Source organism: Neopsephotus bourkii, unplaced genomic scaffold (assembly GCF_033783945.1).
Source record: "Neopsephotus bourkii isolate Nb327-2 ecotype Australia unplaced genomic scaffold, CSIRO-AGI_Nbou_v1 NB_1638, whole genome shotgun sequence".
NCBI classification, from domain to species: Eukaryota; Metazoa; Chordata; class Aves; order Psittaciformes; family Psittacidae; genus Neopsephotus; species Neopsephotus bourkii.
Window position 1 is genome coordinate 8,093,389 of NW_026902113.1, and position 110,160 is coordinate 8,203,548.

A 110,160-nucleotide genomic window follows, 5' to 3' on the forward strand; every position below is an offset into this window, starting at 1 on the left:
ATCTGACTTAATGCACAAAGGAAGTAAAAGCCACAATGTAAAAAACACAGGGAACTAACTGAGCTGATTTATTTCATGGTACACCTGGATTTGTGTTTTACTTACATGCTTTTTATTGAGAAAAAAAAATCAGCAAAATGTACAATTTCTTTGAGAAAATTGCAAACACTTGTGGTGGCAGGAAAAAAAAAAAGCATTTTCCCTTTTTAATAGTACTTTAATATTAGTACAATTATTTAGAAGGAATTAAAAAAGACTCTGTATTTACCTACTGAATGTTTGAAATAATAGGTAAATTTAGTATACTTCATAAAACCAAACCACACCAGACTGAAATATATGTTTGCATTTTTCTTTATTGAAATTATGGCACTTAATAGCAGAAATAATACAGCTCCACAACCAGAAGCAGTATTGTTTCCAAACATCACATTTCTTTCCACTTCAGTTTGCATGATTTTTCAGAAGAGAACAAGCCCTTTATAATTTGCTCACAGCTGAAGAAGCCTTCATCTTGATATTTTATTTCTGAACACAACACTATTGCAGTTGTATCTGCCCTGCAATCTTACTGGTGTTTATTTTCCTTTGTATTCTGGAAGTTAAATTACAGTTTCACTGAGCTGTCAAGTAAACGCTTGTAATAGCATGTCACTGTAAAATAATTACATTTATGTTAAATGTGGCTGATCCAGCAAAGAAAAAAACTTCCATTTAGCATTATCCCTCCACATTTTTTTTATTTATTTTTTTTTTACAAATAACTGAGGTTGAACATATTGCATGACATTACCTGAATTATTACAAACTATAAGTGTGAACTAAAAATCAGACTTCTCTAGGGCTGTAGTGAGCAACAAAATAAAAACAGCATTACACTGCAGCACCTTTAAACATGTAACAAAAAACAGTGTTCAGTGTATACCAAAAATGGGTTACTGAATTGTATTATTACCAATGTTTGTTTGTGGAAAAATATATCTATATATGTACACACACAAAGGCACACACACAGGAAAAAAGAAGAAACTCAAGCATTTAGACATCTGAAAACTGAGTTCTGGTGTTCAAAAAAAAAAATCATAAACCACCATACAATAATGTTCACCAATTTTCTATCATCCACATGCATTATTCATTAACCAAAAGATGACAGGCTCTAAAAAAAAAAAGTAAATTAAACAATGATTTATAATGAAGTAAATGCAATCAATGCATGACATGATGCTGCATGTTAAATCAAGTATCATTATTCAACATGAAAACAACTGTACCAGTTCACAGGTACTGAAATGGTCACAATGTGATGTTGCAGCAATTTTATAATCAGATCCAGCTGATAAGAGTATTAATACGAGTGACACGAATGTCCACAGAACACAAAAGAATACAGAAATGCTTTGGAGAAATACCTCCAAAGTTATTTTATTTTCCATCCCATCTCCCATTTCATTTTTTGTCCAGTCTTAAGATTACTACACTGAAAACTGACATTATCATCCTGGAAAGATTACAACATTGAAAACTGACATTATCATTCTGGAAACATATTAAATGAAATCAATCTAATGAGGAGTTATAATTACAGGCTTCATCTAACAGAAAGCTAAGCTTTGGTTATATAAAGTGCAGTTCAATAATATGCCTATTAGTCACAATATTATGTATACAGCTAATTTTTGCAGCTCAGTTTCCTTGCAAATTTCAAAAAATGTTCTTGTTTTACAGTTTGCTTATACAGCAGGCTCAGTTAAAGAAAAAACCCATTTAAATAAATCTCAATTTTAAGTACTTCAGTACCATCCACCTTTGTGTGCTATGCTTCTGAACTGCTTGGCAATGCATAACCCACTGGATGTTCAGTATCTGCACAATGCTGTTTGTATCCCATCACATGAACTACCTAACCTCTTTGACAAAACACTTCCCTAACCTCTTGAAATCGGTTACAGTTTTTGCTGTATAAAGTTTTCAAGTTTAATTATGATACAGGCAGTACATTCCATCACTCTCATAGCAACTTCTGAAGTAAACCTATCATTGGGAATCTGTGGAAAAGGTAGTAAGTCAGGATACCTAGTTTTTAAGCTATCTACTCCATAAGCTTCCAATGTCTGAACATCATTTGTAAGCCCTTCAAGTTGCTGACTATATTCCTCTATTTTTTGTGCAAGGGCTGCTGGTTTTACATCTTTGTCTGATTTGCCTTTCACAGCATAGTCAGCTGCAATTAATGCTAGTTTAGTAGAAAGGTAGCATTTAAAGCATACCCATTCATTGGCGTTTTTATGAAGATCATTTCTTGCAGCTGAAAAGTTAGCTCGGGCCTGCCTAAGCCATCGACGTGCCTCCACAAGATTGCCAACAGATCTGAATGTAGGTGGGACAAAAAAGCGTTGTGAGTAAGATGGCCCTGTGGAAGATGGACACTTCTCTTTATACTGTTGCCTTTCAGATTTGTGGCTTGTTGCTTCTTGATTCCATGAAGTATAAAATCTCTGAAATGAAAATTTATCTGACTGAAATCGAGAAGCAGAGGATGAAAAAGGTCTCCTTGAGGCTCTGTCCATGTTTTGATCCATAAAGGCCTGTTTTTCTAGCCTGTTAATCTCATTCTGTAGATGTTTGAAAACTTCATTAGCTATATCAAGATTCTCTGCATTTTTATCTGGATGCCATTTCAGATACAGCCTCCTAATTATCTTTTTTCTTTCAGATTCTGGAAGTTTCCATGCCTGTTCAATCACAGATGTCACTTCTTTTAATATTTCTGGCAACAAGTTTGATTTAATCTTTTTTGGAGAGTGATGTTTTGCAGACATTGATTTGTGGCTCTCCCTGCCAGTGAAGAGAGGTGGAATTGGCCTCGGTCCATGTCCTGGAAATTCTGTAGGACTGGTTGGAGTAGTAGGTGTGCTATCCCTGCTCTGAGAACTTTCCTCCGGTCTTGAAAATTTATACAAGTCAAGAGAGCTCACTATTTTATATTCACTATATCCAATATCAATCTGGTAAATCTTCCCTAGAAAACTGTGACTTTCATCATCTTCTCTTTCCACTTCTTGTACAATAATTGCATAGGTATAAGTTGGTTGATATGATCCATATATGTCACCACCTTCAGCATCAACAAGGTAACCAACATATTCACCTGGATAAAATACATTCATTGGATCCATAAGAAGAGTATAGTGAATTTCAGCTGGTATAGGAGTGCCAGGTGTTGGTAGTTCAAGTTTTGATGGCTCAGAAGAGTCATACTTCACTCCTAAACTGTCAAGCTTCTCACTGATCCGGTAAATATCATTACAACCCAGCATGGCAATTAAATATGAGGTATCAGAAATCAGGTTGTCAGTTGCAGATTTTAAGGTCATTGCTAATGCTAACAGGAAATTTATGTCTTTGCTGTCAGAATGCTGTATGTAAAGCAGTATTACTGCATTTCCGTATCTCTTCAGGAAAGCAAATGTTTCACTTTTGCTGTGGGGAATAGGAGCAAAACCTTTAACTCTTAATGTTGTTTGCAACTTCTCAAAGCAGGAAACTTTCAAACCTTCTCGCAAAGCTTTGCAAAGTCTTATTGCTTTTTCTTCATTAGCTAAAAAAGCATTGTCATTTTCATGCTTCATAATCCTAATGAGTCCTGTGATGAATTGTTCTGAAGACAACAGTAACTGTAACCTTCCCTGCAAAGAACATAATGCTCCAAACTGACAAATTCTGGGAGACTCTTCATCCAACTGTTCTTCAAGAATACTGCTAAGTAAGCGAGGCCTCAGTTTCTGAGGGAATAACATTATCAGTTTAGTGTGAAAACCGTGGTCTTTGCCTAAGTAACACTGGCTAAGATCAACAAGCATTTGCACTCCAATGTTACCCTGGATTCTGCTTTTGTAGTGCGGTGCATCATCAAAAACTAAGATACTAGACTTTACCAACCTGCCATCTTGACTGGGAAGATAAAGGGCAAAATCCCTCATATTCTCAAGGTCATTCCTAACCTTGACAGAATCATTCTGAAGACTTTTGAACAGGCCAGAAACTACTCTTTTAACTGTGCGCATTTCATTAGGATCCAATTGCTTTCCTTCAGAGCTCTTGAATATGCGACCTAGAACTTCAACATACTGCTTTGTTGAAATAATATCTTCTGTACCCAAATGTTTAAATAACTGATGGAAAGTACCAAGCTCTAAAGGAAGTTTGTAAAGATATGGTTTAAAATCAGACTCATACTCAAGGTTAATTACAACCTCTTCAGGCTTAAGGAGCTTCCAACCTTCTTCCACCATTACAAAAGAAACTCCTCGAAGCTGAAAGCGGAATTCCCTTTTTTCTGAACTAAGAAATTCATAAATACTTCTTAGGACCTTGGCCCTAGTTTTTACCATGTCCTCATCCAAAGTTGTTATATTACATATGTTCCTGCAGTTACTGATAACTTTGTCCAGGGGAGGGTCCAAGTTGACATTTAGCATAGTTAAAACTTGCTCAAGTTGTTCTTGCGCACCAAGACTACTTCCCTCTTGCTCTTTGATGCTCAAAGGGGTTGCTTTCTCAGGAAGAATGGGACACGAAGTCCACAGCAACTGCAACACATCAGTCTGTTTAAATTTAGGATTCACCTGTGCCCCATTGAATCGTATTAGAGGAAGTGTCCCATTAACTTCTTGATACTGAGGATGAAGTCTAACAAATTCTGCTGGAGCTCGTTCAGGGCACAGAAAAGGAATTAATGACAGTTCTTTCAGAAAATTTCCTGACAAAAGGTCAGTTCTTTCTTGAAATATGTGATGAAGGAGGACATCAACAGTATTCTGTAGTGTTTCTTTAGACCAGTTTTCTGTATTTGCTCGCATGCTGATCTCCTTAGAAAACTGTAGTAACTGTTGCTGTGAAATGATGAATTTCAATCCAATATGACGTAGAAAAGTTACCCATGATGGAAGGAATGCAGCCTGATTTTTCGGTTTTGTAAGCTGCTCTAGTTTCTTAAAAAATTCTTGAGGTATAAAGAATTTTTCAGGAAGCATAACTTCAAAGACTTTTACAGTCCTGTCATAAAAATATTTTGCAGGTTTTAATCTATTGCTTGAATCATGAATGATCAAAATGCTTTCAAGCTTTTCAAACAGCTGTTCCTTTATTTCTGAAGTTTCTTCAATGCTAGTTAGCCTATTCTTTAAGTAGATCAAGTGTTCTAATTTTGCATCGTAAGACAGATTTTCAAGTTTTGGCAAAAGATGTTTCAAGTACACTTCCAGATCGTCCACAGAGACACAGCCAAGCATATTATACAAATCTTTCAAATGAACCTTCTCCTCAAGAAAAGCTGATGAAGTTGAGTGTGTCCATCTGTCTACTTCTACTGATGGGATGCTTTTCATGAGGACGTAGCACATCCCATATTTTGAAATGCTGATGTATCGGCCACTAATTGATTTATAACATGGAAGAGACTTTAAAATTTTAATATCATCCTGAGATGTCAAATGGCATAGATTGCAATTGAAGTACATTAAGAGAGCCTCAAAGTCACTTTCTGCTAACTTTTCAGTCCTAAAAGTTGATGTCTGCACCATATATTGTATGGCTTTCAGAATGCTTGAAGGATTATCTATATTTGCTGTACATGCTGACAACAAAGGCACTAAAGCACTGTCTTTGGAGCAAATTTTGTTCAGTGCCAGCTGAATACAGCCTGTTTTCATTAAAGTGTGAAAGACTTTATCACTCTGAGCATTTGGAAAAACAGCTATATGCATAATGCTGAGGGGCAGCAAAACATCACACTCTGGCACAACAAGATGATTAGCTGAGACAGTAAACCTCACACCTGGAAGTAAAGTCCAATCCTTCAAAGTTTCAACAACACCATCAAATTTTGCTTGTGTATCTTCTTGCTCTTCCTTAATAGACTCACTAATAAAATGCCAGGCATTTTTAAGCCAAGATTCACTTGCAAAGTTTTCTTTCCATTTCATGCAATTTCTAGTTTTATATTCTCTAGGCAGCACAGATGATAACAACTCAGCAAAACTTCTGATATCAAAGACTTTCGCTACTTCACTGCTAAGTAAAATATTGTTGTATTTCAAATACAATGTGTTCATAAACAGATCCTTGCGAGACGGAATCAGTTCATGGTATGTAGTCAAGAATTTTGGCCGCTTTGAGTCAAAAATTTGCAAAACATTGTCAAGAGTAATAAGGAGTGGCAAGCCCTCAATTTGGATTTCATTTTCTTCTGCATCTTTAAAACAGTAGTCAACCAGAAGTTTGAGACTATGGAAGAGTTTCAAGTTTGTCTGCTGAAGACGACAGGGTAACTTTCCAATGTGGCAATTAGAGTCTGGAAAAGAAAACGTCATCAAAAATAATCGGACATCAGCAGGTGTCACACAGGTGACAGGAATATCTGCATCTACCAAACAGTGGTAAAGATTTGTAGTTTCATCGCAGTTATATACCAAATTAAATCCAATTTCTAAAAGTAAGTGCTTCAGTCTGTAAACATTTTCAGCCACTGTCTTCCGTGTTGTGATGTTGTATTCTGTATTTTTGAGATGCTGCAATTCATCTTGTAGTAAATTGTCAAAGAATGGCCTGCCTTTGTTCTCAGTAGACATATTAACCCACATGATGATAACAGCAGAATGCAAATCAGAACCCTCAATATTTGGAGTTCGCATAACAGGTAGAAGACGCTTCAAATCTTCATACATGCAACTATAAACTGCTTTCACTAAACAATACCAATCTGGCTGAATATCAAGCCTATTAACTGGAAAAAAGGATAAAAACTTTTTTAAAGTGTCTTTCACAGCATGAACAGGTGTGTTTTGCAGCACTGATACTGTAGGATCAGTGCCTGGAAAATAGCGTTTTTTCAGCTGAATCAGCAGTTCAACATAGGCTGGTGCTATGAGTGCTGTCATTAGGCTATTATTCCAGTCACTTCTTACTCCAACACCGTTATCATCACGCCATAGATTTCTTCTTGCAGAATCCAGAGCAAAGTGTCCATTCACATGAAAAGGTAATCCCGTTTCTAACGATAATGGTAAGAAACAGAACGCTCTGTGGGGTTTTTTGTAATTATGAGTAATGCAAGCTGCTACCCCGCCTCGTGGAAAAAGAGTAATGTCCTCATTCTTGTGGGCTGAAACCACACTTTTGGATACCTTTTCCATGGCCGAAAAGCCTGACCTGTTACAAATTAGCCAAGTTGTAAGATTTCCTTCAGAGTCTTCAGTATCCATTGTGTAAGTAATCTGTTGCACAGGTATTTCACTTAGCTGCCTTTTTTTAGTTACACTGTCAATTACAGATGCATGGAATTGCTTTCGTTTCAGCCTGTCTCCATCAGTGATTTTGCCTTGTACAGAATACAACACATTCAGTGCTCCTGTTGTTTTTTCTATCTCACAAATAGAAATTTTTTCCATATGGTTCAAAAACATTAAGAGTTCTGCTCCATCTGTACGCAGCTTATCTAAAAGATTTTGGACCATCCTATCTGAGCATGGAACTGAGGAGATTTCTGATACTTTTGCCATGTCTCCATTTCGAAGAGGAAACCTAAACATTGTGCAATTATCCAATTTAAAGTGATCTCCTAAGTAGAGGTCCAGTACATCCGAGAACTGTGTTCTGAAATCTGCATCTAAATCTCTAAACATGCGGCCTGGACTTGTTGATGTTGAACCTGGTGCATATCTAGCATGAGGATCAAAAATACAAAGTATGTCGTTGCCCGATATGAAAGAAGGGCAGTCAGTAATATGATAAACAGAATTGAAACCTATACCGTATTGTCCAGTTTTACAGGGATTTCCTACTTTTGTACCTTTTCCAAGGTTCTGAATTCCTCGGATATCATCTTCTGTAAAAGGCTGATTGTTGTAAACACATAGTGCTGGTCCCTGAAGTGGTGCCCATTTCTCATCAAATATTCTATCAACTGGATGCTGCCTAGGATCAAACACAAAACAGATCTCTGTAGCTTTTGCATCATCTGCATTCTGAAGGAGCTCTTTCAGCATTTCCTTTTCTGAAGGGTAGGCATTGAGAATGCTTTTAATTCTACTTGTCAGTTTTTCTTTCTGGCCAAATTCTGTTCCAAGGGTAGTAAAACAGATATTGGATGCATATCTTTCTAGAGCTTTATGGCGTTTTGGTACTGCTCCAAGCTTTACTGCAACTTCTCTTGGAATATCACCATGACAATATTTAATGGTTGTGTCTTTAACTTTAATCCATGGACAATCATTGTAACACAAAGATTTTGCAGGCAGAAGTGCAAGATGAGTATCGGGTAACAAAATCTCACCATACTTTTTCTCACAAAATTCCTGCTTCTTTTCTCTGATGAGGCCCCATATTCCTTCACTGATTATTCTCCTGCAAAGCTGAAAGCTGTCTTCTGTTAGTTGTTTGGTCCCTCTTTCCTGATTTATTAATTCCAGAACTACAGCAAAATCTTCAACTGTAAAAGCCTGTCTTACACCCACACTTTCAAAGAGCTCACGGAAACTGTTTTTGTATTTATTAGGCAGCTGATAGAGATAGGGTGCTGCTTCAAAATTCAAGTGAAAAGACACTTTTGTTGGATCAACATACACATTCTCGACCAAAATAAAACTACAGTTTGTCAGCTGTTCAATTATCATAGCTTTTGTTGATTCATTCTGTAACATTCCCTCATGTAAGTACTTGTAACAAGCATTAGTGATATTTTCTTGATATAATGTGATCCCATCAAATGACTTCGCAACTTCTTCTAACTGATTTATGACCAAATTAACAGCTGGCTTCTTCAGCAAACCTAAAAATTCTTTCACAGCTAATGACAAAGCACCACAGCCTTTAAAAGAGTAGGAATTTTCATTAAGAATTGGTTCTACTAGGCAAACTATATCTTGATGATCAGCAGTGAAAAGATCATTTGCTGTAAACATCGCTTCAGGCTGAAAATCACTGCCTTTCCAGTGCAGTGAGAAGCCTGCTGGTTTGCTAAGGAAAGGTAGGAAAGGGATGGTTTGGCATTTTGCAGCAAATTCTTTAGCTCTAGGGTCTCTAGATTTTAGTTTTTCATCAATAAGACTCAGTATAATACTGCTTCTAAGACAAGCTCCAGCATGATCACTCTTGTTAATTTCAGCTACTGACTCTGCACGTTCTATCAGGTCTTCCCATAAAATATCATCTTTAGCCATTCCCAGCTGAACAAGTTTAACCAAAATAACTGGGTTAAGATAATCCTGAGTGGTACCATAAGGAAATCTTCCATCTTCAGCATCATACAACTTTGCGACTCTTCCTTCAGGATGGATCAGTCTTGATGGTGTAACTAATGGGTGCCCATCCAATGAAGAAGGAATACATGGAGTAACACGAAGAAATCCTGAGAACTCCTCAACTTTTTCATTGAGAACATAACACATCAAAGGATCACGTAGGTCTGCGTCAATCTCCTGAACATTAGGGAAAAATACCTCAGAAAAGAACTGTTTCTCAGAGAAGGTGTTCTCCAATAGTATGTATTTACATTCTGCTTCTTCAAACCCTGTCTTTACCCAGGATGGCAGATCCACAGCACACAGATTTTTGGAACCTGTCTTTTTAAGGTACTTCAGAAAGATCTTAAAGGCTGAAGGTCCAACATCTGGTCGTTTCAGTATAGAGTCATCTAAAAATCTTACATTCTTCATGGAAACCCAAGAGGAACCATCAGAAAACACTTTGATCCCTTCTTTGCTTTTCATGTGAGCTATGTCTTCATAAAATCCTTGACAAATAACAGAAAAATCATCGTGAACTGAATCAGGATCTGGCCAGACTGCACAGTAACTGTAATCAACTAGCTCACCATTGATTGCCATGTCACGTAGAACACAAACTGCTTCTATGTAGGCTTTTACAATAACATGCCTCATGAATACTGTATTCCATCTTCCTTTCGTGTCTGTTTTCCAGATCTCTTTCCGATTTGAAGTAACTGCAAAGCAGCCATTTATATGTAGAGGTAAGCCTGTTTTTATTCGTAGAGGTAAATAGCAGAATACTTCACCTATGGTGTTGCAATTAGGTTTCACAATCCACTTTTGATCCTGGGTTTCAGACAGCAACACTCCTACTCCACCACAGGGAACAAGACCTAGTCTTCGTCCACTTTCATGCAATGAAAATTTTAAAGCATCTCCAGTGTCCATGCAAGAACATATAAGCCATGTTGTTGAATCTACTGTTTTCTGTGGCAATTCATCAGCTGATCTTTTCACCTGTCCCGATTTAGCCGTTTCAAAGAACGAAGCTGGATCATCCTCCGTACCTCTGAAGAGTGGAGACTGTAAATCAGCAATTCGCCTAAATACATGGTGAAATTCTTCTACTACTATCTGTAAGATACATGAGGACTTTGGTGTTTCAGCAGGAAGCTTTTTATTACTGCTGCTACAGACCTTCATGAGTTTAGCTGCTTCCTTTAAAACACTTACATTTGGTGCAGTCAAGGCTTTAGAAGAAAACAGATTTTTTTTTATAGTAACAACATCTTGTGCCATCCCAGGATCATCTGCCTCAATTTTCAAGTATTTCAAAACCATTGAATTTACACTCTGAGCAAATATGATCAGTCTATGACCACAAATACTGAATTCATCCACAAGAGAGTAAATGTCTGCTGTATTGTAACATGCACTGCTGACTTCACTCACTTTAGCTTCCTGCTGAGTTCTGAAAGACAGCCTGAAAAGTGTTCCTTTGTAGCTGTAAGGAGATTCTACAGTCAGTGGCAGCTGGCAACCAAAAACTCCTATAAATGGCTTAAACTGATTGGGAAATTTTCGCAGTCTCTTCTGTTGTTTACTCCAGTTGATTTTGATCCCAGGGTTAGATTTATCTCGAATGTGTTTACTGATATGGTTAACGTTTGGATCAAACATAATCATGAACTCCCGGCTCAAAATAATAGGAACATCTGTGATATGATAAACAGAATTGAATCCCAGCCCAAATTTTCCCACTTTATCAACTTCACTCCTTTTTAAAGACTCTCCTAATCGAGTTATATTTAGGAAATCAGAGTCAGAAAATTCAGAATTATTGAATGACCACAAAGCTGGACCATGACATGCTGCCATTCCTGGATCCAGAAGATTCTCTCTTATATCCATATTTCTTCTCATGTCAATCAGGAAATTACATTCCGTTGCATTAGCATCATCAGCATTTTGAAGAAGCTCTTTAAATATATCTGAAATGGAAGGGTATTCTTCCAAAATGTTTTTAATTCTTACAGTCAGAGGCTCTCTTTGCCCAGATTGCTCAAATCCCATATTTTCTGGATTAATCAATCTTGTGCTAAGGCACGGGACATTTAACCACTCAGCCGTTTTCATCGGTATGTCTTCATGCACCAAAATTATTGGTTCAACAGCATCTTCAAGCAAATCATTTAAGTCATCAACTTTGATATCACAATAGCAGCACTCATGAATTGGCCTCATTGCAAGTTTATAAGGAAGTTTGCCAGTGTATAATGGCATGGGTGTATGCAGGCTTGCAGGAATCTGATTGCTGTACAGCCACCTTATGATGCTCAACATAATATGAAGATTTTGTTTACTCTCTTGTTCAGAGAGAGACTGCTCACTTTTTAGATATATTTTCTGAATGACCATAGAAACATGGTCTGGTGTTAACTGCTCAATGGAACCACAACATTTAAACAACTGGTGAAACTTCGCCATAGTTTTTGGCACATAATGTAGATAAGGCTGGAGATCGAGATCAGGTACTGACTTTATTACTGCTTGTGCAAGGGAACAAAATGTTTTACCTGTCCAAACCCAGGGAAACTTCAGGGCTTTAAAAGCTTCTTTGCCTTCTTCTAGATGGTCATGCATAAATCCATAAATCTCAAGCAAGATATGCTGAAACTGGTAATAGTCTTCATCACTGAAAGTTTTAGAACTGTGCCAATCGACCACCACCTTGAAATGTTTTAAGACTGCTTTTATAATGGGCTTGCTGGGCATGCCCAGTGCTTTTCCTACATCCGGCAGCACATTTTCCACAAGAGGAACTGAGGAACCAACTAAAATTGCGTAAGATATATCACACATTTCTGGTGGTGAACACAGATTACAATGATCTCCTTTCCAAACTAAGGACCCTGGGTAATTTGGAGGCCTTTCCTTAGATGCAGGAATCCACTTTATTTTTTTCAGCGCAGCTTGTGTTTCACATGAGTGAAGCAGTGCATGGTTTTTGTTCAAAATCATCAAGAGAGTTCTAGCTTTTCTTAACAGTAAATCATGGTTGGTGTTAGAGTCAGCATGCAAACTTTCAATTTTATTTGCCACTCTCATAATATCACTCTCCTCAAGACCAGCCTCATTTTTTAAGCCTATTTGTCTCAGAGAATGAAGAATATCTGAAGACGTAAAAATAACAGGGGGAAAGCAAATTTCTTCCTCAGCATAAAACAAATTTTGCAGAAGTTCTGCCTCAGGATCAAAGAGCTCATTTGCTGACATTATCTTTTCCTGTGAAATCTTAATAAACTTTAGTGATGTCAGCCAGTCTATCACATCAGTATTCTCGTTTTTTAGAAAAGTCAGATTTTCAAGAACCCACTGCATTATCTGTGTGACTTCATCAGATGAATAAAAATCACTTCTTATGTCTTGTATAATAAACTTCAAGCAATCTGTGCTTTTTAGTTGTTCTATTTTCAGCAGGTTAGCTAAACGAATAGTAGCTTCATCACTGCTGTCAATTATTGCAGTAGAAAATCTTAGACCAGGAGGAATTTTTGCAGTGTGGTGTAATACTTTACTACCTTTTAGCCCAGTAAAAACAGAAACACTTTCATCAGATGATTTTTCAACTTTTTTAAATATTTGCAATTCCTGAATAATTCTTCTCTCTTTTTCACTTACATCAGTTAAACTAGCTAAGAATGTCCTAAGAGCATCTTTATGTGTTGATGGGAACGATGCAACTTGATTGCATAGTTTCTGTAAGGACATTTTTTCCATTATTTGTAAAACAGCACTTGGTAATGGTGGATGCACATATTTTTTTATAAGTGGATGTTGGATAGAAATATCCAGCTTCTTAAGTACAACTCCACCAACTCTCTGAATAACATCAGCTAAATATTCCGGGAGCTGAGTCTCAGATTCATCTTCCAGAATGATAGGTGATGGATTCCTAAATCTAACCAGTTCCACTGATGTTTGGTTTTCCTCCAGCAGTGTCTTGGGGATAAGCGGCATGTCATCAAACACACTCAAGTCATCAGAAAAATGTATATATAGGTTCTTCCATACCATCTTAAGCCAGGAAACTGATGGGTGATTTTTGTCTTCCAAACCTGGATGCCACTGTACCACCATGTCTCTGCCAGGCCACGTGCTATTCATAACTTCTTTAATGAGCCGGGCAAATCTTTCTGGGTTCAGAAGCTGCAGCTGAGTGCACGGCCTTCCTGAAATTGCAGAAAAGAGAAAAGCCATGAAAATCACAGAGCAGAGTTACATATAAAAGTGCTTTTGGCTCTTGTGAGGAGAGGAGGAGGTGGTGAAGGAGAAGGGGGAAAAAAAAAAATTCTAACTGTGTCCTGCCTTTTCTTATTGTGGAAAAAATTGTTTGTTAGGTAGAACTGCAGATACCAGCTCTCCTTGCTTTTAGGAGTTAATTAAAAGCAAATGCATTCCATATTAGTGTAAAAATTAAAAAAAAAATTGAAAATTGTCAATGTGTTATTGCATTTGTTAGTTTGACACAAGAGTTCTTGGGCATTCATAGCAACTACAGATTTACAATCAAAGTAGAAGCTTCAAACTTTTTTGTTTGATTGATTCTCTACACTACTTGTTTGCCTAAGAGTAAATAAAAATCTAACCCATTATTTGTCTATAATTGAAAAGGTTCAAAAAGATTTGAAAAGTCATTTATTAGCTACAGCAAAGAGCAACTCAAGTGCAGATGATCTTACACTAAAAGTGACAAGCAACAAGATTCAGTTGTGCTGAATCTAAGTTTAGATATATATGGTTTTATTCTTATTACCAAAACCATCACTAAAAGAAATATATTTTAACACTAATGTCTTAATTATCAATAGACAGCTTATACTTAAAAACTGCAGTATGTCTGGAGGTAAGAAAATAGCACAGAATATAAAAGTATCACCACTTCCCAACAACATCAAAAACAATGACAGAAATGGAAGCAAGACATCTATTTGAATTTCACGTATTTTTTTCATCTAGATAGTACTGCCATTTCCTTAATAGCAACCGTCCAAATAAAGATACTACCTACTGCCCCTGCTCTGCTGGAAATCAGTAGTAGGAGCGCTGCAATGTTTACCTGTGTTTTCTGTTCAACAGAACTAACAGAATGCATAGTCTGTAGGCATGAAGTGAAAGGAAGGATGTCCTACTACTAATTCTAAAGTTCTGTGCTCAAGTAGAGGGATTTAAGTTTAGCTTTTAAGTGCATCCCTCTCTTGCTGGTCCACTGCTGCAAGTATTTTTTTCACAAGGCTTGAGCACAGAACTTTAGAAATACTGTTTTAAAATCTATACATGTGATCATAAAATACTGGAGATCTTCCAACATGGGTATTTATTTAAAAAAAATCTGTAAATAACCCAATGAAAATATTGATAATTTCCATGTAACATAACTACACAGTTTTCTTCATCAATATGCATTCCCCTCCAAACCGTATTTAGAACTCTGATCATAATTATCTTTGGTAGCTATCTTTTGGCAGCTGTATTTGTCACGTTTTGCTTACAAGAAAGCTGGCATAACAAGAACAGATAATCACCAAATTCACACAAATATCAAGCTTCAATCCAAACAAGCACATCTTCAGTTAATAGCCATACCTGAAAATCCCCAGAGAAGCTGTTGGGCTAGAATATAATCAAATCAATTCTTAGAAAACATCCCATGAGTTACACATAAACACACTAAATATAGAAACAGTTACTGACTAGAAAAAAACACAGTACACATTTCAGGAGGGAAAAAGTAAGATCTGGTTTTCTCTGTACAACACAATAAAAAAACCTGCATCCCATCCTCTGAAAGAAATAATACAAGAAACTTGCTATTTCTGCACCTGTATCAGGAATATCTCTGATACAATTTCTACAGCTATGTAAATAAAATTCTTGACAAGTAAGATTTCAAAACCTGCCAAAACCCCCTTTAATACTTATCATTTATAACATACAGCTTTTATGGTACTGCAGTTGTACAGTTATATAAAATCTTAGAATGAAGAATAATTTAAGAGCTAGAACAAAAAGTAGGCCATTACAGTCTTGCAAAAGGTCATCTTAAAAGCTGTAAACATTTTTAGAAGATTTAGAAGACTTATACTTGTATTAATTTATAAAAATATGGTCTTCCAATGAATAAGAGGCATACTACCAATCAAGAACAAGTCCCTAGAAAAATGTCCTTCAAAAAAAAGTATCAGAGAAAGAAAAGAGACAAGAAAGAACTTAAATGTGAGCAATACTTTTTCCAGGAAATAAAATGACTAGACAGACTTTTTTGCAAATTGGGTATCAAGCCTGGAAGTGAAGGAATGTCTGAGAAGAACTCAGGAAAGTATTGTTTTATGAATATATAGTTTTTTTTCATTTTATTCACTTCTGCTTTTTGTGTTGAAGGATATAGTGAAGGATATAGTCCATCAACCTGCATTTTGTTTTTCTTAGTTTGCTGGTTTTTAATTTAAGCATGATTTGGGACTGCTTTGCATTGGGACAGACTGAAGAAACAGGGACTGTGACTGAATGACTGAAGACTACGAAATACGATAGTGAAAACAGTAAATCAAGACAATGATTTATAGTATTTTATGTCTGGTTCTAATGTCTTCTGTCTCAAAAAGAATTCTGATTAACTGAACAATTTAAAAATATAGAGAAGCAAGAATCTTTTTCTGAAAAACACATTTTCTACACACTATACTCATACTACTTAAAAATAAGATGAAGAGTGACTTGTTTGCAAATTGTGTTTAGGTGAAAAGAGTTCTGAGAATAAGACTTCAAATTTAACAACCAAATGCATAATGAGGAAGGGTGGAAAGGTAAGTACAGACAAACTGAGTAGAAGAGAGACAAAAAGAAATTAATTGTGAAATCAGTTAAACATAGAAGCATCTCATTTACAGATGCAGCAAACTTCTTCACCAAGTCTTTTAATCACGATTTGAAGTATTTCAGTAGGTCCGCACTGATAAAACCATAAGCTATGAATTAAGACACAGGAAATACTTGATGAAATATGATCTACAGGTATGCTGGAGGCTAGCTGCTTAAGTGGGTTTTACTTGGTTTTTAAAAAACACACTGATGTGATCACTTCTGATTGTGATATGAGATGTCTGCAATACCAAAACCTTAACACAGTTATTGCATATGCAAATTCTAAAAATGCAGAATAGAACTCAGAGTGTCTTCAGTGGAGGAACACTATTTGAACAAAATTACTGAACCTTGAATATATGCTTTAATAAGTGAATATCTATTCTTTTATTGTAAATTTTCTTCCTTCTCCCCTTACCTTTGCCATAATTTTCATGTCATTTCCAATACAAATAGTCTATCCTATCTTAAATAGTTCTTTTTGATGATCAATTTGTTTATGTGAATTCAATTTCAAAAGAGACATTCCTTTAAACTTGAGTTTAGAACTAGTCTGTTCCACCATTAGAAATCTGTTTCTTATATAAGATTACAAAAGACATTTATTACCTCGGCTTTTGGCAGCTTCTTTCAAAGCAGCTAGAATCTCAGGATTCAGGTCATCAGAGAGTAACCTTCCTTCCAGGCCAGGAAAGAGTGACCTAGCACACCATTTAAAAAAAAACCAACAAAACAGATAAATAAAATAAACCCCACAACACCTTAGCAAGGCATCATTTTCCTTCACAAACACTACCAGCATGGTAACCATCACAGTAAACAATTGCTTACATATGTAGAATAGGGTTTTGAGTGGGCATTTTTTTACAAACAAAAAAGACCAGACATCTAGAAGCAGGGAGTAGTAAGAAACTGATTTTTCCAACTACTCTTATTTCCAAAGCAGGTCTAAACTAATTTTCTTTGGATAGAAAAAAAGGGGTTAGAAAATTATTTTCATCTATTTGTATTCTAACAAATAATAATAAAAAAAAGTAAAATAGCACCTACTATTCTGTGTCTTTTAAAGATTCTATTTCAAACATACAAAAAATACAACATATAATTCTAGGACTTCACACAGATCTGTGGATTTAAAAAGATTTGCAGATAAAGGTTAAGGTTATTGTAGCCAAAAGTCATGTCTCGTCCTGCCCTTCCTTTACATTAGCACTTAAAACTGAACAGGTTTTTAGGGCTTTGGTCTTCCTGAAATCAAAAATAACTATGCAGCTTAATTCTGATAGCAATATGTTAAATATACATAAACTAACACAGAATCTTGCTATTCCACGGGTGTTAACAGAAATAAATTAGTAGGAACTTATTTCAACTTCTTACCAGGCTCCAAATTTGAATATGCAAAGAGCCAAACTCTTAAGTTGAAAGTGTGTTAAAATATCTAACATAAGTCATTTATCGTATTTATAACATTAGGATTGAAAATAGAATCATAGAATCATAGAATAGTTAGGGTTGGAAAGGACCTCAAGATCATCAAGCTCCAACCCCCCTGCCATGGGCAGGGACACCTCACTCTAAACCATACCACCCAAGGCCTCGTCCAACCTGGCCTTGAACACTGCCAGGGATGGAGCATTCACAACCTCCTTGGGCAACCTATTCCAGTGCCTCACCACCCTAACAGGAAAGAATTTCCTCCTTATATCCAATCTAAACTTCCTCTGTTTAAGTTTTAACCCATTACCCCTTGTCCTATCACTACAGTCCCTAATGAAGAGTCCCTCCCCAGCATCCCTATATGCCCCCTTCAGATACTGGAAGGCTGCTATGAGGGCTCCATGCAGCCTTCTCTTCTCCAGGCTGAACAGCCCCAACCTTCTCAGCCGATCTTCATATGGGAGGTGCTCCAGTCCCCTGATCATCCTCATTGCCCTCCTCTGGACTTGTTCCAACAGATCCATGTCCTTTTTATGTTGAGGACACCAGAACTGCACACAATACCCCAAGTGAGGTCTCACGAGAGCAGAATAAAGGGACAGGATCACCTCCTTCGACCTGCTGGTCACGCTCCTTTTGATGCAGCCCAGGATACGGGTGGCTTGCTGGGCTGCAAGCGCACACTGCTGGCTCATGTTCATTTTCTCATTGACCAGCACCCCCAAGTCCTTCTCCCCAGGGCTGCTCTGAATCTCTTCTCTGCCCAGCCTGTAGCTGTGTCTGGGATTGCTCCGACCCAGGTGTAGGACCTTGCATTTGGCATGGTTAAACTTCATGAGGTTGGCAAGAATATAAGCAAATAAAGCATTAGAATTTCAAATCATAGCTAGAAAGTATATTTATACCTGGTATAACATGCTTTTGTATCAGTTTTACAAGGCTAAACTAAACTAAGTCCATTACTGACAGAATATGAACTAAGACACAATAGTATCTTTAAGTTTCAAGAAAACTATCTTATGACTAGTCTGAAGCAGGGAATGTTTTCTGTATGTATACTGGCTTAACTTCTGGAAGGAAAAGCACAGTAAATGAATAGCAAAAGATAAATAATCACACAACAGATGCTAGAGATTTTTATTCTTTTTAAGGAGACACTAGAATCATAGGCTTTGAGTAGGGTTAATCAATAACCTGAATTGTATAGAACAAGAAAGATTATGGGCTTAGAATGTAATGGAAAAAGAACAGCAGCAGACTTTGAAAAATGCAAACTCCTCTGAAACAACATGGGAAGACCATTACCTGCGTCCCACTGCTTTTCTTGAAAATGTGTTGTCTATACATATATTAAAACCTTCTTCAAGATGTGCTGTCTATACATAAGGACCTCACTCAGAGCCCTTTTAAACTTGGTATAATCTATACGGGCACACTCCAACCTGCCTCTATTTCCTTTATGAACAGTTCATAGGGCAGTAAAAGTAGCCAGGCACATGACAAGTGTCACATTTTTTCAAGCTGAGGATCTGAAAATTAGTGGAACTTGGAGAGAGGAGGAGGGGTCTATGCAAACATACATATGGCTAACACTTTACAAGGAGAAACAGCTACAGGTACATCTGGTGTGTCTGAGTGACTTCAAGCAGTACCTCTTAAGATGTTACTTGGAGAAGGGTTCAGATTTAGCAAATCTCTTAAATATATATTCCAGTACAGACATAAAAAGCATCAGCCATGTTTCCTCCCTAGTGACCCTAAGGTCACTTATTCCAGCTAGTCTGCTCTTTGCTATCCCCTCCCCAGTGGCAGTGCAAGCTTTTGTGGCTGATGAAATGTGAACCAAATTGAAATACTGATGCAGCTGGGAAATAAGCAAGGGGGGGGAAATTAATTGGAGAGGAACTGGAGAGAACAAAGGGAGAGCAGATGCAAAAGACAGGCCCATTTCTTACCATGACGGTTATCTGCTTACTTCCCAAAACCAATGTCTAGTACTAAACCCTTCACTGAAAGTAAAAGTGTTGTGCAAATAAATAAATTTTAATAAAAGTTTAATAAAAGCTCTTATTACTCAACTTTATGTACTTTATAGTATACATGTTTCTAATCTACTCCTATTTATAATTCTCAGAAGAAAGCTAACTTGAAATGTACACTGAGGTATTCCCCTTAACTCTAGAAGACACAACTCTTCCTAAAGTTATAATGGCAAATAGCTGTCAAAGTTTTCAAATGAGACATATCTACAGAAAACAGTTCTATCTATGCATTATTTCATTATATTACAGGATGCTGCTTATCATCTTGTTTGCTGACAAGTAACAGTCTGAAGCTCTGTTTAACATTAAAAAAATGGCATTTAGAATATTAACTATACCTGGGATAGTCTTCTGAGGTTATGTAAACTACATCCTGTTCTGACACAGACGAGGAAAAAGGAATAAAGTTTCCATTCTGTAACGGCAAAAGCTCCAAACCAATCAATTCACTGTAGACTCCATCAGAAAGCACAAATTCTAAAAGATGAAGCTTTTCTTCAGCAGATCCACTGTGTCCAGATTTCCTTAGTATTTGCCGTACTACAGCAGGAGTCACTTTTTTCACAGCTTTAGCAGCAGAAATAATACGATGCACTGCACTAGCAATATTTGCTGGTACCTTGGCAATCTGCTTCCCTGAATTCTGGAGGTAGTTGAGAACAGATTGTGTGCAACCCCAACTCTCATCCATTTCAGAAAAGTGCACCTGTTCCACTTTTATCCACTGATTACTCACTGAGTAAATAACTGTGTGCTGGAGCAGCTCTTTAAAGAGAGGTTCTAGAACTGGTTTCCAGGGTACCCTGATTTTGTTCTCATCAGGCCATAACCTATAAATTCTTTGAGCTGACAGTGGAAAATCCAAATTCTCCTCAGTCTCCATTCGTTTGATAGCTTCCAAAATAAGGGTGGTATATGCCTTTGGCACTATATTTAACACAAGAAGATCATTCCACAGAGCTGCTGGATCTCTCCATTGATCCAGCTCTCGCCATTTGATACTCCTCCTATTGTCTGTGAGACCAAAGAAACCACTAACATGAACTGGGAGTCCAGTTTTGCTTTCTTCACCTGGAGGTAAAGGCAGAAAACAAAATGCTCTTCCTGAAAAGTCTGCTACAGCTCCTTTTTCCTCCCCGTTAGTTGACAAAGACATGGCTATTCCAATAGTAGGAACAAATTTCAAGTCATCAGCTAAACAATCCAGTTCAGTACACATTCCTCGACCACCTACACAATTACATACTAACCAAGAGGTTTTCTGCGCATCCTTAATACTCTCATCTTCTACAACTATATTTACATGGTACGTCACACATGTTATGCTATTGCTTGGGATTCCCTTACAATACTGATTTATTGCAGTTTGTAAGATTTTGATAGAATTGGGTCTTTCATGTTTCAAGACCTTGTTTTCACAAGCAGTTACTCTAAAAATCAGCCTCTCAGTTCCATCAGCTTCCCTAATGTGCAATGAAACATCCTGAACACTCTTCAAGAACAGCAATACTGTGTCTGCATCTGCTCTGAAAGATTCAAACAGCTCCAAAACCTTCTGTTTGTCATAAACATTGCTGCTCAGTTGGGAAGGCTGCAGACGAAGTGGGAAACGAAAAAAGGTACCAGGAAAGTTTCCATTCTTAAAAGTTTCCTTAGTGCTGCCAAATACACCAATGAATGGTGCAAACTGGTCTGTAAGTTCACTGATTTCCTTGCTATCTTCTTTTAGATTCCAACACTGGCCTGATTCATGAGGTCCAAAAAGGGTTTGATGGGGATCAAGCATTCCAATCTGGTCACCACTGAAAATACTGGGGACATCTGTATACATAAAAACACAACTATTAATAATCCTAAACTAACTTATTTTTTCAAACACAGTCTTAAGGAACAAATTTTTAAAGAGCAATAAAGACAAATATTATAAAACTGTGATCAGCCAAGTATAACGCCCAGGGATGTGGCTGAGTCACCTTCCCTGAAGGTATTTGAAAGACCCTTAGATGTGGCACTTAGGCACATGGTTTAGTGTGGACTTGGCAGGGTTAGGTTTATGACTGGACTCGATGGCAAAAGTGTTTTCCAACCTACATGATTCTATAATTCTGGTAACATTTAATTCAGTGCTTATTGAAAGTGAAGAAACAAGCACACTCCTAGTCTGCAATTACGTACATAGTTATTCAACTATTTGCATTCTAGCAAACAGTAAGCAACAGAAAGTATAATTTTCTTGTAAATGTATTATTTTAACCTTTTTCTTTCCTGAAAATACTGGAAAGTAATTTAGTAAAGGTGTATTTATTGCAGATCTTCAAGGCTTGTAAACAGTGGTATTGTATGATTAAAGGCATAAATTCCCAGAACTATCAAACCATATTAACTAAGCTTTTATTCATGCACTCCTATAATGTGAAAAAAACATCATGTGCCTTACAAACTCACTTCACAAGTTAAATATGTTATTTCAGCAAAAATTTTACTCTTACCCTGTACTAACTATGTAGACTGTAAGCACTGTTTATGCTATATGCTTATGCTATACAGCAGTAAAACATTTTGCCAGAAAGTATAAATATGCATATACTTCTATTATGGAGTACCCTTTCTAGCATGAAATAAAATCACTGCTTATTATGCAGAGAACCTGCACAGAAGCATCAGTCTTGTCTAAACTTCCACACTTCTATTTAAGTATCTACCTTATATTATGCGCCTCTATAATACGAACAGCAGTGCATAACTGAAGTAAGAGCATAAAGGAATGTTCATTTCAATACAAGGGGCTAACTACACAATGATGTTACTGCAAGAAACATATCTCCTCCAAAAAAAATCAAATGCCAAAGCATAACCTACGTGCTTTTAGAAAAATATGAATGCTTCTTAAAGAAAACTAGCCAGAGATCCAATTTTAAAATGCACTACAGATAAGCCATTAAATGAGTATCTAAGATATCTAAAATAATTAAACAATTTAATAAAACTTCAACAATATCATTTTAAAACATCTACTGAGAGTACCTGTTATATGATAAACTGAATTAAAGCCAATTCCAAATCTTCCAACTTTAAGGGGATCATCTTTCTTTCTGCTTCTTGCTATTTCCTGTATACCATGCCAGTCCTCAGGGGTGAAAACTGCATCATTGTATGCATAAAATGCTGGCCCTATAATAAATAGGCAAGTGTTAAAAACATGACAGAAGAAAACTACTTAACTGAGAAAAAAAGTCTAGGAAATTAGTTTACAGAACTGCTAAAGTATTTCTTTAAAGTCTGAATGTGCAAACTTAATCAGGAAACTATGACTCAAACTGACACCAAATTATGCTTGGTGATGAAAGGGAGCAGCAAAAGCAGAAGCAAGGAGACAGATTTACCTCTGTATAAAGTACTTAAGAGATATATTCTGATGTGGTATCTAGTTCTGGTGTCCACATTTTAAAAGAATGATTCTGAAAAAATGAACAGAAAGCAGAAAACAACAAAACTTCTGGAAGAAGTGTCCTGTGGCACAAGGCTTAAACTCAATCTGTTCAGTCTATCAAAAAGACAGTTTGAAAGATGTACTAATCACAGGCTACTAATACCTCTACTGGAAGGGATACATGACAAGATATAACATTAACCTGTGTCTAGAAAGACAGACAAATTCAAATTGGAAACCACAATGAGGTTGATTAACAAGCTAGAAACAAGAAGTACTGGATCACTACTTCAGATAATAACTGAATGTCTTTTGGGATGATTACACAAACTAATTTGTCTGATAAATACGTAACTGATCTCAATCACACAAAGCCATATTAGATGATATAAAAACCTTAAAGTTATAACAAACTACCTTTGCAGTACAGGCAGCATGGAGCAAAGGTTGGTGCAAGGGTGAGAGAGTAAGAGATGGAGAAGAAAACAGAACTGCCCAGAGAAAGCTGAAATGTAGGGTCATGTTTACATTAAGAACTGGAGATCGCTCTGAAAAGGTAGAGGTATGTAGAAAAACCAAAATTACTGTCTAATACCCAAAGCATTCTTTTATCCTAGGTCTTATTAAATCTTGTTTACTGAATCTACTAAAAATCCTTTCGTGTATATTGAGATAGCAAGTGAACCTAGGAAAATAAGCCCCAGGATACACAGTCTTCCTGGGAAAAGTTACCTGAAATAAAGCTGAACATGAAGGCTTTCTCAAACAGCATTAACTAGAAGCAGTTGAAAGCTGCTACTGATAACCTGCAAGATGACACCATAAGGCCTTCAGTAGCAAACACTGGCTTTGGAAAATAATTATTAACATTATAACATAAACAAAATATGCACCTCGTAAGGTGGTCATCGCTATAAGGCAAGCAGAAAAACACAGAATCAAATGCATATTGTAGGATAATGGCCAAAATTAGTAAAAATTGTATTTACCCTGATACTGTACCATATCCTTTGACCATAGAGTTTCTGTTCCATACTGGGTTTCATCATATAAAAACCTAACCTCTGTGGCACCAGCATCTTCTGCATTCTGTATCAGTTCCTGAGGCATAAAAAAAACAGAATAAAACAAAAACAAAAGTATGATGCAGTAATGTTGTACATATTCTAGCAATGGCTTTCCAACTTAAGTATTAGAAAATAGCAAGCAATTGTCTTGAGTGTAATTGTGTTCATACTTTTCAACCAAAATAATTTTATCCAGTTTACCTGAATGAAAACAGACATTATAAAAGCAATATTCATTATAAAAGAAAAATAAATATTTATAATAAAAGTAATATTCAGCCAAATACTATAAGCACGGTTCAAATTTGGAGGTCAAATTCCACGCACAAGCAGTTATAGTTAGGAAACAGCCTACTAAACTGTTACTACTATATTACTCCAAATCAGAATTGTACAAGTCTCAAAACAATGAAGAAAAAAAAATTAAAAAAAGTAAAAATCGAAGTTCGCTGCTAAGCCCACACAACAGTTGAAGCCCACAGCCAGGCAGCAAATCATAGAAGGGCAATAAGCATCACTCTTTACATCAACTGAATTCCATTTAACACTTCACAGTATGAACCAACCATTCAAGAACCACAGTGCTCACTTCTAACACCTCTGCAGCAGAGGGCTGCAAAACAGTTCTGATCAGAAACTGCAAGTAATGAACCAAAAGAGCTCACCTGCTGAATGAAGCCCATAGCTCTAGACAGAGGCTTATACTGATTATTTGTTAAACATTATTACCAGTGGTAAGAGCTATGAAAAACTCTAACTAAAACGTCAATAAACTAGTTCTGTAACCACTACCATTAACAAAACATGCCCACCCAGTCCCATTTACCTCCATAGCATTATACACTGCAGACTCGTAAGAGTGATTATAAATAACTACAGGATTAGAGCTTCACACAATGATCTATTTACACTGAATCATCAAAGTGTAGCAAGGCTCCAAAGATACACATTCATATATACAAATAAACACACATACACATCTGTGCACATGTTTGTGTGGGTGTGTGTAAGTTTGGCATAAGGAAGTATCCCAGCTGAGTTGAAAAGCTATGCAGGTAAAACACACAACGTCCAATGTATTCATACAACATAACTTTCAGTCAATTACTCATAGCAATAGAAGACTTGCTAGCAAGATTAACCTTTACTTAGAACTAACACATCAACTAGCAGCAGGTATTACAGATTATGCTGCATTCTAACGTACTGTTGACAGTAAAATAAGCTCACTGTTATCTAAGATCTGGTTTCAAAACTGTAAACCCTCAATTTTTCACTTTGTGACAGTATATTCACTCTATAAGGCCTTTCTCACAATAACCAAAATATATTGTTTATAATGTCACTATAATTTTGAAGCATGAGGTAGCAAGAAATATACCCACAGCGCAACATAAATAAATTTTTAAAGAATTTCTCTCCATAAGGTACTTAACTACAAAAACATACAATTCTTCCAAAAGAATAACCACAGTAATCATTCAAGGTTATACTGAAAGGCAGTGAAAGCCTCTAGAAATATTAAATAAGTATGAAAACTACCATGTAGTCAGAGACTTGCATTCATCCTGTGGCACACAGAGCTTCTCCTAGAGTCAGCTGCAAAAGCATTGTATTTGAAGAATCCAAACAGTGAAATGAATTTTAAGAGATCAGCAAAATTCCTGGTAGTAATTCTGCCCTAACAGTCTGTTAACTCTAAATTGTAAACCATGAAAAAAAGGAACATTTCTACTTCTAGATTTACCCACCTAGTTCCTAAGGACATTAACTTATTTCTTCTTGTTGGAATGAAAATTTGGGTTTAATTTGTTAAGAAGGTCTGAACCCTTCATGATGCAAATGCATCTTACAGACTCAGCTAGTACTGGGAAACAGTAAAAAGGTTAAGTATCCCATCCAATGAACAAACACTGCTCATAATATATCCAGCATGCAGTTTGCCAAAACCACTGAAGATATGCTTATCTCAAGCATTCACATTAACAATAACTTGTTCCACAGTTGCAAAGAAAACCTTCCAAGAGACAGCAGGAACTGTCAGCAACTGTCACCATTTACATTTGTGTGTTTTATATATATGGATAAATATATATATGCACCTGCACCAAATCCCATTAGAACCTAGTATTCACACATACAAAGGAAACAAATCTCCTAACATCCATGTGATGAAGCATTCTGGATGAGAAATTTAACATCCAACTATGAGCTAATCACTGCAGGTGCAATTAAAAAAATAAAATAAAATATTATACTGGCACTTCCAGATAGCAGCATAAGAAGCTACAATAAGACAGACAAGGCATCTCCTAAAGGTACCTGTCTTTCCCCTCATGGGACTTGATGAATTTAGAATGATCTATATTTTTTCAGATAAGATCATAGAACAGTTTTGGTTTGAAGAGACCTTAAATATCATCTAGTTCCAGCCTTCATGCCATTGGCAGGGACATCCTTCACTAGAGAAGGTTGCTCAAAGCTCCATCCAACCTGACTCTGAATGCTTCCCATGATAGGGCATCCACAACTTCTCCAGCCAACCTGTTCCAGTGTCTCACCACACTCATCCCAAAACATGTCTTATCCAACCTAAACCTACCCTCCTCAGTTTCAAACCCTTGCCCCTTGTCCTGTCACTATATGCCTTCGTATAAAGTCTCTCCCCACCTTCTTTGTAAGCCCTCTTTGTTATATTTAAAAGCCCTAATAAGGTCTTACCAGAGTCTTCTCCACAGTGAACAACCCCTATTCTCTCAGCCCTTCCTCACAAGAGAACATGCTCCAGACATGTCTGAAGTAAGGTGAGGTGAACTCCACTCTACTGAAAATTTTTTAGTGCTTAAATAAATGTTGTCATTTCCATTGTTAGGCTTGTACACATAACATTCAATGTTAAATGTGGAGCACCACAACATAACATGCGCTACTGTTGCATACTCTGAAGTCTCCTGAACCAATGATAAAAAACCATAAAGAACACTAACCACAGTTCAGAAAATCCTGTGACATTCTTTTCTCATGAGAACCAATGTCTGGGCTAAAAATGTTTTTCAGCCCACATAAAACTGATGTGTTCATTATTCTTGTCACTCTGGAGCAAGTCTCCCAAAAGCCGTTCAAAGATCCCCATCATAAAAGCCTTAATCTAAAAATGAAACTTTGTGACACTGAAGAAAATGAATTTAGCTACCAAGAAACCCCACAACAAAATCCAGTATTAAAGTCTCCAGCTTATCCCAATTTTAATACTAAAATAACACTTTCCAAATTTTTATATACTATTATGCATACTATATAGCTTACAGCAAACAATAAATAATAAGCAAAATAAACATTTTAGATAGCTTACATGAAGTATATCATGAAGTCTCTGATTAAACTGTAACACCTGTGTTTTGGTTTTGTTTTTTATAACTTACAGTGGCACCTGTGACAAGCAAACTCAGAAATGTTAAACTCACAACTCACTCTGCCTTGTCCACAGGAATAGAAACATGTCTTTCCCACACTAGAATGAGTATCTAATGAGGTATAGCAACTGCAAGATTTGCTGGGAAGTGTTACATTAAAGGCATTATGTCACACATATTAAAATGACTGCTAAAAATACCATTTTTTGTATACCTTAAGAATCTGTCCTCCTTCTGGGTATCTTCTTAAGATATCCTTAAGAAAATCAACAAGTGGTGGTGTTGTTTGTCCAAAACGACCTAAAACCAAACAAAAACCAATCCATGTATTATGCTACTATGCACTGAATTTCAGATTAAAAAATACTCACTAAAAATTTACTGACAATTTAGAAAATAGTTTTAAATTAATTCAACACCTGATACTGTTAAATCTTGTATTTCCAAAATCAACTGTAGAAAAACATTATATATATTTTTATTTTAAAAGTTAAAATAGCAGTCTTGATGTTAAGGTCAATATATTGTTTCATATCTAAATTAAACCAATTTGGGAACTAAATCTTTGCATCAGTTATACCCAAACTCTCATTACTGGATGTTTTAAATGTAGCAACTGCTAAAGGGCTAGTACTCTTTAAGCACCAGGACAGTATTCTAGGGCCACAGTAGCTCTAACTTTTTTATAGCCAGTGATGATCTCTACTGACAGCTTCACAGAGGCACAGTACATCTCAGCTCCAGTGCAGACTTCATGATCTGGCATACTGTGGGCCTGGTGCAAGCTTTGGTGTTACCTGGGCTTCACACTGGAGGGAAAAGTCACAGAAAGGTACTACCAAGCACTATGAAGTTCTGCTCTAAAAGGACAAGTCTACCACAAAAAGAAATGCTCAGTATCTTCAGTCTGAGACTAAAGAGCAGCTCCCTAACTCCAAACCTCTAAAACATATGCTTCAAATAAATATTCATGATACAAACTCCACAAGGAAAACAGACTCTACTGATGGCCCATCTATCACTTCCTTTTAAAACTTCCCTTTAAAAGTTATGAATAAATCAATTATTCTCTCTCTCCCCCCCTTCTACATACATGTGTGTCTATAAAGTACAGATTCAAACACACACACACATACATTATATATATTATAGAATAAAACATTTTAAAAACAAAAACACCACAGAATCCCCAGCAATGTGGGGAAAAAGGAGATAAATAACTATATTTGCTGAGAAAATAGCAAGTAAAAACATTAAAACACTTTATGAAATTTTCATATCACTATGTTTAAGATAACGGCACCAATTAAAATAAAAACTAATAAATTCCAACTCAGCTCTAAGTGCAGAGAGCATTTTACAGCTTTATTATTTTTATAGTATACAGAAGCATATGGAAGTCAACATTCAATATGCAAACTTCTCAAATAAGGTAAACTGATCAATAGTAGGAAAGTTTGGGTGTTTCTTAGGAGAAATTTTCTTAAATCAAGAAACCGATCTCTAAGCCTAACTTGAGCTGGCAGGCGGAAGTGTTTAAACAACACATTTCACTATGGGAACCACAAAAACAGGCAAGCTAACTTTTAAGTGACAGGACTGAAAATAGACATTATTCTCTCTTTACATCTAAGAGCAAAGCTGCTCTACTTAGGTCACAAAAATTACTCTGTCTGGAGATCATGACTTACTCCATCCTATTAAAGGCTGAACTGATTTTTCTTCAGTATTAGAGCTGATCATATTTAACACAAAACTGGTTCCACAAATCTGAAGGAGAAACTTTTTCCCCCAACAGTAGTCAAGCATTGGAATGGGAACCCAGAGAGCTTGTGCAGTCTCCATCCTTGGAGGCTTTCCAAACTCAACCAAATCAACCCTTGAGCAACCTGGTTTGACCTTAGAGGTGACATAAACTTCTGGCTAATACACAAACACTTCCCTCTATCATTAGAAAACCATAATCCAATATACTCGCGGCTTACACACACCAAATAAAATATCTGCATGAAAAGAAGGGTTTCCTTCTTCATCCTACCGTCCCATTAGCATTTATTTCCCTCTCTTACAATAAAGTTACTGTTAAAAGAACACTGATGATAGCAACCAAGTAACATAATCATTACAGATTTTAATTAGAACATTTCTCAAGATATTCAGGTATTATAATATAATTCAAGATACCACACAAACAAATATACCTGATATTTTGTAATAAAAATGTAACTAAACATACAGAATCAAAAGAAAAACAAGAATTCAAAAGCTTTCCACCAGTATTAGTCTTCTACACAGTGCTTGCTGAAAAGATATCTTTTAAAGTAGCTGAATTGCTTACAAATACTCATCTTACTTTGTATGAGACAAGGCAGATATTAACACTAATGCAAGTCAAGTTTTACTGATTCCAAAGTACAACAATATTCTAATTTCTACACATGAAATTACAAATAAAAAATTCATCACCTAGGCACTTGGAAAGAGAAGTTTAATTTCCTGGGTCAGAATGAAAAGAACAAGTGAAGGGCTACCTAGAACTTACAAGGAAAACAACAGCTTCCCATTCAAAGCAAAGAGTAATTTCAAATAACTCCAGACTGCATGAGAAAATGCTTTGACCTTCCAATTTATGAAGAGAGACAAGCCTTTGCCATACCTCCTCCTTTCAACCCTTTTGACTGAAGCTTCAGAAAAACTTGATTTTGAGATCTCTGAAGATCAACAATCTTGATACCATCAGATAACTGAAATAAAAAATAAGACGGATCTTGATCAGAACATTCTGCAGCGTAAATAACTTACGGTAGCTCCATTTCCTACATATTTATTCTAAGAAGTTTGGATTTGTCTATAAGTATACAAAAACTATAAAATATCCAGTATTCATTTAGAGCAGCACTTTAAGTCCCTGAGGTCTAGGATGGCCTCCTTTGCCTAATGATACTCCACAGGTGAAGGATCAGTTTGTTAGTAACAGGATCAGAAAAAATAGCCACAAGCAAAACAGGTGGAAAAAATGCCTACAGAAGTATACTAAGAGCAAGCCATGGCCTCCCATTTTTACACTTGAAAAATTTCGTGTTCTGGGAACTTTTGGAAGCATACAGCTAAAGCAGTTATTGTTCTAATGTGCATGCGTATAAAGAAAATAAACATTTACAGGAAGTAGATAGACTATGTACTCCAAAAAGTTAATAACTTGATATTCAGTTTTATATGAGTTTTAAACTAAGCAGTATCTGCTCAAAGCAGCCAGTCATACAGAACATGTAAAGACAAAACTATGTCACATAAACCCCCTGAAGAATTTGACAGCCTCATCTCCCCATTATATGCTTCATCTCCCCTCTACCTCTCTGTATTCACCAGGAACATGACTGAGAAACTGGGGCAAACTAAACAAGAAATTCCTCAGCAGCCACTGGGAAAACTACTTAGTAATCATAGCACATGAATTTTTTGTTTTGCAATTCTAGTTTCGTATTTTATGTGTATCCCAGTCATATACAATGTGGTGCTAAAACAGTTATGTATGACATGATGCTCTCCTGCATACCACAATAATGAATGCAGAATTAGAAGTTGCAGTGTGCTAATTAGAAATTTAACCAATTCATAGTAAACTATGTTAAACATAATAATAAACTTCCACATAATACACATTAGTCACAGTTTATAACAGTTGAGAACTACTTTCTCACTTGGATGGGTAAAAACAAATTACTAGAAAAAAGTTTGTACTTACACATAGATGCTTACAATCTAACTACATTTAATGAGCAAAAGTCAGTCCAAGCCCATATTATATAATCATAACCTTAAAAAATAATAATAATAAAAAAGTATGTTCCTTTTTACTTACACCAGTTTTAAGTACTTGCAACAGCAGTGCATTTAAGTTCCTAAAGAAATGTTATATTTGAGCTGATCTTGTCTCAAGATGTAAAACAGCTCACACTGCACAAACAACCTACTCAGACTCACTAAAATAAGAAAGTATGCACAGAATGCTGTAACCTGCCACCAAATTTTAAAGAGACAGAATAACCAATTTTTTTCAGATAGGATTTTTGTACCAGAACACCAGCAGAAACTAGGGAGATTGAATACATTCAAATTAATAGTTCAACATTGTAAGAAACTATGAGAGAAAGAGAGACTGGATTTTACTTAGCATGTAAACTGCACATAACACTCTTAATGGGGAAAAAATACTGATTAATATTCTACTACCTCAGTAAATTAAAAGTAATTTGAACCCAATGAACAGGAGTTCAAAAGTTCACACAAGTTTTCCAAAACTGCTACAGAATATTCCCATGTGTATTCTAGTTTAGTATTAATAAATAAATAAACCCAGAATAGCTGTTGCAGTCTGCTTACTGCCTATTCCCTGCCAACAGATAGTTTTCTGTGCCAGCCAGAGTGCTGCTTAGATATTTGCTTCCAGATGAGTTTTAGAAAGTGATTATACACATCTCCTTCCTCCCAAAACAGGAGGGCCTGGAGAGAACGAAATGAAGGACACACAAAACCAGGCAAGAAAATAAAAAATAAACTACATGGGTAGTTTGTTTCAAACCTGAGTCCTCAATGGTTCTTACAAGCATCTTCAGCAATGCAACAATTCTTCCCTAGCACCATAGAATGGTATTTGGGTTCCAAGGGACCTTTAAAGATCATCTAATCCAACCTCTCTGCCATGGGCAGGGACACCTTCCACTAGACCAGGTTGCTCAAAACTCCACCCAACCTGACTTTAAACATTTCCAGTGGTAGGGCATCACAGCTTCTCTGATCAACATGTTCCAGTGTCTCACCCCCATCATAAAATATTTCTTCCTTATGTCCAGTCTAAATCTATCCTCTTTCAGTTTAAAATCACTGCACCTTGTCCTGTCACTACAGGCCTTCATATAAAGTTTCTCCATCTTTCTTATAAGCCCACTTTATATATTGAAAAACTGAAATAAGGTCTCCCTGGAAGATTCTCTTATTTGTGCGTTTGCAAGTCCCCTGCCACATTTAACCCCAATTTCCAATCTCCTCTCTTCCCTTCTTGCCTCTAGTCATCCCATCCCACCAGTATCTGAAGGCTTACGTTTCCCAAGAGTACAGCTAACAAGCATGCCAAGCAGTACTGAAACGGTGACTCCAGGCTGATGCCTTCAACAGAACAAGGTCATTCATTCATTCGACTCTCCTCGGTACTCAGACCTCAATTTTTAACTCGCAAAAGCTCCTGTCACTGGGATGTCAACTATGCCACTGACGTGGGCCAGCAGGTATAAAATCAATTAAAGATGAAAAAGAAGCCAAAGCAAGAATATCTGCACTAAATCTTCTGTGCCTTCCTTAAGAAATAAGGGTAAAGAACATGGATTGTGTCGGAAAAGGACACAAAAACTCTAAATATAAAAGCTAACACCATAAAGAGAAGTACAAGGGTTATCTGCTCGTCCAAAACACCTCCTTGCTTCCTGTGAGAGACCCACACCTAAGGACACACCGAGACACACACCGTGCTGCCCACGCAGCCGGGTGGGGACTTCCAGCACCCCCGCCGCGCCCCTCACCTCTCTCCCGCGGTGCCACAGCCGCTGCTCGGCGCGGGGAAAGCCGGCTTCCGCGTCGATCCGCGCCTTCACGTCCCCCACTGCGGCGGAAGGCGGCAGCTCGAAGGTCCTGCAGCCCAGGCAGTCATGGAGGACGGTCACCCGGGCCAGCCTGCAACGAGACAGACACCAGCTAAGCAGAGATCCGCAACGATCTGCCCCGGCGACCACCTTCCGCCTGCTCTCTCTCCTCCTCGGAGGCCCAGGGTACAGGGATGGGAGGGCGGGTGCCTGCCCAACTCTGAGGAGGGAAAGGAGCTGCTGGGCCTGCGAGCGGAGCCGGGTCCCGCAGAGCCGCACGCCGGCGGCCTCTCCTCCTCTCCCCTGCCGTGTCGTGTCGTGTCGTGTCGTGTCGTGTCGTGTCGTGTCGCCCTGCCCCGCCGCCACTCACATGCCGGCCGCGGCACACAAAGAACCGTTAGCTGCACTGCTGCGGCCGCCGCCGCTCCCCACACGGGGAAGGGGTGTGGCTGCGCACGGCAGACAGAGGGAAAGGCTCGCCCGGAGCTCTGCGCCGCGGAGGAAGAGGGAGGAGGGAGCGGGTGAAGCCGCCCTAAAAGCCGCCCCGAAAGCAGCCCCTGCCGCGGTGGCGCCTATAGTAAAGCGACCCCGATCCCGGCTCCGCGTAGGACTGCTTCGTGCTCGCTTCTCGGGGCTGCTGTTCCTGCTGCCTGGCGGGGCCTTGGGTGCGCGAACCGCGTCGCCTCAGGGAAGGATGGAGCTTGGCTTGACCGGTGATGCATGTATGGCACGAGGCTGCCAGAGCCGTGAGTAAAGCTGGGTCCAAGGGCGTTACGGCACGCAGAGCAGTCCTGCAGCACGGCAGGCCGTCAGGGAAGTGCACTGGTGTTCGGTATAATTCCCAGCGTTCAGGCACCACCACATGGAGCACTGTTACCTCTGATAAACATTCTGTTTCTCAAGGATGCAAAACACAGAAGGAAATGTCATTTCTCTGCTCTTCTGTCAGTCACTTGATTGATCAGGAATATTTATTGCTCTTGATCTTCTACTTTATTTCCTATGGTAAGTCCTCATGCCAGTCAAAGACTTACAGAAGGTGCTCTCACTCCTGAAATCAGAACTTTGAGCTCATCCCAATGAGCTAAGTGGACCTTGAGAAACTTGTGGAGGGGCCGACAGAAACCTCTGAGGTTCACTGTGTGCACAGTTCTGCATTGGGCACCGTGGGCTGCCCATCAGTGATGGGCTGAATAGCAGCCCTGCCTTAAAGGAGTTGGGGGGTACCAGGCTGAATATGAGGACAATCGAGGGAAGTGAGTCTATTCAGTGTTGATGAAGCTGAACCTAGGATGCTGTGACCAGAATAAGATGTTCTGGGGTTCCCCAGTTTCAGATCCCAGCAGAGGACTGCTAACATGGTCAGTGGCCCAAAGCACATGACCTACAAGGAGAAGAGGGGGGAAGAGGGGGGAGTTGAGCTTGTTTAGTCTCATGAGGAGACTAAGGTGCAATATAGTAGCATCCCACAACTACCTGAGGGGCAGCTGCAAAGGTGATGGAGATCTAGTCTTAGTAGTGCCAAGAGGCAATGGCAACAAACTGCAGCTTTGGAGGTTCACACAGGACAATAGGAAAAACATGTCACTAGGAGAGCAGCACAGTACTAGCATGGGTTGTCTAGAGGCGTTCTTCATTTTGGGGTATTTTCAAGGCTTAGCCATGGCTGACCTGATCCAGTACTGACGATCTTTCTGCTTCAAGCAGGAAGATGGACTACAGACCTCCAGCTGACAGTTCCATTTCTTTCCAGCAGTCCCTGACTAAACTGAAACATCTGTGACTTTTGTCAGTTACAGAGAGTACAACTGCTACTTGGCAGCAACAGATAGCAGAGATTTTGTGGAAGGGAGAGAAGAAACAACCTCTTTGCAGGAAGTGTATCAAGTTAAGAAAAGATGAGAAGAAAGCTTAAAAACCACAAAGGTCAGGTGGATCGGGATACAATGCAGTATCTATGTAAAGTTCTGCCAGTGCCACAGCATCTTATTTCATTCATATTCAATATTTGTCTATTGAATACTACAGAATTATAAGAAAAGGTTAAAATTTTGTGGGCCTGGTCCTGCTTTCACCAGAAATAATAAAATTATTTTAACATTCTGCTTTAGTTTGCTCATTTTCTGTAGTTTTGTATCTTCTTCCACATCTTCTTCACAGTTTGTCATCACAGAATTATTTGTATTATGTCCAAAGGAATGAGAATGCTGACTTCTGATATCTTACGTCTATCTTTTTATGTCTTGATACCAAAGGAATATACTACCTGCAGAAGGGTGTGACATGAGTGGCACAGATGTGGATGGCTGGGCAAAATGGAAGGATTTGAAACCTGATGCAGTCCCATTCATATCAGCTACTAAAATAGTCTCCAGACCAGTTGAACTACCAAACCACTGGCAAAATTGAATTCCTCTGCAGCTGGGTTCATGGGAGTGATTTAGTGTTCTATGAAGCATGCACAATTGTTTGAATGGGACCCTGGAGACAAACAGAGCTGTCTCAACTAACAGCTATCTCTCTATGCCACGCATCTCAAATGGTGGGACATATTCAGGAGCACAGACAATCCTGCCGTCAGTGATTGACTGAAGTTCCCCAACCCACATCACATCACACGACAAGACTATACTCCCAAATTATGTCCTGTGATGGTTTAACATTAATACTGGGGGGGGGGGGGAAAGTCCTTGTGCCACAGATTCTATCTAGTATGTGCCCCCTGTAGTAAAAGGGGAAGAGTTGGGAAGAACCAGTGATGCAGAGCTGGAACCGTGCAAGGTTCTGGACAGAGGAGCTGCACTCATGAGCTCCTGGAAAATGGCTGTACCTGTTCTTTTATAAACCTGTTCCTCTGAATACAAGGGAGACTTCTTTTGTACTGGCAGGAATGAATGTCCCATTTCTGTTTACTGTGGGACACCTTTCATTTGTTTTTATCATGTGTTTTCTTCTCTGTGTTTTTTTTTCCTTTTGATAATATCTGCCTTTGAATTGTATTTTCTTTCTGTCCATTCAGATAAAAGCAAGATATTCATCCTCTTACTACCCTTGTAAGAGGTAGTAAGACTAGGACATATATTCCAGTGTTGTCTTTTGGTCATCTGCACTGTTTAATTGTTGACATGCTTCTCGGCAGTTTTAACCTGTAACTACCACCAGGCTTCAGGACCATGATCAGGCATGGTTCATAAACCAGGAACAACTCTCCACTGTCAAAACAGACAAGGACACTTTGGTTTAGGGCCAAAGACAAACTTTCTAAACACAAACTGTGTTATACCACTTACCCCTAGAGTTTTGGCCCCTTTCCTGGGGCCCCATCCCATTTTATTTATTGGCTAGCTGTTGCTATTGATAATAATAAGCAAGACTCCCACTGGGAGTGTGTGTAAAGTAGGGCAACAAAGCTGGTGAAGGGCACAAGTCCTGTGAGGAGCGGCTGAGGGAGCTGGGGTTGTTTAGTCTGGAGAAGAGAAGGCTTCTACAGTATTAATTACAATGCTGATTTTTATCAGTAACATCCTGGCTGTTCATATGGCAAGGAATGTAGTATAAATATCCTTTTTAATTACAAAGTGATTTATACATATCCTGTTACCCATTATCAAACTGGTTTTGACAGCTTATGACAGTGACCTTTTAAAGCCTGATCTGTAATAAAAAATATGCCAGAAAAGTGACAATATAGAAATTACACTGTCTGACCGAAAAGGAGTACATGTTCCAGTCTGCGGATTTTCACATCAAAAGAGCTCCCAACCTTTGTTTAACTTTAATCTTGCTTATCCCTTTGGAAAACAGAACTATGGAAGCTATATAATCCTAGTGAAGTTAAAGGTGTCACATACATGTTTGCTATGCAGAACTCCTATTAATGATTTTATGTGACAAAGAAAATGTATTTGACCGGGTGGCAATTTTGTAGTCATGGCAGTTTGGGGGGGGGGGGGGGGGGAATGGGGAATCAATCTTCTAAATCTAAAATCATTTGGACTTATTTGAGAATTTTTAAATACTACATATAGAAATTCCTATGATAATATTTTTATAACCACTTTTCCAAGCAAAGCAGCGATTAGATTTAAGAATACATATAGAAAATTCTCCTGTGGCTATGAACAAGGCTTCTGTTCTGTTGAGAATTAGGTCATACAAGAAGGGATATGCAATTAAAAAAAAATAGAGTCTCTGCAACATTGAAGTATTTTTATAAAATGAAATAAAAGCCATTTTCATAGTGACATTCACAGTATCACACAGTATCACAGTATGTTAGAGATTGGAAGGGACCTCAAAGGATCATCTAGTCCAATCCCCCCTTGAAACCAGAAAATTCTGAGTTGCATAATCACCTTATATTTCCCAGTGATTTAAAATAAGTGTTCAGTAGCAAAAAAAGATTAATGCAAACCCCTTTCTTCCTTCTCAGTGTGCTTAGACAGGTGGAATGGAGCTGCAAAAGGAGTGTATGTTGTGATAAGAAACAAACATGATTAGGTCACTAGTGCAAGAGGAAACCACTGTAGTACAGAAGCTTCCAGTGCAGCAAATAACATTCTGCAATGCTGGCAGGCAAGTAGCAGTGACTCAATAACTATATATAGATTAGACATAGAGCACACCAAGCAAAATCAAAACTTTGTATAACACACTAAGCACCTTCATTCCTAAATCATAGAATCATAGAATCATAGAATAGTTAGTCTTGGAAAGGACCTTAAGATCATCAAGTTCCAACCCCCCTGCCATGGGCAGGGACACCTCGCTGTAAACCATATTACCCAAGGCCTCGTCCAACCAATTCAATTCCTTGTATTTCTAACAGATGTTTTAAACATTACACTGTATATATATCACATTACCCAGAGATTACAGATTGCATTGGTCTTTAGTCACTGCCAGGAGCTTGCTTTATCCTTGCCTACTAATGCCTTTTCAACAAGTTTGAGAATAAACCTATCATTGGCTGATGACACATGTGCTAGTCATTGGAAAGTCATCCCTTACTGGAAAGTTTCTAATTCATTTGAATAGCTCCATTAATAGAAAAGTATTTAGCTGAAATGGCTATAGTCCTATCTTGTACAAATTTAAAAAACAACAAAAAGCCCAAACCTCCCTCTGGCCTGTGAAGCATTTGCTTTAAAAAAAATACCTAGTTTTGCCATAAATCTATCACACAATTTAATTAATTTGCTGAAACTGTTTTATTATAGACTGATACATTGAGTTTAAACTGATTCTCATACTCTGTGCTCCTCACGTAGAACCATTATAGATAGCTTCTAAGCAAAATATTTGTATGATCGTGGCTTAATGAAACATTAAAGAACTGGAGGAAAGTATTATCTTATTCCTTTTGTAAGCTGATGTGTTTCTAAATGTCAAATATCGAAAGAACAAGATCCTTTTTAAATACTAGTAAAAACAAACAAAAGATTGAAGGTCACAGGCGCCAGGAAAAGCCATTTGTTTCCATCTAATGATTTTGATCTCTCTGTTATGTGCTTTAATGTTCAAGCCAGTTCCTTGATGGTGCTAAGCAAATGCTAATGGAAAGTACTTAAAAGACCTATAAAATTTCTTTCAGTTTTATTCTTTACACTTAAAAAGCAGAGCAAGAAAGCACAAATAAATGATAAAATTTTTAAATCTTCTTAAATTCTGAAGGAAAATTTCCTCTTAGATCTACCATTAGGAAAAGACTACTTTAAATTAAGGCCTCAAAGAGGGGAGTTAACCTTACTCAACTACAGTACAGTAACCTTTACAGATTTGAATTGCTAAGTATTACAGGGGTTTCTATTCCAGATCGTATGAATAACAAAATCCATTAAAAATGCATGGCATTTCAAATTATGCAAAAGATTAAACCAAAGTAACTGATAAAAATAAACTTTTCAATTGCTCTTTAGAGAATTGCATTAGGAGGGACTGCAGTGTTGCAAGATTCTCTGTTGGCATACATTTTTAAATAAGCATAAATAAACTGGTGGTGTTTGCTTTTGACAATTGGTGCCAATAAAACTGCCAGATCTAGAACACCCACTTTAACCTTGAAACAACAAAAAGCAAAGCCTAAATCTGAAATTGATTTCAGAGCCAAATATAAGTTCCTAAATGTCACAATGAATCCAGGCCTATGTTCTTTGCCTCCTTTTAGGACACATGGTAATCAGCTTACCAAAGGTATTTTTTGCTGTACTACCTGTAATATTTTTCTTATTTTCGTTCCAGAGTACTTAATGAAGCTCTTATCTTCCTACATAAGGGAGAAAAATATACTTAATAAGTAAAATTAAATCAGCCGCCCCATATTACACATGCATTAAATATTTTAAGAGGTGTTTCTCCATCCCTATTGTTTCTGGATACTGCACCTAAACATGTTTCGAAGTTTCATAATATTTTCAATGTCACACAGACGGAAATACAAGACATGTAATTTTCTTAAACTATGAAAAGCACAACTCAAAGCACCTCTTCAAGTACCTGCACATCAGATAGTGGATAACATGTAATGCTAGCTCTGTACTGGCTCTGTATCAGTTCTGTCTCCATAAAGGGATTCATACAGAAGTACAAGCAAAACTTTATCCTTCAGACAATAGAAAGATGAGTGGCACAGAGTAAGAAGCATGAGGCATATGTAGGGCCTAGTGAGAGGAAGGGAGGAAAAGGGGAAGAAATGACACAGGGCATCCTCTTCTGGGAAAACAGAGAAGTGAAAGGGATTCCTGCGTTACATGACAAGTTCAGTCACACAAATCTAATAGCTGCGATACTGCTCCAAACACTACCTCGTACATGAGTTGCATAATCATTCATTGGGAATTGCATGCTGTGTTACCATGTCCTATCCTATGTAAAGTAGCATGGAGTAAAGCATCAAGTACTTTCAGCCTCCCACACCCTCACTGCTTTTCACTCTTCTTTCCAATTTACTGGTGGAACTTACGTAATTGCCTCTTATCCTGGTTCAGATGGTATTATCCAATTTAAAAAATTATTACTATTTGAGTTGTTTCAGCTTATTTGGGTCATTTTGAGAGATTTGAGACACAAAGCAACTATGATACCTTCAATATGTAAGAAAGAAAGCTAACTATCCCAGCCAAAACCAGGACAGTATATTAGCCTGTAGCTTCAGCAAGGATAAAACTAAATACACCCAAACAACTTCCAGTGAAATGGATGATAAAACTTCCACTAGTGGGGGGCACAGTGCTTTTGAAACTGTCATAATTGTTGTTTACATCTCTCTACCTTATACATACATACAGTATGTCCCTTGGTATACCTCTCTATGTTTGGACACGAGAAGAAGGAAATGTGGAAGTCAAGGGAGTTTTCTACAAAGGTTAAGCAAACTGAGATGGGGAACAGGACACCTACAGAGGCTACAGAGAAGATTTTTAGGTGTACAACAGGTTGTATGCTTATTTATGATGCCTATATATTATGCTTATTTATTATTAGATATAAGAAAGAACTTCTTTACTGTGAGGGTGGTGAGGCACTGGAACAGGCTGCCCGAAAGAGTTGTGAATGCTCCATTTCTGGCACTGTTCAAGGCCAGGTTGGACAGAGCCTTGGGCTACATGGTCTAGTGTGAGGCATACCTGCCCATGTCAGGGGGTTTGGAACTAGATGATCTTACAGTCCTTTCCAACCCAAACCATTCTATGAACCTATATGTATTTCTATTTATACATACCTGTGGAAAGAGTTGGTTAGAATCATAGAATCAGAGTTAGAGTTGGAAAGGACCTTAAGATCATCAACTTCCAACCTGCCTGCCATGGGCAGGGACACCTTGCTCTAAACCATCTCACCCAAGGCTCTGTCCAACCTGGCCTTGAACACTGCCAGGGATGAAGCATTCACAACTTCCCTGGGCAACCCATTCCAGTGCCTCACCACCCTTACAGTAAAGAACTTCTTCCTTATATCCAGTCTAAACTTCACCTGCTTAAGTTTGAACCCATTACCCCTTGTCCTATCACTACAGTCCCCAATTAATAGTCCCTCCCCAGCATCCTTATAAGCCCCCTTCAGATACTGGAAGGCTGCTATGAGGTCTCCACGCAGCCTTCTGCAGGCTGAACAGCCACAACTTTCTCAGCCTGTCTTCATATGGGAGGTTCTCCAGTCCCCTGATCATCCTCGTGGCCCTCCTCTGGACTTGTCCCAACAGTTCTATGTCCTTTAGATACAATACGTGTATTATTGTAATTATGTAAAATCTCTATTGAAATATTAGTATTACCTAAGTGCCAAATTAACTAAGCCTTTGTTAACTTCTCTTCCATTAGCCTGCTTGTGCCTATCTTGAACAGAAGTGGTATCACTTGAAAAAAAGTTGCAGCATAAAGGGTTTCACAGTCAGTGAGGACTGGATTAGCAGCTGATGGGCTGTGGTAATTAAAGCTGCAGTGTGATTGTATCCCATCTGAGCATCAGCACTGCAGGTGCAGCAGTGTACTCACGGCCTACAATCACAGACCCGTTTAAAGCACTTCAGTACCCAAAGATTTTTTGTGTATTCGTAATAACCATATTGATGGCAGCATGTGATTAACACAGACCAACATTGCAGCACAACCCATCTACAATGTAATCAATTAAGTCTTTTTAACTAGCTAGAAAAACCTTTTTTTTATGTATACATTTATTTGTATTCCATGCATGTGATGTATAGAAAGAGGAACAAGGATGGGAAGTTAAAGCAATTGCACCCCTATTACCATTAATTGATAGTAGTAGCAAATACATATAGTGAAAAGTTCTAAATTTTCAGTTAAAACATGAACTGGAAGTCTGTACTTTAGCTAATGTCTTTATATATACTGCACAAACTCCATGAAGCTCCAACTGGAGGCACAGTCTTGCTATTATAGACACTGTAAAATAAATAAATAAAAAGCATAAAAGCTTGGCTCTGCCCCAAAAAGCATCTAATTGCAGTGGTCAAAAGACATGCCAGAGGAAGGCCATACACCAAAATTTCAGAAGCAAATTAATCTGGTGCAGTATTACAAGGGCACAGGGTCTGCTAAAGCTAAACTTCAGGTTAGACATCTAAAGCCCCAATTTTGCACATCAATTTGAAAATTGACACTTGAGTACCTTTAAAGAGAGAAATACAATATTAGTGTTAAAGTCGAAGGCTTTGTAAAATATTGTAGCAAAATCTTGGAGATCTGTAATTTTTTATAATTGGGTGATACTGTAATAAATAAAAAAATACAATGGAGATTCTGAAATACCACTACATAGTCTAATGTAAACTTAATTTAACTGAGACTTGCATAAAACCCATAAACTGCATGTAACCAAATGAGCAAAAATCACTACATAACTGATATGACAAGATACTTGTCATTTGTGATCTTGGTGGAGCAAAGCCCATCATTTATTAGTACCCAAGAATGTCAATACTGAAACACAGAATTCTACAATTTTGACAGCATGAATAATGCTTATCGCAAGAAATCTGCTTTTAGCAGAAAGATTGAGCTCTTCATATTTAAGTCAACTATGCCAAGGCAAATCTGCTCGCCTCTCCCTGGCTACAACTCTGAAGCCCCACCTCTGTCCAATGCACGGTCCCCAGCTTGAATATTGCCCCTGCAGCTCAATCTAGGACAATCCATACTTTCCAGCTCTTATCCCTGGCAGCCCTTTAGTTTCATCTCTGATCCCGTTTCAGGCCTCAGTGCCAATGAAGGTGACCATCAAACTTAGTCTTTATGAGAGAACTTCATGTCTTACTGAATTGTAGAAGAGCTTGCTGCACAACATGTGATGTCTAAACCTCAGAGATTTCTGAGGTTTTTCATTTACATTTACAATATTTACAGAGGGGACAGGGAGGGGGGCAGTTAAGTAATCTAGAAGAAAAAGATTAAAACCCCCTGTCGTGGTTTAAGCCCAGGCAGTAATTCAGAAACAGACTCTCTCTCACTCCCCCCCTTTTCCTTCCCCCTGCTCCTGGAGGGATGGGGAGGAGAATCAAAAGAATGTAACTCCCATGGGTTGAGATAAGAACAGTCCAGTAACTAAGGTATAACACAGACCACTGCTGCTGCCACCAACAATAATAATGATAAGGGAAATAACAAGGGAAGAGAATACAACCGCTCACCACCATCTGACTGATACTCAGCCCGACCAAGCAGTGATCTAGCCCTTCCGGTTAACTGCCCCCAGTTTATATAGTGGTCATGACGTGCTGTGGTATGGAATACCTCTTTGGTCAGTTTGGGTCAGGTGTCCTGTCTCTGCTTCCTCCTGGCTTCCCCTCCTCCCTGGCAGAGCATGAGACTCACAAAGTCCTTGGTCAGAGTAAACATTACTGAGCAACAACTAAAAACATCGGTGCTATCAGAGCTGTTCCCAGGCCGAAAGTCAAAACCACAGCACTGCACCAGCTAAGAAGGAGAAAAATGACTGCTACTGCTGAACCCAGCACACCCCCAAATTTACTTTCATGAATTTTTGCAAAATTACCCAGGAAGCCAGTGGACCAGACCCTGAAACAATAGGCAGCTGTTGCTAATAACTTTCTGCCACAACGCAAGGCTCACCTCCTTAGTGCACAGGAAAAGGCAGAGGCTGTACATTAGAGTTGCACATCAGTGGGCATTCTGCAGACTGCAAGGCAGAAAGTAGCTACAAAAGTAGCAATTTTGTACAAATACTAGGCAAATTTCAAACTCAGTCTTAAACTTACTGACCAGGGCTGTTTGAGCAGGAACATGTCAGCCTAACAAAAAATTCCTTCAGGAGTTTTGCTTGGTTGTTTGTATGTTTTGTTTTTTTACCTGTTCTTATCCTCAATCTCCATTGTCTCTTTTTCTTTGATATCTTCCTGATAGGAACATGAAGCAGATATTGGACTTATAAATTAGCAAATTAATTTTTAATCTTTGCTTGGTGGCTCATCATCTCTTCAGTGGAGACTAGAAAGCCCAAGCATGTAACACTAACTCAGTTTTCACTCCATTCCTGAGCTACCAAAGATGTCTGTGTGCTTCACCATCTGCTGCTTCTCCAGTTCTCTTTTAAAGCCACTTGCTAAATTCTTCACAGAAGTTCATTCTCTTGTGATTAGGAACAGACTTAAGAGGACAGGTCCCAGAAAGCAAGGAGTTATTGTCTGGCTTCTTTAACTGAATTCAGGCTATGTTCTTGTGCAATTGGTTTATATTTATCTTCTGGAGAAGGAGTGGAATTCTGGAAGCTGCTGTTTCTACTTTGTCTTCCGTCTTTCTGGGAACAGGCACAGCTTACACAGCATTTGTGAGGGCCAAAGTCTGACTTGTCTTCTTCCTCACACCTGCTGGGAGGCACTTTTTGACATCAGCTCAGGAGTTCTGGAATAAGAGACAGAAAAGGGGTGCACCATTAATATAAAACAGAATTGAACTGGAGGGTATGGAAAAGTCATTTCCTCTGAGGGCATAGCTACAGTTACTAGTATTATGTGAGTCATGATGCTAATTATAAATGCCTTGTGCATTACAGTACTTGTAAGCACATGGAGAACTGAAAAAGAGCAGTGAGGTTTCCTGCTTCTCCTCCAGTACAATATGATACGATCAGTATAATAGTAAACACAGGTAGCTGTAAGTATACTGAATAAATGGGCAAGTTTTCTATTTCTTCGTTTGTCCCAGTATCTGCTTAAAAAAAAAAAAAATAGTCTCTAAGATGTATATTACAGTCTTGACATAAAATTATGCCATCAATAAAATGACAAGATGGACAGAACATTTACAGAGAAGGATTTTGCCCTTCTGTTCAAATGGCTTGCAGCTAGGGGAAGAGATTAGCTAGCTTGCAATGACTTTCCATAAGGAGGATTCAAGGCCTTCCCAGCTAACCTCCATTCCCATCTATATAGGTCAACATCTACCCTATGCTGCACATACCTTCAGAAACTATTTCCTTCAAGCTGATACACCAGAATAGTGTATAAGTGAGACAAGGCATGTGCTGTCAAGCAGCAAAAAGTGTTTCATTCAGTATACACGTTATTACCCAAAGGGGATATGTGTGAGAGCCGGAAGGACAACAGTGGTATTCCATTATTGTTGTGCATCTGTGCAAACATAAATCCATCTCTGAGCCTCTGACAGTGTTGGCAAGTCTTTTCATAATATGCAGTTGTGTATGTCCCTCTTAAGACAGTAACGCAGAGACATTCTTTCCTGATCCAGAAACAACTGTGGCTAAATCGCAAAAGATGAGCTACTAGACTATGTAGTGTGATACTGAAATGCACATGGTATGAAACAAAGGAGGGTAGAATTTGTGGCTTGAGTATCTTAAATTTTTTTAATACTTAGAAATATACCTATTAGGTAGTAAATGAAATATCAAAGTATACAGACTGAAGATGAATTCTGAATGTATGTTTGCTGTGAAAAGCATCATGGAAAATTTAACATAGCATAATGTGTTACTAAATATCTTCAAATTTTTCTTTCTACAGATGCTTAGATGTATGCCTAGCATGTACTTGAAAGAAAAGTTCCACACTTAAGTTATACTTAAGTAATGCAGACTTAAGCAAACAACCATGAAAATTCAGCCTCATTTACCCAGGTAGGAATGATTTCATAGAGTAAAACTGTTGCAGCTTTGCTGTGTAGTGGGTTGCAGTTGGGAGGGGAGCACCAAGGAAAGGCATTTTGGCTGCAGTGGAAAAAGCCAGGCTCAAGCAGGTCCTGGCACTCTGTGAAGCAGCCATTGTTGGAAGACCAGGCAAGCTTATACCGTTTACCCTAAAACACCATTAGTAAAATTGCACATGAAAAATGTTTGAAGTTATTTGAGCAGCTTCAATTGTCTTGGGGAAGAAAACAGAAAAAAAATAGATTTGTAATAGAAAGCTAATTATGACTTTAAGAGGCAGCCTCTCCATAATTAGTGAGTGACACACTTTCTCAGACTGAATCCTATTTTTAGATTTAGGCTTTCAAAGATTGTCCTTTATTATGCTGCTGTGGGGAAGCTTTTTAATTCATTGTGATTTTGTGCATGATTTCGCACATAGGACTGTGCATGACTTGCATGCTGACAAGACTCTAGCCAAATCCATTATCTTAGTAAGTCAGTAATTGCTGTATTTCTCTCATGGCACTGAAAAGCCCCTTGATGTGTCGTTTGCTCTTGGTACCGACACACCCCATGAAAATAAAAATATCTTCTAGGATTTTTTGCAGTGACACCTTGTCCAGAAAATGGATAGGCCCAAAGTACTTGAAAGCACCCTAAAAATTATTAATTCAGTAACTAGTTTGCTTATCAGAAGAAGAAGTTATATCACAGCATGAAGTGACATGTCTACACTAGCAAATCATTCTGATATTCCTCAAAGGAGCTTGGTCTTGCTGGCATGGATGTGACTGAATGGTGTTGTCAGTTTGCTACCAGATCACATTACAGTCCTAGAAAAATTATTCATTCAGTAACTAGTTTGCTTATCAGAAGAAGAAGTTATATCACAGCATGAAGTGACATGTCTACACTAGCAAATCATTCTGATATTCCTCAAAGGAGCTTGGTCTTGCTGGCATGGATGTGACTGAATGGTGTTGTCAGTTTGCTACCAGATCACATTACAGTCCTAGAAAGATTTTGACATGCTCATCTCTGTGTTGTTTTCTGTGGTAAGAAAGTGAGCCAACTTGGCTGCTGGATACTGGATTCAGCCTGACCCTGGCACACTAACTTCCTGACCTTACACTTCTTCAGTGCCTGAAGTGGTCATGCAGGCTACCTTATAGCTTTATATGATCTTGAGCTGCAGCATCTGAGAACGTTCTGTCATATAATTTATTAGTGTAGACATAATAAAAGATCTGTTCTTGAAAAAAAAAAAAAAAAAAAAAGCAGTTACAACCATTGCCTATGCGAATTTTCTTCCTTGGGTTTTATTAGTTTTCAAAAGGAAACACCTTTGCTGGAGGATTTTATGTCTGTCTTGAATTAAATTTTAGTGGAGGAAGTTTAGTAGTCAATCTAGGGAAACAATCTCAGTTTTGTGAATGCCTGTGATTAGCTGGAGGTATGGTGCCACAGGCATAGCTATGCAAAGACCTAATTTTGCCTGCAGATCAGGTAGATATATTCAGAAATTTCTGGTGTGAAAACCATTACGGGTTATCTGACTATCTGTTCACTCGTCATCCATCCTTTTAATATTGGGATCAGTCTACACTTCACATTCTACTAAATACAGCCTAAACTACATATACCCTGACATTCTTTTCTCAATAATAACAACTAAATAAAAACTGTTAACACTCCATCCAGCAGCCTGGGAAGCACGCAAGAGCCATCAGAATTACTGAACACAATCCAAAGTTTAGAGGAGAAAATTTATGAGCAAAGCACAGCAGTAGCTAATCCTCAAATTATGTTTTACACAGTTTAAAGAACAATTTGATCACAAAGCCATTATTGCTTATGCTGACTTCTGTTGGAATAAGAAAGACTGCAACAACAGGAGGTACATAGCCTCAAGCAGGAGAGCAGTTGTGAGCAGCACAGTACAAGAGCTGTGTTGACCAGAGCCACTGCATGGGTCGCTAGTGGGATGTGCACAGGCAAAGGTACCCTATCCATCTGCTGCCTTCATGGTTACCTTGCTTGTATCTAGCATTTGTTTTCAAGGTTAGAAGATACATCATGGCACAATCGCCTCCAGCTAATCATAGCTCCTTTCAGTATCACAGCTACGGATAGTCTATATGTAAGCGGAATGGGAGAAAACCATTTCTTTGGGTTAGGATATTTCTCTTGCCCTCCACAATTCTTTCTTTACAGACTAAATTAAATGATAATCTACAACTTGTATCAACAACCAACATCATTTTGGTTTTCCCAGTAACGGTGTACCAGCAAATATAGGGAGATGCGCTTTGTGGCACAACTAGAAAACTTGCATTCTTCTAAACCTAGTATGAGAGAAACATCCCTTTAAAAGGGAAAAAGCAAAAGTATCTGGCAAAACTGAAGGCTGACAAATGAGTGCCAAGAGAGGCAGAACAAGCTGGAAACCTAATATGCCTGAGTTGTACTCACTGACCTCAACTAATATGGGTCATCTCAGGACTAATTTGTAATCTCCTGTACACCATTACAAATACAAAACTTCTCAACCGTTTCATTAAATTCTGTTTTCTCCTGGATTTATTAGGCAGAAGCATATGACAGGCTTAATTCTCAAAATTAGAATCCTACACCACGAAATAGCTGCAGTAGCTCTGAATGACCCTAAACCACCCTCACTACGAATATAACAAGAACTAGTGCACAGTCCAGAGTGAGCAGCTAAATCTTGAAAAAAAGACCATTTGGGTATCCAGATTTTGAGAAGACAATCACCTCTTAAGCACAAATTGTTCCTGTCAGAGCACAAGTATACTAGCTGGGTTCAAAATGCATTTCTATCAAAGGTTAAATTAAATTCAAGGCCATCACACAACTGCAGGTACCACACAAGTGTACAGAGTCGTTTCTCAAAGAAAGATAGCTGTTCTGCAGAAATTTGAGATGGACCTGACACACTGTAATATAATAATGTGCCAGCAAGCAAGAAATGCTGGAAGCAGATGTGTCCTTAACATGTTTATGGTCTAGGCAGCTTTAGTATAGGAAATTCAATTAAAATGAGTAGTCCAGGCCACCAGCAGATATAAATCAGTGCTATCAACAAAGTATATGGCTCTGCATTTATACTGTTATGCATTTCATGAGCTTTCATGCTTTGTTAGGTAATATTTTAACATTACAAGTAAACTAAAAAGCTTTCAAAAATTCCAACACTTTATACTATTTATACTATTGTTAGTATTAATACTATGAACACTATATTGTTAATGTTATTAAGATTATAATGAATAAAAATGCTGCACTCTTGTTGATTTATTGATACACTGTTGATACGGTTGATACGCTGTAGGGAAGGAATGCCATCCAGAGGGACCTTGACATGCTTGTGAGCTGGGCTGATGCCAACCTCATGAAGTTTAACCATGCCAACTGCAAGGTCCGACACCTGGGTCGGAGCAATCCCAGACACAGCTACAGGCTGGGCAGAGAAGAGATTCAAAGCAGCCCTGTGGAGAAGGACATGGGAGTGCTGGTCGATGAGAAAATGAACATGAGCCAACTTCAGTGTGCGCTTGCAGCCCAGAAAGCCAACCATATCCTGGGCTGCATCAAAAGAAGCGTGACCAGCAGGTCGAAGGAGGTGATCCTGCCCCTTTATTCTGCTCTCATGAGACCTGACTTGGAGTATTGTGTGCAGTTCTGGTGTCCTCAACATAAAAAGGACATGGATCTGTTGGAACAAGTCCAGAGGAGGGCCATGAGGATGATCAGGGGACTGGAGCACCTCCCATATGAAGATAGGTTGAGAAAGTTGGAGCTGTTCAGCCTGGAGAAGAGAAGGCTGCGTGGAGACCTCATAGCAGCCTTCCAGTATCTGAAGGGGGCATATAGGGATGCTGGGGATGGACTCTTCATTAGGAACTGTAGTGACAGGAAAAGGGGTAATGGGTTAAAACTTAAACAGGGGAAGTTTAGATTGGATATAAGGAGGAAATTCTTTCCTGTTAGGGTGGTGAGGCACTGGAATAGGTTGCCCAGGGAAGTTGTGAATGCTCCATCCCTCGCAGCGTTCAAGGCCAGGTTGGGCGAGGTCTTGGGTAATATGGTTTAGAGCGAGATGTCCCTTCCCATGGCAAGGGGGATTGGAACTTGATGATCTTAAGGTCCCTTCCAACCCTAACTATTCTATGATTCTATGGTTCTATGATTCTATGTATGTAGAGGACAGACTGATAGTAGTTTTACAAAAGCGATTCTTTTTCTAGAGTATGACGATTTTGATGCATTGGTAAAACATGTCAAATGTATGTACAAGGACAAAAATATTCAACAGATGAAAAATGGGGCAGATTCTGTAGTCACAGGCTTTTTTAGACCAAATGTTGTTTGTGCCTCCTCCCTTCCAAGGCCACACTAGCAATAGAAAAAGTAATTATCACTCTTAGATCCCATCAAGTAGCATAATCACTGACCAGTAATTCCATAATTGCCATAGGATCCTACAATAGCAGGAAGTTTCACACACAAAGAAGATTCCCAGCTAATCCTGAGTTGATGACTATATGCCACATGAGGAGTGAAGGGGGCCAAAACAACAGAAGACTCTGCCAAGCCAGTCATAAATCTGGGAGTGTATTTAACCTCAACTACATGAACCAGGTGTCCAAACAGGTATTTGAGAAAAGCCTGATTTATGAGTGTGTTCAAGGAATTAATTGCAACTGGGTTTCATTTAGGCAATTTTAACACCTACTGAAACCACAAGACTTAGAGGAGAAAAAAGCTGCGCCAGCAGGAGTGTTGTGGAGAGCACAGACACATTGCTCATCAAAACACACACCAGACTCCAGGGCAAGTTCAAAGCAATGTTAAGGTCTGTTATCTGCACCAAGGTTGCATGGTTTCCTCAAGCTGAGTGAACCCCCTCTCCTCACCACAACATGGTGATCTGGTAGTCACTGAAATTTATTCCTTAAGAAAAGTTCTTTATTGTTAGAAGAGAGATGACAGCCTCCAGCAGCAGACAGGGAAGTTAAGCCATAACCTTAAGCAGTGGATGCTGTATGGATACATCTGTAGCACATACTGGAGGACAGTTCAGAGTTACCTGAGCAAATGGAGTGACTGCTTGCACCAAGACCAAAAGTAGTGGAGCAGTAATGATCCAGTGCTGCAGTAAGCAGAGCTAACAGCCCTGTGGTTCTCAAGGTGAAGCCAGTCTCCAACTTGATGCTGCACAAATACACCAGCTAAGATGACTACTACCATAAGCCATGGAGTAGAGGAAATTTGTCTCAGGGCCACAAAACCCACAATACTTATTGTCAAGGATAAGACTAAGTTAACTGAAACACACACACAAAAAGTAGGTCCTGTGCCAACCTCATCTGTTTCTTTCTCAAGGGAACAAAGGAAATGCAATTCCCAGCAAGCAAATGTGCTGAACACAATATCTGCAGTATTCAACTTATGGAAAAGGTGACTCAGGAAGTATGACTACACACAACAGTAGGAAAGCTCTAAAAATTGTTTGTAATAATATGACTAATCAACAGTTTGATTCTGTGGTTTTCAAATGATCTTACACTGGGATCATTTGATCTTAAACATCTGGGACTGCATGAAGAATCCTTTCATCAAATTCTGATGAAGTAACCTAATAGATACCCGATGAAAATGTCTGAAAGTGATGTCTCACCACTGCAGAGCAGCTGGAAAAAAAGGCTTAGACCTCCCCCCAACAAAACTGAGGGAAGGAGTCATGTGGTTAAAACCTCATGCTGCTCTCCAGAAACTCAGAGGTTTTAAGACCTTTCTGTGAAACTGAAAGCAGTGGGTGCCACACAAAAGGACGAGAAGAACCATTTGTGCTTAGAGTTAGTCCTGAATCATTTAATGGGTTTTCCAATGAAACAGGAAAGTAAGGCTGTCTATGAACCATAATACAGAAGCATGAAGAGATCTGTAGTCACATACAAACAATGAAGCCATTAACCAGAGGAAAAAAAATATCAGGAATATGCTTTATGACTTGAGTGCACACTATGATGCCGTTTAGCGATACCCAGCTGAATTGATAAGCTCTACTTTCTCTAAAGAAGGGTATACTAAGTCTGAACTGAACACTAACACAACTATATAATTTCTAGTATCTGAGCTACTCTGGAGTATCTACCATAGCAGCACACTGTTCCATACAGACTTGCCAATACAAGAGTCTATGAATTATCTAAGAGTGGTATGTCAGCCTCATGAGAAACCACATGAAGGTCAAGATTGGAAATGAACCCTTGTACAGAAATACTAACATTTCAGAATAATTGTGCCATCAGTATTTTTTGTTGAAGTCAGGCTCTGCCAAGTGATACAGGGCTGGAAGGAAAAGTAGCTAGTCAAGTGTTCTGAAAATACAATTCTCAAGGGGTTGGTGAGTACTTTTCACAGAGTTCCTTTTCTTTGTTTTTGTGAGGTTTTTTGGATTTCTGAAATGAAATTTTTAGCTCCAAAAATATCTTTCGTGAGCACTTTTCTTCAAGAGTAACCTGGAAAACTCACAGCTTGATTTCACACCTTGATTTTTGCTTTGCAGCATTACTAGAGGCTGAAATACAAGGAAAACCAAATGTCCTTCATGGTTACTGGAAGGCCCCTTACAGTGCTGTACACAGAAGATAATTATAGCAGATAACTGAAGTCAAAGAGTGGACCTGAAATGCACTTTGCAGAAATGCTCTTGGGATGAAACAGTAAATGAACCTACTTTAAAGATGAACTGAGGAAGAATGTTTATTCACCATCATGTCAGTTATACCCTAAATTCTGAATACCTAATCATGGTATTTGAATTCTTTATCTGTTTTGCCTCCTACCATGTAAACTACTGACAGACAGTTTAGTCTCAAGTATACTGTATCAGAAAGCAATTTGTGTTATTTGTTTCAGATGATCACAAATAATAAAGTATTTGTCTGTGTTCAAATGTCTAAAGCAGAAAAAGGTATACTTAAGGAACATTTCTTACCTATAAGTAAAACAAACTCCAAATGGTTATCCTAAGTAATACACATATATGGAAAGTTTTCCATTCACCCAATGTGTTTAAAATAATTGTTATTTCACATTTTGTCACGGTTTAACGCCAACTGGGAACTGAGTACCACACAGCCACTTGCTCACTCCTCTCTCCCTCCCCAACCCTCAGTGCATTTGAGAGAAAAAAGGGAAAACCCACAGGTTGAGATAAGAACAGAACTGAAATAAAGTAAAATATTATAATACAAATGGTAGTAAGTCTAATGAAAAGAGAGAGCACAAAAAAAAAAAAAAAAGAGAAAAAGAAATAAAACTCAAGAAACACAAACCACAAGTGATGCACAGCACAATTGTTCACCTCCCACTGATTGACGCCCAGCCTGTCCCCCAGCACTGATCAGCCCCCTGCAGCCAGCTTTCCTTCTGGTTTATATACTGAGCATGGTGTTCTGAGATATGGAGTACCTCTCTGGCCAGTTTGGTTCAGGTGTCCTGTCTGTGTCCCCTCCCAACTTCTTGTGCCCCTCCAGCCTTCTCACTGGCATGGAATGAGAAGCTGAAAAGTCCTTGATTTAGAATAAGTGCCACTTAGCAATATCTAAAACACCAGTGTGTTATCAACATTATTCTCATACTAATCCAAAATACAACACTGTACTGGGAAGAAAATTAACTCTATCACAGCCAAAACCAGAAAACCTTCAAGTGAAGGAGTTAGCCATATTCAAATTTTCCTACCAATCTTACACCAACATTTAAATTAGAAGCAGATGAGTTCAGATCTTTAAAAGAGCGTCTTTAATCAGTAAAATAAATTGATGTTTGATTTAGACATTAACATTCCCTGAACACTGAGTAACCTCAGCTTGCAATGTTATAGCTGATCTCACTACCTTGTCTGGCCCAGCATCTTCCTCTTTGATCATCTTGCAGCACAGATGGCCAGTCAGGATGGATGTTACCCCACTGTTAGGAGCAGCTGGACTTTCTGTCTTCTAAGGACAGTTCAGGGTGTTTTTCATTATTATTCTTATGATTGCAGTGAAGATTGGAAAGGACTCCTTATCACGGTAATTTGAAAGTCCTGAGAAGGAAAGCTGTTTCAAGTGATGAATTATTTTTTTCTGTCATTAAAATTATTAATTACTATATGGAGGTTACCCACTTTGCTTACAGGTATTTGGATTCAGGCAGGAATGATAGCCACAAAACACTAACCTATATCAGATATATATAAATATGATTTATTTATTTACATTATGAACATGTCTCCTCCTTTAAGGTTTGAGATAGATTGAAATTCTCAGACGTATAATTCAGAAATCTGCATTTGAATGACAAAAGCCTAACAATTGAATTTCAAGTCTAGTTACATAATATTCCCAACACTTTCATGGACGAGAAGGTATTAGCAGCATTCAAAGGAGCATTCAAGAAGCCAAGCCTTCTCCCAGTATTTATCCTGTCCAAAATTACTATTGCAAAAATCCTTTTTTATGTTAAATTACTGGAAAGTTCATGATAGGATAATTCTGATAACATCATGAGCCTGCCAAGTCATTCTGTCCTTCAGGAGGTATGAGGTGTGCACACAGCCCTGGTTTGAGGTATCTCCAGCTGAGGCAACTGCGTAGTGCTGATATAACTGCATCTGACAAAACTGAGCTCTGATTCATCATGTCAGGGACATTCACATCAGTTTTGGGCTGCAGACTATGTGTAATGTACCACTTCACCAAATGATGCAGATCCTACCCTGCAACAGGTTCCAAAAGATTTCTGGGCACAAGTTGAGATACGGCTTTTTTACTTAGAAAACCTCATGCACAACCTGTAACAGAGGTAAAGAAGCAGAAGTAAGCAGCATTCCCATTTATTTTTATCTTTCAAAGCAGGTACCAAGATTACATGGCTAGTAGAAAAAAAAATGCAGAAACCGAAATTCTATAACTGAGGTAGGAGTTAACTCACTCTAGTTGAAAGAAACCAGATTATTGCTGTTCAAGAACTCTGGGACACAAAATTGCAGTTTTAATAGGAAATATTTTAATAAATTAAACAAAGGTTAGTACTGTATGATAAGGAAAGAAAGTGATCTGGACAACTACAGATCCTTTTGCAGATCAATAGTGTGCAAAGCTTTAGAAAGGACAGACTAATTAAAGACATTAAAGCAAATGCAAAGTAAGTTAAAATGCAACAAAATATGCAGTCAACCTAATATCCTCTATTTTAAAATTATATTCCAGAGAAATGAAATGGCGTAAACCTCATCTCCTGAAGTTCAGAAACACTGACCACAATGAAAACTGTCAGTTAAGCAGGAAAAGATGGAAATTATTACAGTGATGGTAGATAAGAACCAGGTCTATGGCAGATAATAATAAGAACCTAATGAGAGTTCCCCAAAGGCATGACTTGAAACCATATGGATTACCAAGGAAATCAACAGCCTCCCCTCTAAGCAGAGACTAAAAGAAACTGGCCTCCTTAGCCTAGGAGAACAAAAGAAGAAGCCCCCCAGATGGGAGATTATTATTTATAAATCTATTAGATGAATGAACACAGGAAAAGAAGAAGCCCTATTTAACTTACTAGATCCTGAAGGCACCAAAGTATATAGGTTTAAATTATCCCAGAATAAATTGAGCCTAGAGTGGGGAAACATGAATGACAAAAGCAGTGAGGTTCTCAGGTAGCCCTCCAAAAGGAGATGCAAGCAAACAAAAGTGTCAGCTTTGGAGACTGATCAGCATCTTCCAATAAAGGCATTACAGCTTATGACTATAGAGCACTGCTCTCTTCCACACATCCTTTCCAGCCCTACAGGGAATTTCAGTGTTGATGTTTGCTTGCACCCAGGCATACCACAAGACTGCCCAATTTAAGGTAGAAAAGTAAAATACATGCATTTTGCCTTGCACCCAGACATACCACAGGACTTTGATTTAGGGCAGGTAGCAAAATATTTTGTAATAGCTGTTTGTTTGGTATAGTGATATAATAGTATCAAATGTAGAGTAAAGGTACTCAATCTGCACCTACTAGGAAGAATCAGGAGCCAGCCTGCAAATATGTAACAGCCACCTGAGCAAAGAGACCAGACCTGGATCAGACTAGTCCTGAACTACGGAAAAGTGTATATAAACTCCAGTGGCACTTGGGGAAGACAGAAGAAGGCCTCCAGTTCCATCTTCGATCTTTGCAGAGCTCTCAAGTCCAGCTGTTTCAGCCTCAGAGACAAAACCATCAAAGACTGTGACCATCAGGGTCAACCAGCCAACGTCAGATTTATAGTATCTTATACCTATGGCTTGCCTGGCATGTCTGAGTAATATTTAATATATAGTTGTTACAGTACTTGAGTAAGAAATGGCTTGCTCTAAGTGTGGAGACCTGCTTCTCCTTACGGCAGTTCTCAATCCCCTAACAGAGGCAGTTGCAACATCCCAGTATCAACTCCATAACCATAGTCCAAGAAACAGATCCTATAGTACCTGTTAGCAGAACACAGTGCTGCCATAACACTGAAGTAGCTGAAAGATTGTGCAATTTTAATATTTCATTACCAAACTAGAGTTCTTTAAGATATTTTTGGAAGGCAGAGAGGAAAAAAAATGCAACTACAGCTTCCTTCCTTACCATTAGCACCATCTGGTCCCTGGTCCAAATAGAATAGACTATTTCAGTTGGAAGGGACAAACAACGATCATCTGGTTCAGCTGCCTGCCCAATTCAGGGCTGACCAAAAGATGAAGCATGTTATTAAGGGCATTGTCCAAATGCCTCTTGAAGCACTGACAGGCTTGGGTCCTTGATCACCTCTCTAGGAAGCCTGTTCCAGTGTTTGAGCAACCTCTCAATAAAGAAATGTTTCCTAATGTCCAGTCTGAACCTCCCCTGGTGCAGCTTCGAACCTTTCTTAGACATCCTGTTACTGGATACCAGGGAGAAGAGCTCAGCACCTCCCTCTCTACCTCCCCTCCTCAGGAAGCTGTAGAGAGCAATGTGGTTGCCCCTCAGCCTCATTTTCTCCAATCTAAACAAGCCCAAAGTCCTTAGCTGCTCTTCACAGAACATTCCTTCCTGCAGGACTGCTTCCCAGCAACTCTTCCAGTTTATACTTGTGCCTGGCATTACTCCTTCCTAGGTGCAGAATCCAGTATTTCAGATACATATCGTGCTCAAGGTCAGAATGAAGCTAGACCTGGGCCACACACCAAGTGTGTACCCTGCTCCCAGGTCGCTGTGTCTCATGTGACATCCCTGTAGCCTTGGCAGATTTGTGGAAGTTTTGAGGAAGCAGTAGGGTTTGGTTTAGGTCAAAAGGCCTGAAATAATTATGGCTAGGTTGTGTAAAAATCATACTTTTATAGCGTAAAGTCACGATCACAGACTTGCCTCCATAACTCGTGTCAAGGAAAGAAGCAGCTCCGTAAACAAGTGGGGAGTACCTTGTAGGCTATCTTCTTTCTCCAGAACAATTCCACATAGCAGTCAGCCAAGTTTTCCTGCCAAGTATAGGGAGCTGTTTCAGAAACAGACTCAAAAGTGAAACAAACTCTGATGACTGCTGTTCATCTACCTGGAAAAGGGTATTGTTCAGACCCACAGATACTTCTGAAGTGTTTGTTGCAAGGACATATTTTATTTTAGGTTACTGATACTAATAAAAAATCAATACATTTTCATTTCTTTCTTTTCCTTCAAGCCTAGTTTTTTATAAAAGCAGCAGGAAAGGGCACTTACGATCACTACATACTTGTATAAGTATGGATAGAGTTTGACAGACATGACCAGAAGTATTTCCATCTCTTTGTCATTTGTCAGCCAAACCTGATGACAAATGGTATGACATTTTCTCCCTATGGCTAGTATGCTTTTAAGCAGGGAATTTATCTGTATGAATTTCTTCTTCGTGAGTAGGAGGCTTCATCTATAAACTGGGACACACTATGCTGAAAATTTTAATCTAGGAATGCCAAATGTTGCAGAAGGAAGGAGATTAACACAGTTATTTGGTTTGATAGAGCATGCCAAGGAGGGAGAAAATCTTTTTAAAGTTGAGAATACTTAACTCATTTGCTGATGCTGCAAACCAGTGTGAAAACACTGCCATATAGCCTGTTTATTTAGCAGGTGCCATTCACAACAGCAACTGTTGGAAAATATTCTTAGAAGAACTCTGACAAGATTTGGCATGCCCATGTTTAATATCTCTTCTTTTTCTTCTACTGTGTCACAATGTACCCAATTTGAGGTATTACTTTCTAAACAGGTATTTCAATGCTCTTATTTCCTAATTAAAATATCTAAAATGATGGCCTAACACTGAAAGAAAGGACCAAGAGACTGAATATGGATATTTCATCACATGAAACAGAACGAACGTTATTCACAAACAGCTATATTAAGCAACAGGGGTATCATAAAGCCACATTCATGAGTGTTTGTAGAGTGTTTTGAACTACTTTACTGAACAGCACCTTATTAGCAAAAATTATGATTAATGAGAAGATTATAACAACAACTCTCTCTCTACAAGTACTGCAATAGAAAGAAAGAAATGAGAAGCATATTTCAGATTGGAGTTGCCACATTAATAATTAAGAAATGAAGCTTCACAGAAAGGGTATTTGGAAGACTTTATATTCTAGAGTTTAGGATGACCAAAATATGCATTTCTTCTGTTATTTATAGGGGTTTTTTTGTAAAATTTAACAGTTTATTGTTATTCCTTTTAATAGAAGTAGTATTTTATACCTTGATGAGAAAGATGCCAGAGGTTAAGATAAAGGAGCAAGCGGGACTCCATGGGATCAATGCATTCAATTGAATACGAGCAATTTTGTTACTCCATTATGTTCCATAAAGCAGGCTGGTGCATTTTCTATCCAGCTATAACACTGATCCATTAGAGAAAGAGAAGACATGGTCCTTCTCATTTATTATTTATAAGACAGGGCATGCACAGCTTGTCTGACATCATCCTTGTCACAGCTAATGAGAAACTGAAATAAATCAGGTTTTGCCATCACAGAAGAGATGGAAAAGCTCTTTCAGGTCTAATGATCCATTTTTCTGCAGTAAGGGTGCTCTCTAAAATATGCAACTAAGTAATTCATTGTTTATAATTGTATATATCCCAAAGTGATGAGTTTTCTACACCACTACTGTATACCAATACAGTTTAAAAGATGTGTTTAGAATTGACAGAAGTAAGCAAAGAAAACTAGAAAGAACTTTGTCAACTCTTAAATCTGATTTAATGTGATGAACACCATCAGGCTGAGCCACTGCATGGTACAGGGCTGCTGAGGTAACAGGAGCCTATGCCAAGTGTCAGGGAAGAATCTCCAATGCCAGTCCAATATAAACATGAAGGTAATGAGTTGAAAAGTATTTGTTAATGCCTGTCACTCTAAAGTCCAAAAATCAGCCTCCAGTGCACAGCTTGCTCCATCTCTTGTCCATGGACTCTCTAGGGACCCTGACTCAGCACATCCTTGTGCTGCTCCTCTGTAGTCATGAGCTTGGATGCATCTCTGAGTACAAAGGAGAGAGTTAAGGACCTCAGCAGATTTTTCTTCCCTGGCTCTCTTCTTTAGCATCACAGATATGGCCAGGGCTTCCAGATCTACCCTTGGGAAGTAGGAGAAATACAAGATGCTGCTGGATGATTGGGGGAGGCCAAGGACAGTGCTATTACAAGAAATCTCATGACAGTTCATCAGAAGTGGTAATTCATGTAGGAATACAGCTGGGATGGGAAGGTGGAGGGTATGGAGGGAGAAATTTGAGAAGGGGAAGGTTTATAGGAGGCATTTTATGGGGAAAGTGCAGGCACACAAGCAAAGATTGAGAGCATAGTACTGCAATTCTGCTTCTCTCCCAACAGGTCTCCACACATCTCCTAACATTAGCAATTTCTTTCATAGTGCAAATGCTTTTATGGAACAGGACTCAGCAACAGCTGGTGCCTGCTTGTAAAGTACATCAGACCACTCTGAAGCTACTATTGCATTCTTCATTATCTCAGCTTACATTAGTTAAAACCTGATGATAATTTTGCTGTTATTGCTGCAGAATTCCAGAGTGTACCAGATATAACTAACAAAGAGACAGCCAAGTAAAATTAGCCTAACCTAAAACAAAGTTCAAACTGTTCCTTTTTCTTCACTGAAGCTTTAACTAAAACTCTGTTACGTTCTAACCCCAGCCAGCAGCTAAGTACAATGCGACCACTCTGTCCCACACACAGTTTAAGAAGAAGAATGAGAAAAAAAAGGTAAAACCCATGGGTTGAGATAAGAACAGTTAATTAAAATTAAATCAAATATTATAATAATACAATAACAGTAATGAAAAGGGAGGGAAAAAAAAAAAAAGAAATAAAACCCTAGAAAGACAAGTGGTGCACACTACAGTTGTTCACCACCTGATGACTGGATGCTCAGTTGGTCTCCAAGCAGTTATTGGCGCCTCCTGGTCAATTCCCCCCAGTTATACGTCCCGTAGTATGGAGTATTTCTTTGGAAGTTCAGGTCTGGAGGATGTGCTCCTCCTCACTGGCAGATCACAGAAAATGACAAAAATCCTTGATTTAGAGTAAGCACCTACTTAGCAACAGCTAAAACATTGGTGTGTAATCAGCATTATTCTTAAACTAAAGCCAAAACACAGCACTAGCAGCTAGGAAGAAAATTAACTCTTATTGCAGCCAGAATCAGGAAAAGCTGGTAATTTAAATAGTAACATTTTTAGTTCCTTTTCATGGGAGATGAGAGCATTAAAGCTCTGATGTTTACTATTTTCCACCAGCTGTCTTATCTCAGATAGGTGGTGACTGGGATATGCAACCATTCTCCTGTAAGAAAAAAGAAGCTAAACCTTACTTACTACTGAAAGGAACCTGGCACACATTCGTGCCCTCCTGAGGAGTCACCAGAGGAGCTCAAAACACCTGCCCCATTGTGTCCCGAGTGTAATCACCACCCATCAGAAATGCTGCCTTATTTTGGTTTCGTAGAATCATAGAATCTTAGACTGGTTTGGGTTGGAAAGGACCTTAAGATCATGTAGTTCCAACCCCCTGCCCCCTGGGATGCCCCACACTACACCACTAGACCACTGCGGAGAAAATTTCCACAGGTAATTTTAGGGAAGACAGCTAAGTGTTTTCTTTCTAGCCTGACCTTCATTGCTGCATGTTTCTTTTGCACAAAGACACATAGGTCTCCACAGGCAGCTTGAAACCTTCCTTCCTCTGGTGTACCTCCATCACAACCAACAATATACTTGCTAAAAATTCCAAACAATGACTGTCTGCTATTGAGCTGATCAAAAAGAAGATGAAAAATGCTGATAAACTAGACCACCCCTTTTAAAGGTTTTGTTAAAGACTGCTAAAATGTAAATATATCCATTAAATACACACTTATAAAGAAAAACCTGATTATGGTCTACAGACAAAACCTACTGTATCAAATAATGTGTGACTTGTTTTATTTCTTAGCTGAGGCAGAAATAATTGCTGAATAATTGTGTGTATAACAAAAAAAAATATTGCTGAATGAACTAGCACTCATTTCTAAAAAGATTAAACCTTCCAAAAGATCAAATACTTCAAAATCCAGCTTGAATTTTTTCAATTCCATGTGTTATTCCAAGGGTTCATACAAACAGGGCTGCTAGACACTGTTTAAACTCTTCAAGAAAATGCTCTTTTGGATTCTTATATTTTGGATTATTTTTAGTGTAAGGTGTCTCTGCCCATGGCAGGGGGTTGGAACTAGATGATCTAAGGGTCCTTTCCAACCCAAACCATTCTATGATTCTATGATTATAAAAACCTGCATTTTTCTATATTTTTACATAAAAATTCATCCAGTATTTCAGAAACTATTCTTGTTGAGAACAGGATCAAAGCAGCCCCAACCACTGTGAAGTGCAATCACCACTGACTAATTTTAGGTATGGGGTATATCAGTTTTCCTGGAAGTGGCCCTGTGTTTCCATTGACTTTACAGGGACCCTCAGGCAAGCATGGTCCTAGCTTGGGCATCTTCGATCCTCTGTAGTATTGTTTTATGAATCTGGGCCTGTTGCCCTGGAGTATGTAAAAAATAATTTCTGAGAAACAGGAAAACAATTAAGAAAGAGGGACAAGAAATAGAAGGTTTTCCAGTTGGCCCCAAAAACGCCAAATTCACCACAGTGTAATTCTGCTGTACACAATGGAAGTACACAGGAGGTGAACTTTTCCCACTGTCTTCACAGGACAGTAAGCAGCCTATAAAACATTCTGATCTAATGAAATTATGTGATGCTCGTGCACATTTTCAGTATGGGAACAGAAATTCTCTATGTGACATTAAATTTTTGTATTCTTGTAGTATTCCCATGATGATACAAGTGATTACTCACTCAAGTCTTTGGAAATCCTGATTCCAACCAGAAATGCTGCTTGGGAGTGTGACAATCCTGACACAGGAGAGGGAGGAACAAGAATGAACACTGACAATACCACAGCCTCAGCATTCACATTCACTGCTGGAGCACTCTCTAGGTAATAGTATTTTCTTACAAGCTCATTAAAGGCTAAATTTGGCTTATAAATCAGTTTCTGGTAGTAAGCAGTAAGAAGTTGCTGTAATACCTCCAAAAATACGAGGTGAGGGCAACTCCAAAAGCAATGATGGGTTCCTTGGTGTAAGGACAGCTCTGTCTTACATTCCCACTGAGGTGATCAGCGTGATGTGGGCAGAAGTGTGTAGTTACAGGCCGCCATAAACATTAGGAGCTACAGTTCTGCCAGGTCCCAGAAGAGATGCACAAAGACTCCTCCTTGCATCAACTACTCATCCTCCTTAACAGCCATCACAGGCTGCTCCTCACACCTGCCCTGCTGTTATGTCCCCTGCCGCTGGAGTGAGAGCTGCCAGTGGCTTCTGCAGCAGCTGGGGAGGCACCAAGAAATAGCCGCAAAGGCAATTAAATAGGTGATATTCTTTGGTTTAGAGCAAATCACCATGCCTTATGCAGTATTTAGACAGGTGAAAGCAAAATTAATATTCTCATAAGAAGGAAAATTCTCACTCCTTAGTGTTTTGCTCTGCTGACATGAATAGTTTTAGCTACAATAAAAAAGAAAAATTGCCTGATTACCAAAAGACATTTGCAGAGAAACACAGCGCAATAAACTTGCTCTAGCTCTGCTTTTTAACTTGTTATTAAAGCTGTACTAGATCACTAGGGCATATGCAGAAAAAAAAGCAGCAAGTCATTTGTTAAAGACAAGACACCAGATTTCCATAAGAACAAATGTTTACGTTTAAAAACACATACATCTACTGCAGCTAGAAACAACCAAAGATTGGAAAATCTTCATTCCTTTGAGTAATAAATCATACTTGGCACTCTCTTTGGGAGAGCTATGTTAAGAACCAGTCTCCCAATGGTAACACACAAAGCTACTGGAATTTCATAAGCTTTCTACAACTGCATACATAAGAAAAAATGAGAAGAAAGCACTTTGCATGAAGTCAATTTGTGTAATAAATAATTCTAGAATTTTTTTTTTAATTAGGTCAGCCATTGTAGCATGAAGAAATGTATTGTGTATCCCAGTGCTTGAAGGCAGTGCTGAGACTCAGAGGGAGGCCTTTGCACAAGGAGGGTGGTACTGCAGCAATCCACTAGCACATCTATAGAGCAAAGCCTAGACAAGCTGTCAGAGAAGGAGAACAAGCTCATGTGCAAAATCTCATGCTTCACCCTCCCTGCCAGCGCACTGCACCTCAGGAGTCACCCCAAAATCCAGTAGAGACACAGGCAATACAGTTATTTGCCCAAAGACACTATTAAAAGTGCCACAGTCAATGTTTTCTTCACCAGTGGGTGCTAAAAGCAGCAGGATAGCCATAAAGTATCTCCCACAAAAATCTGCAGTGACCACAGGATCTGCCGTTGAGCTCGTACTTACAGCATCTGCCGGGACAAAGCTCGGTGTTTAACTATTTCTTCACAAACTGCTTCCACATGCTTGTTTGCTCATTGTGCCATTTTATCCATTGGTTGCTTGTGTTTGACAGCATCTGGACCACAAAACGATCCTTTCCCCCCTCTTGCAAAATTAGCAGGCTGCAGAGGGATGCGGAACTGCTGCTGCAGCCGATGTCTCCGAGCAGCCCAATGCAGCAGAGGCTTTAGCTCCCCCTTCCCACCATGGGTTTTTTCTTTCTTTGTGTGTGGTTTGTTGTGTTTTTTTTTTTTTAAAGAGATATGGTCCTGACTTAACGTCAGGTTTCAGGAGCCCAGTGCAACCTGACATTTTGCTGCATTATTTCTTCACTTTCTACATTTCTTACAATAGAAATTATATTTCTTACAATAAAGATAATAGATTTTCTACCTTTTTATTTCATGTTTGAACTATTCTTCTGTGTCAAAGACTGCTTATGTTTAAAATGTTCACAACTTGAGCAAGTCTCTGAAAACTTCTGTCTGTTTAGCAGTTTCAGTAAATACCCTTACTGTTCTGTTTCTGGCTCTGTCTTTACCACCAGCATGCTTTACTTGTGCTCTTTAAGACTGCTTTAGATTAATCTTGTCAGTGCTGATGAAGACTCAGAAGCCTGTGTGCTACCAGTAGCATCCTGAGTTTGGCTTCTCTTTTCTAAGTTGGCACAGGTACCTGTTAGCACTTACACATTTTGAAATTTAGCTCCGTATTTACTTCACATTCATATTCCTGTTCATGTGATCAGTTCTGCCTAAAGCAGAGCTCAGAAGAATTGGGGAACTCAGATACAAGCTTTAACAGAAACAAAGACTGGACCATTTCAAGCATTTCTAAGATTTTTTTGTTCTCTCACCTTAGTCACCTATGTCAACCTGTCAGGCTGCCCTCCAAGAAAAACAAGAAACCTTTCCTATGAGAGCTCTTCCAATCTTGCCGGTCCTGCTGCTTTGAACTCCATGTGTTAGTGCAGAGTGCTGTCACTCCCAGCAGCCCACTGCCAGAAACATGCCCTTCTGACCCCTGCCAGTCTTCATTTAAAATGCAGCACTTCACAAGAGCTTCAGGAGTGGCTGAAAGTGTGAGATTAGGGATTTCTAGGGACTCAGAAGCTCTCTTGTCCCTCTGCACTCCATGGCTGCACAGAAGATGCACTAGAAATAGCTTGTCTACAGGGTAACCCCTGCAGAGGTAGGGAAAACAACTACTGGCAGGAGGAAAACACAGTGTTATTGCAGCCTTGAACAGACAAAGGAGTCCTCCTTAGAGAATTTTAGGACCTCCTTAGGACTTTACTATGACTCTGCTGCTTTGGGTTAAGAAAAATGAAAACAACCAAAAACCTGTTTTCCTGCCAAGGAGCTGAGGCTGACTTCTCTCACGTTGAAGGTTAAAGTAACATTGCAAACACTAAGAGTCATCTGCAGCATTGTATAAAAGGCTACATTAAACTTCCAAGGAAAATAAGCCTGCTTCATGTTAAAGTACATCTGATAGTAAGTGAAATTATTTGTGTTATCACAAGCAGTTTACTGAAGGAGGCCAACATCCTTGTGTTTAAAGTCCTGGTCATGGAAGGTTGAGAGGTACTGAGCACAAGTAAGTAACAAAACTGGCACTACATTATTGCTTTTTGTGGCACAGAGATCAGGGAAAATGCATTTTTCTGGTCATCACATCTCAGCTTTACTGAAGTTCACCACAGTCACAGTAAGAAATCCTCTCTGAGTCCAAGTAAACAAAGGGAGATTTAACCAGGCAGAGTAGACTGTTAAGCCAGGAAAATATGCAGTGCCAGTCTCCAAAATATTGCCCCACTGGATAAGCTCCTGCAGCATAATGATCTCACACAGCTGTCATGTTGCTCCTAAACTTAGCTGCTGAAAGCATTGGCTCCAACACTGGCACGCTGAGAATGACACCTTATTTCCCAAGCAGGGCACACATGTTGGCTGCAACTGCCAGGGGCTGTGCTGGCCACAGAGGTCAGTAGGGTGGCATCAGCCCTGCTTATCAATATCAGACCGTGAAAGCAGAAAAATGTCTATATAGGGGGTTGGGAATGAAGCCATGGTTGACATAGGCAGCGTCCCAAGGATAGGAGGCAATGAAGGACAGGACACTGAAAAGAAAATGCTTTAAAAGTATTCTCTCACAGAGAGCTCAAATCCTTTTAAAGCAGCAGGCATGAAGAGTCCTCACTTGAAATGCTTTTCCTAAAGTGAAAAAATAGATTGGGAAGAGAACTGCTAGCATTATTAGCAATCTTCTTACAGAAGAATGTTAGCAGAGGGCAGCCCTGTCTCTGGAAACTGAGCCTGAAAGACCAGCTGGGCTTCCCACATGGGAAGCAGGTGAAAGGCAAATTTCCCCTCCAGGGATTTCTTAAAACAGACAAAAATAAGTATTTGATTGATGCATTCATCATCCCAGCTGTGAAAATCAAGTAAAATTAGAAGGCTCATTGCTTCTGCTGAGTTTGGTATGACTTCTATTGGTGCTGACATGGGTCAAATGCAGCCAGCTACTCAAATGGGTCACCCACAAGGCTGATGCCTTATAAAGCTCACCCACTCCCTCCCTCAGCCAGAACCATTCTTACTTCTCTGCTTCTTTTGTTTCACCTCTCTCCTCCCCAAATGGGACATCTCCTCTCACACAGCGCTCCCAATGTTGGCAGCCTCTGCATGATGCCCACAGAGGGAGAAGCATAAAACCACATCCACTACTGCCCCTCTAGTGCTCATCACCCTGCATGCAGCACAGTGACCAGACCACTGCACATGGGGAGAGCTGGGCTCCCACCAGGTAGTGTTGCACTGGAACCAGCCAAAAACACACATTATCATTCACCCCTGCAACACACTGTGCCACTGCAATACCGAGCAAATGGCTTTAACATCCACATTCAGCCTACAGCCATCACCAAAATGAGGGGAGCTGAAATATTCCTCAAATACCAATGTATTGAATTTAGGTAACGGACCCAGTTCAGAAGTTATAAGGAAACTCTTGACTACTTCAGCCATGTGGAAAATCTCAAAAGAGGTGACCCAGCCGTTAGGAGAAATATGAAACAAAATTCAGAATTTTAACCACAGTTATTTTTTTGTAGAGAGTGCCCTAATTCCTTGTCAATTTGATTAAAATTTTCTAGGCAGTGCAAGATCACACCCCTCAGCTGTTGGAGGAAAACTGGCAATTTCCTTTTTAGTCCATCTCCCCAGCCCCTGTCATTCCCAACCTCAAATTAAAGAGGATAAAAATGAAGCTTGGCCATAACATCTTCCAGAAAATACATCTGTTAGTGACCTGCACTGTGCGACAGCACAGATTAAGCTCTTTAAAGTCAATGAATGTTCAACAGTGACATATAAAGATAAGATGAATTGTTGACAATCTGAATTAATTTCTTAAAATATCAGCAATAGTGAGAGGGGTTTTATTGTGTTATATTAAATACCTGGAACTTCATTAGCTGGATCTTGTAGTGAGATCATTGTAATACTTAGAACAGCAAACACTTCAGCACAGCCCATTGCAGCTGCCCTGAGTGACTCAAATGTGATTTGAAGGTGCTGCAGGGAAAAAAAAAGAAGAAAGATTGGAAAGAGGTGATCTAACTGAAGTGTCCAGTACTGTGACTGCCAAGATTCCCAAGTTTGATTCTTTAAGTTAAAATAGTGATTTCTCTTGTGATTGATCATATCTATGGTAGATCTCTTGTTAACCTTGACAAAAAAGACAGAAATGTTAAAAGCTAACATTTCTAAGAGTGTGATTAAGGATTATTAAAATACCATCTTTCCCAGGCTATTAGTGCCATAACAATTAGAATGCCAACAAGGCCAGACTATTAGTGTTTGGGTGATTAAAATACCAGCCTGGTCTTCTAGAGCCAGAATGATTAGTATATTGCCAGGCCAGGCTGTTAGTGTCAGCACCACCAATGGTGTGGAATTTTGTAGCCCTTTCAGAATTTAATTTAGGCTCAGATCAGTTTGACATGCTGCTTTTTCCCGAACTATAATTTTCATCATTGAAATATATATGCATATTTCAGATATTCATGAATGCGTAAGAAAAACATATTTTAATGCATTTGCACCACACTGATAATGAAAAACTTAACATGTCATCTGGGTAGGAGGAGTCATGAAAGGACTGGATTATCAAGTAAGAATTCTAAGCAGGATAAAAAAAACAATGATGAAACATATTCACACCCTAACTAAAATACAAATGCCAGCTCTGTCAGTCCATGGCACACAGCCTGGCCAGAGCTGGGCAGCCTGACTGACCCAGTTTGCTCAGGGTCATATTAACTACTGCAGCACACAACAACCCTCCCTGATTCCTTGAGGCAGCTGGGGAACAGCTGATGTGGAGAGCTGGCTTTGGTGCTCAGACTCTGGAGATGGGCTTTTCCTATGATTAATACTGCCAACACTGATGGAGGAGCAAAACTGTATATTAAAGGAAAAAAAGACCATGGAAGATACACTGGTAAAGACCTCAGCTCAGGCTCCCAACAAGGCAGGACCATTAAGAACCAGCTTCGTAGAAGCAGATACTTCCAGGAGAATGAAGTGATGTCATAGCAGTGACAATTGGGCTGTAGTGTTTAGACCATGAGTGTGCAACTCAGAATTGCATCTACACTGCTTCTTAGGAAACATATATGGTTCATATATGCACATATATTTATACTATATACATAGTCATATATGCAATTGGCTGTTTACAGGTTGCCCTGGGTTCAGCAGTAGCAGTCATTTTTCTCCTTCTTAGTAGCTGGTGCAGTGCTGTGTTTTTGACTTTCAGTCTGGGAACAGCACAGATAACACCAGTGGTTTTAGTTGCTGCTCAGTAATGTTTACTCTGACCAAGGACTTTCTGAGTCTCATGCTCTGCCAGGGAGGAGGGGAAGCCAGGAGGAAGCAGAGACAGGACACCTGACCCAAACTGACCAAAGAGGTATTCCATACCACAGCACATCATGCCCAGTATATAAACAGGGGGCAGTTACCTGGAAGGGCTAGATCACTGCTTGGGTCGGGCTGGGTATCGGTCAGTGAGTGGTGAGCAGTTGTGTTCTCTTCCCTTGTTATTTCCCTTATCATTATTATTGGTGGTGGTAGCAGTAGTGCTTTTGTGTTATACCTTAGTTACTGAACTGCTCTTATCTCAACCCATGGGAGTAACATTCTTTGGATTCTCCTCACCACCCTTCCAGGAGCAGGAGGGAGAAAGGGGGGGAGTGAGAGAGCGGCTGAGAGAAAGATGAAAAGACCCATATGTGTAACAATTTACAGACACCTCAACAGATGTAAGTAAAGTTATGCAAAACATTTCAAGGACCTCTGATCTTTCTCTCTTGTACCTGCTTGTGGGGACCATGACAGAAGAGAAGAGCCAGCTGTGAGAAATGACAGATGTTAAACTGGGTTTTAAAGACAGACCGGTAGCATGAGTCAGACTGCAGTGTCAACAAGCTTGCACCCTGCCTCCATCCTGCAGTCAGATAAAGGATTATTAATTATTATAATAATAATAATAAAATTACATGTGAACTCTTCATCTAATATATGTTAGGCATATATTCTATATAAATATATATAAGGTAATTATATGTATTTTATGTATAAATATGTTTCAAAAATTTGTGAAATAATTAGATAATCATAATCATTACCGTAAAGGTTGCTGATTGATAGCCGCTATCTGCTGGTATGGTACAGCCATGAAGAAGGAAAGTGTGACCTAGAGGAGACAGAAAATGGGAAGTTATTAGTTAGTGAGAGTTATTTGCAAGATTGTACATGATTCTGATTGAATCCTGCTTAAGCAGGATGCTAAGAAAATGCAGGGAACAAGTTCAGGGAAGCCCTGGCAATACAGTTAGAAGACAGCATTCACCTTGAAAGAAGAGATTAAAGCTACTTAATTAGTTTATCAAAGGAAGGTAAAGAAGAAAGATGGCCAATCATTAGTAATACCCTTGGATACCCAGGAAGCAGAAGGTAGTTTAAGCTACTGGACAGTATTAATTTCTCATTCAGAAATGCTCTACTCATTTTTGCATGCATTTTTATCCTTTTTTATGCTGCCATTCAACATCTCATTTTCATGGGGGGGGGGGGGGGTGACAGAAATTTATCCTTGAGCATAATTTGAGAAGTATTTCCTTCTCAAACAATTTTCCTTAATCAGTTTTCATAAAATTCTTGATAACCAGCTTTGTGGTTTATCTCCCATTTAATCTATGTCATGCACCGGTGTGCTAGTCTCACTATCAAACAACTCAGTCATGGACAAAATCTTGTTCATCTTCCCTTATATGCTATTTGTCATCCCTGTAAATATATGGATTCCCTTCATGCCTGTGCATTTTGTCAGCCACCCTATTTTTCTGCATCTAACAGGAGTCCTTCGGAAGCTAACAGGCACCTCTTCAGAGAGTGTTAATTCACCTAAGCCTCAGCTTTTTTCTGCGTAACGTCTAACTGCCAGCATTGCACTTCCAAACATCTGTTTAGGTTATCATAGGCTTGTATCAGGAGCCTGACATGCCTGTCTTTGGTGTAGTCCCTCCAGAATCAAGGCTGCCATCAGCTGCAATGCCAGCATGCTTGGAAACTCTTTCATGCACAGCTCTGTCAATGCCCATAAGCACTCACACAGCCCAAAGCCTGCCAAAAGATAGGGGAGTTGTTGCTGGATGGCTGGAAGATGTATTGTACAATATGCCAGGAACAGTGCTGGAAATCATGAAGAGTGATGCTGCTCTGTAACACAAAGAGGATAATGTCCTTAGTTTTGGTGACAATGATTTTTCAGCATTCTTGTAAGTAAGTAAGCAAGTATTAGTATTCTCATTTTCAGTATTCTCACCATCCCTGAGTTCGGATCTACATCATTGTGACACTGTTTCAGGCTTGCCAGTTCCTTCAAGATCTCCATCAGAGCTAATGGACAACACATTTTGGTGGACTTACATACTACACTCACATGGGATGTTTGAGCAGACACATCTCAACTTTCCTGTGCTCTGAACCAAAAGCCATTTAGCTGTGGTTAGCGCAACCCTATTAAACTCTGCTGAGAGGCGAAGTGTATTAGCTTAGGCTGGATGCCACAAAAACACTTGGAGCAGGGAAAGAGTGAGCTCATGTTGCTCTGAAAAAAACCCTGTAGCATTGCCTACATGCATGGATCTATTTCTTATCCAACTTTGCAGATGACACCAGTTTGAGGGGATTAGTGAATACATTTGAGAGCAGACCATTCAAAGGGACCTAGGCAGGCTGGAGGAATGGTACAACCTCATGAAATTCAAGGACAAATATAAAGTCCTGTGCCTGGAAAGGAAGGGTTGACGCCAACACAGGCTGATTCTGCCCTTCTTGCGGCAGTCTTGTGGAGAAGGCCCTGGAGGTTGGTGGGCAGCAAGAGGAGCATGAGCCATCATTGACCCCTGCAGCAACGAAGGCCAACAGCATTTGGGGCTGCATGAACAGGGGCAGAGCCAGAGACCACAGAAGTGATTATTCCTTTTATTCCTTTCTACTCAGCACTCATTAGACCACATCTAGATTACTTCAAACAAATCTGGGGCCTCAAGTACTGGAGAAACATTGACTAAAGGGATCATGTTCAGCAGAGGCCACCAAACTAGTGGTGCCTGGAGCACTGGCCCTGTGAGGAGGGGCTAGGGGAATGGGCTTGTTCAGCCTGGCCAGATAGAGCTTCATGGACCTAACAGCAGCTCCCACTGCCAACAGTCCCTGAGGAGAAGGATCCAGGCTCTTCACAGCAGTGAAGGACAGGGAGATGAGAGCAGTAAGTATATGTTCAAAGAAGAGAGACTAAAACTGATGCACTGGTTTGGGCTCGGATAGAGTTACATTTCTTCATAGTAGCTTGTATGTGGTTATGCTTTGGGTTTGTGCTGAGAACAGTGCTGGTAACACAGGGATGTTTTAGTTACTGCTGAGCAGTGCTTTCACAGAGCGAAGGCCTTTTCTGCTCTTCACACAACCACATCAGCAAATGGGCTAGGGGTGCACAAGAAGCTGGGAGAAGACACAGCCATGACAGCTGACCCCAACTGACCAAAGTGATGTCCCATAGCATATGCCATCATTCTCAGCAGTTAAACGGGGGATGGAGGTTGTCCAGGAAGTCACTGTTCGGAGACTGGCTGGACATCAATTGGTTGGTGCTGAGCAGTTGTTTTCGCTTGCTTCACTTCACTTCATTTTGGTGGGTTTTTTCCTCACAATTTAAAAAAGAATATATTTTTCATATTAAACCAGTTTTATCTTAGCCCACATTTCTCTCTCACTTTTACATTTCAGATTATTTTCCCCCATCCCACTGGGGGTGAGCGAGCAAGCACCTGTGTGGTGCTCAGTTGCCAGCCAGGGTTAAAACACAACAACTGAATAGAAGTTTTCCCTCCATAATGACACCCAAGCAGAAGCCCAGGTTGCCCAGAGAGGTGTGCTTTCTGTCTTCAGAGGTTTTCCAGCCCTGTTCTTCAAACTCAAAGGGCAAGTTTCTTCTGAGGGAAAAAAAAACAACAACAACAACAACAAAAAAAAACAGAATGCAGTGAAGAAAATATAGTGAATTATATATGCATAAAATCACCTTTATGTTTTTGTTTTTTTTTTTTTTTTGTGGTTTGTTTTTGGTTTGTTTTTTGGTTTTTTTTTTTTTTTTTTTTTTTTTTAATTCCACAATACTAGTATTACAGGCAGAGAGAAAGAATTGCAGCATTGCTGCCTGAGGGAAGATGAAAGAGCATGTCCCTCAAACTGGGATGGAAAACCCCTTCAGTTGGGTCTGCATGTCACCGAAAGGACTGAATAAATGCACAATGAAGATAGGCACCAGTAATTCAGAAAAGTATGAGCTCTCATGCAGTAAGTTTTAAATGCAGCCCGGTACCCGGCGCTCGCAGCACTGTTCGATTTCTTCTTGCTGATTCGCGCTTGATGCACTTGCTCATTCCCACGCGGCTTTTCCCGCAGGCAGAGCTTTCCTGTGGGCGCAGAATCAGGGGTTGCTCCCCGGTCTCTACCACGAGAGGTCCCCCCAGCCCCGCAAGCCGCGGCTCCTCCGGCTGTTGAGCAAGCCGCTGGGTCAGACTCGGATGCCAGAAGTTGACTATGAAATTAACTGTGAGACATGATTTATTACCCCACCTCACTGAATGCATTCTCAGAATGAATGCAGAAAGCGGAGTCTGCTCATTGCCTGTCCACCAAAGTGTGTGATTTTGTTTGGAGTTCTTTTCCATAAGAAAATACTTGCAATAATGGTATTTGCAAATTGCTGTCTCATAGCCTCATGTTTGTGGTTACATATCCCTGTGTTTCAAAGACTGAAGTTGTTCTTTTAATAGACAGTAAGTTGAACATAACAGAGCTAGAACTAGAAAAAATGGCATTGACCAAATGCTCAGAGTAACTCAGAAAAAATATCCCATCTCTGATGAAACCTCAAATAAACTCAGTTACTACCACTTCTCTCCAAAGATACTTCTAAAATTGTAATGGAAGTCAAATGTATTGATGCCAGTGGGGACCCAGAGTTAACAGATGTGACTTTTTTCACACAGCATTTGCCATATACTTTCACTGAAGCATATTCTGAGCTGCGTTTTGGTAGACATAGAGATGACTTCAGGCATGGGTGTGCTCCAGCCAAATTGTTAGCATGAATCATGATTCGTGGTAGTGAAAGCGACACATATCTGTGCAATATTCATCCACATGAAAGGCCAGAGCAGGCAATAGCATATTAGCAACCTTTGTGTTAGTTTTGTCAATGCTGCATCTAAGTGGTTGTCACGCATCTTATTTTTTAAACAATTTAAAAGTCATATAGGAGACTAAGTCGTTCCAAATTAACCACCACTGCAGAAGGGAATGGCGAGGGGCAGGTTGGCCTAGTTGTACAGTTAGAAAGAACCAGGGGCTAAATTTGGTAGGACTGTGCCCTAGCCTTAATCTAACAAAGCATGCATTTAAATTCATAAGCAATTTACTGACATCAGTATGGTTATTCTCATGTTTGAAATTAAGCACTTGTAAAAATGCCATGCAGGATTGGACCTCTCCCTTCAGTACTCCCAGAGCGTTCACACAATAGAGCCCTTTGTAGTGTCTGAAAATCTGGTTCCTCCACTTCCTTTGCCTGCAGTGATACTGCATAATATGAGAAGCAGGTCTTTTTGGGCCCAGTCCTGCTGTGAGCTCCACTTAGGCAGATGTGAAAGCCATAAAAAGTCTCTTGTCTTTAGCCCAAGCCTCTTAAACTCCGTCTGCACCAAGTGCAGTGATGAATCCAGGTGCCTGTTGCCCTCTTTCTCCATCAAACTGAGTCTCACACTGGCAAAACAATGTCAGCCTGGTAATTCAAGATCAGTGCTGCATCGGGGGAGCAGCTTTAGCTTCATAAAACTTACACAGTGCCTTGTCATGACAAAATACAGTTTATTTACAGCCTGCAAAATTCTGTAAGTGACTTCTGATTAGAACGCTGAAAGAACACAGTTCAGTAGACTTAAATGTTTGTTTTCTTAAGCTTCCTAAAAATCTTGCTTAATTCCCAGACAGAAAATGTTCTGTAAGTATATAGCATTGTTACCAAGTGAAACTGCTGAATTAGCCTGAATGTGAATGTTGGTGCTTCAGTAACATACCTCAGTGATGTACTGCAATACACAAAGCAGAGTGCATGTATTTGCATGCAGCTAGTCATAAATGCATATGCTTTAACACTAGATGACCTGGGGGGAAATGAAGTAACCTTGTAAGTGGCTGATTAGAAAGGAAAAAAGTTATCCTGTCATTAACAACTACTGAAGAGAGGAATAAATTTCCAGATCAATGACATGAACTAAAAGAATTTGAATTACTTTCTGATGCTAGCTATATCAGGCATTTGGACAGTGGCCATCACTGCAAAACTACTGTGTAGTGAGCTGGGACTCATGTTTATCGTGTAACTGTCACCATGAAGGCATGGGTGAGGAGTGTCTTTCCCAAAAGGCACTAATACAACAGTTTGCATGGCTCATGTTGGAACTCAGTCATGCAGTAAGTTATAAGCTGTATGAAGTGCCAGCTTTATGACTTACAGTAGTGCCTTTAGCCATAGCACTGGGTTTTTGTTTTTACATCAAAGAGACAGGAAAAATATTTGTGTGCATGTGTATTACTACAGGCATTAAATTCCACTTATAGAAAATAGAAACTGACCCTTAAAAGGGGCTATTGCAGAGATAAGAGCAGATGCCTTGGGTCTGGCTGCTTTGTATTTAAACACTTAAAGTCTGAAAATTGTTAGTATCTATCTAGTGGGTCTTTCGAATGTGAATGGAAAGTGCAATAGAGGGATTATATACAATTGCAGATCGGGGGTTGGAAGCCTAGCCTTTTCTTACCAGTCCTGCAGAAAGAAGTTGAACAAGCCCTTATGTTTACATCAGCTATGAAGAAAGAAAAGCATATGAAAACTTCATAGGGCACACGTTTTTTGTTATTAAACTACTTATGACCACACATATTTTTATAGAGGGGCTTTTACATATTTTTTTTTTGTATTTCAGTGTCTTGCCTTATGATGGATTAAGCACTCTACAGACAGATAGGAAAAGCCTCACGCTCACAGGCCCCTGTTCTCATGGGTGACTTTAACCACCCTTACATCTGTTGGAATGACAGTACGGCCCGGCACAAGCAATCCAGGAGGTTCCTCGATTGTGTGGAAGACAACTTCCTTCTGCAAGTAATAGAGGAGCTGACAAGGAGAGGTGCCATGCTTGACCTCGTGCTCACCAACAGGGAAGGGCTCGTTGGAAATATGACATTCCGGGGCAGCCTTAGATGCAGTGACCACAAGATGGTTGAAATTGAGATCCTCAGGACAGTGAGAAGAGTGTGCAGCAAGCTCACTACCCTGGACTTCAAGAGAGCAGACTTTGGCCTCTTCAGGAACCTGCTTAGTAAGGTTCCATGGGATATAGCCCTAGAGGGCAGGGAGGCCCAAGACTCTTGGTTGATATTCAAGAATCACCTGCTACAAGCTCAGGAGTGTTGCATCCCAACTAGAAAGAAGTGCAGCAGGAGGGCCAGGAGACAGTTTAGATTGGATATAAGGAAGAAGTTTTTTCCTGTTAGGGTGGTGAGGCACTGGAATGGGTTGCCCAGGGAAGTTGCGAATGCTCCATCCCTGGCAGTGTTCAAGGCCAGGTTGGACAAAGCCTTGGGTGAGATGTTTTAGTGTGAGGTGTCCCTGCCCATGCAGGGGGTTGGAACTAGATGATCTTAAGTTCCTTTCCAACCCTAACTATTCTATGATTCTATGATGGTTAGTACCAGAATATAGGGGAAACTATATTGTTTAAAATGTACATTAGAGAAAGAAAGACATGAAATTAAGTGAATAGATACAAAGGGCACAGTGAACTCTTGGTAGCAGAATGTGCACAGCACATAAACATCACCACTGCAGTGTTTGGGTATCAATGTGGTTTTCACCCACCACTTGGTTTGCTCTTTTTCCCCTTGTCTTCCATTAACAGGCAGACAGTGGTTCCAACACCCAGGTGTTGCCCTGGGGTCCTCTCTTTTCACCTGCACATCTTTGACTTTACATTAGTGAGTGACCCTCCTGCTGTCTTATTTCCTAGAGTGTAGAACTTCCATCTCCCAAAGAGACGTGTCCAGAAGTCCCCCACTGTCTGCAAACAGAAACATGTCCCTGAATATGGTTTTTCATTTCATTGATATTAATCCAAATCTCATCAATGCATTACAAATTAAAGCAGAATTTGGCCTTTGCTGGCTTTGAAGCAATAAGGGAAAACATGTGCGTAATCATTAACATCTGTGAATTTGCACATTTCGAGGTGCATTTTTGAATTAATGTGCTCTCTAAAGATGTGATTAGTTGAGTAGGCATAAATCCTGCAGCTATATTGAAGTCTGAGGTGCAAAACAAAACCAGTAACAATTTGGCTTCAAATGCTTATGAAGCTTTTCATAAAATATCCTATATTGGGCATTGGTTTTATCATAAAAATTCTTATGAAAAGCTACAGACAATTATGCTAAAAGTGCAGATCAGAAATAAATATGTAGATACAGTATTTGTAGGAAGAGGTAACAAAGACCATATTTGGATAATATAGAGTATATTACATCTGATCATAAACTTTATCTTTTTGCTAAAATAAACATCACACATTCCAAAATGCCTAATGAATCTTCTCTGTGCCCCTGTGTACTGAAAAGGGGGGCTACACAGAGGTGCTGTTCCCAGGATCCAGCAAACAGCTCTGGACAATAGTGAAACCATTCCAAACGTTTCTCCATTACCCTATTTAAAAACTGTTCACATGATTCCATGCATTGAGAACCGTTTGAACATTTTAATCCTGCTAAATGTTTGGGCCCATAGAGGACAGATTTGCACCTATGCACTGGAGTTAGCAGTTTTGGTTGGAGTTTTTTATTTTTACTTACACTTTTCGTGGCTCTGCCTGAAGCACACGTAATGGCCAAGGCACTGCATCATCTGCATCCAGCTCCTTGACTGGCCAGACTGGGTACCTCTTGGGATTCACTGTAGCTCTAGCATGGCTCACATTCCCAGGTGTTCTTCTTATGGAAACCAGGGATCTGGGGAGGGATGGCTGGCATGCACATGGGTTTCAGCCCAAAATGTGATCCAGACATGGCCGTTGTGCACATCCTGAGTCAGAAACTCAGATATTTCCCAGGTTATGGTGTCTAGACATAGGCTTAGTGCTTCTGGGACAATAATTAACGTTTTCCTGCACATAGGTTTCTCATCTACTTAGTGGAGGTATTAATACTACCATTGTGCTGTCCATGTTGTTTGCTCTCAGTTTGGAGCAAGAATTGACTTCTTCGTTGAGAGTTAAGACATAAACATCTATGTTTAGATCTGTAGCCAGTATTATAATTAATACATTCACAAAAATTTATTGCAAAGTTTTAGGGCATCTGTATCAGAGCATATCATACTAACAGAAATCAGAAGAGCATATAAAATAGAAGTTTAATCTCTCAAGGATATGTAATTCCTGCTTCTCTGCTACACACATGACTGTGGGGATGACTATGATGCCACACACCACATAAATCCAGAATGCTTATAAAAAAACTTATGTCACACCACCTGTTCCCATCCAGCTTTTCTTTTTTTAACTAAAACAACTGCAAGTGAACCGCAGACTTTCAGGCTGAAGAAATATTTTAGCCAGCATGTGATTTCAAAGGGTTCATATTAAAATTGTATGAAGAAAAATCCAACAGGGATAACTTTGGGAATTTAAAAGCATAAAATCTGGCAGTTTCAAATTCCATACTGGTAGATGACCTATTTTTAGAGACAAATGAGAATTTCTGCTTACTTTAAACTTGTTCTATTTTAAGAGCTCCAGACAGCTGCCTTCCCAATAAAAACGAATAACAATAATAACTACATCATATGAACACTGGCCTTCACACAAGGGCTTGCAACTTAAAAATAAACATTGCTAACAGTCATTTTCTGTTGCAGCAGTGATGGCATCAACAGCCACGCTCACCTTAAGTGGAAGTAAGCAACTTTTGGCAGAAAATTTTGAGCTAGGAATTATTTTAGGTAAATAAATGTAATGCAAACTACGAGAAAAAGAATGTGTATCGGGACACCTGTTTTTCATTTATAACACTGGATTAAGTTCATCTCGTCCTCAAGGCAGGAAAAGCATCATCTGAATCCATCTGTGAGAAGTTGAATAAATGATAACTTATGCAAGAATGCAGAAATTCTCTTTCAACTAGAAGTAAGCAAAATGGGTCACTGGTAATTAAATTATTGATTAACTTGGCCTGCTACTCATTCCACAATGTAAACTGATGTTTATTCATTTAGACAATACATCTCGGTACCCTTTTGAATGCCAGATCTCTGACTGTTTGAACTAGTAGTAGCCTCCCAATTAACATGTGAATACTGTTTTCAAAGCGTAATACTTACTGGACCAGGAAGAAAAAGGACAAAAGATGGTGGAGTTTAATGACGTAAATAGAAGGCCTCTGTAGGCATCTAAAGTATCAAGTCTTTTCTACCTGTGAATTCTCTGACTTGGTGGCTCTTGTAGCACATATTATGTCCTTTGTTTTCTCAGCAAGTTAACAAGAACTGAACTGCATGCCTGCCAGGGCCAGATGGGGCCTTCTTGATCACTTACCATATGTAAGGGGCATACAGGGCATGAGTTCCTTTTATGATGATAAATTTGGAAAATATATATATAAAAAAGATAAAGGTTTGGAATATACAGGAAATACAGCATTAGAGTTTTTAACTTTGGGAAACAATTTACCTGCTACCCAAATAAAGCCCATTTGGCTCTGCATTCGGAAAGGCTTTATTACAAGTGAAGCAATGAGGCACGTAAAAAAGCAGATGCAAAGAGTGGGTACCAGGTTACTGCACACATATATGTGTGCACACACGTGTACATGAACAAGGCATGTGATAATTTTTCATCTTTCACTACATGAACAGTCCGTAGGTACTTTGCCAGCTAATATACAGCATCTATATTATGCTGATGTCCCTAATTTATGCCTGATGAATATGCCTCCAACCAGTAAGTTTGTCAAAAAAGTAAATATACACTTTCATATTAAAATACTTTCATATTAACATCAGTTTTGCCAAAAATTATAATAAATTACTTTATTAAAACTACAGTGGAGAAGTAGAATATCATGATCAGTGTATCACTGCCTAATGATTTTTTTAACAGTGTTACAACTTCCAAATAAAAATCATTGTTATACAAGATGACACAATTGTCTCAAAACCTAAAAGTAAAAATAATAATTAAGGCAAATCCATCTTTATGCAATTAAATATGCATTTCCTTAAATAGTTGCATTTGTGCAGAAAACTTTAATTCTATTAATACACAAAAATATCCTCAAATAAACAAAAAGGAACAGGAATCCAAACAGAAAGTAGAAACATTCTGTACTAATAATCTTCCTCTGTTTCACTATGTTTGCAACTACACTAATCCTTTTTCCTTGCTAGTTTCTATATTGCTAATTGCCAGTACAGCCACTCATTTTCATGACAGAAATCTAAACTATAAAACAAGAGGAATATAATAGTTAATCAAATTCTATACAAATAGAAGTACTTATATCATGGCCTTAAGGGCCTTTGTTGATTTTAGATTGGAGGTTTATCTTGCACATCATATTATATTATATAGTGTAAAATTTGAATATAAATAATGAGTGATAGGTTTAGGTAAGTAAAACCAAAGCAACTTCAGCAGCATCTCAAGTGACTTATATTTGCAAATCAGCTGCATATAAGGCCACTCTCTTTTATTTATTTATATGCCCTAATCTTGCTTAGTTGTTTTGCTGACTTACCCAGTTCTAGATGCTTGTTCCTATTCCTTTTCTGGGAATATATCAAAGTGAGAAGCCAAATACAACTTCTGACAAGTATAACTCGGCGAGACCGTTCACAGACCTAGATGGGTTCATTATTTCATCCAAAGGAAAATTTGCAGCTGCTAGGAGCTGACTGAAGACCTTCCAATTTTTCCTTTTTGTTGTGGATCTTCAGATATCATTGTTTTTGTAGATATCTGCCTAACATGTCTTGACAGCAACTTGATCTCATATTATCTGATAAGAAAATGTAGAATAATTTACTGTTATTAATGTTAAATTCTCTTAAGTGCTACTTTGCAAACACAGAAGCAAAGCATACTCACATGAAATGAGCAATGTATGAGTATGCCCCAACAAGTTTACCATCTAGTACTGGGAACCTCAGAAAAAGAACAGTACAGCTCTTCTTCTGCCCTAAATCAGAGAATACAAACAGTACTAGAAACCAGGCAACTGCTGCAGGAAAGAAGAGTGGAGACAAAAAGTACTGGGAGGGAAGCTGCTATAACAAAAACTTTTAAGAATGTTATAAAATAAAAATAAAAATGAAACAAAAAAAAACAACCAAACAAAAAAAAACAACAACAAAAAAACAAACCGAAGTTTACTGTTTCATTTTACTTTTTTGCAGTTTTTCCTTTATTCCCACCATAAGCTATTCCTTATGACTTTACTCTAGCTGGTTCTGGGGAAGGAAAGATAAAAGGGTGCAGGGCTTTGCAGCACATGCTGTGCTCAGCCCATAGGCACCTCTCCTCTGAGCTCTCTCAAATCATGCATGCTGCCTGCCTGGCTGGCTGGCTGCTTAAGGCTCTCTGGGCCTCTTGACATCATGCTCCCTGGCTGGGAGCATCCTCTGAGTTGCACACTAATTTAGGAGTACAGATGTAATAACAAAAGAGGTGAAATTAAATTTAAAAAAAGAAAGAAAAAAGCCATTGAAAAGTCAAAAGAAAGTCCACCACTCTTCCTACAGTGTACAGAGGTTTGTGGGCATGTCTACATACTTTGGCACCAACGGCTGTAAATCTGCTGTACCCAAGACTAGCAAACTGTGAACCTAAACATCTGTATTAAAAGAGCCCTGAGTTTAAGGTAATAAATTTTGCTGGGAAGCAGCATTAAGTAGCTTATACTACACTAGCATGCTTGCATGGATATTAGTCCTGAACAGGCCCTCATCTTGCAAGTTCAGAGGTGCAACTGCCCACACTTGCCCACATAGACACAGCATAAAGGTCTGTATGTTTCCGTTCTCCATATATATGTAGATATATTGCTTCTCAGTCTCTCAGAACTATTTTCCCAGTGAATTTAACATTGCTAGCTCTAAGATAAAGGATAAAGCCTTAACCTTTTTCTTTTTCATTTTCATTCAAACAGATTCTCTCATGATGAATATGTATAAAAACCTGAAAACCACTATTTCTTTCTCTAGGCTCCATGGATGAAATTCAGTTCTGGCAGAGATGGTTGTGTATATCACCTTCTACTAGACAAAAAAGACTGCAGGAAAAGGGGCCACAGGATCTTGTGGTCAAAGCAGCTCACAGACTTACTAGGAATGGCTCAGCTCCACTGCTTAGCTCACTGCACGGTGTTACAGCCTCAGACAGCGACCTTTAGGATGCGTGTTTCTGTGAGCCAGGGTTCCCCACAGCTACACAGCTTGCCTGGCAGGCTGAAGCAGCAGATATGAAGGTGTAAGTCTGCAAATGCTAAGCCACAGGCTGCTCACTCCTAAACTCTCGTGCTGTACCTCTAATATTGCTGTGGGAATATTTGCAGTCTGTGTGCTCCCTGGCACGTCGTTCCTTGGACTTCGGTGAACTGGTCACGGGAGAAGATTACAAGACAAAAACCTCAAAATAAAACAAAAGACAGTTATTAGGGGCTTTTATGATACAATATTCGAGTCTTTTCATTAAATAAGCTGACTAAATGAACATAAAAATGGTGTTTGTCACAATACAACTTCAGCTGAGATTCCTTCAATTCAGCAAAAAGGAGGTTTGTCAGATTCCCTGTTAATACACTACAGTAGTGGGTCCCAAGCTGAGATTGATGGAATAAAATAACTTGCGATTGTGGAGAACATTTCCGAATGAAGCAGTAAGTCCCTAATTCTTTGCCTTAAGATTATATCTAAACAATTTTTACAGATCTGAAACCCTTTAAACTTTAAAACTTTACAATAGCATAATTATTTTTATCTTTTCGAAGAACTTATCTGGTATATGAAACCAGATACTCTATACTGTGATTCAGCCCTCAGGCTTTAAAAATTGTAAATGCAGCTCCTTTGAAAAATAAAATATAAAATCAAATACAATCTCTCTAATGACAGTATTAGGCTTCTGTTTCTAGGTTTATAACAGTGATTAATATACAGCCCCTGTGCTTGAGGTAAAAGGAGCCTACAGTTGTGGGAATATTTATCCAACATAAGAAAAAGCAATATTAATAAACAGACTTAAATGAAAAATCATATTGGTAAGGGCACTAACTCAGCTATGCACGACTGGTCATAATACACTTTATTAGGACCTTCAGTGCTTCTGTCATGACTATGTCATTTTAATACCCATCAACGTGAAACTCCACAGAAAAGCTAAATGCTTGGAGTACTACTGTGGAGTGATGCCACATGAAGGTTTAGATGCTGGGGCACAAATCAGATTTATAATACAGATTTACACGTTGAAGAGTCCATACCAGCTGGTGTAGTATGAACCATCTACAAATGGGATCTTTTCACGGCATCATAGTGACTGTGTACCCAAATACATGAACAAAAAGGAATGCAGAGAGAAGGGGAGGTCCCATGGTCTTCCTTGAGGCCTGAGGGTGCAGCACCCTGATGAAAGATCTGCTCACAGCCAGCTCCAACTCAGATCCAGCCAGCACAGACTTAAACCTCTCTTTCATGTTCCATCTCAAAACCACTATGAAACCCCCCCAAAAAGCCAACAAATGCAGCATTCTGCACAAGAACAGGGCACCAAGAAGTAAAAGAGCTTTTCAGTTTTTTTTGTGTCTGGTATTATTTAGGTACGTCCCTCACCCCATGACCCTACCTTGCAATTTCAGAGTAAAGCTTACACCTCTGCTGAGCAGCATAACCAGATCTCCTAGGAAGTAATGGCTTTAGCAAAAAAAATCAATGGTGACGATACACGGCTTTTGCAAAATAAAGCTGTTACGTATGTATGTGTTTATGATTTATGTAAATGCTGCTATTATGTCCATTTTATAGAGTTTTGTATTATGTAGTAAAATTACTGATGAACTCCATGGGAGTTGTGAGACCCATCTTCCAAGTCTCTGCCAGTCCAAGGGCATCTGAACACACGTCTCAGAGGAAGAGCCTCACCCTCAGACTATGCATCTGGTGAATGAGGTGTTCCTGTGATCAGTACCAAAACTGTATATGGATGTCCCTTTATTAAAATGTAGTTGTTTGAATTTCATGTGAATGTTGAATTAGATTATTCCATCTTTTGAGCAAAAGGATTAATGGGCATACAGAGCCAGACTTGCTGCTTCACCTACCATCAGTGAAGCAGAGCAGGAGACTGTGGGAAACTAGTTTGAGCTCTCTGATTCTCTGCCTAAATTAGGCCTGCTAAATTAGGCTCACCCTTGCTGGAGAACAACCGTATCTTGAGATCCTCTACAATGGGCTGGCTGTGAAGAGGGCGTATGTCGGGAAGCTGGAAAGCAAGAGGCTCAGCCGTTTCCCTTTCCCTGCTGTTTTTTTCAGCAGAGACACGTTAAGGAGCTCTCACCAAATACTGCTGCTCTGCTCATCCAGAAATCTGGGAGGTGGGAAGGCAGTAGGAGCACTCAGGTGAATCCCCTCAGGGCTCGCTTGGCCCATGCTGGCACAAGTAGGTGTACTTTTGATCTCATGGGTCAGCAGAGGTGAAGTGTGGAAAGGATGTCTCTTCTGCTTTTAGGGCAGGGAAAAACATAAATTATAAACTGAATGTAATGCCTACAAAAAGGTAGCTTATAGATTTTCATGTGATTTCCATGTTGCAGACCTTAAAACCGTGCCTGAAACTCACTGAAAATGAGGAGACAATGCATTCCTCATCAGAAGCAATGGGAGCCAAACTGAGAAAATATGCTGGCACATCTTTTTGTTTGGTTAGGGTTTTTTATCCACATTTTTCTTTTTTTCTATATTACTCATCTTATGGTTGAACCACCAGGTGCCACGAAGAGTGGGATGAAAGGACACAAAAACAAAGCTGCAGTTGATGCATTTGAAGACTCAGATGCCACTCTAACATGAGACATTGTAGTTCTGACTACAAGGAATGTAACGGGCTTTAGGACCAGAAAATAAACAGTGCAGAGCACAGGCACTATGAAGACTATGAAGACTAATTTTAGTGCTTTGCCTGTTTTGAACTGGAATATAAAGTGCAACGAAAGTTCCTGAGAGCTGAATTCAATCTCCTCCCCAGGTACATGGCTATTTCTCAGTGTTATATGACACTTTCCAACCTGTCATGTACTGCTATCACTCAAACCCATTTAGAGCTTGTTAACAAGGTGGTGAAAGGGAGCTGAATATTTTCCCAGAATGGTAGTTATATGTTTTAATAAAGATAAATAACTTCATCATTTTAAGGACACGTTAAATAATGGGGTAAAATACCCTTCTTTGACATCTGGAAACAAGTTCATTTTCTAGGTGGTAAAAAATTCATGCCATTTATTCTATTTTTACCAAAATCAAGCTGACAACTGACACCATGAAGAAATACGCTTCAGATTTCTTAATAATTTCATAGTTATTATTATAATAATAGGGGGAATACTGTATGACAAACTCAGTGCCAAAGAAGAATAAACTACTAGGGTCTTGACACAAATTTCTCCTAAGGAATGTGTGTTGCTTAGTTTCTGAAGGAAAATCCAATTATGATTTTTGTAACTCTCACAAGACTTCCTTTTTGCATAAAGTAGCTCATCTACAGCAGAATGTGTTGCATAGAACACTCAGTTTTCACCTCTTCTTGACAAAGTCCATTCTCCAAGCTTTGCAGACATTTCCTCATGCTCCCCTCTCCCCTCTTGGTACTCAGAGAGCTTTCTGCAGGGAGCAGAAGAAACCAGCTCCCGATGGACAACTGAGATGGCTCCTTTGTGCATTAAAGGAGTCTCACATCTGAACCTGGGGGGATAAAGACTTGGAATTTGTATTTCCCAGACTCCTTCACAATTTTTGCTTATATTTTTGCACATAACTTACTCATCTCTTCTTAGGTCAAGGTCAGTTTCTTTTGGGAAACTGATCCAAATTATGCTATTCAGTGACCAGATTTATATGTCAGTGACTTAAGAAGGTAGATTTGGCATGTCTTAGTGGACTACTGCAGATGCAAGTCCTGTCAGCATGTGTAAAAACTTGTAACAAATGGAAAGAGAGAATTAATAGAGAATCTGTGAAGTGTAATGAGAAAAAATGTATCCTGCAATAAAAAATATAATGAATGCTAACTTCACCTCTGTGGTCCAGGCAGGAAAAAATAATCCTCCTTAAGCACTTTGCAATGAATCTATAAAAGACTCAGTTCTGAAGCTGTCCATGAGAAGAAACTTGGCATCAGCATCAAGAGTTGCAGAATTGAAGTTCACAGTGAAATGAGGTTTCCCTCTTTCAACATTTTAGTTTTCTTTCTTTCAGCTCTCCTTTCCCCTGCACCCACTACCACACAGTCTCTTTTTCCCTTGTTCATTGCCAGAATGCAGAAAAGGTCTTTTTCCCAGCCCCGTCTGATGAAAACCCATCAAATTTGGGTGAGATGCAAATAAAACTGTCACCTGGTTTCACATGTTTTGAAATGCCTGACTTTTTGTGTTTATAATTTTGAAAATTACTTAATTTTAAAACCTCAGACTTTAAAGGATTTCTTCATTATGCCCTGGAAAATAGCACAAAGGCAAAGAATAAAGAAAACAGGTTTTTAAATGAATATTTATTCCTTTTCTTTTTCTCTGACAAGATTTTGCACAAGCAGTTGCAATAGTGCAATAGTTAATCAGCTGTATGATACTTAACCCTTTAGATGTCAACTTTGATCTGCATTTTTGAAAGGGATCAACATTTTTTGTGCACTCACCCTACTCGTTTCCCAGGTTATGCTTTTTGGTTATTATCCTTTCCTCAGCTGCACACCATGTGAAAACTCTGTGCCTTTATCTTGTATATGGTTTGCTGCTAATTATGCTGCTGTCCCAGAAGAACAACTGAGAGAAGTTATGACCACTGAGTTACTGGCACTCCTGTGTCCAAAAATGCAATATCTGGGAGAAAGTAAATTATTGAGATACTACAGGGAGGAACGACTGGGCACTATAAAAAATATAAAAACAACAACAACAAAAAACCCCAGGGTTTCATGGGTTGTGTCCATAACATTTGCTAAAGAACAATCTTGAGATGACAAGTGCGTGTCTATGCATAAATTTAGGCTGTACCATTGTCACATTAGATACAGAGGAGACACGGGTTTAGAAAATGGGTAGCAGCCAATTTTTACCCTTCTCTTTATCCCAGGCTTCTTGGTGGCCAAATTAACCCTCAGTATCACATCTGAACAACTCTACGGAGTTGGAGCAAAACCACAGGGACAGGCAGGACTGAGGCTGTCCCATGTCCTTGGGACCCTGTGCCAAAGGGCACATACTTAATGCTATGGAGGTCCCCAGGGAACTATTTGGGCACCACATGCTGCTACATGCTAGCATGCAAAGGCTCAAGTAAAGTTTTGAGCTTACAACAGTTACTCTCCCATCTGATTTCTTTAGGACAAAGAAGCTCCATGTGCCTCAAGGCAGAGCTCAGCTGTGGTGTGAAGAGGAAAGTGGCGGTGACAACCAGCCCTAACACTCCCCAGCTGCCACCCCCCCCAGGAGGTGACACAGCTGCAGGGGCCACAGACGGCTGTCAGAGATCAAGCCCCTCCTGCTGCATAGGAGTCTCATGACAAAACACAAGCTACCCATGCTCAGCTAACAGCCAGGCTGGCCATCCCCTTGGGCTGTTTCCTGCCACAGCAGGGTGCAACCTACTGGTCTGCCTGTCGTGCAGGCATTTGCTCTCCTTTGCAAAGCAGAACTGCCTTTGATCCACAGCCTGGATTAAAATCCATCTTTGAAGATTTGCTACGTGGTGCTACGTTTAAAACTTTCCTATAAATTAAAGACCCAACAATTATCTTAGAGAATTTCCAAGCTCCATGGCTGCATTGCTGTGACCTCCTTTCACAGAAGCTCAGATTGAATCCTTTGGATCAATTTGCAACCTCCAAACACAGGATATCCTCATCCTTTGGGACACCTCGGGTATGTCCCAGGACACAGGCTGAAAGTTATTTCCACAAGTTAATCTTTGCCTCTCCAGAGGAAGTGGGGATCAGATGGACAACTCACAGGCATGACCATGCTACAAATTGAGGCTCCCGCGCACAAGCCTGGTGCCAGCGAGATGGGCTAGTGCCAGCCCTCCATGACTGTCAACCCTAAGCAACTCTTTTACAGAACAGTGCAATTAACCTATTGTATAGAAAACTTGATTCTTTGTGCTACTTTGAGGTACTCTTTTGGGGTATTTTTGAAGTCCCTTTGGTTACAGATTAGGCTGCCTTATTTTATGTCTACGCCAGCTCTGTATATCCTTGTGACTGATAGCTGTTATATTAATGGCAATAACTGGGAAGCAATCTGCCATATTAGAATAGGGACATTACAATTTACACATGATAAATACAGATGGATGCAAGAAAATGTATTGGAATATATTCCTAGGAAAATATATCATTAAAAATAAAACAATGGCACACCAGAAAATTCAAAGACTGTATAACCTTTCAATCTAACCATGTACCTGTGCACTAAAATATCTTACAGATCCTAATCAGCTAAGGAACTGTTCAGGAATTTTATCAGTTTTTTTAAATATGTTACTGTTATCTGTTATTCCTTTGTAAACACCATTTGCAGTAGTTTATAGTCATCAGTGACTTTTGCTGAGCAAACAATCATTGCCACTCAAATATTCAGTACTCTGTTTCGTACATTTAATACTCTGTTTCAACACTAGTACAAATAATTTTCACTTTACTCAGACAGACAGAGTGTGATTGGCATTTAATATGCTGATATTTTCCCCATTGCCACATATCATGAATAATCTCTGACCATGTTATGTTCACGCTTCTTGTATGTACATTTATCCTTTTCCCTCTAATCATTCTTTATAAACATGTAAAAAAAACATGTGGTTTGTTGGGATTTTTCCCCAGAATATAAATGTTTTTACTGCTTTGTATTTTCATGCTATTTCATTGTCTATTTTAGATCCGTATTTCCTTTTACATCTTTAACTATTTGTCTTACAAGATCCCCAGCCACCTGTCCAATCCCTGCTCCCTCTCTGAGGTTACCCTTTGTTTGAAATAGGTTGTGATGTATTATTTTTTACTGATTATAGCTAATTCTTCTCATTTTACAAAGACAGAGTGTTTTTTGTTAGATTAATATCTAACTGGGTCAGAAACTACTGAGATCATCTAACCTAACTCTCTGAATAATAATGGCCACAGGACTGACTTGAATTAACTCCTCTTTCAACTGGAGGAGACCTCTAGAAACACATATGAACTTGATTTAAGTGATTCCAGTGATGGTAAATCTACCACAATCCATGGTAAACTGTTCCAGAGTTTAATTAACATCTCCATTAAAAATGTGTGCTTTATTTGTAGTTTACATTTATCTGCTTTATCTTGCACCAACTGGATATTATTAAAGCCTAGTTTGTTTTAGAGTTCAAAAAACCTTTTCATAGCAAGTTTCTGGTTTTGATATAGGTACTTACACATTTGTTGACTTTCTCACCCTGAGGCAAGTTTTTGAGGACTCTGGTCATTCCTAGCTCCTTGCCTTTTTGACATGTAGACATGAGACCTTGGCACTTCTTTTTTTCTCTGAGTTCCATAACCATCTGGAGCCACAGTCAATATTTCAAGTCTAAACTTTCAGCCTATATTCTCCTATTTACACATCCAAAGATGGAAGTTTTCCACAAAACCTTAATTTTCAAATGATAATCCTCTTGAAAACTTCCTGTACAGGGGACCAATTCAGGGAAACACGCATCACAACCAACACCTATTAGGACACCATTTATGAATTCAACTGTTACCAGCAGTAGCAACAAACTGTTATGACTATTAGCACATAGTGGTAGTACATTCAATTATTCAGATACATTACAAAAACTCCTCACTGCCAGGCTGTGGTGAAGTCATTGGGAGGCCAATCCTGGTGTTTGCTCAGAAGCAGAGGGGTGTGCTGAGGTTCTGGGAGCTTCAAGTGGGTGCTAAGCAAGTCCCTCATGGTCCCATGCTACATCAGGTTGCATGCTACAAGGACTGCCTTCCTCAGTATTGTCCAAGTTGTACAGCCTTTGTAGATACCAGCATGCACTGATAGCCTTGCGCAGGCTCTTGGTAGCCTGAATTTGTTCATATCTATTTGCCAGGAACAGGAGTGTCCAGAGCTTGTAAATTTCTGACAGACTTTCACATGCTACTTCAGCATGGAATTTTTCTTTGTTCAGCCTGCTGCTTTCAGGTCATTATTTCTGCACTCACATGCAGAGGCCCCAGTGAGCCCACCCACACAAAGTCATCCAGGAAAAGTGCTCATGGCATCCCATCATGATGCTCAAGCCTTCTCCAGAATATCTCATTCCCAGGCCCCTCGCCTGTAATTATGACCTGAATACTCCTTTCAGCATATGGACTTTTCATTGTGCCCAAACGTTTCTTTGCAGTAAATTTCCCAAATTATTCAGATGATACTGCATTCACAATGTGTCCTTATCATCATTTACTTCTTCCCCAGGCATCTCAATATCAGAACAAAGTTTCATGTAGGAGTACTGAGAATCAGTTTTACGTTATCTTTCACACAAACCAACTTGGTGTTAAATATTCAAATAGCCTAAAAACAACATAGAAAAATATACTATTGCTTACTTAAAGTAATACTTTAATGCAATAGTACTATTGCAGTACTTAAAGATATAAGGTTTTGGTTTTTTTATTTTATTTTAAATGTCCTTCCTTCCCCTAAAAAAAGTCGGCGTGAGCTTTGTGTATTTCTGAGTCTATTACAGGTGTTTAATCTCTTTTTATCTTCATCTATTAATATAATCATGGGTGTAAAAAAAAAATTACATTTGTCTACAACTCCTTGGAACTTCTAAAAACTTTGACATTTGAAATATATCAAAACTGCCTTTAAATAGTGTGTCATGGTTATTTGAACTTAAAAGTATCACTGGTTCATAACGTGCTGTGCAGAATATTTTAGATTATATTCTTTTATATCTGTACATAAAAGCAATTTTAAATTTAGAAACAAGAACATAAATATCCCCAGCAGTAGCTTTCTGCTACTTGCATGAATTTTAAGCACTTCAGACGTGAGAAAGTTAAGACAAAATAATCACCTAGATCCGTAAAAAAAGTCTACTAAAATCAGCAAGGGACAAACCATGACTTCAATGTCTTTGAGTCAGTTCCTTAAACCTATGGCTGGATTGTTTCATTCATGGGTTTTTAAAGAATTTAAAATGAGTGAACGAAATAATTCACTGTTGTACAAAGTAGCTGTTCTGTCAGATGATCAGAAGTTGTTAGTTTTGAAAACCAACCCAAGCCAAAAAAAACCCAACAACCCTGAACAGCTGAGTTTGGCAAATAGAGGAAAAACGTTACTTAGCAGCTGCCATATATTAAAAAAAAAAAAGTATTTCTTTCATGAGAATTTAAAAATACTTATTCAATTGAGACAATAGAATCAGAACTGCTTCTCTGAAAATAAATAAGTAAATAAATAACGGCCTATGATCTCATTGAACTATTTAGGACAGAACAAGTAGAACAGAAGCATTTAAATTTGTCACAAGAGGTTATTAAAAGGGGCTAGATGGATAAATATGTCCAGTATGCTTACAGCTGGGCTCTTGGTGAACAGAGTAGCAGTATTTGGAAAATTTACTCCAGAGTGAGTATTTTTGCTGGTGACACCCTTGAGACACGTGACTCCCTTCTCCCTATTTCTGATGTAAAGTAGATTGGTTTGGGGTTTTCTAGGACTTATTTTCAAGTACCAGTACTTTCAAAGGGGTGAAAGGTGTCTGATGTAGGTATTGTTGTCATTAAAATAAATTTAAAAAAATGCACGTGAACTGTACAATGTACCTTTGCCTAAAAGAAATGGAAAAAAGAAAAAAGGAAAGTGAAAAATAATTTCAGTAGGAAAGATCCTGCTGTTCTGCACTAAGACCTGTGCTGTTGGGGGTGTTGCAAGCACACAGTTCATTAGTTTACACAGTCAGGGCATACTCATTTCACCTAATCAAAGCTATCTGGTGCCTTAGGTGTCTACACTCGTCACCCCTACACCCGACATGCAGGCAGTAGACAAAGATTGAAACCATTGGAGGCCAAGTCACCCCACATGTCTTGGGCATCTTGTTGAAACCCTCCCTGAAAAGCCCTATTTGTCTCCTCAGTTACAAAGAAAGTACAGCTGGTTTAGCCTCCAACCTTGGATATCTTAAGTCAGGTGAGATGAATCCTGTCAACAAGAACTGATTAGCCCAGATTTCAAAAGGAGCTATTTGAAAGTAGACAGTTGGCAATAGGAAAACAAATGGCATTCCTGCAGGTATGCACAAGGAAATGTCCTTTGGAAATAATAATTACAAAAAATCAGTTTTTGAATGTTCATATGTTTTGATGTTAATTTTATTTCAACTTTCCACAAAAAGGTGTTCATGATAGTGTTGAACACATTTGAGGACAATATGTATGCAATATATGAAAAAAATCGAACAAAATAGATTCTAGCACTGATTAAAAAAAAATACCCCTAGATGAAAGAATGGTTCGTGCAGTATTTGAGGGATGGACTTTATTTTGTATACATATATATATTATATATCTACATGAAAAAAGATATAGGTCAAGAAGTAAAGAATTAATCTAGAGACAGCACTAAGAAATCTAATCAAGCATGTTATAAAAATTAAGATTAAAAAAAAAAAAGCAACTGAACATGAGAGAGTTTATAAAAGACACCACGGTCTGAGAAAGTGGAGATGGATACCCTGCTTAGAGAGCACAGATTCCCCATCCCACAGATCAGAACTGATTCTACTAGTAAATCACTATTGCCTACCTCAACACACTAAGCTTTTCTTTATAATTTCTCCCATATGTGCACATATCTAAAATCAAACAGCTCACTGCAGTGGAAGAGAAATTACTGATAATTTCTGAAGACTGTGTGATGCCAATAAAATATAAATTCTACGTCCTGAGGCACCCAGGAATGTAGAATTGACTGATGTTTCTCTTCATACCTAACTGACCTTTATACCTAACTGACCTTTGAATATGTCACCTTTATCAAGGGATACCCACATGTGAGTGCAGGCTATAAGGTTCTTATACAGAGCTATAGCAGTTCAAGTTTGAAAGCATATATAGTTTTATCCAGTAAGATAATCTTCCTACCGAGGCCTCAAGACATGCAACTCATATTGTGTTGCTTCTGCTGGAGCCTTTATGTGCTCTGCAGAAATCTGGGTATTATTTTTTTCAGGAAGGCTTTCAAATTTTAGAGTACCTGAGTGTAAAAAGCCATAAGTTGACAACTTCATGAAGCCTTCAAATTCAGTTCACTCTTTTAATGTGAAGACAAAGTATATCCACTCAGTAACGCTCCTGTGCTTTCTGAGTTAAATATTAATCTTTCAGTCTTTACTATGCTATGGACTTGCCTTTTTAAGTTTAAACAAGCCTGGTCCAGGGCAGATCCCATCTCTCAACATCATTATTTCTGGCTTTCTCTGTGACCTCAGGAAGACAGCTCTATATCCATACAACCATACAAATAAAATCACATATTTTCTCAAACATCTGGGCCAGAAACATTTTAAAACTGGGGCCAGGGAGCTTCTCTGGGAATTTACCAAATTATTCTGGAATAATTATTTCAATAAATTCCAGTAGCTTCACAAGTGTAGACACACCCTCAGAACAGAGACAGTTCTGCAGCAAGGGGTGAATTTCACAACAAATCCTCTCCATAAATTACCACCCCAGCAAGGGTATAGCAATTCCTCTACATCTACACATCTGGTCTTGGTTTTTGTATCTGCCAACAGATTTCAAATTGATATTTTTGAAATGAGGTTGTTTTGTCTCTCTTTGTTGTTCTGTGATAATAATTCTAGACTATTTCTGCACAAAATTATCTGAGGATCCTCACCTAAAAAGGTTCACCAATTCAAAGTATTATTATCATAATTACTCTTTTATTTAATTGAAAAGTTCTATTTGCTGCTTGCATGCCAGTAAGAACAAACTGGCTCTCTTTGCTACTTTCATATCAACAGGGATGTGTGCTCTTGTTCTGTAACAATTCTTTTACTTTTCAGCACTTCTATTACTTTGGAAATAGTTTAGTTGTATTCTCTTAACTCCCACTCCCACTGTGCTCACCTATCATAACATTAATTTCTGCTCTCATCCTTGATGTTCTTCTAAGCCTCTTTGGCAGATTAATTAAAAAAAAGGGAAATCAGGCACAGCGTTTTTCTTTCTGAAATTTGCATAAACATATGAACAGAATAACATGACAAACATGCAGCAAAATAAATGAAAGTAATGTTCTGCCACATGGTACTTTTATTTGCAAGTGTGCACATGTCTATATGAACACGTGTGCATTTGCTAGTGCATACACTAGCAACTGGACACTTTACCATCCCAGAGTCACAAATGCTAGTTTCAAGGAAGCTGTGCAGGTACAGAATGTCTCCAGAATACTTCCCATTGAACAGACTTGATTTTTCATGCAGGTACAGAATGTCTCCAGAATACTTCCCATTGAACAGACTTGATTTTTCAGTCAACCACTGGGCAAAATAAAAATCATTTACATAGGGATGACTTAGTACATAGGAACAAGTGAAATGTGGTGTTCTTGAAGTATCATCAGAAGTAAGAAGTATTGGTCGTGCATTTAGAGAAGACACAAGATAGCCTTTTATTCCTTTACATAAAAGTGTATTAAGGACTTGCCATCATGGCGGCTATCCTTTCCTGTAAGCATTTAAAATCCTCACAGGATCAAAGGCCGTATGACATATGCCACATACCCTGAGATCTGTAGAGAAGGGGAAGCTCCAGGGATAGTTCAGGGGATGGAGGTGATAACAGAGCAATGGGAATTTATTAATCCTGCTGTAATGTGGGGAAGCACAGAGCTTGGTTGTGTTTGCTGCTGATGTTGGATCTCCCCATCTCCTGCTTTTCACCTCCTCGTGCAGCCAGAAGCCATATTATTCATCTGTCCCATGCCAGGGCAGCACTGCTGACAGCTGTGTGCTATAGTCTTGGCATGAGAACTCCATCTGAATTGCTTGCAAGTCACAGCTGAAAGGCTACAAGCTTTCTCACCCCAGGCTATGAGATACATGGAAGTGTTTAAACAAAGCTGGCTTCAAAGTGCAGATGTCATTTTTGGTCCTGATCCTTTTGGCTTAAGTGCAACTCCAGAGAGCTGAGTAGCCATAAAGTACAAGCAGTATAATGCCTTTCATATACCTTATCCAATTTCACCACTTGAAACCGTAAAATTAAAAAGCAATCAACCAAAAAATAGTTTTTAATCACTACTCCTTGGTAGGATGGGGAAGAGCAGGAGAAATGAAACCACTATGAACATCAAAGTAGCCAGGATCTCATTAAATTAATATGATCTACAATGCTTAAACTATTGGCCCACCTCAATGCCTTCAGGGAACTCCTCAAATTTGGCCCTTATCACTCCACACCCAAAGCACTCACTGCCTCCTCTGGAAAAAAGACATTTGAGGACATCTCTGCCATTAATTCCTCTCCCAGGCACCCTCAGGAGAACATATTGCAGGTAACAGAAGGCAGGGCTGACACAGCAAGAGTCAGGACTAAGGGAGCTCACTGGGTATCCTTCACAGACCAAAAAGCATCCCCCCAAAAGATGCAGTCTCAGCAGATAGTGGTACCCCAGCACTGCAGACTGCTGTGTAAAATAATCCATCGCACTTGTAGATAACTTCTTTGGACCCCAAGAGCAACATAGGATGACAACACAGTGACCAGTCCAGGCTATGTTGTCCTGCTCCATGCACCAGGCTGCACATTCAGACTATTCCTGAGCTAGCTGGCACATTTCTGCATGTACTTCAGGGTCAGCACTTGATTGGACCCTGGATAAGCACAAATGGTAGGGACTGAAGTGATTCCCAATGAACGAGAGAGGATACGGGACATATGCCAGCTTGAGAGGGAGTCTGAGAGTTAACAAAAGGGCAAAGTATTAATCACCTTCACAGAATTTTTAGAGGATTTTCACACACATTTCCTAACCAAGAATATTTCATGTATTACCATGGGAAGGAGAAACCTATGACATTTCTGATAGCCTGGAAAAACCTGCTTAAGGCATCTGTGTGTGCATATAAAACATTCTTAAAAGGTGGGTGTATGCATGGAGCAATTGCATCAGATTGTATGCAATTCCGCCTTCTACAAATTGTATATGTATGCAAAAGAGGGAGGCTACATGTAAAAGAGGGAACTACAATTGTCTGCATCAACATAGACACAAGTTTCAGGAAATTATTTTGGCATGAGATTTGGAATGACAAATTAAATTATAAAGATAAAACATGGAAACCATGACACATCTTCAGGTTAGGTAAGGCTGCATAACATAAGACACTGTAGAAAATTGTGGTTACACCGTGACAGGTGGCTACAGATTCCTGCCAGACAAATGACAGCTAACAGGCAGCAGTGCTGAGAGAACATAAATCACACAAACCAGTTGTAATATTCAGAAGTTCTAACTAGCAAGAGCTCAAGTTGCACTGTGGGTGGGAAGAACAAAATGAGCTTTGAAATCCATCAGGAAATACAAGACTTAATATATGGGAACAGACCTGATTGTTCATACTAATTGAAGAGCCCTCTAATTCTGCTCACAGCATCTTCTATCTTGCCCTCCTACGGAGAGGAGCAGTTACTTACTGGGAAACAAGTGAAAATGTGCTTCAGTACACAGAGCACATGACGCTCCGAAGTTAAAGTTTACATTGGGAAATCTACAATTTAAAACAGTTAAATAAAAAGTTTCTTTCCAGTAAAGGGAATGCTTCCATTTCCTTCAACAAGCATATGTGGCAGCAAAAAACAAACCAACAAAATTAAAAATACCCTCTGTTTTCTACCTTTTGGAACTTAAATACTTCTAAATGTCTAAAGTAATTAAATTGAAACCACTTAAGATATTTACTTTATTTTCCAACATTCGCTCGTTTGGTGTTAACATTTTGTCACCTGAGTAATAAATATAAGCATCTTCGCTTTGTTTTGTTTTCAATGTCCTTCACTGTCTCTCATTCATGAAGTAAAGCATTTAATCCAAGTAATAACTTTAATTACAATTTGTGGGGAAAAGAATGAAAGACAAAATAAACCTGAGGAATCAAAACTCAGTCAGAATTTGCAACATATTTTACCTTGTTTGAACAAATATATTTTTACAAAAGAAATCCCCAGACATGATCTCCTAATGCAAGTACCTAGAGATTCTACATTAGACAGAATAAATCGTCATATGAGGAGACTCTTTTGTTCTATTTCTCTCTATTGCACTGAAAATTATTCCCAGATATCAAAATACTTAATATCCTCATCAACATACAATGTTTATATATCGCTGTAACTACGAGCTGGTTTTGACAGTTGCCCACTTCTTTCAGGTAAAGAATTTATTAAGTAGATCTGGGTATTTCATTGATACAAATAATGGGCAAGGTTTCAGTTCCCTGACACACTTTTCAAACAAAGGGAAGTATAGTTGCAAATACTGCACCAGTCAACCCTTAGTCTAAAAGCTTTTTATCACATCTTTGTCTGCAGTGTTGTACCACAGTATTCTTTATTCTGTTTTGATTTAGAGTTGCTTCAGTCTTTCTGTTGTACTAGTCATCAAAATGTATACCCTCGACACATCCCCAGTGCTCTTTATACTAAGGAACATCTGTAAGATGCTTCCTATTCTTTCAGACAGATGACCCAAACAATTTGGTTTTCTCTTATGCTTACCTTGAGAGGAGGATTTCATTAACAGTGGGGGTTGTGAGGTGAGAGAAGTTGCTGTGTCTCAGCTAAGCTGTGGCAGCTGTTCATGTCTGTTGTACATGCAAATTTCAACAAAACAAAATAATGTAAGTCAAAGTACGTCATAATGCTATAATCTAGTAGAACACACAGGGAAAGTTACTCTATTTCAACAGTTAATATAAGCCAAAATGTCCAAGCCACTGGCTTCAAATAGGCTTAACCCAACACAGTTACTATAGCTGTTGCTGTTAAGTAAAACCGCAGCAGCAGCAAGCTGACACATTAAATGTGATTAACAGTTACAGAGGATTTGTGATTACTCGGAGGACACAACACAAGCATTAAATACAAATATTGGCACTTTACACAGGAGACCTTGTGGCAATGAAAGCTGGTCCTACCCTCAACATGCTGTAAAGAGGAGCTGGGTCTGTGCAATACCTGCAGCACTCTATCAGCTGAAGTAGTTCAGCTGGAAATATTTGTGGGCTGTGTTCTCTGAATTTCTCAGGTCATTTCTGTCCATTACAGCAATTTACCGAGAGATGCATAACGTTCTTTGCAGCTGCCAAAAAGAGAAGAGGAGGGCCTGTGCTGAAGTCCTATGCCAGATACCACTGAATAATAGCATTGTCTAAGGCCAACACAGACATTAGAAAGTATTTTTGTAGCTATGCTACACACAAATGAAGACTATTTACTTACTCCCTTTTTAAATCTTCAATTTACTACTTTTTGCAGTGCTAAGTGTGCTTCCACTGCAATAAGGTGCAATTATAGCCTATATAAGAAGAGCCTTGATAGCTTTAATTTCTCCAGTTTGAGAAGCAACACCAGTGAAGTGGCAGCACTGACTTTAGCAAAATCTAGAAAACCAAGTACTCATGAATCTCCATATAGCCTGGCATAAAAGCCAGTTTTGACAAAGACTGACTGGTTCGGCTACGTGCGCTTGCAGTTAGTTAGGCGACTTATCTCAGGATGCCCACACATACTGCAATCACACCTCCCCGTGGCAGCATATGCATAAACATAACTTGTCATATTATTAGAGACCTTTTTACTTTGTAAAGGGTTTGTCCATGGGCTGTTATTACTTATGGTGTGGTTTTCCTGCACTGAGGATGGCAGAGCTATTGCATAGCCTCACAGGTATCCCCAAAAGCATTTCCCTTGCTGATTTGGTGGGGGCAAACACACATCAAGGGAGAAGCTCTGACCTTTCCAGATGAGGTATTATTTGAGCTCCCTTGCCCTCTCCATTCTCTCTCCAAACAGCATGCAATTGTATTTTTCTTGTTTCCTGTATTCAAGGAACTTAAAGAATATACATAATTATGACTGATGGCCCCACTTCCCCTATCTGAAAGCACTCACAAAGGACCAGCCACACCTCTGTCAGAAATGTTTAAAAAGCAAGGCAGAGAATATTATAAATCTGATTTTCAGTGTGATCTCAGCTGTAAAATTTATTACCTTCTAAAACAGCTAACATCTGTAGATAAAACTATGCTGTAGCAGATTTTGTACAGATTTGCAATGTCTCATGAAGCAATATTTTTACAAAATGAATAATCAAGTCTTTTGAAATCAGAAAAAGCTATCCAGTCTCCAGTATATCCTACAAGTTCAGCAAATGGCATGTTTAACCCACACGTCTAGAAGAGACTGATATTCACTCTTTACAGCTTAGTAAAAGACCTTCTTTTCCCTGATTCTTGTGTTGTCTTCCACATATGTCATCACACTTCAAGTGTAAAAAAAAATACTACAAGATGGATTAACTTCCGAATGAGATTATTGCTTATACATACACGTATGAAGTAGAAAAGAGATGAAATAGCAACAGACTGCCAATTCATGTTTATCCTCCTCTAACTAGATAGGGAAGTTATCCCTATGCACAGTATTTTATGGGTTGGAATTTAAAACTTCCTGAGGTACATACAAGCTAGCTACATTGCGAGAATTCATGGTTTGAAACAACAGGAATGTCTGTGGTGCATTTTTCACATTTTTCACTTATATGCGAGGGGAGTTACACTGATTTTTCAGTATGGTGATAATTAGCTGTGAATGTGTAGTACGATAGTGGCCCTCGTTCTCTTTATTCCTTACTTTCTGTAAAGATATAATTAGCAAAGACACAGGGAAATTTCATTATATTTGAATATCAGACATAAAACAATCTCTTCAAGAGAGATTCAAGCTTGACAAAACTCCAATTTATTAGCTGCCCTCCTCACATAGACACTTTTGTCTGGAGTAGATACTGGCTTTGCTCATGAGGATGCAATGATGTCTTTCTACTCAAGAGTGCTGACAAAGCACTTGTGCATATTGCTCTGGCGGCTTAACAAAATTAGGAGCTGCAATTGTCTGTTCCACCTCTTTGAAAGAAGAATTCTTTGAAGGAGACTTACAACAAAGTCTCAGCCACTTCTGTGCCAAATCCATCATCTTCATAACCTATTTTTCATATGCACCTTACATCAAGAGGTAGATATAGCTCAAACCCCCTGATGTCCTTTTTCTGCCGTCTCCATTGGAAAGACACAAGCAGCTAGGTGGAGTGGTGACCTCCTGAAGGTGGGCCGCTAAACCTGTATGAACTCACTACTGTGCTTTTCTGTGTTCCCTCTCTTTTCTTGCATGCAGTGAATCTATAGTAGCTACCATCTTCCTGTGTTTGGTTTACAGACCAGATTTGATGAGGGTTTATTATCTTTGATCTCCACTCCAGGAGAGAAATAAAAAATGAAACTTCTGCCACCTTTGCCACCCTCCTTTCTACAGCTCCATGGTCATGGAATATTTAAACTTCTTCCCACAACGTATCAAACAACATTATCATTATTTTTAATTATAAACTAACCTGATGTATCTTTATAATTAAAGGGAAGTAAATGACATTTAGAGTTTAAATCTGAGCTTCTGTGGAAGGCAGTGATTATGTTTAATCCCTTATTGGAAGTACGAAATACTAGTCACAAAAGACAAGATGAAATAGACATAACGACAGACAAATATGAATCATATTCACAGTAACTTCTCTTTCAAAATATTTGTTTCAGCAAGAGAAAGAGCCTAACTGTGAAGAGTAGTTGGGGTCATCATATCATGCTATGAATGGACAGCTTTGAAGAGAACTATATTTCTTGGGAAACAGGGATGTAAATTGCTGTTTGCAGATCCTTAATTACAAGGTAGCTATCAAAGCCTTTTAAACCAGAGAGATTACCAGTTCCCAAAATGTTAAGCTTATACTTGCCATCTTCTATACATTCTTATTCCAACATGTATTTCTATTTTCAAAACATGTATGCTGAGGCAGAGGCACATTGAAGCTGTGCATATCAAAATACCAAGACATGTACAGTGTTAACATGATTTTCAAAGAATTAAAGGCTCAGTAAATACTACAATTATTTAAACTGAGTCAGTTCAATTTAGAGTGGTCTAACATGCTGCTCCCTATCTGTTAGGCATAAAGAACCAAGCAGCACATACTATACTGCATATTGCCTTTTTACAGGATGAAAGGCAGCATCTGCTCCTTGACTCAGTGGGGACCACTGCCCCACTAAACAGCCCAAACCAAAGCCACCCAATGCTCCCTGACCCAACAACTCAGGGACAACACTGGTCAATCTAGGCAGGACCAGGCAGGACCTCAGAGACCCTGCACAAGTTATGGCTTGGGGTGGAAGGATGAAGACATCCCTTCTGAGCATGGACATGCAGGCAAAGGAGCATTCCCCAGCAAAGGAGCCACAAACCTTGGTGTGGTCTTGGCCTGGCAGCCGTGAGCTTTGACTGGGTCTGAACCATCAGAGCGGAAGGATGTGCAGAGCTAAACTATGTGGCACACCAGTACAGCCCTGGACTGCTAAAAACAAAGTCATTTTTCCATAGCTGCTTAAAAGATAAACTTTTAACATTTGAAAATCCTGAAGTAAATAGCACTACCAATAACATACACTGCTATTTACAGCTCTAAGGATCCTGAGAAATTATTACAGCATCAGAAATGTTCATTTTATGTTGCAAAACATAGGATCTCTAGTATAGCACTTACTATTCATAATCCTCTCTTTGAATAACTGCAAGACTGAGTAAGGCCTTATAGATATTTTTCAAGGTTGCCTGCTGCAAATCTTGCATGAAAATGTAGCACTAACCTGTAAACCTCTGTGCATTTACATAAATACAGCAGTATAGCCCTTAACAGCAGGTTATTACCATCTTTGTGCAGGTTTCAACATGTGCTCATTTATGTTCACCTCTCATTCTGCCCACTCACTTCCTCTGTGCTAGTGGTCTTCTCCAGCTATTTAACATCTTCCACTGACATTCGTTCTCAAACTAATTTGAGGGCTATCATCATGAAAACATAGCTTTCATGAAATTAAAGTCTCCGTGGAATGGCTTTTGGCCTGTGTCTGCACACTCTGATCAACATGTTTAGGAAATAAAGAGCTTATTTGAAATTATGTAAAAATGATTCAAATTATGAGTATTTGATACATCCATCCTATTTCCCCCTCTACTTCTTCACAGAAAGCACCTTCCACTCCTACAGGTAGTCGAGTCCTGAGGGTTCTTTAAGCCACACCTGTCATCAAGTAATATCTTAAACCCACTGCTGGCTAAAGCCCTTCCCCAACAGCATGAATAGCATGAGCAGCACTGGACACAATATCATTCAGGTGGGTATACAGAACAAAACCTTTTTGTTTTCAGGCAGCCAAAATTCCAACACCATCAAGCAACTAGTCTTTGAGTAATTAGATCTTCTGCCAGGTACAGCATACAGCTTTGTGAGGCAGTACACTAGAAAATAGGTTGGGCTCTCTGAATTAACAATGAACAGTTGTCCTGTACATTTATCTGGAGGTAGTAAGATCCCCCCTTGTCCCTCAGATATACAAGTCTCAGAGGTATCAGATGTCCTGTTATTGAATCCTTACCAGTGTTTGTTCATTCTTTTCTGTGGCTGATGAAGAGGTATAGGAGAATAACCATTTTCTTTTTTTAATTATTTACTTATATTTAACAAGAAGAGCTAGGAATGGAAACAAAAAGCGCATGTATAAACTGGCTATTCTAGTTGTTACTTTCTCCCAGTTAGGTACTTGCTCACCAGCAGTGCTCATGCAGACTGGATAAATCACAGGAATAATTGCCTCACAAGTGCCCAGCAACACAGACTTTCTTTCTCCACCAGAATATCTTCAGGTAGTAGTTGACAGTCCTGCTCAGCATGACAGAACTGACAGCAGCTTGCACGCAGTCTGACAAACATGCTTCCGATTACTGGTTAGCACAGGAGATTACGTAGATATTAAAATCAGCACCTCCTGTCAATATAAGGCCAAGTTTGCCAGAATCTGCATGTTCTCCCATCAGCCACTCACTGCATCTTCCAGAGGGGAAACCAAAGCTCTTCCCATTGTTCCTGGCCTGTCTGCCTCCTGCTGAAGACAATGCAAGAAAATGCTGCTGTTGGGCAATGGCTGTAACTCAGGTCAAAGAGTGAAGTAAGACTGGGCATAGCCTTATGAGCTTTATTTAACTTAAGATGTTGCATGTTACAAACACTTTCCCACATGTGAAAGGGAAGATCAAACAGGCTTTTCCATAATAGTCTGTGAAGAATCTTGAACAGTGGCACAATTCTGTTTAGCACCTCTGACCAAAAGGTACAGCTGTAGGAAGCCTAGTGCCTAAGGGCTGCAGAAGTCGGTGTAGCTGCAGTTTACTAGAACATGAGTACAGCACAGCTGTGCAGAGCCGGTACTTAGAGCTGGTTTGATTTAGTTTTCCTTATTTGAACAAGCACTATACTGGGGACAGACATACAGAAGCTGATGAAATAGCAGGCTTTCTTCACTTAAATATGGCAAAGACCATGGCTTGCAGCCCGGAAGGCCAACTGTATCCTGGGCTGCATTGTGACCAGAAGGTCAAAGGAGGTGATCCTGCCCCTCTACTCTGATCTCGTGAGACCTCACTTGGAGTATTGTGTGCAGTTCTGGTGTCCTCAACGTAAAAAGGACATGGAACTGTTGGAACAAGTCCAGAGGAGGGCCACGAGGATGATCAGGGGACTGAAGCACCTCCTGTATGAAGATAGGCTGAGAAAGTTGGGGCTGTTCAAGCCTGGAGAAGAGAAGGCTTCGTGGAGACCTCATAGCAACCTTCCAGTGTCTGAAGGGGACTGATAAGGATGCTGGGGATGGACTCTTCATTAGGGACTGTAGTGATAGGACAAGGGGTAATGGGTTAAAACTTAAACAGGGGAAGTTTAGATTGGATATAGGGAAGAAGTTCTTTACTGTAGGGGTGGTGAGGCACTGGAATGGGTTGCCCAGGGAGGTTGTGAATGCTTCATCCAGTGTTTCATAGATCATGGAGCCTTTCAGATGCTAGGTATTAATACTAAGTGCCAAATAAGACAGTAGTTTCATAACAGTGTTTTCTAGGATGCAAAAGCAAAGTTTATTGAAAACTTAAAAGTCAAAATGTTGGTATAGAACAAATATCCCCTGTTTATTTTATTACAAGAACTTGTGGGTATCAAATGAAGTAAGTCACCAGGTCCATCAGGTCCAGAATAAACAAATGCAGGAATTGCTTCATACAACACGATGCTAAGTTTTAGAACAATAGGGACATTATCATGTTTCTGATGGTTTTGGCTGTTTTATAAAGTTCGGTTCATCCCTTGATAAAAATACGTGTTGAACACCAAAGTACATCTGATAGGTCAGAAGCTGGAATATATCATATAAATAATGCAGACACATTCCTATAGCTCAACATTTTGAGAGAGAACAAGCACATCACACAAAAATAAGTCAAGAAATAAAACACTTTGTCATGCAAGGTCATGTTCCACAGAAAAAACTGTCTTCTAAGATTCTTCACGAGAATTTCAGTAAGGAATTAATGTGTATTAGTTAATAGTTACCAATCTTGACTACGATTTTTTGTTCCTTTTCCTAAGATAAACTGTTGTCACAATATTTTCCTGATTAAAATAATCTGCTATAGCTTCATAACCCTTTCCAACCAAATCTTAAAGCTGTCCTCTCATTACTTACATTGTTACTTTAAAGATATTATTAGAACCCATGATTGTTTTTCCTGAGTTACCTTCACTTAGTCTTTATAGTGTCTTGGTTTTACATTGTTTTAAACGGTTTTTTCGTAGATCTTTGGGTTTTTAGAAGAACTTTAAGAGTTTTAAGGTGAGAAAAAGTGCAATAATGTATCTAGGGAAAATATATGAAAGCTTTACAAATCATGAGCTAGGAAATGTGTGTCAAACTAAATACAGAACTCCAGACTAAAACCAGATGAATGTCAGAAGAAGAACATCTGCTTTTAAAAAGCTGGCAGCAAGCATCAGATGAGCCTGAACCTTTTTATAACTTATGCTCTTTTGTTTATATTTTTCCTTATTCTTTTGTCATTTTTATGACTGTAGCTAATATGGAAGATTTCTTATGGACAGTAGGATAAAACTCACATCATATGGGGAAAGTATAGTTTATCACCTATAACCAGGAAAAAAAGTTAAAAAAAAAGAAAGAAAAATAGTCAAATCTGTCAACTCTTTCAGAGTATGTGAAAAACATGATGTATTGCAACTGGGGCTGCAGACAATTGCTTAGGGATTAGATCTAGTTACTGTTTCTTCTGAGACACTGCTTCTGTTCAGATGTCTTCTTAACGATAATGCTATTTATCAAAGCTGCCTATTTCAGAGTGCTGACGATCTGTCTATTTCTTGGTTTTATTTTCTTTGAATAGACTTGCTTTTTTCTATGAGGTGAAGTTCATCCAAAACCTACACTAATGCTGCTCTACAGTCAGTTAATATATCATCACCTGAATCTCCAAAAATATCACAAGGGCTCTCACTGCTGCAGAAATAAGTACCCACAGTTTGCAGTCATTCCATAAGGATCTGAAATTGCTCAGCATAGAAACTTGGATTTCTGTTTGCAGTATGTGTACTTTGGAATATAGGATTTAATATAGGCAGTATGAGATTTTACATTTGAAAGAAAAAAGAAAGTAAACTTGTTCTTAGCTTGTTCTTGATTTCAGTAAAAAATTTAGAAATGTGCTTGGAAGATTGCATTAAAACAAAGGTTAGGTAAGCAATCAATGTTGTTTCTTATTTTTAAATAACTTAGGGTCATCTTGTCCTCAGTCTCTTTTTCCAAAAGACTGAGAGCTGAGATGTATGCCAAGGAAGGAAGCACTTAGTGTGGAATACATCACAGTTCTTATGGATGCCATGAAGATAGGTTCAGAAAGTTGGGGCTGTTCAGCCTGGAGAACAGAAGGCTGAGCGGAGATCTCATAGCAGCCTTCCAGTATCTGAAGGGGGTCTACAAGGGTGCTGGGGAGGGACTGTTCATTAGGGACTGTAGTGATAAGACAAGGGTTAACAGGTTAAAACTTAAACAGGGGAAGTTTAGATTGGATATAAGGAAGAAGTTCTTTCCTGTTAGGGTGGTGAGGCACTGGAATGCCTTGCCCAGGGAAGTTGTGAATGCTCCATCCCTGGCAGTGTTCAAGGCCAGGTTGGACAGAGCCTTGGGTGGCATGGTTAGTTGAGATGTCCCTGCCCATGGCAGGGGGGTTGGAACTAGATGATCTTAAGTTCCTTTCCAACCCTAACTATTCTATGATTCTATGATTTCATACAGGGAAAAAAAAAAAAAAGATTGGAAAAGAGGGCCATTTCTGGTTCAGATTGACAGAAACAGAAGGGGAAGGGAGAAGTGGTATAAGATCTATGAGATAGATTGAGTGTCTGAACTACAAAGTGAAAATAAAGGGCAAAACTGGGCAAATGTTTGAAGACACAAGTGTGGTCATGGGTGGGATTGCAGTCTCTCTATGATCAGACAGAAGTATTTATAAACATGTTTTTGCATAAAATAAGAACATTCTTTTTAGTTGAAACTAATTTCATAATCTTTTAGAATTTGCTGGAGTTGCCTTAAGGGAATACTTCTAAACATGTGTTTTGATAACAGCTAGGTAGGTAGCCAACTATGATCTCTATTCGTGATCTGTTAATTTCACATATCAGATTTGTTTCTCCATTCCCTTCCCATTTAGTCTGTTTTCTTTATTTCTTCTATAGAGCAGCTATATTCAGATTTGGATTGTTGAGGGGGTTTATACTGTTTTTTGAAATGTCTAGCAAAATGTGACATAACCTAACTGAGACTTCAGCTGGATAATAGCATTCTGAACAGAAGGGTGTGCTACCATGTAAATATTTTTTTCCTAAAGTAGGTTTAAAATACAGTGTCTCAGAAACCTCCATTGGCTTCTGAAATACAATTACAAAATCATGGATCTATCGAATCTCCTGTTCGAGCTACATGAACAATATTGCTGGTCAAGCTGCAACAGCCTTGAGGGAAGTCAGCTCACTGACACAGCTCCACCAGCACCTCTGGAAAGAATGCTAAGTTATTAAAGTTTGCACGCTGATGCAGAGCTTCACCGACACAACAGGCAGAAAATCACAGTGGATCATTTCAGTACAAGTGAAAAACTCAATATAGAAGAGGGAAAAAACTCTATGTTTTCATTTAATGAGACAATAAAGAACAACTACAAAGACACAGCTCTTACACTGTTGATTAACTTCGCAGATGTGTGTGAGGACAGTTAAGGGCTGTGAAACTCCAGTAACAGTAAAGTGAGAAGCACACTATTGCCCTAGGGATGCTTATTATTCTTATTATTCTTCAAGAATATTCTAAGTAAACTTTTGAAGTTTCAGACTCATATTATTTTGGTTTGGAATTCATACAGAATGGTTTTTTATTATCTTGGGTACATTATAACAAACAATTATCTTCACATTATTTTTAAAGAGATAGGAAAATATACTGGGGGGGGGGGGGAGGAAGGCAGGGGAGATGACTGGATGACCATATGGCATAAACTGCCATTGCTCCTTTGATTTAATTTTAGCTATTTATTACATAACCCATGATCTAATCCAGTGAGAAAAAGTAACTTGCCTCCAGTCATACCCATGTGATAGAACCAGAATAAAACCACATCTTATGACTCCCAATCAGAGATGAATAACTAATACTTCCTACAGGGTGCATCTACATTGTCCTTGAGGACAACCCGAAAGCCAAATTCCCAACCTTCCACTTTATCTAGATGCGGGAATGCCCTTGAGGTTTCCCTTAGAGTGATTCACCTGGTGAGGCAAGAACCGAAAATCTCCATTTTGTTTAGATCCTAGGGTACTCATAAGGGAGCCAATCAAAGCTGAGTCCCTATGAAGAGCCATGGGGAGAAAACATAGGTAACAGCAATAAAAATTTAGGACCAAAGACAGGCAAACCAAAGCTGTTTTCTCCTCCTAAGTCATGAGGTGAAACACCTGTAATTGTAGAACATCTAAATGGCAGACAGGGCTTTTTCCCTGGAAGTCAAAAACTGTTGGGGCTACATTCAAACACAGCATTAACTAGAACTAGCTGCTCTGCAATGACTCCGCAGATTGTGGCAGATTATGGCAAGCCTGATGACATACTCTGTGATAACAGTGAGCCAGTCTTTCAGAAAATGCCAAAGGGTCTTGATTTTTCTGCCTAAAAGTGCGGTAGCTGATGTTCTTATGAACCTTATGACTATCGTAAGCACTCTAGCAAAGTGTGGGAGTAGGCATCAGCAACTAACAACATGCATATGATGAAGCAGAAACAAGGTGTTAGCTTTCAACAAGATGACAATGCAGATCATGCAGAAGGATGGATTTGTGTATTCTAAAGCATTTTCCCTGACCACAGGACTGATAAGCCCCATGGAACAATATCCCACTAACACTTTAGGAGGGTGATGACCAGCACTTCTGACTATAGCTGGGGTCTTGATTGACAACTGCTGCTTCAGAACCAGTGCTGACCTTCCATTAAGGCTCCAAAGGCTCTGAAAATGGTCTTCCACCTGTATAAATCAGCAGCTCATTAGTGATCATCAGGGAAAAGCTGCCCCAGCAGATACACATGATGAAAACTTGAAACTGCACTGATGCTGCTGGTGTGACATTTGTAATAGGATATCCAGTATCAATGCCACACTTAGAATGGCTATGGTTAGCACAAACGATGGTTGCATGCCCAGTCAGGGGGCTATAATTGTGGCACTGCATTTCCTGTGATGATTCTTGGCCCTTCTCTGAACATCTGTTGGAACTCATCTGGACCAAAGCACAGGAAAGGTAACAGAAGAGGTACAGTGAAGCAATGCATATAGCATGTATATAAAGCAAAATGGTAAATAATTTGATGTGTATGAATACAAGTATGTTAGGCAAAGCATGAATACTAGAAGAGACTTGTTAAACATGGGTAGAGGGTTGTATTAACCACCGTCAATTGTTTAATAGGTTTGATTGTTTCTTACACCAAGAATTTTTCTTCAGATTTAGTTACATTTAAGAAACATCTTCAGAAAGTTATAATTTCTGTCAGCTGACTAACTTTTATGGCTTTCATCCAGTGAAGCACTTCAGGCATGAATAGCAGCCCTGGGCTTTGTTCTGTTTCCCTAAAAATTCCTAAAATGGTCTCTAACATGCCTAAATTAAGAGCCTTGTCTGATTCTTGCCTAACCTGTAGGAGAAAAATTAAGTGACCTCCTTAACAATTTGGAGTCCTCACCTGGTAAAAACAGAATGGTAAACCCACTAAATGTTTCTCCAGGAAGATTCTGTCTAAAGTATAGGAAAGTTTAAGGAATGAATTAGGAAGACAGCATCTCCTTCTGCAGGACTTCAGAGCCATCTCTCTGCCTGGTTTCATGCAAGAATCCCAAGCACTACTTCTAGAAGAGCTTTCTAGATGCCTGAACAATGACTACAAACTGGATACCCAATTTCTGTAATTTCAAATCAGATCCTACGCCAGTAATTTCAGTGATTAGAATCAAACTTCTAGTGAGTAGTCTAATGGATTTTAATCCAGCCACTTGTGCTTGAATGCTTTGCTGGATTAGTGACTACAACAGGAAGTGTGAGATGATGATCAGGAGGTATAAAAGTCAAGTTACATGTTACATAGGTTTACTTCTGGCTCTGGTACTATGTGCTGTACCCTATACAAATTACAATATATACATATTATCCTCATTTTAGGTAAGGATAAAATATTCTTATCAACCTTTGGAAAACCATTGAATTATATAGACAACTGTTACTGTTACACACATCAGATCAAATTCTGAGGAAGCCATAGAATAGTAAACAGTGTATTGTTCAGGCTGCCAAGTTTCACAGCGAAAAATAGTGTCATAAATGCAAAATGTAATGCTTAAGCTTCAGAAAGCCAAACTGTTAACAATTCACTTCTCTTTTTCTGATGTACAAAAGAAAGATCAAAGACCTTTTAAAAGGTTGTCAGGACTTGCTTCTGCTT

General features: G+C 39.0%; 1 protein-coding gene across 3 annotated transcripts; it reads right to left on the reverse strand.

Annotated features, from left to right (window-relative positions):
• Positions 1-1,617: 1,617 nt before the first annotated feature.
• SACS (sacsin molecular chaperone) lies at positions 1,618-64,096 on the reverse strand. Of its 3 annotated transcripts, XM_061374405.1 has the most exons (10): positions 63,868-64,096; positions 44,051-44,602; positions 33,162-33,312; positions 30,242-30,329; positions 27,800-27,885; positions 24,095-24,206; positions 22,700-22,846; positions 20,014-21,496; positions 16,803-16,894; positions 1,618-13,501 (listed from the first exon to the last, which is right to left on the reverse strand). In XM_061374405.1, exons 2-10 carry the CDS (start codon positions 44,071-44,073, stop codon positions 1,947-1,949), a joined length of 13,737 nt encoding a protein of 4,578 aa, XP_061230389.1. In that variant the 5' UTR covers positions 44,074-44,602; positions 63,868-64,096; the 3' UTR covers positions 1,618-1,946. The 3 variants fall into 3 exon arrangements, with proteins under 3 accessions (XP_061230389.1, XP_061230390.1, XP_061230391.1); XM_061374406.1 differs by lacking the exons at positions 44,051-44,602; positions 63,868-64,096 and adding an exon at positions 33,592-33,752; XM_061374407.1 differs by lacking the exons at positions 20,014-21,496; positions 22,700-22,846; positions 24,095-24,206; ... (3 more) ...; positions 44,051-44,602; positions 63,868-64,096 and adding an exon at positions 17,025-17,099 and having other exon boundaries at positions 16,803-16,974.
• Positions 64,097-110,160: the final 46,064 nt, after the last annotated feature.

Bases quoted from the DNA above. Each gene is read 5' to 3' on its own strand.
- SACS (XM_061374405.1), bottom strand. From the start codon at position 44,073: ATGGAGATTGAGGATAAGAACAG. The intron at 27,886-30,241 runs GTATGGCAAAGG...GTTTGGTTTTAG, and splicing joins AAAAGGGTTGAAAGGAGGAG to GTCGTTTTGGACAAACAACA. The intron at 16,895-20,013 runs GTATAGTTAATA...ATGGTGTGCTAG, and splicing joins ACCTCAGAAGACTATCCCAG to GTCACTCTTTCCTGGCCTGG.